Raw genomic sequence first — 144,179 nt, 5'->3', positions numbered from 1 at the left:
GCCATAGTGGAATAAAATGCAATCTTATGCATTTTAATGGGCTCAGCCTGGAGTAACTCCACATAGGATTCCACTGTCAGTCTCTCAGCAGCGATATGGGATAATCCTGGCCTACCTTTATAGGGCTGCAGCAATGATTACAAGGATAATGTGACCAAATCACTCTGAACATAGAAACTGGACCCTGCAATTCTGCAACCTGGAGCGTATCTGACTAGAACCAGAATGCTGTAATAGTTAGTGTCAGAACAGAACTGGGCCAATCATTCTCACTCAGCCTAACTAACGTATATCATAATATGGTTAAGATAAATCGGGGAAAGGAGACCCCTGCATGTTGCCCTGAGCTCCTCAGAGGAAGGGCAAAACAAAAACATAAGGCAAGATCAACTATGCATTCTGCCTCTGCTCTGCTAGACAAGGGGAAACAAAAAGCTACTAAAGGCAATGTATCTGAGGCTCCATCTACGCATTAAAGCCCTCGTGTTTGTTGGGGAACAAAGCAAGAACTTTGCATTGCACACATGCTGCAAGAGTTCCATTCCTCCCATATGCACACTGGCTCTTTTCTGTTTGTGACCAAAGCAGGCAGGCAGCTAGTCTCCAAGTCAGCTAGTCTACAAGTCATGTAGCTGGCTGGACCCACACTTTCCAATTGGGAATCTCTGCACCAGCAGCCTCCAAGCTCAAATCAAGTCCCGCCCCTTTAAATGCTGCTCACCATGAGAGAAAATCCCCCCAAAACCCAACTGCTGCATAAAAAAGCATCTTAAGAACAAAAAACAGAGCAATCTGAAAGGGGGGGGGGAGAAATTCAAGCCTCGGTTTTAAACAGATACTCTTCTGCTCAGAAAGAGCTCAGAGGAAGCAGGAAGCATTTGAACCCCCACCTCTTTACGGGCTGCTTTGTGATTGGCAGTGAGGGAAGCCACGTTTCCGTGCCCCGCACTTTGCGTTCTGCACAGAGATTTCAGCCAGGCTGAGCTCAAGGCAGAGGGAAGAATCGGGTTAACAGAGGAACGGGAAAACCAGGGATTTGTGAGGGCTGGCAGTGACGCCATTTCTAATGGACGGAAAACTCCTTCAGAATTCCAAGGAACAACCAAGTCAGACTGGGGGCGAATGTGAGTCCAAGTAAAGGTAAAGGTCCCCTGTGCAAGCACCGGGTCATTCCTGACCCATGGGGTGACGTCACATCCCGTTTCCAAGGCAGACTTTTTTTGCAGGGTGGTTTGCCAGTGCCTTCCCCAGTCATCTTCCATTTACCCCCAGCAAGCTGGGTACTCATTTCACCGACCTCGGAAGGATGGAAGGCTGAGTCAACCTTGAGCCGGCTACCTGAAACCGACTTCCGCCGAGATAGAACTCAGGTAGTGAGCAGAGCTTTTGACTGCAGTACTGCAGATTAACACTCTGCGCCACGGGGCTCCAAGTACCCATGCATAAATGACCTAAGAAACTGTAACTGCAACCCCCACCCCCTGCAACAGTGTGGACTCTTTTGATCCTTAACAATGCTGCAAGTAGTTTATATGCACAATATTCAGAAAGCTGGGGGAGTGGAGTCAACATCACCCATATTAAAGCACAGAATTCAGAAGTGAATCGTAGCTCAGTACATATAATATACAGAACCTCTTCAATACATATTATTAATAGGAGGAGGTCAGGAATGGGGCTTGCAGGCATGAGCACAACACCATGGATATGCTGTCCTAAAAGAGGCACTAACCATACAATTCTTTTAAAAGGCTTACTCAAAACAAAGCAAGCACAACTGAGTGCAGAAAGACTCCCAGTAAATATAAAGCAAATCAGGAGGTGGAGGAGATTGGTTTTTATATGCCAACTTTCTCTACCACTTAAGGGAGACTCAAACCAGCTTACAATCACCTTCCCTTCCCCACAACAGGTACCCTGTGATGTAGGTGGGGGTGAGAGAGCTCTAACTTGCCCAAGGTCCCCCAGCTGGCTTCGTGTGTAGGAGTGGGGAAACAAATCCAGTTCACCAGATTAGCCTCCACCACTCATGTGGAGGAGTGGGGAATCAAACCCGGTTCTCCATATCAGAGTCCACCGCTCTTAACCACTACACCATACTGGCTCTCTGCCTATCAAGGTTACTGCCTATCAAGCTTTTCACCATCTAGGGCACCTGCAGGAGAACTTGCTTGTGTAACAGTTCTTTATCAGAAGCACAGCTTCGTATAGGGCCAAACCAGACAAGCACTGGAGTTCTGTGTTGTAAATTCCCAGTATGTGTATTGCGGGGGAGGGTCTGAACCAGACAGGGGCCAAGGAACATGGGAAAGACAGCTTAAGTCTCCCCCCACCCCAGCACTATTGGTCTCAGGCTTGAAACAGCCCTAGGGAGGTAGGTTACATTTCCCAACAAAATATCAGTCCCCAGATGATCATCCAAAATGGGGAAAACAGCAACTCCTCATATCCATTTTGGGTTGGAAAAAACGGAGTAGGGAAGAAAGGCCTAAAACCTCCTTCACCCTGTGCCACAATCCCAATCTGACCCCATGCACCTCAAAATAAAGCTTCTTTAAAAGATTGCTAGGAGCACCCAACACAGAACTCCCAGGGTACATCTGGGTTTGGCTCTGGGTGAGCATTGGAGCCAGGGGCTTTTCTGTAGAGGCATCTAAGCTCTGGAACTCCCTTCAGAAGCTCACCTGGCACTGAATTTACAAGCTTTTAGGTCCTAAGCTCTGGAACTCCCGTCCTGCAGAAGCTCACCCGGCACTGAATTGACAAGCTTTTAGGTCCCAGGGCAAAGAGATTTTTATTCCCCCAGGCCCTCTAGATCCACCCCCTCTCGCCCTGTGAATCTGAGTCCTGTTAGGGCCCAGTGTGGCAAAACAAGAACCAGAATTACTCTCCCTTGTACTGTTCTGCATTGCTTTTTCAACCCTTTCCTGGCTTTATCAATCCTTTCCTGGCTTCATATTGGCGATTTTAGGATTTCAGCAGTTTTCTATGTTCACATTCAGTGCTGTTTTAAATTGTTTTATTTCATCTTGTCACTGTATTTGTTGCTATTTTTATCCTTTTACCTTGTTGTTTTACCATTTCTAGAATTCATACTGTTATAACTTCCCTCCCTGGTATTTACACAAATATTTTAATAAAGTAAGTAACTGGGAGTGCAGTCGAAGTATCATAAAGATCACTGAATTGGAACATATATTAAACTCTTATTGACTGCTCACTGTACTACCTTTACTATTACTGGTGTTAACAGGAATGTTTGTTTCTTGATTGTAACTGGTGTTTTACCAGAAGTATTTCTACGTATCAAAAATGACTGAGCTGACAAAAAAAACATTGATGCCAATAATGCCTGAGGGGTTTTTTCACGTTGACATAAAAATTAAAAGGCAATATTGCAGACACATACCAGTTCGGTTGTTGTGGTCGTCGCAGAAGACTGTCGAATACTTTTGCCAGCAGCCATACCTAAACAAATATCATTAAATGTACTTCTGTATTCCTGTTAGGGAAATCAGTACAGATCTTAGATGTTGATTGCCACTTGGTACATAGATGCCCACTAGGCACTGACAAAACCAATAGACAAGAACAGTTGCTATAGGAGACATGAGTTCTGAGGTAAGAAAACAGCCCAAGTAACTTTTCCATTGGCTTAATCTTTCATCAAATCTGCATGACTTGTAGACTAGCATATATCAGGCAGCTTTTTTGGCCTGAGAGCTGGAAAAAAAAGCAAGGTCTACCTGTGAAGGTGGCATGCTGACAAACAGAAGAGTGGCAGAGAGAGAGGTGAGCATTGTACTTGGTCAGCTACACTGGAAACGAGCCAGGCCAAGAGGTGCTGCCAGCATCTCAGGTATTTGCTGGACTCAGCTGGAAGCTATGAGTCCATAGCTATGCTCACAGCTATGCCCACATCTTTCTCTTCAGCAGCACTGCCGGTGCCTCAAAGTTTACCCTGGTTGTTTGAGTAGAGAACCAGCCCCATGTGCTGGGCAAAACCGTCCGGTGTGCCACCATTTGGCATGCAGGCCAAGGACTGCCTACCCCTGGACTAGAACACTGTGTGCCAGACTGTGACCAGGCTGACCTAGTTTAAACCTCCACTCTGTCATGAAGCTCACAGAGTTATCTTGGGCCAGGTCTACTTTACAAGGCTGTTGGGAGGATAAAAAGATGCGAAGGAGAAAGAAGCATTTATTCTACTTAATTTTTATTGGAAGAGATAAAAAACAAAAACAAATACTCTCAAATGGCAAAGGAACTGTGTAATGAATGTTCATCTCTGTTGGTTGTGGGGGAAAGTCTTTTTTTTCCTGCTGATGGGGAATGAACAGTACTGAAGCAGAAGGAGTGAATACTCCTGTCATATTAGACCATCGGAAGGCCTCGTTTATTCTTATGGAAACATACAAATCACTGTTTTGTAGAAGTTTAACTATTACAGTTTCCCCAAAAGAATTCTGGGAATTGTAGTTTTGTTGGGATGCTAAAAATTTGTTAGATATTAGTCCACCAACCCTTCACTGAACTACAGTTCCAAGGATTCACTGAGAAAAGGGAATTCAAAGTCTTATTAGAGGGAGTTTGCAACTGGATCTGGGAGGCTTGGATTTTAAAATCTCTAGTGGACACTCTAAGTATTTGAAGGGTGGTCACTCAGAGGAGGGCAGAGAGCTATTCCTATTGGCAGCAGAGGATAGGACTTGCAATAATGGGTTGAAACAGCGGGTGGAAAGGTACCAGCTGGATACTAGGAGAAATAATTTACAGTAAGAGTTGTTTGACAATGAAATCAGCTACCTAGGGAGGTGGTGAGCTCCCTCTCACTGGCAGTCTTTAAGCAGAGGCTGAACAAACACTTGTCAGGGATGCTCTAGGCTGATCCTGCATTAAGCAAGGGGTTGGACTAGATGGCCTGTATGGCCCCTTCCAACTCTTATGATTCTACATCCCTTCAAGCCCTTTTCTGGGCTACATTCCTAATGCAAATTACTTTGCTCCCTGGCCCCATGCAAGACCCCAAATTTTATTTTAAGAGGCAGCAACTTTAATCCTTAACAGCAGCCCTCAGTATGCCTTGCCCTGGATTGCAGCCCTATGCCAGTGTAAATGTACGATAGAGCTGGCCCACACTCACAGACTACCCCCCTCCCCCAAAAAAAGCAAAGATCATTCTCTGCTCTCAAAGTATTGCTGCAAAGGTCCAGCCATCGACCTGATGACGTTTGTAGGCCTTGAGGGAATTTACGAGGCAGATGCAACATGAACTGGGGTGAGAGGTGGCTGTGTCTGAAGAAGCCTTCTGTCGCTTTGGACTGCATCACTTTGGTTTCCCAGCGCTGCAAAAGAAGGACATAAAAAGAGGTCACTTAATTTTTATGCACCTAGCAAATTTGTCTGCCTCAGCTGTCATGAATGGGCCTCACTGTGGCTGATCAGTGCCACCTCTCAGGGACTTTAAAAAAGGGCTTCATGTTTGCTTAATGGGTAATTTACCTACTGAGTTGGATCCAAGGTACTAGTGCTCTGCAGGAAGGAAGGGATTTTGAATTTGGAAAGAGAGAGGGCCTAGCTACATGATATGCTGGCACGTCTGTGTATGGAACTCCCATAATTTTTTAAAAGCTCACTGACCAGATGCATGGGGCCCAACCTGGATTGGTCCCATGCAGCGAGGGCTTTTAAGCCTCACCCCTCACATACACTACTTTGCTGGTCAAAACCTGCCTCTGAGAAAGTGCTATATTCTTCAATAGTTCTTCCCAGAGGCCATTTTTGATAAAGAAAGCAGCGAGGGGTGAGGGGAGCAGAAAAACCCCTTTCCCTCATGCTGTGGTTCTGATCCAAACTGGAGCCCGCACACCTGATGTGCTTAAAACACTGGGAGATTCATACACAGAACTCCCAAAATATCAGGCCCTCCATGTGCTGAGTTTTTGATATATAGTTAGCATCAGAACTTCTTGGTACAGCAGCTACTCTTTGGCAATCTGGTGCAGGATTAGCAGTTATACTGTCTGTTTAGAGAAGCTGTACTGCCTGCTTGCATCCGTATACTTGTGCACAGACACACACTATAAAGATCTCATAAGCCTCTAGTGCTCTCCCTCAACAAAAGAAAGCTGAAAGTGGGAAGAACCTAACAGAAGCATCCCTTCCTGGAAGCAACCTCCATAAGGTTATAACAGAGAATTTGCAGGGCTGCAATTATGAGCACTGGGATTTGAACTACATCAAGTAGGTTATCAAGGTTAGCAAGGTGTGAGTAAAGCACAAGAGAGACAGGGAGCACATAACAAGCATTCCAGAAAGCCATTCCACAAACCCGTTTCAGCTCCTTCAAGACCTGTTCATCTACGCCTTCTTCCGCAAAGACATCTCGGACTCCTTCAATCACGTCCTCAATAATTGATTTGTAGAATTTTGGCTGTGAAAAAGAAAGTTACAAGGTTGGGCTGAGTGAATGTTGTGATTGGGGGGGGGGAACACAGAACGCAGGGAGTAAAACTTTGCTTTCAAAGAATATCAGCTTTAAAAAAAGGTAAGCAACCTGCTAGCCGTTAACTGTGAGCATATATATGCTTTAAAAAGTATGTGGGCAAAGACTACTAAAATCGCAGAAGCTGAAGGAGTGGCTAAATAAATGTCTCTTTAACACCACTACTGCTACAGAAGGAAGGTAGTTTTAAAGCTTTACCATCAAACAGAAGTAGTCATAAGACATTTATCCATTTTAAGAACAAGGCAAATCCTACAAACTATATCTTTTTACATTTTTCGGAAAATAAGGATGGTCTCCTGCTGTCTCAACAACTTTGAATGTGTTTTAGAAGCATTCTACTTTAAATACAACACTTTGGAGCCTTCCTTGACACACATGAAAACTCATGCCTATTATTTTGGGTGCGGTGGAACACAGGCAGGATGGTGGTGATGCAGTTGTCTTGTTTGTGGGCTTCCTAGAGGCACCTGGTTGGCCACTGTGTGAACAGACTGCTGGACTTGATGGGCCTTGGTCTGATCCAGCAGGGCCGTTCTTATGTTCATTTCAAAAAAATTAAGAGACTTTTCTCCAAACAATTATTTACACTGAAAGGACCCTGAACTACTTTCAACAGAGGCTTAATAGGATGTGTTTTCAGCTGTTGCACGCAAAACATCTCTTCTAATAAGAAAAGCTTTCAAAGTACCTCTAGATGTGAGGTTTTTTTAAAAAAATTCCAATTTAGCTAACATCCACAAATTAAAAGCTGGAACTAAGCTAGAAAGTTAACACTGAAAGACAGTAACCTTTTGACTGACTGAAGCCAAGGGAGCCAGCAGGCAAGCACCTGAGTTGTAAAGTTGCAGAATGGGAAATATATGAGATACTTCTGTCCTAGCATTTGATATTTAGAACTGGCATGGCAAAAAGGCCAGAGGTTTAAGCAGAAAATCTTTGTTTCCCATCAGGCCACCATTAACTCACTATGGTGGCTTCAGATGGCTGAAATTACATGTGCATTGCAGAGTGCAGAAAAGCTGAAATGCAATCGATTCAGGAACTCAGGACAAGCACGTTTTCTCTTTTAAAATTCAGTTTTTCACATGTGTGTGCCTACAACAGGAGGAAAGAGCAGGAGAACACCTCAAACGGCATGTGCAAATTCCACCTCAGCCCTTAAGAGTGTGGAACAGCAAGACTGCCAGAGACCACACATAGGAAGCACTTTTGCTAGCACTGTACACCCCCAACCGGTAAAGTTCAGGGAAGGACTGTCCTTCAGAGTTACTCCTCTGAAGATGCCTGCCACAGCTGCTGGTGAAACGTCAGGAAAGAAAATACCAAGACCATGGTCACACAGCCCGGACAACCTACAAGAATCCAGGGAAGGAGCTTCAGAGCAACCCTTGAACCTCTCAAGACTTGCACACACCCCATTGCAAATGTACACCTCTTCAAATGCTCTCTAGCGACCGCACCAAGAAATCCTTATTATATGGGGGGGGGGGCGCTTGGGAGCTCACGCAAGGGCGTCTCTCCCGGCCACTTCAGGAGAGCTTCAAATCTTACAAAATTATAAAATTCAAAAAGATACACCTTCGACCCTCCACCCACTTTAAAAAAGTGACCCATCACCCGACTTCCGAAGAAGTGTCTACACATTTTTAAAGGTATCTCTTAACAGGAAAACATAAAAGTATTTAAACTAGGGTCTATAACTCACTAATTAATAATTTTGTAACCATGAACGTATTAATAAGCATATGTAGATTAAAAAAAGGTAAAGGTCCCCTGTGCAAGCACCAGGTCATTCCTGACCCATGGGGTGACGTCACATCCCGACATTTAGGAGGCAGACTTTGTTTTATGGGGTGGTTTGCCAACGCCTTCCCCAGTCCTCTTCCCTTTACCCCCAGCAAGCTGGGTACTCATTTGACCAACCTCGGAAGGATGGAAGGCTGAGTCAACCTCGAGCCGGCTGCCTGAAACCAGCTATGTAGGTACTCTTTTGTATTTGTATTTTCTTTTTTAATTTTAATTTTTTTATTTACTTTATATTATTATTATTGCATTTGTTTTGTTTTATGTTATAAAATTTAATAAAAAAAAATTTTTTTTTTTTTTAAAAAGGAGAGCTTCAAATCTACCACTAGGCAACGTGCGAGAAAGACAGACAGACAGACAGGCCTCCCCACCACCCCACCCCACCCCACCCCACCCCACCACTCCCGAGCAGGGAACACATCGGCTGCGCCCCACATCTCGTGGCAACGGTTGCTCCAGACACGTGTTCTTCAGGCTCGATAGCAAGCCCCTCCCCCTTCCAGGCGGGCTTCAATCCTTCCCTCTCCACCCTCGGCCTAACTGCCCTCCCTCACCACAGGGTTGCCATGAGCCATCGCGACTCGCCCCCCCCCCTCCTCCTCCTCCTCCTCCTCCTCCTCCTCCTCCTCCTCCTCCTCCTCCTCCCGCGGCTCCTCCGGCTTTCTGCTGCGCCGGGCGGCGTTTAAACGGCCCTTTCCCGAGGCGCATCCTCGCGCGCCCCCTGGCGGTTCCCGAGGCAACTGGCGAGCGGGGCGCCGCGTTCCTTTTCGCTTCCCCCCTTCCTTTTTCTCCTTCGGGAGGGCCTGCGAAAGGAAACCCTCTGAACGCGTGCAGAGTTCGCCCACGCGATCAGAGTTCACGCAGAGGAAGCGCAGGCACTACCTCGCGGGTGTGGGTGTGTGTGAAGGGGGTGGGGGACACTCACTCAGGGCCGGCGCCAGTCTTTTTTTGCGCCTTAGGCAAGGCTAACTCCTTGTGCCCTGCCCCCAGCTGCGAACCAGTTTTCAAAAACAGACGCCTTGTAGCAAAAAATAAAAGCCCGATGCATTTGTTGCAGTAAAACAGGGGGAGAGGGAGACCCAAGATCGTTCTCAAGAAAACAGTTTATTTGCAGCTGCTGGCTCAGAGGCCCTAATGGGCAGAAATCACTGAGTCCCGATTATACTGGGGAAGAGATATTTATCCAAATTCAAGTTATGACGATACATCAACAAGTTATGCATCTCTGATTGTATTGCAGACAGAAAGGCGACTCAGGACAGTTGCAGTTTCATCCAGTTTCTCCTATCATTGTTTGTCGTTCGCTCTGACACTCCGTGACTCTTAGCCCAGTGACCCAGTGCACAGAGCAGGCTTGTTGCTAGGCAGAAACCCCTTCCCTGGCAGTCTGGAAGCCAATTATTACCGGGAGATCTCTGGGGTACTGTCACACGTTCCTACAACACTTTTTAAAAGAAAGTCACACAGCCCGGATAGCCTACAAGAACCAATGAACTCCGACCGTGAAAGCCTTCGACAATACTTTATAAGAACTTGTAATTATTTTCCATAGCGCTGTTGTGGTACTTATCTCAAAATAAAAAAATAAAAATTGTCAGTTGCATTTTTCTCCAAGAAACTAATCTGTTTAAAACTGTGCCCCTCCGGCCAGTTCTGCACCCCTAGGCGACCGCCTAGTTCGCCTTAATGGTAGCACCGGCCCTGGGGACACTACACATTAGGCAGAATGTAAAAGGGGGGGGGCATCCTATAGCAGCCTGGTCCCGTGCAGAATTAAACTGTTCTCACCCTGCCCAGATTGTGGGTGTTCGCTGCCGTCACTAGTTTAAAACGCAGGAAAATTGCCCTTCTGAGGCGGCGGCTGTCTCGGCCCTATATGCACGTATACTTCGGTCCGTCTCCCATTAATGCCTATTAGGAAAGTAAACCCCATTGAGGGAGAGTTCGTCCCTCATTGTACCCTAGGATTGCACTCCGACAGCTGTATGCGATGTGTGTTTTGTAGGAACAAGCGCGCCCCGCTGTGCTCAGCCGAGTTTACGCCCAAGCAGACATGCTTTGGACTGCAGTTAAAATCTAAGTAGTTTACTCGGAGGTAAGGTCCTCCTGAATTCAGTGGGATTTACTCCGGGATGAGCAGAAAGTGCCAAAGCAGGGCTACAGCTGAACATCAGGAAGACAAAACTGACTACTGGGGAATTACTCAACTTGAAGGTTGACAATGAAGAAATCGCAGTTGTTCAAGTTTTTCTGTTCCTTGGCTCTGTCATTAACCAAAAGGGAGACTGCAACCAAGAAATCAGAAGGAGACTGAAACTGGGAAGGGCAGCCATGAAGGAGCTAGAAAAGATTCTTAAGAAGAGTTGGTTTTTATATGCTGACTTTCTCCACCATTTAAGGGAGAATCAAACCAGCTTACAATCACCTTTCCCTCCCCACAACAGACACCCTGTGAGGTGGGTAGGGCTGAGAGAGCTCTAAGAGAGCTGTGACTAGCCCAAGATCACTGGCTTCATGTGGAAGAACAGGGAATCAAACCTAGTTCTCCAGATTAGAGTCCACTGCTCCAAACCACCGCTCTTAACCACTACACCATGCTGGCTCTCTCCTTAAGCGTAAGGATGTGTCATTGGCAACCAAGAGCAGGTTAATTCATGACATAGTATTCACCATCACTATGTATGGGTGTGAAAGTTGGACAATGAAGAAAGATGACAGGAAAAAAGTACATACCTTTGAAATGTGGTGCTGGAGGAGAGTTTTACGGACACCACAGATTGCCCGAAAGACAAATAAGTGGGTTCTAGATCATATCAAGCCTGAACTCTATCTAAAAGCTCAAATGACTAAATGGAGGCTATGGTACTTTGATCACATTGTGAGAAGACGAGTCACTAGAAAAGACCATAGTGCTAGGAAAAGTTGAAGTCAGCAGGAAAAGTGGAAAACTCAACATTAGATGGAAGCCACAGCCCTCAGTTTGCCAAACCTGAGCAAGGTTGTTAATGATAGGACATTTTGGAGGTCATTCATTCATAGCCAAAGTCAGAAGCAACTTGATGGCATGTAACACACACGCAAGTGTTATGGGATTCCAGTCTCTGGCCAATTATTTTCCCTACTATTGCAGGCCATAAGGTAAGGTGGGGTTTGAAACTGTTGCTCTAGTTTGAAATTAGGGTTGCCAACTGTGGGCCTGGCCATCCTTCTGTGCCTTTAACAGCCACACGGAAAGCAGAAATAGGGAGGGACCGTGGCTCAGTGATAGAGCAGGTTCAATCCCCGGCATCTCCAGTTAAAGGGACTAGGCAAGTAAGTGATGTGAAAGACCCCTGCCTGAGACCCTGGAGCGGCTGCCAGTCTGAGAAGACAATACTGACTTTGATGGACCAAGGGTCTGGTTCCGTATAAGGCAGCTTCGTGTGTTCATGTGTTCAAATCTAGCCTGTGAAGTTTGTTCCTGGAGGAGGAGGGGTGGGGGGGGAGTTCCTGATTTCCTTCTATTCCTTGTCTTCATTATGCCAGGAAAAGTTTCACCTGCTGTATGTGTGCTTTTCAAGTGGCTGTTAAAGGGCGAAAACGCATGGTCCTTTTATCCTCCTTTAATCCCTGTTTTAGCCAGGATCGAACGCACATTAGGCGAAACGCACGCAATCGATCCAGGCTGAACCCTGGATGAAACAGGGATTAAACGAGGATAAAGCAACCATGCGTTTTCGCCCAAAGGCACAGAGGCAGGACCTGTCCAAAAGTTGGCATCTCGCCTGTCAGTAACACCAGTATGACCCGCCTTCAATACCATGGGGGTGGAGATCACTGTATTGTAGCAGGAAGGGCACGGCTGCTGTTTATGGTTAGACTGGCCAAGTATAATAAAAGATGAAGGAGAGCTCTAGCTTTTGGGGCAGAAGAAAGTATTTTCTCAGTATTTTTTTACCTTTGCAGCTGGATGCCTGGGAAACTAGTTGGAGGGAAAAAATCAATTTTTAAAGTTAAAAAGGTACATCTTTCTCACACACAAACACAAATCTGAAGAAGTATCTTAAGAAGTGAGCTGTGACTCTCTAAAGCTTATACCTTGCCAGAAATTTTGTTAGTCTTTAAGGTGATACTGGACTCTTGCTCTTTTCTACACACACATATAATCAGTATCATGTTTTAAAAAGCAACAATTTAAAACAAAGCACATTTATTACATTTCCCCCTGCCCTTCAGGTCTCAGTGTACATAGTTCCCTCTCCCTCTTGTATCCTCATCACAACCCTGTGTGGTAGGGTAAGGCTGAGAGTATAGCACAAAACGTACTCAGTAATATTTGTGGATAATCAGGGATTTAAACTGGGTTATCCCTTGCCTACATCCATCCACACTACTGGCTTGTTGAAATGCAGTGCAAACATGTTTGAGTCTATGTTTATCTCTGAAAATTCCATTTATGACTGTCTATCAATCACAATGAATTAAAGACTGCTTTTTCTATAAAAGAAAAAATTTCTCTTCTGAGGCAAGGATTATGGATAAGATACAATAAGTTTATTACTATGGCAAAAAGTTTATTACTTACAACGATCAACCAAAGAGGATAGACGTTTATATTGTCTCATGGAGAAAAACTGTTTTGCCCTGACATTACCTCATTTGTTTCTCTAGAGTTGTGGGTTCTTAGTCTGTAGTTCAGGGGACCTAACTCTGTACTGGATTATGGCCCCAGCCTTTGAGTAAACAATCTTGCTTAGTGTTGTTGCATGTTACTAAAGCAAAATGGAAATACATTAACTTTATAGTTTCCTTTATCATCTAGCAGTATGAGGGGCAAAATTTGTTTACTTATTCATTTTATTTATAGTCTGAGCCTCAGGGTGGATTACAAAATATTTTAAAAAATTCAATGAGACAGCACAAGACATCCAAGGAACAATGCAATGGGACTAGGATTATGGAATTAGACAATGTTGTTTGCATTGTTTTCTAAGGCAAGATGTATCATAAACAATGCAGAAAGTGGATTGCAAAAATAGAAGACAACCCCGTAAAAGTAAGATGATACAATAAATATTGCAGTAGGCTACAATCCTTATAAAAGCGACCTCCTGAACTGTTCCACTCTTACTTCAGTTCTAATCTATTTATGAAAATGCCCTCCTGAACATTTCTGTTTTGCAAATTTTGTGGAATGATAGAAGTGTGGGGAGCCTTCTTGACTACCTCTGGCAGACCATTCCCAAGATGGGAGCCACAATACAGAATGCATGTTGTCCATTTTACCCATTTGTGGGGGTAGCACCTTCATAAAGCTTTGCTGAGATTAGCGGAGTTGTCTTGGTGAAGCATAGCAGGAAAAGCATTCCTGTAGGTGTGTGTCCAAGGCCATTAAAGGCTTTGTAGGTGATTATCAGTACCTTGAATTGAATCTGGTACTTGATTGGGAACGAAAGGAATTAACTGCAGAATTGGTGTCCCATGCAGACTTCTGGTAGTAACTGGGCCATGGCAATGCGTACCACGTTGAGTTTCTGAGCCAACTTTAATAGTAGACCTATGCAAAGTACATTGCAATAGTTATCCTTGAGGTAACCATAGCATGGAATCATGTGGCCAGATAAGCCAAATCGAGGTAGGGGGGCATCTTCCAGGCTAAAGGAAGATGGAAGAAAGCATTTTTTGCAGCTGCATTGATTTGCTTCCCCAATAATCATGCTGGACTCAGTATAACCCTTAATTGAGTTAGCAAGTGTCTGCTGGACCTAATCAAAAGTGGGAAGCCCAATGTCTTTTAAGACCTCGACCTTCCTAGCCAGCATTTAAGACCAGACCTTCCAGCCCTGTCTTGTCGTAATTCAGTTTCAACTTGTTCACTCTTAGCCATCTAACCACCACTGTCAGGCATTGGCTTAGGACCTCTACAGCATCACTGGGTGAGCTGGCTAAAGAAAAATAGAGCTGAGCGTCATGAGCTTATTGATGGCTGCCTATTCTCAAACCACAAATGAATTTAAAGACTCAGGCTTTTGAGTCAATACGTGCTGAAACTACTGAGCTGAGCATTAACTGGCTGATGCAATGCTAACAGAGAAATAGGATTTCTTTGGTACTACTGCCTCATAGGTCTTCCCATGAACTCTATAGCGCATTCTGTGATATTCCATTTGTGTCTTCTACCAATGCCATTCTAGACATTTCCTGGACCTCTTGAAGCCACCCAGCTCTATAGTAAACCAAAGGGCTGGATTACATCTCAAGTATATGAGAAGTCCATGGAGGAGGAGCTTTGCATTCCAGGCTCTCTGTGTGGCCTCAACAGAGCTGTCATTTGAGATCCCCCAGAGCATTCTGGAAACCAGTTGGATCCCCAATGGGTGGACCATTTTAACTGGCCAGTGGCCCCTGTAGTGGGTCAGCACCACAGTCCCCTTTGCCTTGAGGAGACAGTGATCCTATCATGGTATAGGCTGAACCTCCAGTCTCCAAACCAGACCTACCCTCAAAGGTTTAGTGTGAAACATTAAGTCTAAGGTATGTTCTTTGTTTCACATAGGGCCTGTCACAACCTGAGAGAGACCCATAGTGGCCAAAGAGGCTATGAAATCGTGAGCTGGTTGTAGTGTCTATAAAAAGTACATTACAATAGTTAGCCATAAGGTAACCATAGCATGGATCCATGTGGCCAGATAAGGATGGACGCCTGAAGAGGTGTAAGGATGGTGTGGTTATGTGACCCTTATTCTGGCTTCCAGTGTGTTGGCAACTAAATTCCATAATCTATGAGTAGGCTACAGGATTACTTCCTTTTTGGTCATTCAGCCTTCCCGATCAAGGGTTAAAAGAAGGCCAAGAGCTCTAAGTGTAGGCATTATCCCCAAATCAGCATGATTTAGCCAATTGCCAGGTGTCACTGAGAACCATTCTTCCTGGGAGGCATGGGCTGCTTTTGATTAAACCACATTCACATAAACAAGCTCGTTTGCCTCTGAGTTTTCTAGATCATCTAAATCCCTTAAAGGACCCTTACCTCAGGCAAACCAGCCTCTGGCAAAACACTGGCCCAGACAAGGTGCCTTCGGCAAGAACATTGAAATCACCCAGAAGAATCAATCTAGTTGTTTCCAGCACCAAGCCTGAGATTACCTCTGGCAGGTCAGACAGGGTGACAGCAGGGAACTACATGGCAGGTAAATAAGTAGAATGCCCAGTCTACCTAACCAAAGTTAAATCATGCTGTTAAGTAGCATGACTATTAAGGCTTTAACTGCAAATAACCTTTTAAAATTGCTATAGCAACCAATTAGCATGCATTCTTGTGCAGGAAATGTGTGAATTACAAAAGTAGGGAACTTGATTCAAATGGTGCAAATTGAATGTTTTCTTGGTGATTTCAACTGCTGATTGAAATCACCTTGATTTAAATGAGTCTCCTCAGTTGGCAAGCTGCATCTGCTGAAACTTCTTCTTGTACACAGTCTTTAAACCTTTTGATAGTTTTCTCTTGGTCAACTTTACCTAGATGACCTGGGCTGAGTATAAGGTTGCCATCCTTCAGATGATGGCTGGAGATCTCCTGGGATTATACCTGATCTATAGATGACAGATAATGATGTGCTCATTAAAGTTCCCCATGCCAACCTCTCTCAAAACTCTACCAGTCTCCAAGCTAATTTCCTCCAATAAAAGGAGCCCCCTCTATTTGGTGTATCACTTGGGTGTGCCAGGCGCAATGGTAAAATGCCAGAGATCCATAATCTGGGTGTTGTATATGTAGCTACTTTACGCATGTAGCAGTCCAGCTTAAACAAGATGCTGGGTGTGGGCAAAGTGGTGTGGATAGGTAAGCTCTTTTATGCCACTAGTTGTTACATTCAAATCAGGCCCCCAGCTGCAATTTGAGAAGTGTTATCATGTGGAATTGTTAAACTGACATGTGCAAAGAGAACTGGGTTCCAAAACTGTCACGGGTTAGTACTTAGGAACATAAAAAACAAACATGCTGTTTTATGTGTTAGGTTGCTGGCTGGGTTTTAAATGGTTGCTAATTTTAATTATTTTATGTTTTTATGCAAACATTTTTATTCTGGGTTATGATTTCATTAAATTTTATTTTGTCAGCTGCCTTGAGCTGCCATGAAAACTTGTTTAGTGTCCTTGGGCCACTCACATACTCTCAACTTAACCCACCTCACAGGTTATTGTGAGGATAAAATAAAGGGGAGGAGAACAATGTAAACCACTTTGGATCCCCACTGGAGAGAAAGCCGTGATATAAATGAAGTGAATAAATAAAAGTAATGCAAATAAACTGTTTGGATAGAAGGGCTGGTGAAAGACTGTAGCTACCTGGCCCCTCTGCAGTACCGGCTGTCAGAACTGACAACAACATAATAATTGTGTGCGATCAAGTTGCGACTGATTCAGTGGCAATGCCAGGACCATGGGGTTTTCAAGGCAAGAGATGAGGAAAGGTGGTCTGCCATTGCTTTCCTCTGCTTAGCAACCTTGGACTTCCTTGGTGGTCTCCTATTTAAGTACTAACTGCGGCCAACGCAGCTTAGCTTCCTAGCTCTGGCAAGATCAGGCTAGTCAAGGTTACTCAGGCTGCTAGAACTGATAATACTAACCTTGATAGACCGCCATTCTGGCTCTGTATAGGGCAGGGTTCCATCTTGGCTGTGCGAGAGTCCCCCCGCAGATGATCTGCAAATTTCCAAATGCAAACAAGGCCCTTCTGTAATATGCAGCTAGCAGTGGGAAGGGAAATATTCTTTACACTAAGCTGCTGCACTTATCAGGGCTTCTTAGCAAGAAGCCACCCAATTCAACAACAGAAGACGGCCATCACATTTCACTGAATCTGTCCTTTTGGTTACTCCCGGTTGTGTGAATGGAGCTTATGCTTGCAACTGTCAGTGCAATAGTGCCCTCTGCCTCCTCTCCCGTGCAAAGCAACAGTTTGTGTTCAGTGGTTGCTTTAAGCTGAGTTGCCCATCATTTAAAAAGAAGGGATTTTTAATGAAAACCCTGACAGTCCCGTAATTATACAGCTAGGCTAACACCTCCATGTACACAAGGCAGCGGCATCCATAATAATATCACAAACCGAAACCTCACAAATGAGACAAAGAACAAAGGCAATTTTCTCCTAAAGCAGTTCTGCATTGCAACCAAATATGCTTAATGACACTGTCAACACACCGAATGCGATGGCATGAGCTTATTCAGCTGTGTGTACTTTCCATCAGTACAAGGGAGCTGTACATGTAGAGCTATTGAAATCCAATTTAAAAGCATGGGGATCATTAGAAAGCTCTCCCTGGGAGCCATCTGGGAAAGCACTCGTCACTGCAAAGGATACATATTCTTGCAAATGAGTGTTTTGTGCACAATGAAAATGTAATGCAGCAACAAGGACCTGCAGCCCTTGGGAACTTACAAAGCCTTAAATGCTGCAAATGATGTTTCGCGGGGGGTGGGGGGACGTCAAGGGAGATGGTTGACCTGCGGTTACCAGTCAGCAAGGGCCCCTGGGAAATTGTTTAGACTAACAATTGTTTCCTGTTCTCAGATTTGGGCTGCCAGGTTTCTCTTTGCCACTGGTGGGAGGTTTTTGGGGTGAAGCCTGAGGAGGGCAGGGTTTGAGGAGGGGAGGGACTTCAATGCCATAGAGTCCAATTGCCAAAGCGGTGAACTGATCTCTATCAGTTGGAGATCAGTTGTAATAGCAGGAGTTCTCCAGCTACTACCTGGAGGTTGGCAACCCTATCTCAGAGTCGCTCCCTTGTCTTGGATGTGGCTTCCACACAAAGGGTGGGATGTCATGTTCCCCGTTGTTGGTGCAGCTGCAGATGAAGTGCAGTGGCAAGGGGGCTTCCACGTCGCAGATTTCTCTGCCCCAGTTCCCCAGAAGTGACCATCCCCTCCCCATGGCCGCCAGAGCTTTTGCAAGCAGCAATAGAATACCATTATATCGATACATCATTGTAACAATAGGTGTAGCACGTTCTCTGAATTCCCGACTTTCATTTAAAAATAAGGTCTCTAGCCTCTTCCCTTGCAGAGAGAGATATGCCTTTTTCCTTCCTTCTCCAAAAGAAAAAGGGCTAGAGACTTCTTTTTAAAATGAAAACTGAGAATTCAGAGAACCCACTACATCTATTGTTACAATGGTATATCGATACAATGATATTCTAGTGCTAGTTTTTTAAAATATAAGGCTTACCAGTGGCAGGGGAGGAAATGGCTGCTGTTAGGATGTGGTCAGGAAAATGGCTGCCCTGTGGGCCAGAAAATCCAAATTGTGCAACCCACACAGCAGCTTTACTGTGATTTCCCCCAAAACCTCAGAGCAAAGCAAGTCTGAAAAAGATTGGAGAAAAGCCGAAGAAGCCCCCAAAGGTACATAAATGCACATAATGCTGTAGGAAAGCGGGGGGGTGGTGTGCTTCCCAAAAGCATTGAACTTGGGGCAGATAACCCATGCAGAAATGACCAGTTACATACATGTGCCCTGTGAGGGTGCAGAATGTGGCAACAGGTGGATCATTCACATTCCTCAACATTTCAGCTTTCTTTATAGATGTTTCTAGTATTTATGCTTATGAACATATGCTTGAAAGTGTTTGGGCAGCACTTGCTAACATCTCAGAAGCCAGGTTTAGGGTGGGGCTTCATGTGCCTTGAGAAAGAGCCAGTAAGGTCTGGTGGTTAGAGTGCAAGATTACAACTAGAGAGAGATCTTCTCTGCCATGAGTGGGTGTCTTTGGACCAGTCAGTGAGTTGAATTCAGCAATCCATTCAAGCATAGGGTTGTCAATGGCTTCCCTTTAATAGAGGCTTCATAGGATATTATTTACCAGGTGATCTCCATGCCATGAAATCTTCAGCTGTCCATTTCCATATATTAAGCCTTTATTGAAAGGACAGGACATTGTTCTTGAGGTCTGCTGGCAATAAGGTTGCACTTGCCAGGTGCCCGGTGGTGGCGGGTAAAATCCCGCCAATCCACCGGGTTGCCTGCCGGCCAGCTGAGTACCAGCAGGCACACGTGTGTCACTTCCGAGTTTACCCGGAAACGACGCGGATGCTCTGGCAACCTCAGCTGAAACTCTATGGAAACCATAGAATTTCGGCCGGGATCTCTAGAGTGTTTGTGTCGCTTCCGGGTAGACTCAGAAGTGACGTAGGCGCATCCCCACTGGCGGAGCTGCAGGGCCTGGCAAGCCTAGTTGGCAACCACACTCAGGCAAGGATTCTGGCTCTTGCCCTCTTTCCCCTCCACCTGGCAGCAATTTCTCACCCCACGAAAGTAGATTCCTGGGGTGGCAGGACCAACATGGAGGGCATGGGGCATAGAGTCCGAGGCCCTCATCTGATGCTGCCTCCCAGCACTGGTATTCAGAGGCTTGCTGCCTCTGAACATGGAGGCTGTCTTCAGTCACGCTCTCTTCAGACATGTGGGTTGGTGGGCTGCAGTGCGGAAACCTGATGGAAAAGTCAGGAATGGCTATATGCAGAGATGTCCTTCAATGAAAGCTTTGGGATTGGAGGGGGGGAGGCACCCAGGCCAGCCACTCAATTGGCTCCCTGAATTTGAAAGACATGCAAAACAAGTATTCTTTCACTTTGCCTGTGACCTTTGTGGGTGTTCTAGGAAAACTGAGAATGATGGCACTCTTCAGGTAGCATGTCCTTTACCAGTTGGGGGTCCTTGCAAGGGCCCAGTGCTTTTTGAAGATAGCTCTGGTGCCTGACAGTACACATTCAGCACACCATAGCAACTGGCAAACACAAGACTAGGGTTGCCAGCTCTGGGTTGAAAAAATACCTGGACATTTTGGGGGTGGAGCCTGGAGAGGGCAGGGTTTGGCAAGGGAAGAGACCCCAGAATGGTACAATGCCACAGAGTCCTCCATCCAAAGCAGCCATTTTCTCCAGGGGATCTGATTTCATTCTCTTTAGGCTAGAGATCAGTTGTAAACGTGGGAGATCTCCATGCTTCACCTGGAGGCTGGAAATCCATAAGACCATAAGTAGAGCCAGCTGGATGAGACCAGTGGTCCATCTTGTCCAGCATACTGTTTCACACAGTGGCCAACAAACAGGGCGAAGGTCTTCTCCTGATGCTGCCTCTCAGTACTGGTATTCAGAGGGTTGCTGCCTCTGTATATGGAGGCTCTCTTCAGTCACCATGGCTAGTAACCATTGATGGACCTCACCTCCACAAATCTGTCTAAGCCTTTGTTAAAGCCATCTGTGCTTGCTGGTCTCCACTGGCAGCAAATTCCACTGTTTATTTACTTGTTGAGTAAAGAAATATTTCCTTTTGTCTATCCTGAACCTATTTCACAGCAACTTTCTTGAGTGCCCCCAAGTTCTAGTATTATGGAAGAGGGAGAAGCAGCTCTCTCTGTCCACTTTCTCTACCACATACATAATTTTATAAATTTCTACCATGTCTCCTCTTAGGTTAGCCATGCTTGCAAGGAATGCAGCCATTTTGACTGAAAGCAATATCCTGTTGACCAGAAGTGCCTCATACTCTGGGGTGGGGGAAACAACTGCAAAGACAGCTGTCGCTCATTTGCTCATGCTAACTCAATAATAAGCAGTTTCCAAAATGTCCTTTACCTAACCATGAGGCTGAACATAATAAAGGTGTGTGTGTGGTGGGGGGGAAGGCTTCAGAAACTGGTGATGTACAGACGAGTTGCTCCCTTTTGATTATTTATACTCAACTGTACTGGATAGCTAATGATGACTTATATTTAATGTAAGATTTCTTAAATGATAGATTTTACTGCTTTTAAGAGCTGCAATCCATTTTGAAAAGCTATTCACAATGGGTACCTAATGCCCTCTTCTGTTTTAACAAAGAATTGCTTGAGATACAGAATTTTGGCAAAAGCTCATTTCATAAATATCAGCTTGCTTTTATGCCTTTCAGATAGCCTGACCAATGTGTTTCTGGAGAAGCTGAGGGCTGGCCTATGCTTCCGAATACATGGAACTGCAGTACATTAAATCAAACCCCTGGTCTATCTGCTTTACCAGTCCACTGCCTACTTAAATCTCTAAGGTCTCGGGCCGAGGTCTTTCTAATGCTATTTGAGATCCTTGGTTCTTGTAGGTTATCCGGGCTGTGTAACCGTGGTCTTGGAATTTTCTTTCCTGATGTTTCGCCAGCAACTGTGGCAGGCATCTTCAGAGGAGTAACACTGAAGGACAGTGTCTCTCAGTCTCAAGGGTGTAGGAAGAGTAATATATAGTCAGAAAGGGGTTGGGTTTGAGCTGAGTATTGTCCTGCAAAAGTAATGTGCTAATCATTGTCCTGTAAGTATCAAGATAATGTGCTAATGATGGTATGGTATGTTAATATGGAACCATTGTATCCTGAAGTGATCTGTTAATGTGTGTAATCCAAAGCTAATCTGCATGGCTATTGCCTGCCACAGTTGCTGGCGAAACGTCAGGAAAGAAAATTCCAAGACCACGGTTACACAGCCCGGATAACCTACAAGAACCAATGAACTCTGACCGTGAAAGCCTTCGACAACTATTTGAGATCCTTTAACATGAGATATCAGGGTTTGAATCATTATCCTTTTAAATTAATTATGAGACCATTTATAATCTACCTGATCTCCCCAAAGATATGAAATGGAAATTTCCAGAACATTTTTTAGTGCTTAATTTCACCTGTGGAAAACTTTCCATTTCTAAAGATTAATTGCTTCATGTTACTACCAAACAAGCCTGGCATTTCAGTTATAATTAATGTTTTTTTTCCAGGTAGGCTATCCCTAGGAATTGTGTGAGAGAATAATGTATGTTTTATTAATTTGTAAACCAGGGGTAAGGGGATAAAGCCACAAATACATGTAATGGTCCAATTTTTAAAAAATCATCTGATTGACTGCACAGGCAAATTCAAACCAGAGCTAAAATTCTTTTTTTATGTCTCTTCTCACAAGGTGGAAGGGATATTGTAATCACCAATCTGATATGGAATGTACAAGTAAGGGAAGTGATGCTTTGGAGAATGATAGGGAAACTGAGGCGCCCAGTGACCTCTGTGGACGATAGATAAGTTCTGTTGAAATAGGTGAGTGGGCAGCCATGTCCAAGGTCTTTGGGTTTTTGGGTGTGCGAAAATTAGCACGTCAACATTTTCAGTATCTTTTTTTCTTACACAATGTAAGGAAAGTACATGTCTTTACAAGGTTACAAGTATTATTTTAATAAAAATAATTTCCACATAGTTTTGAATTTGTTTCAATATAACATTTGGAAACACAGGTTATTAATCATTCTAACTAAATATTTGAATTAAAGTATTTGTTGCTTTTGGGGCACGGGGTACTTTTAAAATGCTGCTTGCTAAACCTAAGTCAAAGCAAACATGCTAAATTTGATCATGTTCTATTTCGGGCACTGGGAACTTCTCTGGAAATTTTTCCAATTCAGGTTTTCTCAGAAAACCTGTATCACTTACTCTCCCTTAGAAAGAGGTCCCAAGGCAACTTGCAAAATCAGTAACAAAACAAATACCAACAGATCAGATTGATGTACAGTTTACAAACAATATATGACACCAGCCACCAATTGAATGGCCTTCTCATAAAGAACAAAATTAGAAGCCTTTCTAAAGGCTGCCAAGGAATCTATGCCTTTAATCTTTATTGGCAGGCCTTTCCATATGGCTGGGGGCACTACTGAAAAGGCCCAAATAGGAATGGGCGGAAACTATTCTGACCACCCTAGTGGGTGGTATAGGTAACTGGCACATAGGTGTATCCAGGGAGAGGAGGTCCCTGAGGTATGTGGATCTCCACAGGAAAGTTCTCCAACTAACTTGTATTACACAATACAAATAAATTTATTTATCCTCTTCCTTGCAGTCCTGTGTTTATGTATTGGAGGCTATCAGTATCATATAGTACCGTATGTACCATGACAATAATAGGACAGAAAGATTATAGTCTTTACATAGGGCTGAATGAAAACATGCAATCACACAATTGCAAATGTCAGTTACAGGCATTCATTGTGCCAGCTTTGTCAATCAGCAGACAATAAAAGCTGAGCAATCACTACATTAACAAATAATGGCAGGAGCTGGGAGTATTCTACCAAACCCAGATTATAGGAAAGGCAGTTTCTAGGAACCTATATGTTGCAGACAGACCTTGTTCCCTACTTTATTCAAAGATGAAGATAGAGGGAAAGGGGTATCTATTACACTTCTTCCCCTAGGAGTTATCCCTAGACCTCCTTAGCAACACTGAGAGATATGAAAAGTACCTGTCAAACCCAACACTCACCATCTGATTCCACACTTGAGTCTGCAGAAATCCTTACATGCAACTGTTTGCATCCTTAGCGCAATTTCCAAAATCTGATGGGGATGACGGTGTAAACAGAGGAGCAATCACCCCAACCCACATACACAAACCCAAAGTTAGGAGCATTCAACCCATCTGTATCTTGGCTGCTTGGGGAAGACTATACTTGCCATGGGGTGCTATATCTGACTCTACTTTTGCACTCCACATGTTCTGCATTCCTAGCGAGGGCTTACCACCCTAATTTGAGAAGTACAAAGTAGATGAAGTCCTTTCTTTGATTCATGTGCAGGAAAGGTAGAGAGGGTGTTTCTGCTCAACTATGGGTGGTGACGTTGAACTGCTGATGCCTTTCAGGGTCTCCTGCCTGGAATAGTCACAGTATCAGCTTAGGCATAGCGAATTACTACAGCTCTACACATTACACAGAATGACAGCCCAGCTACATGCTAAATGCACCTTCTAACTTCATTGTAAAGCTAGAAGCCAGGTATTGGGGGGGGGGGGTGCATGTTATTTGGGGAAGGAGACTTAACTCTTGCCCTAGGCTGTTCCCCAAAAGAAGTCTCCAGCTTTGCCCAAGCTGCTATTAGTCACATTATTGGGGGGGGGGGGGAAGAAAGAAGAGATAAGTTCCCACACAATACTTTTAGGCAAATGACAGTGGGGGAGGGTCCACTGCAGCTCCAGTCTGAATAACCCCACACCATTGCTTTCACTTTATTATTAAACGCTGGAAGAGCCTGTCTCCCACAGGAAGTGTAATTTCACCCCATTGTTTCAGAATTCTGACCTACCACAGTGCAGACTGCAGATGGAAAGCATTTTGAATGACTCTTCTTGAATATGGTAAAGCCAGACACCAAGGAGACTGCTAAAACCTCTCCCCTGTATGTGCTAGTATTTTGTTTTTTAATGCTTCCAGCGTTACTTCTCCACATGCTGGCTGAAACTATGTAATCCATAGCCTTACCATCACATGAACAATGGTACATATTTTATGTAGTGAAGTCTATTTTAAACAAGCAAAAACAGCTTGAGCTGAGAAGCAATGTGGGGGAAAGAGGTGGTTCCTATCTGTCATTTTTATAATCAGTCTTCCTCCAGTTACTACAACAGAGAGAAGCAATGGGGCAGGAAGATTCAGAATGGGGAAAAAGGCAGGTCATATACAATAAGAGGGACTAGTCCACACACAATACCTTGCTGCACTGAAAGAACACTACAGTTGCCAATGTGAATTACAATGGCTAAGGATTTGCACTGCCGTGAGATTTCATTACATCAGATGATTTATGGCCTGAGCTGCCAGGATTGTTATTGCAACTACAATACTTCCAATGGACATAACACATCCAATTGATGTAAGAGGCATATCACTGACCTGGCCATAAGGGCACTGTCTCATGCAGACCTACCCAAGGTCATCCTTAGAGGTTCTTCTCTGCATGCCTCTACACTGCAGTATGGTGGATGTAGAGATGTGAAGGCCTGGGGGGAAACGGAAAACAACGGGGGAAAACCTGTTTTTTTGAAGCCCTTTTTTCAATTTTTCTGAGTGGAAAAACTGCACCAAACCCACAGAGCAAAACTCTGGAACAATGGAGCTCTCACTAGCCAAATCACAAAAATCGAAGTACTTGTGCTAAGGTAGCATAGGGTGAATAAGCTTGCAGTTTTCTCCAAGTATTGGGTATATGCGCAATTTTGCTTGTAGAAAACAAAGGCATTTATAACTTTTAAATCCCATCATGTCAAAAACTGCAATGTTAGATTAGAAACGATGTATGTTATGCTGTTAAAGCAGCAAAATTAATTTAGGTTTGATAAGGCAGTAAGTATTGCATATATTTCAATTCCCCCCAAAATTTCAATTTTTTTCCTCAGAAAACCCACACACACACACCCTTCATGGCTTTAAAATTCCCAGAAATTTTACATCTCTATGTAGATGACCTCAAGTTACCATGTTTTCAACAGCACCATCACAGGTTTGGAACCCCAGCCAAGATATATTTTCCTAGTCTCCTGATTAGTGAACAAGGCAGACTATAAAATAAATATTCCATCAGTTGCTAAAGACTGTGCTCTTATGGAGCATTTTTGGCATAGAAAACTTTTGGTTACTTTGTATTTGGCTACTTGCTTCTTATAGCATTTGACTTTTTTATGTTGCTAATGTTTTGATTTTTGTAATACTGATGTTGTGATTGTATTTTGGATTAGTGCTTTTGCTTATTGCTTAACACGGTTTTGATTACAAGTGCAAGTTGCCGTGAAGGGTAGAAACAGGCCATAACTTGATTGGCAGAGCACCTGCTATGCATGCAGAAGGTCCTGGATTCAATTTCTGGCATCTCCAGGTTAAATGATTAAGTAGTGGTTAAATGATTAAGATTATGTGAAAGACCTCTACCTGAGATCCTGGAAAGCTGCTGCCAGCTAGTAGACAATACAGAACTTAATAGGCCAGTGGTCTGGCACAATATAAGGCAGTTCCATGTGTTCATGTACTATAGATAAATAAGCATATGTCTTCTTTTCCCATTGGTCCTATCCTTGACGAGCACTCAAGAACCAAGGGTTTTATTACCTGCCACAAGGAAGACTAACTTTAATGTGTCTCAGCAATAATGCTGCCTGATGCAGAGGCCCAAACTACCACCACCCTCCAAAAATTAGCAAGTAGGAATTCTTATGAAATCTGCAGAGGGCTTCTGTCTTGGGGCTCTGCTATTGCCTGATTGCTGTACTACATGGTTATTTTCACTGAAAATGTTTCACAGGGAAAAAGCACCACGGAACAATGATACTTTAATAGACAACTTTAATTTTTCTTTTAACAGAATCTATAAAAGTATTACAAGATTAACGCTTTAGTCAGTTTAAAACTTATACAGAAGGTTTCTTATATTAAGCATTATTAAAGCTCTGAATCAATACTTATAAAACTGGCAGCACCCAACTACCAGTTTCAGTAGCCAAGTTAGAAGTTATGTGCTTAGGCCTAACACAATACTTACAATCCAAGTACCTTGCTACAATGCTGGCTTTCTACGTTTTTAGAGGAACACTTTAAAAATACTTTCAGGATGTAGTCATCTTTAGATCATACCACCAATATGGTTTAACTGCTGTAATGTCTGCATATTTTTATGCACTACAGAAGTTCCCAGCTGAATCAGACCAAAGATCCATCTAGTCTGGCATCTTGCTCCCAACTAGCCAATCAAATGCTCCTTGGAAACCCACAAGCAGGGCAAGAAAGCTGTAGCCTTCCCCCACTAGAAGTATTCAGTGACCGACTTCCAGAACTTATGATAGCTAAAGAGAACACATCAAGTTATGTGTTGAAGTGTTTATTTTCAACTTTGGGACATAGGAAACAATGCAGAAAGTAAAGACAGGGAAGTCCTACCCTTGAGCCTTTAAAAGGAGTTGCAACTCAGTACACTCCATTACAGACTGACTACTTGATGCTTGTATTTTATTTGGATGTTTTACATTTGGTAGCCACTTACGTCATTTATGAACAAAAAGACAGGATATAAATTAATAAATTATTTCCTACCAGAGGCTAGGGAATTTACACCAACTCCATCAGAAAGTGAAAATCAACTTTGCCTCTAAATGTCTGTTAATTCATCACTGGGTCATGGCATCATCAAACTGAACTCCCTTTTTCCTCCAATCCCCCTCTTTTTTTGATATTGGGCTGGATCCCACAGACTCGTCAACAAAAGGAACATGGCTGTTGGCTGCATCCAACGACTGCCCCTTCCAACTCTGGGAAAGCAGATTCCCAAGGTCACATGATTCAAATGGATCAAGGTCAGGGGGCTGAAGTGAAGAGAGGATTAAATGACCCTCCTCTTCTGTGAGCACCACTCCACTGACAAGAGGTAGGAGGAGCAATTTCACCCCCTCCTCGCTGCTGGTGGTTAGTTCTTACAGATCCCATGATCCAATGAATCACCTTTCCAAAGGTTAGGGACAAAATGCTGGTGGAGCAGAAACATGACAAAAGCAAACATTTTTGGAACACAGGAGCATGTATGCATCCCAACGATGTAATATTCTCTGCAAAGACAACACACATCCAGATTCCTTTGTACTTCAAAACTTTATCATTGTCTTCATTTTGATTTTGATCCTTCACTTTTCAAAGCCCACTGTCAGATGTAGTGCACTAATAACTGCACTCATGTACTTTAAAAGGGAGCATAGCTAGGGTATAAAGTCAGAATTCTTAAATGACGGGGGGCACTAAAAACTCTGGAGTCTATTTCAGTGCCCTGAATATATACAACAAACTATGGATCATATTAGTTACCAAGGATTCAGAAAGAGTAGGAGTTTAGTAGCACCTTAAAGACTAACAAAATTTCTGGCATGGTATGAGCTTTTGTGAGCCACAGCTCGCTTCTTCAGATACAGCTAGAATGTAAGTCCTTCCTTCCAGGACATTTAGTTGCTGATTTAAGAGTAGCAGTTCTCTTACAAAGGGATTTCAAAGGGAGATTAGAAAGAGAGACTGCTGAATTACAACTAATAATGAAGCTCAAGACTATGCATTCTCCAGGACTTAATAGAGATCTGGGATTCCTGTCTCATTACCAATGCAGATTTCTCCACACCTGCTATCCCTCTGCATATCACACCTAATCCAATAACGCCTGCTAATGTCATTTAATTGATTTTTACATTAGCATTGCCATTGTGTGTCTAATTCACTCTTCTCTATTTAAGGATAGATGGACTCACATTCTAGCTGTATCTGAAGAAGCGAGCTCATACCCTGCCAGAAATTTTGTTAGTCTTTAAAGTGCTATTGGACTCCTCTTTCTACTGCTAGTGACAGACGAACACAGCTACCCATTGTGATCTATCTCCAAGGATTCAGAAAGTAACTGTAAACACAGGAAAGCCTGCTTTAATACTCATAATAGCCATGGACAGATACTGAAGAACTCAACTGAAGTATTCAGGAGGATGCTAACTCATGTACATGCAGCAAAGCAAACACTGCACGCCACTTGACAAGTGACAGTATGCACTGTTTTGCCTATATAAAAAGAGAGTCACAGGAGGTCACCTTCAATCTGGAGGGAACCCAGACAAGATGGCCTTAGGTTAGAAGTATTTTTGCCAGCAAATTGTGGTGTTTTTTTTAAAGAGTGCAAGGCAGCACAAATCATTATGGGCCACAACCTAAATTAACAGCTTTGCCTCCAGAATGCTGTACTGGAGATGACCCTAGAAACTGCTTCAAGCAAGATTGTATTTTGGATCCAAGAACGAAAGTCTAATGCTTTTCATATTTGAACATGCTTTAAGTTGTTTGTCTCATACAGTGCAAACAATCAGGAAAGGGCCATGCCCTCCATACCATAGTTCAAAAGAAAGTAGTTGAAAAGTGCCATCAGAAGAGTTTGATGACAGCCTCCCTGTGAAAGACAAATGTGTTAATATTTAATCCCCAATATTACCTAAAGCAAGGTCCAATAGTCCCTTCTATTCTCCCCCCTCCTCTCTTTTCCAGCAAAAATCTATCTAATAAACAGTATACAGCAGGGCTGTTATCACCAAAAGGCTCTTTTGACATTTCAAGATCATTTTACTAGCAAACTGGATTAAAGAAACTGAGGTATTTTTAAAATTACCGGTAACTGTTTGGACAAAGATACATAATTTAGAACAAGTAACTTAATAACCACTTCCATTGTGTGCTGAATTGGAATTATAAATATAAGCTATGATTTCCCAGATTAAATAAAATTCAATTTATTTTAAACCATTTTTCATTTGGGCCAAATTAACTGGAGTGTTGTGGTCCATATTTAATACCTGCAGGAGGGACAAAATATTAAAGTGAGAGGAAGTGTGTTACTATAGTTTTATTCCAAAAAGACTTACATACAACAAATATAAACATCTACAGCAGTTGCAATAAAGCAGAAAAACATCAATATGAGTTAAACAAAGAGACAGACAATTCTCTAGGTTCCAGAGCACACAGTATAAGGCATGAAAAAGGAAGATGCAAAGAAATCTGGCCAATAAAGCCTAAAAATCAGCATCCAAAAACTTAAGCAGATCCTGGTTGTCAAAGCATTTCAAGCTGCATTTGTCTGTGGAGTTCAGAATGTTCTGCTGTACACCCCTTAAGCAAACTCTCGCTCAGCTGGCAGAACCAGGGAACATCTCGCATTCCACGTTCATCTGGGTTTCCCCCAGATCTTGCTGCTCTCTAACTACTGATTCAAGACAGGGTTTTGTTCCAAATCCAACATATGTTCTTGATGGAGATCCAAAATAGCTTATAATATCCAGGAACATATTAAAAAGAACTCCTTCCTGTTCCAAATGAAACTTTGTCTCATCTTTGCACAGCAGGAGTTTTTGCTTCTTTTTGAGTTGCTGTTTTTTGCTGAAGCCCAAACATAGTGAGCTTACAAGCAGCTTCATCCGCAGGTAGAAATGAAAGAGGCCAAAGAAGGATAACTTCTGTATAACCTGCGCTGGTTCTTAGGCCATCCAGCAACACCACTGTGCAATTTATGCTGATTTTAAGACAGAGGATGTACGAGAAAAGTGTTTCAGTGACGTGCAAGATGTGTGGATTTCACAGGAAAGATATGCAAGCAAGGAATTTGATTCCTGCCAGTTCTTGCTAAAGAAACTATGTGAAAAAAGGCAATGTAGTTTTTGCACTATAGTATAACATTTTCCATATGTATATTCTTCTTTGGAGGAAAAACATATTTGAACTACCCAAAGGCTACAAAACGATCTAACTTATGAGCGATTAAAAATGAAGAACAGCCCATTTTTGTAGAATATTGGGGGCCTGTGTTGTTTACTGACATAGGGAAGAATGTATAACATTATGTGAACAAATAATAATTTCACTCTATAGTTTACCCTTCTAGAACACACCAAAAGGTTTAAATATTTTGATGTTTTACCACAATGAGCTGTATGGTCCACATACAAAAAAATCATATTGGGTTCCATTAGGTTTCTAGATTGTCTGCCAAATCCACTGTCGTGCCAAATACATTCAGTCTCTATTATTCACAACAGTTTTTTCTTAAAGTATTAGCATTCTCTATACTGACATAGTTAACAACCCTAACAGTGCACGTGAATCATCTTCTTTCCAAACCCTTCTACTGTATTTGACAGTTCCCAGTCTTATCAGGATCTTCTCCATCAAGCCTAATCCACTTCTTCTCAATTTCAACCTGTAGTATAAAAGCAAAGGAATTAAGTAAACCATGCTTGTTTGCAACACCAAAATACACACAAACAGGAAGACAGAGTTACCTGGCAGTTGTAACATGCTTTTTGAACCACATGTTTCTGTGGTTGAATGTCACTCTCTATGCCAAGAGATTTAACTTCAGTTCCAGAAGCACTTGCATCAGGCACAACAAACTGCACGGTGGCAAAGGGATGCCAGTCTGAAGGGATTTCCTGATCAGACCCAAGTTCTAGTTTGTACGACAAACTGTGCGGATGATCTGGACCTTGAGAAGAAGAGGGGAGTAAGCGTCATAGTTTTTAATTTAATTAAAATGTTAACTATTTATTCTTCCATCCCGTGCTTCAAATTGCCCCCCTCCAGCCACTGAATATATATGCTTGAATATATGCATTTGAATGTAACGTATAATTTGGACTCAAGGGTGTTTTTTGTTTTTACAGTCATCCCTTATGACACTGATGAGTATTGCAACATTTAGTAATTACAATTTAACACAAAAACTCTATCTCTGAAAAGGTATTCCCCTCTTCTCTTGCACAAGAGAGAATATCTTTAAGATGATACCTGCTGAGCGAACATGCGCATCACCTGAAAGTGACAGCATACTTAGTTTTTAACTCAGATGCAGATTGAGAAAGGAAACAAGTAATCCTCAGGCAACCTGGCACCAAGGGGGGGGGGCATAGAGGAGACTGGGGTGAGAGCAAAGTCTGTGAGTGATGCCTGCCTGCACTTATGAAATCTTGAAGCAGGCACAAGCATTAGAAGGTACTTCCACATTGGTCCTTTCCAATTGAAAGACAAGCTTGGCTACTTATATAACTCCCCTACAATCCCCTAACCATTTGCTCAGCAGCTGAAAGTCTGTGTCCATTTCTACACTTAATTCCCTCTCTACCCCTTAGTGTGGTGGTGGAAAGTGACATCAAGTTGCAGCCGACTTATGGTAACCTCACAGGGTTTTCAGGGCAAGAGACACACAGAAGTGGCTTGCCATTGCCTACCTCTGTGTAGTGACCCTGGACTTCCTTGGTGGTCTCCCAATCCAAGTATTAACCAGGGTCGACATTGCTTAACTTCCAATGAATCCCAAAACACATTGTGACCAAGCAGGTATTGTGAAATGGGCTTTATATATCAAATCAATTAAATGAACTGTAGTGGTTTTTGAGACACACACACACACACACAAAGAGGGGACCTGCAAGGATTCAAAGGGGCATCTCATCGCCCCATTGTATCCCACTCCCCACACTATTTCATTTTTCAGTCCTCCTGGCAGCCTTGTCTCTTTTCCTGCTTCTTTCTTCCCCTCCCATTGTGAAGAAATAAAAAACACCATGTATATATTTGTATATATATATATATAATTGTAAACAGAAAAGTATATGTATTAAAATGAATTCAAGATCTGTATGTGTATTAGAAAGCTGAACAATCATGCAAATTCAGGGTTTGTAAAGCTAACCAATTAGATAAGGAGGGGAAATAGAGCTGCTGTATTGGTCCCGTCACCTAGTTAGAGAAGAACCAATCAGACATAAGGGAGAACACAACAATCCTAGTGGCCCTTTTAGCAAACTTTGATAGGAGCCAATAACAAGTTAGATTTTTCAATCCCTCTTCAAAGTATAAGTAGAACTAGCTTGGTCAGCAAGAGAACACAGAGGAAGAGCTCAGAAGGACTTCAGAAAACAGGGACATAGCTGAAATCCAAATACCTGCAACAGAGAATTCCCTCAGGAGGTGGAAGGCACCTGAGAGCTCAGAGAGCTGTAGACCAAGGAGGACTAAATAGCTGGGGAGAGGTATGCCCCAGCAGCCTAGCTACAGCCAGTCTTAAAGTCCATGAAGGCAGCTGCTACACTGAAGTCCTGGGCAGAGGAGATCCCCCCCAATCAGAATGCTGGCAGAAAAGGCCTCAAAAGACTAAATTTGAATAATACAGAGTAAGAACAAAGACAGTTCTCCTGTACCCAGTTCTGCATTTTTCTATTGTTCTTTTAAAGACTATAGTTTGTTTGGATCTGAAGAAAAACAAGTTGTTGTTTTTTACTTGGGAAGAAAGTGACTATGTTAACCAATCCTGAGTAACCCAACACCCCTGCACCCACCTTCTTCTCCCATTGTTATCTGCCTCTTCAGCTTTCTTGCCTTCCTTCCCCCCAGCAGCCTCTCCCCATCTCTTCTCTCCCACCCACCTAACCACTCTTTTCTTCTCTCCCCTTGCCTTGCTTCCTTCCCTCCTGTTCACCTTTTACTTTTTTCAGTCTCTTTCTCCACACACACACTTTGGGCTGAGAAACCAAAGCTTGGATGGCTCAGTACTACTGTTGTGGTTGCCTAGCAATCCCCACAACTGGCTGCAGAGATCTCAGAATGTAGTCTCATGAAATTTCAGTGGGCATTCATGTCTTAAAGCTATAGATGTTACTTCTATTATTTATGGGGTTTAATCACTCCCTTTTTTTGGTTACAGATTTTTTTCATAAACCTGGGCTGCCCTTGGGTTTCTAGAAAAATGACCCCATCTGTCCCTAGTCCCATTGTATGTAAAACTTAAAAACAACGTGTACTCATCCAGAATGCAGACAAACAATAACGAAGTAGGCTTCTGCCTTGACAAATGATTGATCTTTAGGATACTACAGCATGACTTCTCAGGAACATATATTGTGCCAAAAACTGCATGCATATTATTTTCTGCAGTTAACATGACAGACCAGGGGAAATTTCTTCCACTGTTAATAGCTATACCACTAATACCTGATACTTCACAAGGCTAAGGCAAAAACAAGTCCTACTTTTGAAAGGCCTAGCTTACTAAACCCTGATAAAAACAGGAGACTAGAGAGAGGTGAAAATATAACCAGGCAATTGAAATTCCATGCTCGGGCAATACAGTTCAGTAACAGTATTAAGTATAGAGCTCAGTACCCCAAAAAGTTCAAATTCATGTTTTAAAAGCAGCCAGCCTCAAGGCTGTGTAAATGAGCTTAAAAGTGTGTGAGCAGCATATGCTAAAGTATCAAAGCCCCATTGTGGAAAAGCAAAGTACTTTCCAGAGATGTAATGCAAAGCACAAAAAAGCTCTTTCTTGGTGCTGTACTTCTTTTAGTATATACAAAACCCCAGTGATAAAGGTTTGCAACATGACAGCAAGCATGGGCTGCCACACCCTTGCATCCAGTCACCCTCCCTATAAAAAAAAACTAGGAGAAAACCTCCTCTTTATTTCTGCTTCCAAGGACATCATGACTTCCTGCAAGCTAACTTTCATTCATTATCTACTTTTTGCACTTTTGAATTCCCAGATGCACCTACATCTGGAAACAGGATGTGTATGATTTGACAAGTCCCAGATGGAAAAGAATACAAACTCCAGAACAATTTCTAGATTCTTATTCTGCAAGTCCCTCCCCCACCTTTAGTAGTAGAGGAGAATGAAGGTTTTAAGAGGGGAGTGGACATGTTCAAAGAGGATAGGATTATCCATGGCTACTAGTCAAAATGAATACTAGTCACGATGCATACATATTCCCTACAGTATCAGAGGAGCATGTCTATTATATTAGGTGCTGCAGAACACAGGCAGGATTATGCTGCTGCAGTTGACTTGTTTGTGGGCTTCCTAGAGGTACCTGGTTGGCCACTGTGTGAACAGACTGCTAGACTTGATGGGCCTTGGTCTGACCCAGCATGGCTTTTCTTATGTTCTTATGTTAAACACTCCACTCTAAAGCCCACAATATAAATAAAAATAGTCAATATAGTTTTCAGACATGGATATGCCTTTCAAGAAGACCACACACTCTTATAAAGTGAGATGTACAAAGCAACCTTAATGGTACTGATTTTCTTTTAACATGGCATCTATTGAAGTTAGTTCATTGGGGTGGTGTATTAAGACATGAATGTTTCTAGATTGCAGGAGTGTGAGATTTGGAAAAAGTATTTTTCCCATTCCATCATGTTAATGATATGCAGAAAGCCCAAAATATCTTCAAATCCAGTACCACAAATGTTGTGTATACTGACCATTCCTTTACTGTACCTTCAACTAACATATCTGGGATGTCCACAAAGAGAGAGCCCTCTTCACAACACTACATTCTATCATTTAAAATAATTCTTTATCAAATAATATTTACTTGAGTTTTTATCTGGTAGTCTGTCAATCTTCCACACGACAGCTCTATAGGCACTTTCATACTTGGCTGTTCCAACTGAGACCTGTATGACAGAGTCAGATTCAATGTCTGTTAGAGAGCCAAGACATGTTCTTCTGTTCATTTTTGCTTTCAGTGATTTTTGCCTTTGGAGGTTCATAGTCCAAAGACTTTTGATCCATTGTGGAGGAACAGGGAAGTGTACCATAATACCTTCACAGTGGTGTTTCATGGAATGTGAATGCATTGAAGTCAGAGCAGATGAGGACATGTTTATGAAAGCCTGAAGTTCAACATATGCTCCCTGGACCACCACCAAGGCCTTGACAGAAAATGGAAGATCAGGTTCATTATATTGTGTCCTGAAACGCATTAGCTCTAATCTACAGCCTTCTGGGGGCATAAATTTAATTATTCTTGATTGTTCAAACTCTTCTTGTTTTACACATCCATGGAAAACATAGTCAAGAATGTCAATCCATTTCTTTTCTGTGTCCCTCTCAAAGTAATGTGCATCTCTCTTCTGAAGCTCCAAGTCATTTAGGGTCAAGAAGCACTCCGTATTTCCATTCACAAAACTCAAGCAATAAATATGGGTTATAACAGCACTTTCAACTAGTTTCCCTTCTGCTCTAGTAATCCTCCCCCAAAAGTTGTCAACTATTTCCAGAATTATTTCCTGTTCGTCATAGTATTTCCTTGGCTTTGAAAGGGCAGGAAGCTTCATTAGCTCTTCCTCTACTGTTTCTAGGAAATCAGTGAAGTCAGTATAATCAGTTGTCCCCAGCTTTAACATCTGTTCTACTTCTGGTTCATGGACCACTTCAGCTTTGGGATGATATTTCTTTTTCTCTACATATGTCACATGCTCTATTTTTACTGTATGTATTTTTCCAGAAATGCTGCAATTCTCCAACTTGGGCTCTGAAAGTTTGCAAAATGGCTGTAGCTGGAATTCTTTGAAAGGTTTCTCAAGTCCCTTCTCATAGTACATTTGTAGGATTCCTCCAGGCAAGACCCTAAGATATATAGGTCCCCACTGCCTTGATGACATCATATTCTTCTTTTCAGGAATCCTCAGCATGAAAGGCCACCCATCTTTTCTTTGGTTCCTGAAGAGACTGTGTGGAATGAATGAAGAGGAGCCATCTCCACTATACATACATGGCATAGCTGTCAACATTCTTTCACAATTTGAAGTATTAGTTTGCAAATGCTCAAGCCTCTTACAAATATAGTGAAAAGATCCCTGATTGAGACTTTTTTGATCAGACAACACTTCCTTTTCTTTGGGACAGCAAGTATTATTTTCAAGGCCTAGCTCCTTTCTGTTCACATCACAGGTGGATGAAGACACAGCAGGTGGATCTTCTGACCAAAATGGACTAGAAAAAGCACAGTCATTCTGAATATATTGGAAGAATGTTTGTGGTTCTATAGAATCTTCCAGCTGATTTGAGACTTCTTGTTGAACTGCATTTGCACTACCTGTTGACTTAGAGGCAGGAGTATTTGAACAGTGCTCAATCCAAGATGTGCTTGTCAGTTTTTGAGAGGATTGCCCAGCTAATGGGAGATCAATATTGGATGACAACTCTGGAATAGAATAAAGAAGGTGAACTGATTTGGGAAAGCAAGGGCTCACAGGATAGTCTTTGGTAGGTGTACACAGCGGAGAGTTACTAGGCGGTCCCGGAGTAACATAATAGTCCACTACAGGAGAAGAGAGAGGAGTGTTACTGGAGGAAGAAGATTGACTTGAGTCATGTATTTTAGGCAGCATGAGATTAAGCCCATTTGCTCTGCAGGCACTATGATTTCCACCTGCCTTCTGAGGAGACTGGAAAAGAGGGTCATCTTCAAAAGTAACCCAGTTTGGATTTGTAGTAAACATCTTGTTGCAAAAAGCAGCAGGAACTCAGCTGAAGTGTCGCTTTCAAACCATCTATTCAAAACATAGAAAATAAAACAATTAAGGGGTGAAATCCAGTTCTTTTTCCAATGGCCATGTCTGTACTACAAACTTAGACATGACTTTAAACAAGAAACCCTGGAAATTACTTGTGAAGAGACTAGAAGAACAAACAACTGCAAAAAAGTGGTATTCCTTATGAGCATAACAATGAAATTTATAGTGTAATCATGTATTCTTTACTGAAAACTTGGCTACTTCTTTATGTTCCAGAAAGGTTGGCCCCACCCTGGCAAAATATTAACATACAAAGAACATCTAGTTCTGAGTAGCCAATAAAGATACAAAACACTTTACATAAATATCAGATATTAAACAATCGACAGGGGGAGAGATAGGATTCTTTTTTCAGCAATACTTGTGCAGGCAAAGCGTTTCCCTAATAAGGAAAAGGGTAAGTTAAACAGATGGATACATACATAGGTGTTCTCACAATTAAGGCCAATAAAACACAACAGTTTTACAGATATACATGAAGGATCATACACTTCAGCTTCTAGAACTGTAGTATTTGTTAATGTGTTTTAACTGAATTATTTTATCATTTTAACTGTATTTTTAATTGCTTAAATGTTTTAATTTTTTAATGTTTGCCACCTTGTGGACCCTGATTGGGTGCAAAAGCAGCATTAAAATGTTTTAAATACATAAACTCACAGCCTTCTATGAGAGGCATTTTTCTTTTCTCTGTCTTCTTGTCCTGTAAATGAGATCTAGTTTATAAAGTCATTGCCCATGTAATCATGACTAAATACCATATTTACTCACAAGGAAGACAATCCTGAATGTAAGACAGCCCCCTTTAAATTTTCTACACCAAAAAAATTATTACAAGTTACAGTTATGTCCAGTATGTGAATGAAAGTTGATCCCCTCTTTTTATGGCATATGGGGGGCTAGTCTTGCATTTGAGTAAATACTTTAGAAACTAGGTATCAACACAAACAAAAAAATTAAGCTTTTCTTACAGTGCAATCCTAAACAGTTATATCTTTGTAAATCCACTGAAGCAAATGGCCTTAGAAGTACCCAACTCTGCTCTGAACTGCACTGTTAGTGATCAGATCTACTCGTAATTACAACTTCCTTTCTCCCTGCTCATTTGTTTAGTATAATTTTATCCTGCTTTCCTCTCCAGTAAGGATCCAACACTGCTTACAAAACTTTTAAAGTTTAAATACCACACAGTATAAACAAACAAAAGACTAAACTGGGTTGATGTTCTCCAGGTTAACCCAGCTGGCCAAGAGCGGTGATCCATAGGCAAAGAGCTATGGGCCAAGAGCTCTTAGGCATGCATCCCAACCATACCCGGGCTTTAAATACCTGCAGAAGGAGAGGAGGGGGGAGCAGCCTAGATGTTTCAAGTGGAGGCAAAACTCTATCCTGACTCTTCCCATTGGGATAATAATGGAAGGAATACCCAACACATTTTTACACAATGCAATGCATTAAGATCTGTTTAGTAAATCACTTTTGATTCTGTACCATATGACTAAAGGGTGGTTCCAATTATTTCAGTGAAGATAATATAAGCAATCTTCAAATCGTTCATTTCAATTAATTCCAATTTTTGAGAGTTGCCAGATATTTACAGTTTAGTCAGTAAACATAGCAAGACAAATTTTCTTCAAAGCACTCCCCTTGTGAGATTCTTATAATACAATCCATATGCCTGTCAACAGAATTAGTTATCACTTATTCTTGTACCTAACATTGTAATTAGTCACTATCTTTTAAAAGAAGGCACTCAAACTGATGAAAACTCTCTTTATAATACAAGAAAAGAACAGAATCGTTCGTGAAAGATATCTATTACTCACAAGTGTCATCAGCACTCCTGCTCCTCAACACAGCAACATAGTTCCTTAAGATGTGGGATGGGGGGAAGAATGCCTTCAGTAGCTTTATCATAGCACTATGTAGGGATGGAAATCCCGTGCACTTAACCCAGGAATTCCATCCTTACCACCAGCTGTTCTTGAGCATCCAGGGGCAGGGAAAGATAAAGGAAATCACAGAACCTGCAAAAGCACTGATCCATTCCATATTGCTATTGGAAGAGAAAACAGGCCAGCTCGGGTAGCTGCCCAGACTAGAGATGTAAAATTTCCAAAAATGTTAAAGTAATGGGGGGAAAATGGGTTTTTCAGAAAAAAGGGGGGAACAAGAACGGAGGGTTTGTTCATGTGTGTTATGTGCCATCAAGTCGCTTCTGACTTATGAATCAATGACCTCCGAAACATCCTCTCGTTAACAGCCTTGCTCAGGTCATGCAAACTGAGGGCCATGGCTTCCTTTATTGAGTTAACCCATACCATGGTAGGTCTTCCTCTTTTCTTACTGTATTCAACGTTTCCTAGCATTATTGTCTTTTCCAGTAAGTCTTTCCCAGTGACTAAAGTACAGTAGGTTCAGTTTAGTCATTTTAATACCTAGCAGCATAATTACCAAATAAAGCTTTTATTGGGCTGTGCTTTATCAGGCTGCAAAGGAGCATGAGGTGTGTTTGGTGTTTCCCATGTCAAAATTATGTGTGCTGTATTTTTTAAAAAAATGTCAAGGAAAAGGCTAGGCTGAAAAACTTTCTCCTTCGGTTGGATTTTTATGTGTGCAGGTTGAGGTAATAGTCAAGCATTACAGATAGATAAAATAATGTAGAAGTGTAATTATTCATTATATGTTCATTGAGGTCAACATAACTTATTCAATCATTTAAAAGAGCTGTTAATTATATACAAAAAATATGTGTATAATATATGGGGAGAGTCATTTGGTACTTTTGCCCCCTTCAAAAAAAATGTTTTGTACTTTTGCCCCCTTCAAAAAAAATGTAGATCCAGCCCTGGCTTTAACAACATAATTTGCATAATTAATAACTTATTTAGCATATAAAATTGCAATACTTGAAATATTTATAGAATATAAGTTATAAATGCCTGTTTGCTACAAGCAAAAGTGCAAATATACTCAATACTTAAGAGAAAACCGCAAGCTGATGCACCCTATGCTACCATAGCCCACACACCTTAATTTTTGCTATCTAAAAAGTACAGAACATAGATATTAAATAGAAAACACAAGCTTCCTGTTGAATAACATAAAATATACTATTTTGTCAGAAAGAGGGTCACACAAAGGGTAACTAATAATATCTGCACAGCTAGATGCTGTCTTCTTCCTTTTGTAGCTACTTGTTACACTACAGAGAGGTCAGTTCTCAATGAAATTTTCAGTTTTCCTCTGAGGCTTTGATACAGTTTCTACCCCACCTTCTTCTGATGTTTTTTCCCTTCCAGCAAGGTAGGGAAATAAGCTACTTGATACCCCATCTCTGGGTGTATGTGTTATAGTGGTTTGAGAGGTGGAAAGGTCAACCACAAGAGAAGGGTCAGGTCAAAAGGGCCACAGAAACAATGAAAGCTCTGCATGCTACCCTCATGAAGATCAGGTATCCTTCTAGGTGCAGAAATGCATCTTGTATTTAAGAGCTGTATATGCCTACAGCATGCCCACCTTGGATGTGGACAGATCTTTAGTTGCATTCAGATGGTATGTTATTTGTTGTGCTCACATATTCTCTCCACCCCTTTATGCACACAGCACAATCAGTTTGGGAAGTCCTGAATCATAATCCTATTTTTCATGATGTTCAGATGCAGGTACCAAGGCAAATCAGACTTTCATTCAAGGTCTACCAAATTATGACGCTTTCAACCAGTTTTCACACATGAGGGGAGGAGAGAAGGTATACGCTAGCATGGCAAATAAACCATGTTGGTGCCTGTCATTAATGGCGTTTTTGACATGCCTGGATGCAGTTTACCAGTGGTTGATAAAAGATGAAATAGTTTATGCAGAGCATACACTCCTATACACTTCTCATAGCCACTTACACAACAGCAGCAGAAACAAAAATCAGATTGCCACATCAGTTAAGTATACTATAGTGCAGGGATGTCAAACAGGTGGCCCGCAGGCCAGATCGGGTCCCCCTTTTTCCCCTCCCCTGACCTTTTCTGGGCTTCCTGGGGCCGGCAACGGCCCGCACATCGTCCTGAAGCCTCCCCCCTCTTTTCTAGGGTTGCCAGGTCCCTCTTCGCCACCGGCGGGAGATTTTTTTGGGGGGGAGCCTAAGGAGGGCAGGGTTTGGGGAGGGAAGGGGCTTCAATGCCATAGAGTTCAATTGCCAAAGCGGCCATTTTTCTCCAAGTGGTCTGATATCTATCGGCTGGCGATCAGTTGAATTAGCAGGAGATCTCCTGCTACTACCTGGCAGTTGGCAACACTACTCCCTTCCCAGGGGTGCACAGACCAGATGGGGGCCCGCGCGCCTCCCTAAAGCTTCCACCCTTTTTTCCCAGGTGTGCACGGACCTGATCAGGGCCCGCGCACCTTCCTAAAGCCTCACCCTCCCTTCCCAGGCATGCACGGGCTGGATCGGGGCCCGCGCACCTTCCTAAAGATTCCCCCCTCCCTTCCCAGGTGTGCACAGGCCAGATTGGGGCCCACATGCCTTCCTAAAGCCTCCCCCTCCCTTCCCAGGCTTGCATGGGCCAGATCAGGGCCCGTGCGCCTGCTTAAAGCTTCCCCCTCCCTTCCCAGGCGTGCACGGGCTGGATCGGGGCCCGCGTGCCTTCCTAAAGCTTCCCCTTTCTTCCCAGGCGTGCACGGACCGGATTGGGGCCCGCGCACCTTTCTAAAGCCTCCCCCTCCCTTCCCAGGCTTGCATGGGCCAGATCAGAGACCACGCGCCTGCCTAAAGCCTCCCCCCCTCCCTGGGAGTGCAGGGGCCAGAGCGACTTGCAAGCACAGCCAAGATCCTTCCCCCCTCCCTCTTTGTCTTTCTGTCCCTCTTTTTCATTCTCTTTCTCTCTTTCTCTCTCTCCCTTTCTTTCTCTCTACCACTGTCTTTCTTTCATTTCTCCCTCTTTTTCTTTCTTTCTCTCCCACCATCCCTTCCTTTCTTCTTTCCCTCCATCCCTCCCTCTTTCTGTCTGTCTGTCTCTCCCTCTCCCCCTCCCTCCCCCCCTCTCCTCTGGCTCTCTCTTTCTCCCTCTTTATTTCTCTCTCTCTTCTCTCTCTCTTTCTCCCTGTCTTTCTGGACTGGGAGAGAGGTGCAGGCTCACCAGTCAAGGCAGTCAGCCCTCCCCTAGTCCAGATATGGACTGGTGAGTCTACTGTGGGCTTGCCAGCCAAGGCAGCCACGCTACCCCCACCCCCGTCCATACCTAGGCTAGTGAGCCCACTGCAGGTTCACCATCCCCCTAGTTTAAATTTTTTAATGGAATTAATGGCAGGTTCTAGAGATACAAACTTCATAGAAGACACTTTCAAAGTCAATTAATGATATTTTTTACTTTATTTTTTTACTTAAAATACAAACATACTTTACAAAATAACAATATGACTGTTAAATAAAAGAAAATACTGTAAGAACGTTATTGTTGTAAACTTGTTTGTGTTTTAAGTAAAAAACAATATCATTAATTAACTTTGCATGTGTCTTTTGTGAAGTTTGTATCTCCAGTATCTAGCATTACATATGCTATTTATTTATGCGCACATGGCCCAGCCAAGTGACATTTATGTTATATCCGGCCCTCCTAACAAATGAGTTCGACACCCCTGCTATAGTGGCTGAGAGTATGAGGTAGGAAGCCCCTTGTTCACCTTTCACCTCATCCACAAACTCTCATGCATACCACAAAAGAGCAAGTATAAATTCCCTGACAACTGCAACTCACAAATGGTAATATTTTATCTCCAGCAAAAATATTAGGAAAATCCTATTCCAAAATATTTAGGTGCTGTATTAGCTCTTAAAAACAAAGTGCTTATTTGACAGAAGTACTTTATTTTCATTTATAGGCCAGTTTTTTTTTTTACCAAGACATAGGTTTTCACACTTTGAGGTTACAATTTCATAAGCAATTTTAAGTTTCACAAAAGAAAAGCCCTTCTGCTTCCTTTGAACAGCTGCTCCTGCATTACAATGGACACCTTGCTTCACAATAAAGTTCATAAGTAAATGGAACTATTCTGAGGGAAGCACAGCAGCTGTGGTTTCTAGTTCTTGCAATCCAAAGAGCTATTTGGCATCAATAAATCTACTAAAGAACAAGGGGTCAAGGATGCAGGAAAGAGTCAATGCAGCTACTTGTCAGTTCTAACGTAAGTCTATTCAAATAACTTTCTTGTGAAAAGTATCAATATCACTCACTGAATATTTATACATACCGCCCTTTTCAACCCATTTGACTCCCGGAGCAGTTTATATTCCATCAATGGATTTAAGTAGTAAATACACAGATGCAAGTGTGTAACATAGCGAGACGAGGCAGAAGATGTTTGCATCTTACTGTTCAACTATATGGGTTGGGGGGGTCCTTTCTTTCCTTCTAGACTATACAAATAAATGCAACAAGTTGAAAGAAATGGCTCTCAAATGACCATTTCACTGGGGTTATACCATGCAGGATACATTGCAGGAAATTCTGATATTTGTTGTCTAGGAAACTGAAAAGAGAAATCCTTTTGAAATAAAGAAACGTCTTAAGATAAGGGGCAGGAATTGTAACATGCATGGATACATTTTGTTTTGCACTTGTCACACTATATTCTCCCAGAAGGCACATTCTTAATAGATATGCACAGACATCTATTTTCTCTTCCCGCCATGCTAAAAGCCTCCCATTTTAGAACCACTGCCTACATTTACCTAGGGCACTGTTATCTCTCCTTTCTCCCAAGACTTTCAGGGTAGTTATGATACTCCCTTTGCCATATTATCCTGGGCACCCTTGTGAGATGTTACTTTCAGCCTCCATTTTGCTGACATCAATCTTTACCCCCTGGCCTGTGAACATCCCAAGTTGTCAGCGAAACTCAGAAAGTTCTGGCCAACTTTGGTCTATGATTTGTTCCACAGGGTATTTGTAGGACAAAGGAAATAATTAGGGCAGAAGAAAAGGCAGGAGCAGGCCACTTTACATGATCAATTTTTTTTTTAGCCAGCCAGCCAGAAGAAACAGTGGCTAGCTTATCTGATACAGACAAGCCTCCAAAAGGTGAACCCTGGCTTAACAGAAAACCCAAAGTGAAAACTGAGCCAATCAGATAAGAGGCTTTAGCTTCGTACTTCTAATCGTACTGCATTGCTTACTGGAGGTCTTTGCTGTCAGATTGAACTTTTTTTCAATACTTTGTAATGCGCCTTGGGTCTCTGTGAAAAATTACTACTACTACAATTTTAAGCATTTGAGCCAATGAAGATGCTCTTAGGCACAATACTGTAATGTCTTAACAAGATTAAGACATTGTTTGATACATCCCAGAAGCCAACTTGCCATGGCACCCAGAAAATTAATTGTGGTGACTAGTATTTTCAGATACTGGTAATTTCTGACTACCAGATAAAACTTTTTTCTAGTATATTTAACCCCAGGGATAAAACATTTTTCACACACCAGCAGCAGTTTCAAAAGACTGCAAGGCTGCACCTTGGATTGGGATGTAGCATTCGTTTCTTAAATAAGAATGCCTGAATTCCTGCGGATTCAGATCCATGTCCTGATCACCAGTCGTAATTATGCCACTGATTTACTGACGACTAGATTGACTATTCACTGACCCTTTCATCAGAGTTCACTGGCTGGCTACATGCCTAGCACAACAGCACACATGCTGTTGGAACCTGATGGTGCTGCTGCACAGGCGTACGTTCTATAAGCAAATTTTAAAATAACTGCGTTTCCAACACATATGGCACAGATTTAACGCAGGTCCTATCTTTCACTATTCTAATTAATGATGACTGATTATAGCTGCTGATGTGCATGTGCAGTTTTGCAAAAGATCGGAGTTGCATTTTTCCACCAAGTTAGTAATTTGCATCCTTACCCCTTCCCCACTTCACTCACAAATGCTTCTGGAGTGGCCTTGGCAACACTGGTACTTTTATAAAACTAATACATGTGTGTTAAGTGACCAAACTCAAGATCCATTTACACACTCATTCATTCTACCATAACCAGTATGGATACATCTCTCTCCTCCCTTTTGGGTACACCACCCCTACTTTCACCAGCAGTGCAGTTGCTCTTTCTGCCCCCTTCCAGCAGCCTACCATGCATGTGCAAAGCTCCAATGTAAAATGGACAAATCTGAATTCAAACACACAGCCAAGCTGACAATACAATGGTGGTACTTAAGTATTAACCAGGCTGTGCATTCACAGTGTGCCCAATCTAGAACTTGTTCCATTGACCCATCTGAACAATTACAAGAAGCAAGTTACCTTGTTACTCATCACGCAGGATACATGACACCACCATACTAACAATATTATGCCCAAATTCACCACAGCAATGATGCAAGTCAATTGCAATCTCACCAATCTGAACTGCAAGTATAGACTAGAAATATCTATGATCAAGTTACACAGATCATAGGGACTCTAAATGGATTTGGCTTACAGATGTTCACCTACAGATATACAGAAATTTGAACCTGTGAAGGACTCTATCTTTTCTATCTCTGGTACTAGGGGTCTGTACTGGAAGATGCTGGGGACTGAGATTGGAATCTTCTACATACAAAGATGCTAGGGTCCTTTAACTATGGTTCTGTTTCAAGATCTGCAACTAATGTAACTCTTGTTATTATCCAAGAGGGGGAAGAGGTTCACAGGCATGTGTTAAGTAAGGACAAAATGCTGGTTTAAACTTGGAATTTCCTGCTAGCTTGGTTTACATTCCAATATTGCTTAAATTCAACTCCTGGCTACACTCTGCAATGGCAGAACTATTTTTATCCCACCCCCAACCACAACTATTTATACTGAATAGTAATAACTATTTTTCTATCACAACAGACAAAGCAGAAACACACTAAAACTATCGCGCAATAAAAACAAGCCCAAACATCTCACAAACACCACACTCCTGACAGTATAATTATTTCAATTTTTATTCACAAATACTATTTCCTTAAGATTTTTAGAGGTTGCTTTAAGGTTAATGTTTTGTTTTTTCTAATAAGGAGAATGTTTAATCTTAGTACAAGAAGAAATCCACTGGTAAAGCAGATCTCGGGGCGAGGACAACAGCAAACAGATTTCCCAGTTTCTTAAAAGTGCATACAGCTACTGCAGGAATATGGGAGATTACTCTTTCCTCACACTATTATCTCAACCTCAGTCAGTGCCCAGAGCTGCTGTTTACAGTGCTGAGGAACTGGTATATCCATATGGTTCACAGATTCCCCAGCATCATGTCTAGTTTTAATCTTTAAGATTCTAAACAATTATAGGATTTTGAAAACACAAAATTCAGCATCCCAAGACACTGTTTCAAAATCCAATTTTTCTAGCAATATTAGCTGTTCAAAATGTTTAAGCAATGCTTAGTGTAATCTGAGAAGCCCTGGAGTGAAGGGAGGCACAGACTTATCTTCATGGCAATCTAATCTTCCTGTTGACTAGCAGAAGCAGAGCACCTTACACAAAATAAACAAATCTAAGTACGGTACATCTGCTTAATTTGATAAGCATATATAGTCCAGAAATCAGCATTTCCTGGTGCAAAATTTTGATTACCATTGTACAGACTTTTGATTTATTTTATTTAGCATAGAGTACAGACAGCCCAGACTAAGAGCTAAGAAAAAATGAGAGGAACGCAACTGCCTTTCTTCACACAAAAGGGCTGCCTTTGAGTTTTCCTGAAATCTAAGATGCATAATCGAGTTGCCTTCATTGGAAGATACCATTGACATAAATAGAATTTTCTTGTGGTACCATCAGTCATGGCATTGCACAGAGCTTCACCTGCAGGTACAATGGAAGAAGCTGCAAATTACCCTCTGGACACACAGGGAGGCTTGCTATAACAAGAAAAGCTTCTTCAGATATGTGTGGAGCTAACACAAGGTAAAAGAGGCAACAGATCCACTGTTGGGTGAAAATGAAGAAACTCTGACAGAGAGAGAGAGAGCAAAAAGGCTCAATGCCTATTTTGCCTCAGGTTTTTTTCCCTGAAGAAGAGAATAGGCTCATCTAGAGATGGCAGTAGGCAAGGCATTGTGTCCAGGCTGCTGCTTGACATGGACAGAGATTGTTGAGAGGCACCTGGCTGCACTGGATGAGTACAAATCCCCCAGGCTAGATGGTATGCACTCACAGAGTGTTCAAAGAACTTTCTAGATAGCTTGCAGAGGCTTTGTCAATCAACTTTGAAACCTCTTGAAGGATAGGAGATGTGCCGACTTCCGGTGCTGAGCTGGGCTGAGTGCTACGTCTTCCCAGGAGCTCCTGGGAGAGAATCCAAGTTTGCGTGTAATTTGGGGTGTTTTACCGCACCCCAACCCAGCCCTTGCAAGTGGGCTGAGAGGCAGGAATTCCCTGCAGCCATATATGCGGTCTGACCTCCTGAATACTCCGAGGGAGCTTATTAAGTCCCCCGGAGTTTCAGACGTTTGGTCCCGTGGGCACGAAGGGATTGAAATCGCCAGCGCGCAACTTCGGCTTTAGACTCTACCCTCCAGCACCCTATAAACATCATAAGGACTATATCAAGATTAAAGCCTCACCTCCGGGCGCCCAAGTGAGTAGATAAGAACCCTTCGTCTTTCACTGGCGTTATCAAATAACAGGGGGTTGAAGAAAACATTCCTGGTAACCGCTTTTCTCCCTTAATTGAACTGGATGATTTTGCTGTATGAGATCCATCAGACAAAGCAGCAAGAGCCTTATCAAATTGATCAACTTTAACTAAAACAACGAGCCTGAATGATTGACGTAAGATCTGCCAATCCGACGCGCTCTTAAAGGAAGGGGAGGGAGAAATCTTTGAGAATTTGCATGGGGCCCTCCAGCCACGTCTACAACTAAGAGGATTCTTTGACCGGAAGACTCTGTGCTTTACCCAACACCCCTCTCCACTCCTCTACAAAATCAACAGGAAGAAGGTCGTAGGACCGGAAATTCGTCTTACTCGTGTTACTTCAAAACCATTCCTGAAGGTAATAACCATAGAGAAGAGACGATAGAAGGTCCACGATGAGGCAATTCCTGAAATACTTCCTGGCTTAGCCGATCTAGAGCGTCTGGAAACTCGTTGGTATTTTCAATTTTAAAAAAGTTTTCTTTTTAAGTTTAAATACTTATTTTTTCAACCCGAAAAAGATATTAAGTTGGTCAATGAAGTATTCTCTATCAACTATATGTGATGGACTCCTGCTAGATGACCAGCAAATTTTTAATTAAGTTACATATTCTGGAACCTCCCCCTGATCTGGCTTAATACATAGCCCTGCTCCTATGAAATCAAAGGGAATTTTACAGAATTCAACCATGGAAAAAAAAGTACAGGACATGCTTGCTAAACATTCTGAGGCGACAATTAAACAATTAAAACAGATTTCAACACAGATGGCTCAACTGATTTCAATGATGACGACTCTTGACCAATCATCACAGGTATGCAATCAGAAGTTGGATCTGGTTATAGAAGACATAAAAGTCTTGAAAATTCAAACGATGACCACAAATACAGACATACAAGCAATGGACTCTTCTGCCCAAAAAGTCATGGAAGAATACAAGGATACAAAGAAGAAGACAGAAGTTCAAGAAAGCAACCAGCCGGCGATAAAGAGATCAGACATACAAGAAATGGACTTTTCATTTAAAAAAGTCATGGAACGACGTGTGGATATAAGGAAGAAGAGAGCAGGTCAAGGAATACAGATTGAAGCCACGATGGAGATGAAGCCCAGAAAGAGTTATTTTTGGATACGTACCCTGTCTGAGGAAATGAGAGAGAACAAAGAAATCCTGTTCCCATACCTGACTGGCCTATTTCAGTTACAGAAGGAAGTATTAGACCATGGTTAAAGGATTGATTTAAACATGATTGCTGGATCCAAAGGCTTTGATAGTGTGGACGGGTGGCATGGCTATTAATGATGTAGTGGAATTAAGATTAAGACATCATTTTGGGAATATAAAAATAAGTCCTCCTTATATAGATTATCAATTGATATAAAGGTATATTGGAATGGGTGGACTTTTGATATGGATTTGGGATATGATTTACACTGAAATAAGATTGATTAAACAGGAATCCCCAAAATACCGGAGAGAATGTTGTTTAGTATGATTAAATTTATGTTATAATGGCTGCAATTTGAGGTAGCCAAATAGAAAGGGACAAAGGTTTCAGAATAAAGGGATTAAATCATTTTACTGTTAGAACTGGTGGAGTTGGAGAAACTAGAGGGGAGAATTGAAGGAATCACTGTAACAATGTACAAGATCTGGGAATAATGGAAGGTTACTTTTTATTCTGATCCAAAATGTAAAATTATATATAACATGAAACTTTAGAATGAAATTAATGCTAGGATCAGTATATGTTAACGAAGGATAATAACACTTTATTAAGAGGTAGATGGAGGTGATGGGGAAGTCGCTTTATTTTTCTTTATGTTTAATGGTAATTAAGACAACATTCAATATAATTGTGATTGTGATATTATTTTTACACTGTTGTCAAAATTATGGAGAATTTATAGTTTTAAAAAACCAATAAAATTTATTAAAAAAAAAAAAAGGATAGGAGATGTGCCACAAGACTGGAGGAGGGCAGATGATGAAGAAGAAGAGTTGATTTTTATATGCCGACTTTCTCTACCACTTAAGGGAGACTCAAACCGGCTTACAATCACCTTCCCTTCCCCACAACAGACACCCTGTGAGGTAGGTGAAGCTGAGAGAATGTGACTTGCTCAAGGTCACCCAGTTGGCTTCGTGTGTAGGAGTGAGGAAACCAACCTGGTTCACCAGATTAGCCTCCACCGCTCATGTGGAGGAGTGGGGAATCAAACCTGGTTCTCCAGATCAGACTCCACCGCTCCAAACCACCGCTCTTAACCACTACACCACGCTGGCTCCCAAGATGTTATCCCAAGACTGGAGAAGGGCAAATGTTATCCCAAGACTGGAGAAGGGCAAATGTTATCCCAATCTTCAAAAAAGGAAGGAGGGATGACCCAAAAAACTACAGGCAAGTCAGTCTGACATCTGTCCCAGGGAAGATACTGAAGCAGATTTTAAAGGGGCCAGTCTGCGAGTATCTGAAGGACAACTTGGTGATCTGGGCAAGCCAGAATGGATTTGTCCCAACAGGTCGTGCCAAACCAGCCTCATTTCCTTCTTTGATCGAGTGACAAGCTTACTGGATCATGGGAATGCATTCAACCTTGTTTAAATAGATTTCAGTAAAGCTTTTGACAGGGTTCTCCATGATGTTCTGATGGGTAAACTGGAACGCTGCAGACTAAACTATAAGCTGCTAGGTGGATAGGGAACTGGATGAAGAACCATACCCAAAGAGTAGTTGTCAATGGTCTTTCATCTGATTGGAGGGAGGTGTCCAGTGGGGTGCCATAGGGTTCGGTTCTGGGCCTGGTATTTTTCAATATTTTTATAAATGATCTGGATGAGGGGGTGAAGGGAATACTCATTAAATTTGCAGATAACACCAAATTAGGAGGAGTAGCAAACACACCAAAAGCCAGAGATAGAATTTGATGAGATCTGAACACACTGGAAAAGTGGGTGGATGTGAACAAGATGCGATTCAATAAGGGTAAGCACAGAGTTCTACATCTGGGTAACAAAAATGAGAAGCATGCATACTGGATGGGGGATACACTTCTGGAGAACAATGTGTGTGAACAAGATCTTGGGGGTACAGGTGGACTGTAAGCTAAATATGAGCAGTCAGTGTGATGCAACGACAAAAAAGGCTATTGCGGTCTTGGGGTCTATCCACAGACACATAATATCCAAATTGCAAGATGTCATAGTCCTGCTGAGGACCACATTGGTCCTCAGGCTGCACCTGGAGTATTATGTACAATTCTGGAGGCCTCACTTTAAAAAGGATGTGGACAGAATGGAGCCGGTGCAGAGGAGAGCAATAAGGATGATTGGGGCTGAGCCCTCCTCTCTAATCTATGCATCAAGGCAGAGTGGGTTTGGCAAGAAGCAACTTTACTTGCTACAGACAAGCTAAATATCACTAGCCAGGGATGCCACAAACATTAAAAATGGGAGGAAATACAGCTAAGGACTAGATTGCCAATTTAAAAAACTGGCTTAAAAAGAAATTAACTCAGCAAAATAATATTGGTCAGAAGGCAATAAAGTACTCATTCTTCCCAGCCCTTCTGACTTCATTATAATTATCATGAATACCAGTTAGCAATGGAAAATGCTGACAACTCGAAGCACAGGCAGTAGCATAAGCCAGCCAACCTAAGAATCTCTTCCCTATAAGTGAGTATAACGTATCTCAAGTATTTTGTCAACAATGAGCAAGTACTTAAGCATCCCAGAGATCCCAGCCTTAAAGTGTGTTAGTGGGACGTTATGGTTCCAACGTCTAACCCTTCCCTATTATTTAACACAGAATACCACAGTCACCTTGGAAGACTTTCACACAGAACTTTCCACTTGGCATTCAAATGTAGCAAATTCTGTTGCACTATGCCAGCTGAGAGTTTGGTCTTGAAATGTTTAGCTTGGCAGTCACAAACTGACCTCATATAGCCACAGAATTGCTTGTTTTGTGGCTCACAATCCTGGCATGACCTTATACAGTTCTCATAAAACCAAGGTAATTAAGAAAAGTCTTACACAGTAATATATAACAGATCTACATAGTTAACATAGGCATGGGAAGTAATAAAACTGAGTTGTGCAGTCAATATAGTCTAGTTGGTTTGCTGTTGGATTATTCTACAGTCAAGACCCCTGACCAGCCATAAACCCACTGGGCACCTCAGTATCATGCCTCAGCTCAACCTGTAAAACACAATCATTAATGATTTATTAGCAAAACTGCTGCTCAGTCTCCACAGCCCCACGGGCATGTCTATCTCTAAATTTTCTTTGGCCTTCCTCTTGATGGAAGATTGCTGAACAGGTGATCAAACAGCAGCAACTAACACAGATGTCATCCTTGAACTAGTCTTTCTACCCAGCAGGTACCCACACTAGGGATACATTGTTCATTCCTGCCTGGTTTATGGCCATCATAATCGCATACAGATTAACATATAGAGAAGTTTACATAGGTCATATACATGAAGTAGTTTAGGCAGAGTTAAACTATATAAATCTCATGTGCTACTTACTACCTTACCTACTTCCCCGAGCACTAGACTGTTCTGCCTGTGTGGGCCTCTGATTGCTGAAAGCAGAGCCTACAAATCAGGAAAGTAAGAAAGGAAGCTCAAGTTCAATTAAAATCACCAGTAACAAAAAAAACAGGAACAGGCACACTCATACATGCCTGCACATAAGGACCAACTGGTCATGTCCACTGTAACTGAGCTGCTCTGAAAAAAATATTTAGCCAGAGACAATAAAGTAACATTCTCCAGAGCCACCAGCTAGCAAAAGGTCACACTGGTGCCAGTAACTTGACAGTGTAGGATGGCTAGTTTCCATCTCATTGACTCTGCCAAGCCATCTCTCCAACACACTGCCTCAGTCCCATCCATCCAAAGAACCTCCACTGGTCTGTACAACAACAGTACAGACAATAACAACCATCTTACCTACTGGATTCCCTTCTATCAAGCATAGTAACTAAGTACATACTCCCTCAATATCAGATGCTGAGGACAAATAGGAAAATTCTATTATCTTCATGCCTTCCCATTAAGCTTTCCTAATTAGACATGTGACACCTCAAACTATTAATTGTATACAATGCAGAGGTGAGGTCAAAGTGGGGGGGGGGGAAATCAGGAGAGGGAGAGAAACTCCCACTCATCTCATGGAGCTGTCTTTTCTATCTGTGAAGTTCAACCTAGAATATCTCCATTCTCCCTTCCCCTTCATCTTAAAAAAGGCTTGAAATGTAAAATAGAGAGGCTTGGGCAGCTGCTATCCAAACAACAGCCAACTAAACAGTACCAACTTAAGTCATCTGTCATCCTTGGCAGATCCTTCCTCCACTGGTCTGTGCAGCAACAGTACAGGCATCCATGCAATGCACAACTCTCTTCTGGGACTGGTATAAAGTCTTTTAGATCATGTGTCAGCACACTGGTACAGAAGCCCTTTTAAAAAGGCTTTTAAATATGTTGTGAGTTTGCATATTGATTTAGAACTTTTTGGCAAGTTCAGCACACTTTGTGCACTGACTAAGCAGCCATTCAGTGCCCATGGAGAAGAATGTGAGTCTTAAGTCCTAACAGAAAGTTAAGGTAGCCCCCAAAAGGAAACAGCAGGTTGAATCTCTGGGTAGGGGGGAAGTTTTGCCAGAAAGGACCTCTCAAGTCCAGGCCCCTGGCATCTGGAAGCAGGATTTGCTTGTCCTACAGACACTTATCAAACCGCTGCTTTAAAAAACCTTTAAACTAATTAGAAAGTTACAGGTAGAAAAAGTTTAAAGGCACCTGATGCAAAATTGCTGTTTTCGATGAACAGGTACTTCCACTGCTCAGAAACAGCAGGACCTCCACAAAATAAAATGATACCAACATTCTGAACGTACCCAAGAATCTCTAAACCAATGATACTCAATGGCATGAGAGCAACACATGGCTCTTTGACTTGCCACTTATGGCTCTTCTGAGCACCATTCCCCAATCTGGCACCCACTACGAAAGCGGGCATGGCACTGCCTGGAAAGGCTTATGGTTACTACTTGGACACTGCAAGGAATGGAGAACAGGTAAGCAGCAAACTTTACTGAGCTGTGGGCCAGGGATGGATGTAAAGGACCCATCCACTCTATTCACCACCTCTGCCCTCTCATCCCAGTATCCGGGTGGCTGACGGGAAACTGGCAAGCTGGCCACAGAGAAGTGGTAGTGATTTTACTCTCTTCCTCCACAGCCAGCTAGCTTTCCCTCAGGCTCCTTGGCCATCTCACTCTCTCACCTGAACAACTGTGCCTCATACTGAGGAAAGAATGGGAAGCCCTTCTGCTCTCTATAGATTCACACAACCTGATTAAGGTTCAGCAGCAGTAGGGAGTGATAAGCTTACATGCTCAGATACTTTAGTAATTAACAAGGTTATAGTTATATATTTAATATTAATAGTTATTGTATGCATATGTTTAGTGAGGTGGCACATAGGGCATACTGTAGTCATGTGGCTCTTTTGGTGAATGGTGAGCATTGGAGTACCACTGCCTTAAACTAAGGATCTGAACCAATAAACCTGTATCCCAGCCTTCCTGCAAGAAGCTCAGGGTTCTCTCTTCCTCCATTTTATCCTCATACCAACCCTGTGAGGAAGGTTAGAGCGTGAGTGACTGGTCCCAAGTCACCCAGTGAGCTTCATGACCAAGTGGGAATTTGAACTTGGATCTCCTATACCACGATGGAATAAGGAACTATACATCAAAGGAAAACTTTTTTTAAAGTCTCCAAATAAACAAGAAAAAGAGTTGGTTTTTATATGCTGATTTTCTCTACAACCTAAGGCAGAATCAAACTGGGTTACAATCACCTTCCCTTCCCCACAACATACATCCTGTGAGGTAGGTGGGGCAGAGAGAGCTCTAAGAGAGCTGTGAGTAGCTCAAAAGCAATGAAGTGGCATTCACCCACCCTGATTAGGATGAAATGGTAGCTAAACTGCATTAAAAGGAACAATACTGGATTATTCTTCCATCTGTCCATAAAAACAAGATAGTACTGCTCAGTTACTTATACTAACCAATTTGAACTTCAGTAAATTTGAACAAAAGTAAGAGGTGACAATTACTTCCCAGCAAAAAAAAAAAAAAAACACAATCTTGAGAAGTCATTAAGTAAAACAGCATCCATCAGTTATAAAATTAAAAGTTACTTCTTCAGCTAGTTCACAGCATACTTGAATTAATTCTGAAATAAGGGACAACAGCACTCTTCCCCAGGATCAACTAAACGTTTTTTCGTTGCCGTGCCCCATTTCCTTCCCTGACCAACCAGATGCCTTCCCTTCTTGCTATCCTCAGCACCTGGCACTCGAGAACTGGGATGCCTCTGAGCATAGAGGTTATAAAAAAATAACAGCCACTCAGACATTATGAGAGATCTCATCCTCTAATGACTTGCCTAACCCCCCTTTAAAAGCCACTTAAGGTCGCAGCCATCTCTACACTCCGCGGCAGCTAATTCCATAAAGTTTTTATTATTATTATTAGTTGCTAATTCCATAAAGTTAATTGCGCGCTGCGTGAAGTTGTCCTGCACCTGGCAAATCCCGAGAGTAGAGAAGTGGCCGAGTGGGCGTGGCTCCCCCCCCCCCAACCAGACGATAAACCGGGAACTGCGCAACCCGAACCCTATCCGTGTTTACTACGAGCCCATGCTGGGGGGGGTGGGGAGGGGAAAGAGAGAATTCGGGTACCGCTTCTAGTTCAGCAAGCGCGTCCTAGTCACAATTTTACATTTCCAAGAGCGCCCGTGCGCGAGGAACCCAAACTCCTCTCCTGGATCGAAGGGAAAGGGGGGGGAGAGACGCTTCCTGTGAGCAGGGTTGCCAACCTCCAGGCAGTAGCTGGAGATTTCCCGCTATTCCAACCGATCTCCAGCCGACAGAGATCAGTCCCCCTGGAGAAAATGGCCGCTTTCGCCATTGGACCCTATGGCGCTGAAGCCCCTCCTCAAGCTCCGCCCCAAAAACCTCCCGCCGGTGGCGAAGAGGGACCTGGCAACCCTATCTATGAGCCCTCTCACAGACAGAGGGCGGCGGCGGCTCATATCGCTCCCTCTGCCGGCGCTGGAAGCTAGAGGGCTCCTCAGCTACCCCGTCAAACGGACACAAAGAGGAGCCGGATCCTCTCAGGGACCTCCCGCGACCTTTTCCTTACCGATGCGCGAGGTGGCCTCCCCGAGGCTTGAAGTCGGGTGAGGAAGAAGGGAAGAGGCGGCGGCCTCCCAGCCCGCCTCAGACACGGGAGCCAAAGGACCTGCCCCCACCCCTCCCCCGTCCGGTCCAGGCTAGGCTAGGCTGTGAGCGACCTCTCCGAGCCGCCGCCTCCCGCTTCTTTAACTGTCAGTCAGCTCGTGACGAGACCGTGCGCATGCGCGGCGCGAAGGCAACGAGGCGCGCTCGTTCGCCGCGAGGAGGGGCAGCTCCAGCGACGCCCGAGGAGGGGCGCGGCTAAAGTTTAAGCCCCTCCCTCCTCCCCTCAAACGCATGCGTTGTGGTTCGAGAGACTTGAGGCACGTGATGCTGGGTTCGGTTTGGCGCCTCTTCTTGCCCAAAAGCTACTCTGAGGCGTCAAGGTGAAAGTGGTACAATGTTATTGGATTGCACCACTTAAGCCTGAAGTTATAGTTTTTAATTTCGCTCCCTACATATAAAGAAAAAATTACTCCCTGAACGCAGTTAGCTTAGGAAAGAACGTATAACACAGCCCCTAACCCTGACTGACTAATTTACTAGAGGCAGGGAGTGTTTATGCTGGGGAATATTAAAAAGAATCCCCTACCTACACACGACCACCTGTAGCCAGGTATAGTATAGCCCACAAGTCTGGTCTATACCTGCAGTAGCATGAAACATTAGCAGGCGTTCCAATGATCCTCTGTTTAAGTTAGGGTTAAGTTAACCTCCAGGTGGGGCATGGAGATCTCCAGCAATTACAGCTGATCTCCAGATGACAGATCAGTTCCTCTGGAGAAAATGCTTTGGAGGGTGGTGAGATCATTCCCCTCCCCAAACCCCACGCTCTTAAGCTTCCCCCCACCCAAAAAAAAAACCTTCAGGAATTTCTTGGGAGCTGGCAACCCTAGAAACAGGATAACAAATAAGGAGCAGATCTAAAATTTCCCTCCCTAGTCTGCTAGCTTAGTAATTGCAGGAAATTGTTTTTACATATAAGAGCACTGGAAAATATAATTGCAGTAGGGAAAGTTTTCACTGTCCATCTTGAAACTAGCAGAAAGGACAAAACTGTGGCAGAGCTGAGAACAGCAACTTTACAACTAATTTACTCCGTTCCAAATTGTAACTCACTTGCAGCTTAATTCTAGAAAAGATTATTACTCCGCTTGAAGAAAAATTGACATCTTACAAGGAGCCTGGCTAAGCTACTCAGCTGTTCCAAAAACGCTTTGACCACTGAAGTTGATACCCGCAGGATATGAGCAGAAGGCATGTATGCTACAGGAAGGATAATGAGAGATCATAATGAGAGATCTGGGGGAATGCCAGAGAGATCTCTGGGACATCCATACATGCTACTTGAGTTCTGCAATGGAAAAAAGTGGGATACAAATTCAGTACATCCTTACCAGTAAGTTTAATTGAATTCAGCAGGTCAGAGCAGGAATGCATAGAAGGAAGCTCTCAGTAAATGATATTGACTGCAGGCTCGGTTGTTTGAACCTCTTCCCCTTTTGATCAAGAATTCAGCCATGCCTCAACATCTAATGTGCCAAGATTTTTACTGGTCCCTGGTTAAACCTTGCCAAAAAATAAGTCCATATAATTAGCCCTTGTAATATAGTCTGTCTTCCAAAAAGAAAAAGAGTGTACAGCTTTTTTTCCCTTCCATGTCATGACATTTTTCCTTCAAGCTAACTGTATCACAGAAAGGATGGACATCACTGAGTAAGTGGGTAGTTCCTGCCCTCAGTCTTGGTAGCTGAAAGGGTTTGGAAAACAACCCCTCCACTGCACTGCAGCACTGCCCCCAAAAGGTCAAATCTTTGGTAGGTGCAAGATAAAAATGGTGTTCTTGCACAGCCCAAAGATTCTTTCAAACAATTACTCCTTGTTCTGATATTTAAACAAGCAGAGAATGGGGCTTCTGAATTTAAAGGCAGCAAGGCCATTAATCTGCTGTTACAACCTAATCTCCTTTCATTTCCTGTCCTTTCCCCAGTTTACATAAAGCGCTGAAGCATCAAATCACTTAGAGCTTTATGAATTTATGCAAAGCTTGGGGGCAAAAGCGCAGTTCTATTCTGGTTAAGCCCCAGCACGTAACCCATTTCTCCCAATAGTATTACCCTCCTCCCCTTACAAATAAATGCATCCTTCACTTTGGAAAGTTACTTGAGCGCACAACACATTAAATTTCACATAAGGTGCTATCTGATCATCTTTGTGCTGAGGAAGGCTAGCCCTGGGAGTGCATTTTACATAATAGAGAAGCTGATACTCTTTCTTACTAAGGGCCCACTATGGCCCTTTGTGGTGGTGTAGTGGTTAAGAGCAGTGATTTGGAGCGGTAAACTCTGATCTGGATAACTGGGTTTGATTCACCACTCCTCCACATGAGCGGCAGAGGCTAATCTAATGAACTGAATTTGTTTCCCCACTCCTACACATTAAGCCAGCTGGGTGACCTTGGACTAGTGGCACTCTCTCAGCCCCACCTACCTCACAGGGTGTCTGGTGGAGGGGGAAGGGAAGGTGATTGTAAGCAGGTTTGATTCTCCCTTAAGTGACAGAGAAAGTCGGCATATAAGAACCAACTCTTCTTGATCAGTAACAATCCAGTTTTAATAACAGCCGTATAAAAATGGGTTTTAGATTTTTTGTGATTGTATTGATGCTTTTTTAATTTATATTCTGTATTTTATTGTGTTGCTCTCTGCATGGTAATGGAAAAAATGGGATGCATGGTCATTAATACTGGCTCTGCTCAATGACTAGCAAATTTTCCACAATAACCATAGCTTTGCCTATGTGTCAGCTTAAGTACAGAAGTCAGCAGATGAGGAGGATGAGAGAAGTCTGTTCCTGTTCACTGGAGAGAATCCCTTTGCCTAAGCCTTGGTGTCAGCAAGAAAGGCCCATATTAAAAAAGGGTGTGCATGCCAAAGGGGAGGTAGAGGTTTAAGACTCTTTTGCCCATTTCTCACACGTGAGAGAGAAATTGAGGTGTTTAATAAAATGGGAAGTTCTAGACTGGGATCCACAAATACTGACTGAGGAGGTAGTCAGTTGTTGTTACTAGTAGCCAGTGATGCTCGTGTGTTTTTGTTTTTCTTGCTGGTCCATGGAGGCAAAGTGCAACCCTCCTCAAGCCCAGCAATGGTGTTTTAACATGGGAGGAGCAGCAAACTGAGCATGTGTGGCAACCTCTCTACTCCAATCCATGTCACAACAGGCACTCTGTTTTCTTATCTTGCAAATAGCACAATAAAAATGACTGAGCATCTGTTTTTTCACGCAGAAGGTCCTAGATTAAGTCCCCAACATCTCTAGTTAAAAGAATCAGGTAGTAGATGATACATACTCCGAGATCTAACCTTTCTTAGCACAAAGAGGATAGCGACTTGCATGTTAAAGTGAAATGTAATGCACTGTAACTTTCCAAAGTAAAGCGTGCATTTATATGAAGAACACTTGTAGTAGAATATATCAGAGGACTTTCCCAACAAATCATCAAAATTAAATTTATTTATATACCCACCTTCCTCCCAAGCATCTCAGGACCCATTTATGGCCACTTCTGGTGACTATACTCACGGACTCCTGTACTCCTTGGAGGAACTGTGCTCAGATAGGAAGCTGGTGAGAATCAAACTGAGTCCCTGGGCTATCTCATGAACCCATGAAATCTGCTTATACTGAATCAGGCCCTTGGTTCATTGAGGTCAATATTGTCTACTCAAACTGACAGCAGCTCTCAAGGTTCTAAAGTAGAGATTTTTTACATCATGTACTACACAAGCTTTTTAGCTGGAGATGCCAGGAGTTGAAGCTGGTACATTCTGCATGCCATCCCTCTTCTATGGTTCAGGGCAATCATTGCCACAATCTTTCCTCTTAGCAATTTGATTGAGTAACATAGGCATCACTATCTTGTCCCAGTGCAAGACTCTACTCCACCCCACCCTGGAGAAGGAAAAGTAGAACCAAGCAACAACAAGCTTTCTAGAATGTATCCTGAACTCCCTTTAATTTTGTTCAAACGCTGTCTAGGCTGGGTGGGATTGAATGCCACATTTGCTATGCATTTGTGTAGGATGCTCTGTTAGAACTTCCTTCGGAGGTTAACATTTTAAGACTATTAAGGTAATTGTGCAGTGACAGAGGATGATGGACACGTCTGTAGTTTACTGTATTGAACAAAAAAATTATCTGCAAGATCCAAACAAAAAGCTTAGATACAATCTCTTAGCTATGTCATTCTTTGAGGGATAATATATTTCTGAGTACAGCAAAGCAACTTGTCTGAAACTGAACACAGCCCATCTGTACCAATTCATGATGTATTTAACAAATGCTGTAAAGCTGGCATAAGCCAATTGGTAAAAATATAGTAAGGCATGACCAAAGGACATTAGTCCAACATTATGTAGAGCTTTGGGAATGTAGGCTGTGGGGCAGAACAACACAACTACTTAATTTGCATGTTGGAAAGAGTTAGTTTGTTCACTGTAACTTTGGCAGGTTGTGGTGTATGAGGGCTGGTTATTACTGAATTGGAAGAAAAGAAGGGTGGGGAGCATGTTAGAAGCCCCTGTGTTTGGTGTCGGCCATCTTAAACTCTGTTGTCTGAAATTACTTCCTAGGGAGGAGGCTGGCCCTGGGAACTTCTGTTCAGATTGGTGGCCTAGCTCCAAGCTTCTGGGACACTGGCTACAGGACCACAGGAACTATCATCTGCCAAACAAAATTTTCCAGAGGACGGTACTTTCAAAACCTAGGATATTAGTTGAGAGTCACACTCGTTATGAACCATCAATAAGGCCCTGACTTGCTTCAGACTCTGGATCTTTAGTTTGGGAAGGAAAGAGAGTTTGAGGTGTGCATATTGTATTTCCCTCTGTTGCAATAAATACAGTTGTTTTGCTTAAACCAGAGTATGTGAGTAGAAAGGCAGAGGTTGGCAGTCGACCTTTTCCCCAGGCCTAAAGGTGCGCTTGGCTTAACAGCGGGGCTAGCTAAACCCCATTGTGTCATCCTGAGGTGATTTAATCAGTGCTCCAAGCAGACCATTACTCACTCTATCTGCACCCATCCCTCCAAGCATTCGAAGGAATCGCCCAGGCAATCTCTTGGGACCTAACAACCCATCAAGCCTCTCCTACCCTTTTGTCGGAACCCCAGAAAAGCTATCAATTATATGTCTCTGGCTTTCCTGTCAGAATATTTCATACCACCTCAGGACCCATTTTTGGGGTATAAATACAGGTCCTTTGGCCATCATAATATGTGTGTTGGATCCGTGCACCCACCCCCAATTGCGTGTGGGCTTTATCTCTTTGCTCCCGAAAACGCTGGTTGTTTTCCTTCTCAGCGCTGCTCTCGTGGTCGTCCCTTTGAGACTGGTAACTATCACCCTTCTCTAAAATGCTATCCAACCTCCTCCCTTTTCTCTTAGTCAGCTCTTGTATGCTTTGTATGTTCATTGCTTGAAATATATGTCTGGTTTTTATTTTATTTTTGGTTCTGTAATAAAACCCATTTCAATTATACAACCACCCACTCATTTAAAAGTTATCATCCTGGATGATCCTGGTATACATAGGTTACCAATCCCAGTTAACCCCTCTCGCTCTCTGTCTTTAGCTCATTCCCCCAACTTAAGTGGAGACTGTCTGCCTAGGGTAACATTGTGATCTTGAACAAAAGGCAATAGAGTGTTGACCCTTGTTTTGATAACAATGTATGTCCATACAGATTGTGTGTACAAGGCTAAAGGACAACCAATAAGATTCCCCTTCCCAAACTACCATTGGTCTATCAAGGTCAGTATTGTCTACTCTTACTAGCAGCAGTTGCTCCAGGCTCAGACAGAAGTCTTTCACATCACCTATTGTATCCTTTTAACTGGACATGGTAGGGACTGAACTTGGGACCTTCAGCCTGCCAAGCAGATGTTCTACTACTGAGCCACAACCCTTCCTCAATTAATGGAATTCAATTGAAAAAGCACTGTATGTTGGAGAAGGATAGCAATAGAAGTGCCTATGGACATGTGATTATAAGGGTGATAAACCCTCCTGGAGAAAGACAAAGGTGAAGCTTTCAGACTTCTTTCATTTAAGATTCATGGACAATATTTCCCTACTTTTGCATAGACAATATTTCCCTACGTTTGACATTTTTCTTTGAAGAAGAAATCTTCATAAGCACCCATCTGTTCCTGCATAAAATGCCTCAGGATTCAAGAATGTGACCCTCCTGCACATTAGATATGGAATGTTGCTTGTCTTTGCTGAAAACATCCTTACAGTACACAAGAAACTGCCTACATTATCTAGGGGACACATCTAAACCATATGATATCCCACAAATTCTTCATCCTGGGAAGCAGATTCACAAGCTGCATGGAAGACATGAAAATATACTACACATGTTTCAATCAAGGAATGCAGCCTTTGCAACTCAGAACCCAAGGTTGTCAAAGGAAAACCAGTTAGAGGAAAGCCAGTTAGAAAATGCCTCAGTTTCCATTTCTAGCCTCAGAAAATCCAAGTTCAGTTCTTGACACATAATGGATTTCTCCCAAATAACATTACAAGCTTCACAGGAATTTTCAGCCACTTCCTCTCCCTAGGGTTGCGAGGTACCTCCTGGCAACTAGCAGGGGAGGGGGATGGGGGGACTTGCCAGCAGCGAACTGAGGCCTATCCCCCATGTCATCAGCGATGTGTCGCCATCACTTCCAGCACGAGAGAGAAAAGATTTCATGGAAGAGGAGAACATACAGCAGAGAGAAGACACACATGTAGGAACAAGGGGGGGGGGGAGAGAACTCAACAGACTCTGGCCTGTAATTACAAGTAACCCTATTCAGGGATAGAACAGGCCCCTTCTTTCAATTTTCATCGATAAAAACATAAGCATGCAGGCCATATTCTTTGCAATTACTTATTAAGAGGGTCCATAATAGAACGTTGGACTAGGACAAAGGATACATGGGATATATGAAAGTGAACTTATGAAGCTGCTTAGTACAGTCTAAACAGAAGGAATCCTTCCTAGTACACAAGAAAGAATAATATAAACGGGTTAGTTATAACACTTTCTGCTAGAGATCATTTAGGTAGCTTGCACAAGTCAGACCAGGTGTGTGTACACATCGAACTATGCATGCCACTCAAATGAGCCAGCTGTTAGATAGTTTAAAGCGTAACTTCCCCAGACAGAAATTTCCCTTGTTCAATGTTTGCAGACTAAGTGGGACAAAGCAAGCTTCCAGAAGAGGGGGAAAGAGTCGCCTTGTTGCAGATTTAAATCATGACTTCATATAGAAGTTGAATGGCCTATACTAGTTCCACAAGCACCCCTCAGTGTGTGGATCAGCCAAGACTAGCCTGGGAGAAAGCTGCATGTGGTCTTTATGCATATCTCCCCTCTTCAAAACCACAATGCACATATGCCCTCAGATGGCCCTGGAGAAAGATTTACATTCCACAGAGAATCTACAATTTCCTTTTGTAATGTAAACCAGTATATGATATCCAAAACTGAATCAATCTTTGTCCCCATACATAATGCACTGCTCACAAATTCTGCTCCACCAGATGTTTTGCTTTTAACCCCCCCCCCCCCCCACACACACACACATTACCAGCTGTATCACTGCCTCAAGCTCTGAGAGGAGATGACAAAGGATTTTGGGAATTAACAGCACAATATGAATGCAGACTTGCACAAATCTGCCAATTTTTCTTTAACACTACCTTAGGTGGCCTTGATTTTTATGTGCCCTGAGACCAAATAAACCACATAAATGTGTGTCCCACATGTGATACCTTTGTGGTTTGGGGCAATTTAAGATTGGTTCTGCCTTTAAAAGCAGGAGTTAAAATTAATCTTGGAGTTGAGGTAATCTTTCAAAATGCACTGCCCTTTAACATAAAATCTGCCCCTCCAAAAGCCAAAATATTTAGTCACATTATCCCAAACAGAGATTTAAATGTTGGAAACTAATATCCTTAAGGAACAGACATGCCCAAAGGCAATTTCTGCTCAATATCACATCTGCTGTTCAGATGAAAACACAAAAATTCTCTCGAAGCAGAACGATTTAACTTGGCAGTATATTTATTCTATATTCATAATACACATTGACATGGTTGATACAGTGGAGTAAACCCTTGAACATAGGACTATCTGTTATGTGGGCAACAGGAGGAATTTAATATGAAGTAGTAAGTGAAGGAACATCTTATGAATAATGAATGGTGGCGAACCCTCCCAGAAATGTTTTGAGAAGGCCTTACGTTAGTTCAGGCAAGATTCCCACAGAAAGTGTGAATGGGAATAATTTTGGAACCCCAGGATGTCAACAGGATACTTTCAAAAGGCCATGGGGCCAGTTCAAATGTTTAACAGCCCAACACAACATACAAGCAGCAGGACATGTTTTAAGAGTTTAGGAGGTAAACATATACATAATGGCAATAAAACCTGGCTGGATGTTCAAAGTATGCATATGTCTCTACAAGAGAAGAAAAAAAACAGGATTGTGGAGATCAGGCATATTGCTCATACACTGCCATGGAAGGTGGGCATGTTACTTTCTGAAGCCCAACAATGACTGAACTGGCCTTTAAATGCACAGTTTTGTTTAATTTAGTGCTTTGTTAGCCGGATTCACTACAGGAACCTTCATCTGAAATAGAGGATCCATAATGAGTGCCATCCCAACTGCTATCATGTAAAAGATCTTCCTAAAAAAAATCATTTTCAGCATTTTTCTTTCCTGTTCACATCTTGCCATCCACTTCTCTCTCAGCAGGTATGGATGACTTGCAACAACAACAACAAACCCTGATAAATTATGTCTCTTTACCACAATTTTATACAAATGCCTTCTTTGGCCAACTTTCTGCACTTGATTAAGGGATTACAACTGTATACTTTTAAACTGTTAATGTGAATTTTGCATGAACTGCCTTTCTTGGGCAATATTCTAAGCTAACCTAGGAGGGGAAGACCATCAGTAGTACACTTTTACAATAACTGCACAGCTCACATAGCAGATAACATTGATAGCTCAGACTTTTTTTTTTTTTGCACTTACAGAAGGGAATGGATGGGCTGGAATGATTGGCCTCATAGGCAGAAAAAGACAGCTACCATAGTGATGCCAGATCTGTTTATCCAAACATCCACTCAAATATACAAAACCTTGGAAGTTTGTACATGGAAATTAACAGCAGTTACAAAGTGTATGGTAAAAAGTTATGGTTAATTCCTATGCAATTTACCCATGGAGTGTGCATTTCCCGCCTACTTTGCGGACCATACCAAGTTTGGTTTGCTTTACACCTACTCAAGCTGGTGTGGTCTCAAAACCATACACAACACCAACTTACAAGTGTCTAAGCCCAGCAATACAGCCATGTCCAGTCAGGAGGCATCTGCCAACTGAACACCTTCAGCATCTGTGTCCCCGTGCAGCAGCAGCAAGATCCGAAAGGCAGCCAACTAGCTGATACTATCGGTTCTTATTCTTCTTGGAATTTCCCTAAAATAAAAGGAGAAAAAACCAACTGATCATCATTGTATACAGCATGGTACCACCCTGCTGGACATTTTTCTTTTCTTTCTTTTTTTTTCTTTAAAAAAAACACACCAGGTTCTTCAGACAGCCTCCCTCAGGACTGTCCATATGGCAACAGGTTTTTTCTGTGCTAGACCCAGTCCTCTGGAATGTTCTACCAGAGTGAGCATAGACATCAATTTCACTCACAGCATTTAGGAAGGCATGAAAGATGGTTTTATTCCAGAAGACATCCCATGGAGGTTAAATTGTTGCACTGTTAACAATCATGAGTCTGAAGAGATAAGGCTGGATGTAAACAGCATACAAAACATGAACAAAGGGCTTGCTTCTTACTGAAGGGTGGTTGAAGTAGACTGATTTTTTTAAAAGCCCTGCAAAACATCACAATGCAAAGCTGAGCTATGTGAGGTTTCAGTGTAGATAAGCTCCAAGCATTCAAATGTCCCTGTGTTTGTGATTAAAGGTTCTGCCTGCCAGTTCCACAAAAACTTTCCACTCCATCGCAAAACAGATACTATGGCAGAAATCTTTACAGCTTCCACAGCCTTAAGAAACCACAAGTATGCTGTCCTAGTTAAAAGCCAGAAGACAGAATGCGAAAACAGTCAGGGAGTGCCAGATTTCGGAAGCATCAGCAACTGCCAGGAAGGCTGCTGATGTGTCACTTTACTCAGTTTATTTCCAGCATATACATTTAGCATCAGATGCTACCAGCTTTTCCACTTGCCCAATTCCCTTCTCCCCGTGGTCTCTGTCCCATGTAGTTTTAGTCTACACAGGGACCACAATCACCTTTTGCCAGTAGTAAAGCTGGTAAGATCCACCCACCACCACTGAATTCTTTTTCAAAAAGCAAATTTGACTTAAAAGTATATATATTAAAAAAACCTAAATTATACCTGTTACTATGAATACATTATAAAGGGGCTACTAAAAAACCTTTGATTAACTTCTCCAAGAATTCCATGTATTAATACCATGCTTTAACAAGTGAAAGGCACCCAGGATGGTTGGAAGTCTATACTGCAGAATGCTGGCCAGTTTCCAGAAGACCTGTTTGTTGTGGCTGTCATGAAGAGTGCTGGATTAGGTGGATTTAAACCTGATCCAGCAAGGCACTTTTACTGGCAGACAGATTCCCTTTTACTAGAATCTGCACAGTTCACTAATATGTATCAAATGTACAACAGTGTATACTCAGGTCACCTAACAAAAGCAAATGCCTTAACTCTAAAGTGCAGAAAGCATTCATTAATACACAATAGCATACCATAGAGATTCTAGATGAGAAGAATACCATACATGCACACCACTACCTTACATATGGCTAGGCAGAGTTACATTATTTATTTACTTCATTTATACCCCATCTTTTCTTCCAGTGGGGACCCCAAGTGGCTCACATAGTTCTTCTCTCTTCCATTTTATCCTCACAACCCTATGAGGTAGGTTAGTCTGAGAGTGTGTGGCTGGCTTAGGAATCACCCAGCAAGCTTCCACAGTGGGGCAAAAATTTGAATCTGGGTCTTCCAGATCCTAGCCTGACACTCTAATCGTTATACCATACCGGCTCTCGAACAAACAGGTCCATACATAAACAGGCAGGTTTAGGAGCACTTTATCTAAATTTCAAAACCAGGGGAAGCAACAGGAGGATGGGAAAGACAAAGGTGACAAGGACTGAATACAAATAAATGCAGTTAATGGTACTCAGGCTTCAGGGAGAATCAACGCTCCCACTTACTATCCTTTCAGTTTGTTACCAAGTTCTCTTTAGCTAGGCCAGCTAGCCAAAGAGCCAGCATGGTGTAGTGGTTAAGAGCGGTGGTTTGGAGCGGTGGAGTCTGATCTGGAGAACCAGGTTTGATTCCCCACTCCTCCACATGAGCGGCAGTTGCTGATCTGGTGAACTGGATTTGTTTCCCCACTCCTACACACGAAGCCAGCTGGGTGACCTTGGGCAAGTCATGCTCTCAGCCTCACCCATCTCACAGGGTGTCTGTTGTGGGGAGGGGAAGGGAAGGCGATTGTAAGCTGGTTTGATTCTGCCTTAAGTGGTAGAGAAAGTCGGCATATAAAAACCAACTCTTCTTCTTCAAAGGCAAGGTCTTCACAACAGCACCATTAATTCACACCTGGGTGTTGTTTTCTTTGATAGATTCTTTTTGAGTCTAATGTGCCATAAGTCTAATGCGCCACAGCCATTTAACACCCAGAAAAAGAAAATAAAGAAATCACAGAGCCAGACTTAATGCTTTGGATGGAATTGTTTTTCATTTATTGTAATCTATAGTACATGTCCCCCCAAAGGAAGGCAAAACCACAGCTCATGCCAATAAGGCTACATACCTTACTTGCCAGCTTTAGTGTATCTATTTCTTCCCGTTGTTTGGATAGGGTTTCGTTCATACTGCAGAGGTGGTCGCTCATCATACTTAACTGGTCTTCATAGCTTCTCTTGGTTGTCGTCAACTCATCCTGAAAGGCCAGAGAGACAGCCCCATTTAATTTTGCCCAGCACCACAAAATCCGGAGATGAATGTCACGGTGGTACCACAAAATGCAAGACGGACAAAAGTATAGAAAACATAACAATTTTCCCTTCCACTGGATCCAAAGCAGGCCTCATGGAAGCAGAAGGCATATCAATGGCATATCAATGGATCATGGAAACTGCCCTCTCCCCACTCGGCATGAGCAGATTTCCCCCTTGTGCTGCAGCCTCCCCCATACCACCACCCCCCATACCATGCTCTCTCTCAGTTCACCCAACCTCCGAGAGCAGCTTTTTGGATGCACAGAGGGCTGCAGAAGATGGGGAGGAAGAAAAGGTCTATACTGAAAGCCAGTGTAGTGTAGGGGTTGAACAAGGAATTGGAGAGACTGGGATTTAAACCCCAACACTCCCCTCCTTGAAACTTACTAATTAAACATTGCCTAGTCACTCTCTCAGCCTAGCCTGTTTGTGGGGATAAAACGGAGGAGAAGAGAACTGTATGCATTGCCCTTGCAACTCCTTGAACGAAAGATGGGCTAAAATGCAATAAGTAAATCCTGCATGTGGAGCTCCACTTGCAGTGGCTCTAATTTTTTTAAATTCTGAGCAACGATTGGTCCAGCAGAAGGCAACCACCTCCTCTTGTCACTCTTGATATTAAACTGGACATAGTCTGGAAAGGACCTGATATGCTGCACCACTATTGCCATTGTATTTGGATGGGAGACACCTGAGACCCTCACCTGAGTTCCTCCAAGCTTTCAGAATAGTGGGAGGTTAACAGAAGAGCCAAATGAACAATTTTTTTAAAAAAAGAAAGTACTTGCATTTAGTAGTTGCAACTGTATTTTAGGTCCACTCTTCTCTCAGACCAGCATTTGACCCCATCATAAACCTATGAAATAGGCTACACTGATAGACAGGACTTTCCCAAAGGTTGTCCAATGGGTTTTTACAGTTAGCCAGAAAGGGTGGGGAGAGTGACAAAGGAACACTTCAACTGGCACAGATCACCCTGACTGAGCCATCCCTGTGCCATCTGCAAGAACTAGTGGACGAGGGCAGCCTGCCCTACGGGGAAAGTAGTGTGGCACCTCCACCTCCCACCACCAGAGCTGCACTGGACACTCTAGCGGGAGATACTCTATGACAAGAGATGCAAGTTTCACGCTCTTACATTTCCTGCCTTTTGGCCAACTGCTGCAAGGGTAGGAGATATGCTTACATTGGTAGGAAGGAACAGAAATTTTATGTTGGGATAACATCTAGGGCATACTGTGCAATTCTTTGTATTTTCCAAAGATGTCATATTTAAGGTGCCATGCAGTTCTTGCATGGAGCTTTTCTCTGTCAAGCAAGCTTAGAGGCCATGGGAACTTTGCAAATGAAAGTAGACATGGGGACTTTGCAAATGAAAGCCATGGAGAAACATCCCCACCAAAATGAGGACATTTTGAGAGATGCAAATCACAATCCAGCAATCCAAGAACACCACCTTTTTGCAACCAAGAAGGTGAATTGGTGTCGTTTCAGTGGCACAATGAACCGAAATAGCTCTGAAACAGCTTATAGCTACCAATATAACTGCTCTGTATGCGTTAATGTGTGTCAGTTGGTCATAATGAGCCCCCCAAAGAGGATCCCAACCACCTGAAAAGCTGAACCAACTTGCCTGTAATCTGGTGATGCTCTGTTTGGCTAGCCTCATGTCTTCCGTTGACGATTCTTTAGATTTCTCAGCTAAAGAAAGTCGCTTTGCAAGTGCTCGGCACTGTCAAATCAAAAGCAAGAGAAACAAGTTCATTTCAAAATAAAAGCAAAAGTTAGCTTCTTTTAGCTGGTCTTTTATGACGACGCTTTCAGCACACAGTGGAATTCACCACTTTTCTCATCCATCCTCGCAACAGCCCTTTGAGATAAGTTTGCTATTTCTGTTTTGGGTATGCAAGCTCAAGGATGAGAGATCAAGGCCACACAGCAAATTTAATGCCCAGCAGGGATATGAATCTCCCCATTTTCCCTCTGTTCTCTCAATGCTTTCAACAGCTGCCTTGTAAGTTTCATCAGTTGGCTTCAGTTAGCAGATCTTCCTCAGCTGTATTACAAAAACTGACAAGTCAATTCCTCTGGGAAGACGTTTGAAGCCCCTATAAGTTTTGCCCCACTGGTAGATCCAAGAAGTCACCCATCATCAGATATCCTGAGCAAAGTTAACCTTCATAGTAAGTCTAGTGTTCCACTTTCAGAATAGGTCACTGAATGAGCCACTTACCTCCGCGTGGAAATGCACTGATTTGCTATCAGCCAGCTGCAACTGAGACGTAAGCTCCACTATCCTTGCCATATAGTGGTTCTTTATCAAATCTTCCCGGGTATCAGCTTCTGGAACCTGCAAAGGCAGTTTACAAGAACACAGGCAAGAACATCAAAATATGAAAGCCACCTCAAGCTAAGCAGGAAAAATGAAGCTGCAATAGAACAATATTGCATCAAGAAAACTTGTACTCTATAATATGGCCCTGAGATGCTCAGGAGGTAATATTTTAAATAAGTAAAATGATTGTTAGATGGAGAACATGCCAATTTTAGTAATAAGGAGCAGTAATAACAATGCTGTTGCACTGTGCTCATTTTCCAGGAGCATTGCCAAGTTTCCATAATCATTGCTAGACAAGCTACTTGCGGAATAGAACATGTAGCCCATGATACAAAATATCGGCATCACTGGGCCAATATGGATATGGTCTTTATTAAGAAAAAATAGAACAACAGTTAAATTTTACATTATAGTCATCTAGCAAGGAATGCTTGGATGTAAAAGGGAGGGAATCTGATGGAGGGAGCTTTGAATCTCAAAAGCATATACCCTGGAAATCTTGTTGGTCTTTAAAGTGCTACTGGACTCTTCCACTGCAGACCAACACAGCTACCCACCTGAAACCATCTTGGATGTACAAAGGCTGCTTTAATTCATATAGAATGGGTTAGATCCAAAGGCACTTGGAAGGAGGGAACTGCAAATTTTTGGTGGGTTTTCCATTACAGTCCCACATGCTGCAGCGCACTTCTTTATCAGGACCGTTTGGCCCTCAGGGTCATTTCTACTGCAGAAGACAGGGGGGTAGTGGAAAGGATCTTTTCTGCCAGTAGAGTTTCATTCAGTTTTTGGATCTAACCCATACAGTTAAACATGCCAGAATAATTTTACCATATTAAAAACATACCTCTTCATCATAAGTAGTCATTGTTAGCATTCCAACCTAAAAAAAAAAAAAAAAAAAAATTAAGATGGTGATCAGATCACAGAAACAGCTTATTCGCCGACTCAAATATATTCAGAAATTAGCCTCGATAGTTTAACAAAAAAATTAAAATGTTGAGAAAGCTGGACACATGCCGAAGTGTCTCCTGTTGAAATCGCTGAGGCCTCTATACACTTCAGTTAGGTTATGCTCTTGGCCTTTGTCTCCATGAACAAAGATCATGCTCAGTGAGACCTTCTTGCAAGTGAATAACTGCCAATAGAACATTTACCGTATTTTTTGCTCCATAGGACGCACCGCTCCATAAGACGCACCTAGTTTTTAGAGGAGGAAAACAAGAAAAAATCTTGTTTTCCTCCTGTAAAAACTTGTCTTATGGAGCGAATGCCGGCTGGGCGCGTGCGCGTCGGGATGGCGCGAGCCGGCGTTCCCCGCCCCGACGGCCAGCTGGGAGGCGGGTGGGGCCGCACAGAGCCGGCTGGGCACGTGCGTGTCGGGACCATAAGATGCCCCCCCCAGCTGGCCGTCGGGGAGGGGAAAGCCGGCTCGCGCTGGAACAACATGAGCCAGCTCTGTGCGCCCCGCCCGCCTCCCAGCTGGCCGTTGGGGCGGGGAAAGTCGGCTCGCGCTGGAACAACGCGAGCCGGCTCTGTGCGCCCCGCCCGCCTCCCAGCTGGCCGTCGGGGTGGGGAAAGCCGGCTCGCACTGGAACGACGCGAGCCGGCTCTGTGCACCCAGCTGGGAGGCGGGAGGAGCGCACAGAGCCAGCTGGGCGCGCTGGAACGATGCGAGCCGGCTTTCCCTGCCCCGACGGCCAGCTGGGAGGCGGGCGGGGCGCACAGAGCCGGCTGGGCACGCTGGAACGGGGCGCACAGAGCCGGCTCGCGTCGTTCAAGCGCCCAGCCGGCTCTGTGCACACATTCGCTCCATAAGACGCACAGACATTTCCCCTCACTTTTGAGGAGGAAAAAAGTGCGTCTTATGGAGCGAAAAATACGGTAACCATAATGCATGTTTGAACTGGTAACCTACAAAACTTTCAAGTCACACCCAAATAATTCCCTTGAAGTACATATCAAATATTTGGTAAACAAGAAAATTAAAATGGCTTTTACACCCTATAACATGGGGGGGGGGACTTAAACCATGCTTACATATGCTTTGCTAAAATGATAAAAAGGGCTTGTGGAAAGGAAATTGGATTCTGCTCCAGCCAAGCTGAAAATGTCAAAGAGCCAGCAAAATGCTTATGGTGATGCTATAATGCTGTTTAAGGTAGCAGGGTCAGTGTGGTATAATTGATACTCAGGGCCTTGGACCAGAAAAGATCTGAATTTCCAGGCCTACACAGCCATGAAACTCACTGAATAATCTTGGGCGAGTCACTCGCGGTCTATGACAAAATGGGTAACTCAATGGAAGCTGCGCTGAGTTTCATAGGAGGAAGGATAGGATACAAATGCAATGAGTTAAATGAACACATTGAGTTTTTTTGGAAGCTGTTCCGGTGCCATCTCTGTTGGTATGTCTCAGCCATAACTGGATTAGATGCCTTGGTCTAGCAGAATGGAATTTTGAACTCTACCAACTCATTAAAACCTTTTTGGTTATTGAATCTTTTCCACTTAGACAAATTGCAGACGTCTAGCATTTCAGTCAAAACCACATAGAAAGAATAATAATAGTATAAAGTTTCAGAGAGAGAGAGAAAAAACACTGCAGCCCTTAGAATTTACAACGAACCATTGGGAAAGGAGAGGGTAAGAAAACCATTAGTTATTGACCTCAGCTGCATAACTCTCTCAACTCAAAAACTTGGGGAAAGTAAACACTGAAAATCTAATCTGTGATGTAGTCCAACTGCTGTTACCAGAACAAGAATGTATGCCCTAATTATTGAGCTAGCAGCAACTAAAGTAACTCTCCTTTGATCAAAGTATATGCACATTTGGACCATTTGGGTAACAAAAGGACCACCTCATTTCTACTATCTTTTGATATCTTCTTTGATCCAATACAGGCATACCTCAGAGAAATTCTTTGGTTTCCCAGTGCATATAAAAGTTATGTTTACGCTATACTGTAGTGTATTAAGTGTGCAATAGCATGTCTAAAAAACAATGTAAATACCTTATGTCTAAAAAGCAATGTACATACCTTATGTCTAAAAAACAATGTACATACCTTAATTAAAATACTTTATTGATAAAAGATCACCATAACAGATATAATAATAATAATGAAAAAGTTTGAACTATTGTGAGAATTACCAAAATGTGACACAGAGACACAAATTAGCACGTGCTGTTGGAAAAATGGCATGGATAGACTTGCTCGATGCAGGGTTGCCACACACCTTCAATTCGTAAAAAAACACAATATTTGCGAGGTGCAATAAAACAAGGTATGCCTGTACATTAAAGATGATACAGGGAGAACTGCAGGACTGGAAGAGTATATCTAGTCCTTGTAGGAGATAGATGTGCCTATGCACTGCTGTTCATATGACCACAACTATGGAAATGCTCCTGAAGCCCATAGTGGTCCAGATGTTTCAAGCAAGGAAAGAAGCTTCCTTTAACAAACAAAATATTTTTTCTATAGGATTTCAGACAGGAGAGTAGCAGTTTTCACAGAAAAGATCATATGGTCATATGAATCAGCCTTGCTGCCCTTGTCACTTTCTCCACTCAAAGCCAATAAAGCCATAAAAGAGGCCGTTACAAAATACAACCTGATCCAGATTGAGATCAAACTTAGCTGGCATAACAGCCACGAGTAAACCCCAAGAACCAGGAATCCCCGGTTACAATTCCACTTTGGCCACAGTTGCAGGAGGTGACCTCAGGCAAGCAACTTATCTCTCTGCTTTAAATCCCACCCCAACAATATTTACTGCAAGATTCACTACATTAATATTATATGAAGTGCTTGCCAGGGATTGAGGGTGGGCTAGAAGTCAAATAAATAAATAAAGCTAAGTAGCGTGACTAAATTATATATAGGCAAATTAAGACAAAGCACTCAAATTTAAACAGATTTATTCTTGGACATAGGTCTAATGCGCAAAAGGAAACTTCAGTGTGCACATGGTGCACTTTCCATGCAGGAGTTAATGTGCCCACATGTCAAGGAATGCCCTAATGAAAGCATTATCCCAAGACAGAAAAAGTAGGTGGAATTCCCAGAGATGCTAGGCATTTGAGTGCCCACTGGCTCCAATTCACAGCTCTGCACGTCATTTTATATTCCTAACTATGGCAGACAGCGCTATAAGCAAGCATAGGGCAAATTCCACTGCCATAAGCTGCCAGTGAGAATACATTATTTATGCATTGGTCTACTAATATCTTCAAGACTGTAACTTTTGATGCCGCTTATTCACTTTAGACAACCAGCCAGCCCACTGAATGAGTCTTATATCTAAGCACTAAGGATCTAATCATACTTCAGCAGTGTTTCAGAATAATACTATTTGCTATAATGCTATAGAAAGCACTATAGAAACTGACATATTAAAAATGGGCAAAATTCCCAGCAAAGTCTTCTCTCTCTATTTCTAAGTTTCCACTGGAATTGCGCTACACTTCAGCAAAAAACCCTGAAAAATAAGAACATTTGTAAACAACCCCAAAGGCCAAAAATATTAGCTTGAACAGATTTGTATCAAAATCTCTCTCTCTCCAGTGCAGAGAAACACATCAAAAATGTGTTCTAAATGCATACAAATACACTTCCTCAATCCCAACCCATGCCAGGGAAGAAATGGAATAAACAAACAAACATTTCAGATCCAGGGAAATATAACACAGTATTCCATAAAAAGGCAATCCTGTTACAAGGCAGTTCTCTCCCCTCCCACTATCCCACTGTCCAGTATAATCTTCCAGGACCTTCTCCAGTTCACCCAGCTGCAGGAAGGAACAACCAAGACCTACCAAACTTGTGCTTTTAAGGGGATCCCTCAGAACCTTCTCTGTGGCAGCCTCCTCCAACTCAGCTGCATTCAGCAAGACGGGACTTTCCGGGCTCGCCTCGATCAATTGGCCACTGCCAGAGTTCTTGAGTTTATCGGCCACCTTTCTATTCTCTTTCTCCAGCCTGATTTTGGCAAGCTGGGCCTCCAGCATCCAGTGTTCCTTTTCCTGCTCCAGTTTGGCAATCTTCTCCAAACTCTGTTGCACCTTGAGAACAAGGAGAGAGACGGGAACAGATGAGAATGGAAGAGGCAGAAGGGATTACCCAAAGCAGCGTGCAGCAAACTGAATCACTGATCTAGCAGGCTTGGACCTGGGGCTGAGAAAGGCAGCACAGGGCTACACATGGTTCTGCCATGCTTTCAGGTGGCCTGAAGGCCTAGTGGTAAACTCCAAGCTTGCATGAAAAAGTTCCTAGCAGTCATGATTACAAACATTGCCATACGGCTGCCAGGTTCCCTCACGAGCATTCAGGATCTTTAAACAAAATAAAAGGCACACAGAAAAGAACAGTGAGGAAATTAGAACCCTCGTAACTCTGGCTGGGACATATTTTAGAAGTTTTTATAAAAGCAAATAGTGCTGCCATCACTTAAGAATGTAGACACATGATAATGGCAAAATGAACAGCTGCTGACTAGAGTCAAATTTGTCTTCAGTGACAGACTAAAGTTTTACAAGTTGTAACAGAGTCAACGTGTGAACTTTAAATATATATATAGCTATCTTTTTTTTTATAAATATCCATTACTATGACTTCCCTTCCGTGTGTGAAAGGTTTGTGAAACCATGCCCATAATGGAAAATGTTCCACACCTATGGAGAGACCACCACATTATTCTCCAAGAGCCTCAGAAGGAAGTCCATTTTGGGCCTCCTGTTCAGGATTTCTCTTCAGTTGCCATTTCCAGCATAGTTTTCTTAGTACTGAAATCTAAATGAGAAAGAATCATAAACTACAGCAGGACCTCCAAAGGAGCGGCTTTAGCCTTTTAGCAGTGGAGATCAACCAGCTGCATACCAGTGGCCAAGTAATCTAACTGTAGGCCTAGTTTCCCAGTTCCAAGAAAACTGGCTTTGCATTTTCAATATAATGAGCGGCAGATGGACTGGACTGTCATCCTATTTACATATATGTCATCCTGACTCATTCACCCACACCCCAATCCTGAGAAATAAGCAGTCCAATGACAATGACAATGCTAGGGCTTGGGGAGGGGGGAAATGACCAAGCAAATACACACTTGACCTTACATCTCTTCATGGAGAACCTACAAAGGTGAAAGCTAAGCAAAACAGCACACATAATCCCAAGGGCCACCTCTGCAGAGGCAGAACTACATATCAAACAGCTCTGCTTGGCTTTCTGAGACCAGGCCCACCATCCTTTTGGGGGGGCTGACTACCAAAGAAATTTCCTGCTTTAAGTCCTTTGTTTTACACTCAGACCAAGCTTTGCTTACATGCGGAATTCTGGATATAAGCATAATCCTCCCTTAATTGTGGATTTCAGAAGACATCTGCGCTAATTGAAGTTAATACAGTGTGACTACCAAAATCAAAATACCGATTCAATGAACACATTATATTTCAGAACAGCTGCATGTCAAATTGGGGGATACCTGCTGCGCGAGGCCTTCTCTGCTCTCAGTGGAACTCAGAAGAATTCTGCGGTTGGCCAAGGCCTCTTCATAAGGCACTGAATCACAGCATGGCTGGAGCCAAAAGACACACGGACTTCAGTGAGTCGGGTTACAGATGGGATTGTGCTAGTTCCCCCACTGCCCTTCCCTTGCTAGTGAAAGTCTTCTTTGATGCTTTCCAGTCCTTTAGTGGGAAAGATCTGCATGGAGTATATTGCAATTGAAGGGGAGGGGGAAGAAAATATGCGGCTGAGGAGGCATTGTTCTAGCAAGCCTGAGGTGGCCCTGGGCAAACGGGACGGGGAGAGAAGCCTTGTGTATTGTGTGAGCAGGATACATCACAAACACTGAATGAAGAAGAATTGGTTTTTATATGCCGACTTTCTCTACCACTTAAGGGAGAATCAAACCGGCTTACAATCACCTTCCCTTCCCCTCCCCACAACAGACACCCTGTGAGGTAGGTGAGGCTGAGAGAGTGTGACTAAGCCAAGGTCACCCAGCTGGCTTTGTGTGTAGGAGTGGGGAAACAAATCCAGTTCACCAGATTAGCCTCCACCACTCATGTGGAGGAGTGGGGAATCAAACCCGGCTCTCCAGGTCAGACTCCACTGCTCCAAACCACTTCTCTTAACCACTACACCACACTGGCTCTCTTGAAAATACCAAGTTTGATGGGCCAATGGTTGATTTGGGGCGGGGGCTGGAAAATAATCTGAAATTGTATAATACGGCATTGGGGCACTAAGAGTTCAGGGAGATGCTGGGGGCAGAGAGATAATCCAGGGCAGAGGGATGAATGGCAAAAGGGGCCGAGCAGGATGACAAAGGGACTCAGATGAGGGAGGACATCAGTGATTATAGCAGCTCTTAGATAACACCCAAGAATCCTACTCAGCAAACTACAGGCAGCTCCCAAGTTCAACGGCCCGTCTTCTTTTTTCAGCTAAAACCAGCACGTTAAAGAACAACAGTGTGACTTCTGGGTTTCCCTACAGCCATTCTTGCAATAAGAAACCAGCTAAGGCACCTCTTAAACAGCCGTTTAGCAGGTGGTTGCCAGGAGAACCTTCCTGCCTCCCACTGCCTTGCCAAGGCTGTGACTGCTCTCATCTGTATCCAGCGGTCCTCCTGCTCTGCAATCTTTTTCCATCCCCAGCTCCACCCCGAGGAAGTATACAGCCCTGCAAACAAAGCAGTTCCACCCACAACAAAGGCCCTCTTTCATGGAGGAAAAGAATCCAGGCCCACGTCAAAAGGATTTCTAGAGCGTGTCCAAGGGATCAGAGTTACTCTGTGCTACGGCTATTGTACTTGAAGGGGCACAAACCTTCTTCAGCAATTTCATGAAGGCAGCGGCTTTCTTCTTGTATTGAAGCATGCATTCGGCCGAGAGGGGGTTGATAAACTCCGTTCCTCCCTCGGGCCCATAGCTCAGTGAGGCAGTGAAGCAGTCTAAATTGTTGCTAAAGAAGGAGGCAACCTAGAAGGAGGCAAACATTTAAAACAGAGCCTGTGTAAAACAAAAACAAAAAACACGCCAGACTTACCAAATACACACACACACTCACAGAACAATCTGCATCAACAACGCAAATGCATAATATAGTTTGAGAGGATCCATCCATGCTTACCGTATATAGGCCTCTCTTACGGAAATATATTATGTTGCAAAACCGAGCTGCAAATTAAAGCTATCCTAAGAAGCACAGCAAGATCTCAGTTTCTACAACAAGTGGCAGTTTAAGTGAAACTCGTTATTAATTGTAAAACTTAAGTTCTTAGGTCTTGTGGATACAGAAGGAAAGGAACAGTAAAAACTTGGACAGGGTTTAGTCAGGGTTAACTAAGAAGTAAAAAATTCTTCACTCTCTATACTTTCTAACCTCCCCTTACTTCTTTTCTACAAATCAACAAGTTGAGGCCCCTCAAAAAATTCATTCTGCCTAGTTTTACCCCAAAGGAATGCATCGCAAGAGTAGCAGTGTTTTCTAGAAGTGCCCCAATTCTGCTGTTAACACAGGTCTTTTTTCACCAATCAGCAACATCTCTGGAGAGCTTGCAAGGGAGTCTTACTTTTGCAGCCCTGGCTAAGGCTGTTGCTTTGGGTGAGAAGAGAAAATTACCTTGCCTGCTCCATTTGTTAACGCCACCACAGACGATAAGATGCAGTCATTGGTGGTTATTAGCTTCTGTGTGGATGTTGGGAGCTCACGCTCCAAGGCCGCTTTTTGACTATAATGCTTGGAAATATCTATAAGCAGAAGGGATTAAAAGTTGCATCAGCCATGCACACAAACTTGCCATGCCCTCTGACCTCTTCTTCAAAGCCAGTTTTGAAGATTCTCTCCTCGAATCGAGTTAAGCAGCACCTTAGAGACCAACATTTTTGGGGTATGAGCTCTCAAGAGTCAAAGCTCCCTTTATCACGAGCTTTAAGTCTCGAAAGCTCATATCCCAAAAATCTTGTTAGTCTCTAAGGTGCTGCTGGACTCAAATCCAGCCATTCTACTGCTGACCAACGTGGCTATCCTCTGAAACTACTTCTGCCCTCCTATTACTAAATTTCACTTTTTCGTTCCAGTACAATAGTCCAAGACACTTAAAATGTCTCCTGATCATATCGAGGAGTTGCTCCTGTCTGCACTCTGTAGGGCCAGAGTGGGGTAGAAGACAGTGTTAAATCTGGACCCAAGGTGGTGACCTTGGGTCAAACCACATTCCTCAGCCAAGCCAACTTGACAAGATTGTTGTGAGGATTCTTTAAAAGGGAGGGAAAGACAGAAGATAACAGCCAAGCTCACTGGAAGAGGGGAGGGATGCAAATATAAAAAGGTCCTTGCCCCTTCCATCTCTGAGGTGGAAGAGAAGAAAGAGTTGGTATTTATACCCCACTTTTCTCTACCAAAAGGAGTCTCAAAGCTGCTTATAATCATCTTCCCTTCCTCTCCCCACAACAGATACCTTGTGAGGTAGGTGGGGCTGAGAGAGTTCGGCGAGAACTGTGACTAGCTCAAGGTCACCCAGCAGGCTTCATGTGAAGGAGTGGGAAAACAAACCCGGTTCACCAGATTAGAGTCCACTGCTCTTAACCACTACACCACACAAAGACACACACAACCCAGATTCCCTCTTTCCTGTCCCCTGAGAACATCTATAATATGAAACACGCTGCTCTGCTGAGCCATCAGAGTCTCTAACTATCAATGCCAGGATCCTCAGTTTAGGCTGGCCAGTGCCAATAACCTGAACTAATGTTGATATTATGCATATGCATTACTTGGAAGGTCAAGAGATATTTGCCAATTTGCTTAGAACAAACAGGGTCAATACCAGCCATAATATAAACAGCCATTATCTATTGCCATAACAGCTGTACGTGCTTAAGGCTACAGGCTCAATCCTGGGCATCTGTTGTTTACAGAAGTCACTGGACAGAGCTGGAAAATATCTCTGTCCAACACAAAGGGAGACTCTGCCAATCAGTATGATAATTACACAGACGTCATACAAAGCAGCTCCTTAAAAAGAAGTCTCTGTCACCATCCATTTTTGTGCATTTTGAAGATTTAATTAAAACACCTGTGTTTTCAAGGCCATGCAAATCAAAGCAAGCACCAACCTAATGACAACGTATGGCTTGTTCTTTTGCAAGGCTTGGAAATGGAACATTTCCAGGTTCACAACAAGCCACTGTTTGTTGCTGCACCCAAACCCATCACTACGGTTTGTCTCCTGCCTATAAGTGAAGTCTTCAAGCAAAGAGAAGAGGCATGGTGAGCCTGAGGAACTCCATGGCTTGTTCTTGCAACTACAAATTGCAGTTGGTTGTCATTTCTGAATGCAGCTACTGTCCTCTGGCACCTACACCAACCCCAGCCATTTTCATCTGGGATGTAGGAAGCCAGCTACTGGTTATGTCAACCAAGCAAACATGGAGAGCTGGCCCTTTAACCTATTGAGGGGTTTCCTGACAGGCCGCTGTCCTGGAGGGTCACTAAAAGCCATAGCCCAACAGATCCAAACACCATCAGCCCCACCAACCCTGAAGGCTGACGGTCCATTATCAATGCCTCTGACTGGGTCTGAACTGAGTGGTGCTGGCTTGCAGGGCTGCTGCGTGCCTTTTTCCTGGGCTATTTAAGCCTCACAGTCCACCCCTGCTCAGCAACCACCTGGGTAGATGTACACAAGCTGTCAGCCCTCTTGTTAGGTGTTAATTGACTATAGCGGTGTTCAGTCATTTTATTGGGAAAGCTACTCATGCTTAAGTCAGTCTCACCTTTCATGATATCATGAAATCCATGAAGAGCTGAAGCAACATATGTGAACACTGAGCTGAAGTTTGTCCGAAGCAGCCTGTCTGGCTTTGTGCCTAGAAATTACACAAATAAAGAAAAATGGTCTTCAAAATGGCCCACAGGTCTCACAGTTAAAGGGCACCACCAAAAAGGCCATAAAAAGCAATGCAGTGGGTTTTCAATTTCTCAAATTCAAATCTAGACAAGGAATCCAGGCATGTTAGCTAATGCTGAAGTCTGGACCAAGTTCAGATTCCTGGTCAAATAGGCAATTCTGAAGGGGGGGGATCATGTAAATACTATACTTGAATTGTAAAATATTTTAATGAAAGATCTTTTAAGTGGGCCCTCAATATTTATCAGCCTTGATTTTGTAAATATATGCTCTCAACCCTATCATAAACTGGTCATGGGTCTCTTATCCCACAGCTATGAACCAGTTTCTGCTTGGGAATTAGATAGCAACAGAATAACAATTGTCATTTGGGGGTGAGCCCCAAAGAATCTGATAGTGTCAGCACACAGTACAGAACTCCATGTAGTTAAAGTTTGTGGAACTTGAGGTGGTCTTAATTGTGCATATAATGCTGTTTTTTCACTGTTCTTTAATTTTGTAATCTACCATTATTACTCTGTATTGCACATAATAATGGTTAACATATATTATTCTCCAATTGGGCAATCTTTCTTCATTATCTACATTACACTGTATTTTTAGCGTGCTCTCCAGTTTTGTTGGTTTATGCATTATATTGTTCTTACTACATTGGTTTTTAGATGTAACCCACCTCAAGTCTTAGTGAAAGAGAAGGACTATAAATGAAGTGAGTAAATATTTAGGGATCCAATTCTTAAAAGTAAAATTCCTGGATGGGGCGCCTGGAAACAGGAAGGCTTTAAACTTTTAAAATGCTGTATAAAATTCAGAACAACCTAAGGAAGGAAATGGAGCTCCCCCTACATTAAAGATTTTTCCAGGAAAAAAATGGTCTGCAAAAGACTTATGAAGTCAAAGTATTGATCCTAAAAAGCCTTAAAACCATCCAAAATTGTTTTTCTAAGGTCTTTGCTGCAATACATCCTCCATAATGTCACAGTCAGTAGACTTTCAATCCCTTTACATATTTTTATAAGGAACAGCGCTCTCACACAACAGAGGGTGAATGAACTGTTAACCAAAAAATGTTACCTGGGGTTACTTGTTAAACGGAGACTCTTCAACAGCCTCAAACTACCGTATATACTCGCGTATAAGCCGAGTTTTTCAGCCCAAAAAAAGGGCTGAAAAAGCCGGCCTCGGCTTATAAGCGGGTCAATACGGTAGGGTAGGGGAGGGAAGGGCCAGGGGAAGCCGGCTGCGGCCTCTAGAAGGCCGCGCGGCCGCAGCCGCCGGGCGCGCCTGGCTCCCCCCGCCCTGGAAGAGCCAGGGGAAGCCGGCTGCCGAGCGCGCCTGGCTCCCCCTGCCCTGGAAGCCTCCTGCGGGGGGCCCGCCGCCGCCACCACCGCCTTCGCCGGGAGCCCTGTCAGGTAAGCCTGCAGGGGGGGGGAGGGGTTATAAGCCGACCCTCGGCTTATACGCGGGTGCCTAATTTTTCCCCATTTTTGGGGAGAAATTAGGCACCTCAGCTTATACGCGGGTCGGCTTATACATGGGTATATACGGTATATTCATACTGTCACCAGTTAGAAGTACGGCACAGATATTTGGACACGTGCCCCTTAGCACTTCAGCTTTTCAAGAATGGAAAGATTTGCACTTGGTTGTTAAATCAATTGTTAGCTACTCTAGGTTACATGTGCTCTGTTAATTCCCACCCCCCCTCCTTGTCAGCCTGAGAGGAATCAATATTTTAAAAATAAAAAGCAAGCCATGCAACAGGCCAGCCACGGTATGTTAATCCTCAAAATGGTACCAAGAGCTTTAAGGCAGACAGGGTTGGGATCAATAGCCATTCAGAAGCACACCTCCTCCCCCACAACCATTAAATGCTGTAACGGAAAACAAGCATATTTGTCTATATGTTTTATGCTGGTTTTGCTCATTGGATTTACTCTTTTCTAGAGACTTTCATAAAAATATTTAAACTCACTTATGTACTACACAGCTTGTTTATGACTCTCTGGCAATTAGGCTAATGTTTTATTTGATGGGGAACAAACACATCTGCAATTGGCCTGCTCCCACCTGAGTTAATTGGGCTGTAATAACTGGCAGCTTTTGTTGAAAAAGAAAAATGTTTAATGTTTTACATTTTAAAAGTGAAGAAGAGTTGGGTTTTATACCATGCTTTTCTCTACTGTAAGGAGTCTCAAAGCGGCTTACAATCACCTTCCCTTTCCCCCCACAAACAGGCACCTTGTGAGGTAGGTGGGGCGGAAAGAGTTCAGAGAGAACTGTGACTAGCCCAAGGTCACCCAGCAGGCTTCATGTGGAGGAGTGGGGAAACAAATCTGGTTCTCCAAATTAGAGACCGCTGCTCTTAACCACACCACGCTGCTCCAATGCTTCACCACAGAGCTTTAGAGTTGGTCACCACAAACATAGTTCTCATAATACTCTGCCCTTTCTTCATTTTTAAACTGAGAAACTAGGGCTTCTAGGCTTAAAGCAGAAATGAAACAGCCTTAGAAGGCAAGTCACTGTAATTTATGGAAGTGGAGAGTTTACTATTTCCTTCTTTTTAAAAAAGATCCATTTTAGGAACCTCAGAGGTTTCAACAGTAGTTTTAGACCAGCCTCACTTTAAACTTTGTTTTAAAAGTTTCTTATTCAAACTAACACAAAGCAGTTTAACTGCACTTCCTTTTTAATTCCCTCCAAATTCCAATTTCATTTCTGGAAGAGCCTGAACAGATGCATTCCGCTTTCTCTCCATGTCCTTCACATCTCTAGGCATCTAGGTCCTCTTGTTCAATAAATACAGGCAATATGCACAGTTCTGCCATCTGCCTTCCGACCTACAAAAAAAGCTTCAATTTGTACTTGGATAAGGTAACACTGAAATATGGAAGTTTTGGCATCCTTAAATATTCCCACCATGGTTGGCAACAGACGCTTACTTGGTAAGGCAAGAAGACTAATATACGTGTGCAGCTTCTCAAAGACGGCTGTCAGCTTCTTCATGTCGTTTTGGAGCTCCGTGTTCCTGGCTCTTAACGCAGCTGTGCAAAGAGAAGATTCACACTCTTCTTCCAAACTAGGAACATATGAATTTATGTTTTTAAGAGTGAGTACAGTGATTTTGTTTATTTGTTTAAATGACATGTTTTGCAGAAAAGATTAGAAACATTTTAGGGCACTTTCCCGAAACCCAAACATCTAAAAAAGCTTGAGGGGGAATTTTTGGGGGGTGATGGGCACCAATTTAAAAACAACAAATTCATGTAAACATGGAGCAGATGCTGTTATCTTCCTGGCTGTGTTCAGATGTCATGATAAACTATGGTTACAGAAACCTCAGTTTATTACACAATCCCTGGTTCGAGCACAGTACATAACTGAGTTTATTTATATAGCACATTCTTATCCCAGCATTTTGCCAAGGAGCTCACAGCACAGTATATGGTTCTCCCCTCTGCTATTTTAACCACACAACAACCCTGCGAGGTACATTAAGCTGACAGAGATTGCATGGCCCAAGGTAACCCAGGAAATTTGAAAGCAAGTAGGGACTTGAACCTGGGTTTCCTTGGTCCTAATCCAACCTTCTAACCGCTACATTACACTGGTTCAGAATAACCTCCAGTTAGTCTGCTGCTTGTCTCCTTTTCTGCCTCCAAGCAGAATTCACAGTCTCTCCCAAACTCTTCCATTGCTCGGTGTAGTGGTCTGGAGGGGTGGAGTCTGATCTGGAGAACCGGGTTTGATTCCCCACTCCTCCACATGAGTGGCAGAGGCTAATCTGGTGAACTGGATTTGTTTCCCCACTCCTACACACGAAGCCAGCTGGGTGACCTTGGGCTAGTCACACTCTCTCAGCCCCACCTACCTCACAGGGTGTCTGTTGTGGGGAGGGGAAGGGAAGGTGATTGTAAGCCGGTTTGAGTCTCCCTTAAGTGGTAGAGAAAGTTGGCATATAAAAACCAATTCTTCTTCTACCAGAAAAGTCTCAGTATATATGCAGCTCAATCACTATTGGTTGGCTGCAGGGAAGGGCCAGGAAGCCAAGCCAAGCCTCCTCAGATCTACAGGCTCCTTCTATCTTGTTATTTTTCCTATGCTTTTTAATGGTGTTGTAAAACAATTTTACACAGCCCTCACCTTCCTTCCCCCTCCCCTCACTTGCCATTTAGCCATATTCCCTAACCTTGTTTTCTCTGAGATAAAAAGCTTCGGAAGAAACACATAAACATGGCCAACTTACTCTCTTGGATGTAAAGAAAGGGGGAGCAAGGTATGGCTGTAGGTGGGTTGTGAACTGCTCAGGACTGTAAGGATGTTTTATTTGGAACGGCTTCTATTGTATACATTTGTATACAAACTGAAAGACACATGGGATTAAGAGGAATCTTTGATCTCGTTGCCTTTTGGATTTCCCCTTGGGAGAAGCTATTGCTTGGTGAATGATCATTATAAAGGGATCAGAACATTGCTGAACACTACTGGAGCAGCTATGTTTTGTTTCTTGGTGCAGCTGGCTCTGTATCCAGGAGGCTAAGGGGTTACTGAACAAACTGGGATTTCTAAATTTGGACATAATGAGAAACGAGAGTTAGGACTGAACACAGGTAACAAGCCCAGTTACAACCCGTGGTTCAATCCCAGATTAGCACCCAGCAATAAACCACTGTTGAGCATGCTGCATTTAAACACCTCAATGAACCAGAAATTAAGCAAACTATACTTTTTCATGACATCTGAAAGGAGCCAGAGAGAAACTCTTCCGTTTGCTATGAAAGACGGCATTGTTCTTTGGCTGACTGGGGGCATTTTGTGGCTGTGAAACTAGGAACAGCCCAGAAGTTCTTTCCAGTGATGGTTCTTCCCATTTGACATAATGAATTTACAGAAAGGAATATGGTCTTTAGCATCCAGTCATACACCCCTAACCTACATTCTGGGGTCAAAAGCTTTAATTACATTCCGTGCACCCACCCCATATAGTATTAGACTGCAAGCTCTCCACATTGAAAATAACTGAAAAGCAAAGACTCTGGACTATCAAGTAGGAAATCAATACAAAAGCCAGAGGGTAGAAACTTATTGCTTTTTACAGCCTAGAGAAGAACACTTACTGGGGGTGGGGCACAAAAGGAAATACTTCCATTTGGTTTTTAACAGAAATGCTAATGTGAAGGTTTTAAAGGATGCAATATTTAGCCAGTTCAATCGATGGACCAGCCAACTAAAGCATTAGCTGATTAATCAGAGGCGGCTAACTCCATTTGGTGCGAGAAAAAAATTAATCAAAGGAGCTCAAGTTATTTTGGTTCTAGCTGTTACCTTAACATGGAATTTGAAAGGAAATTAAAAACATGTTCTTATACATTTGTTGCATTTTTGGAAAATATATGTAGCTTTAGGCATAGTGGTAGAAAAATGATTAAAGATTTATAAATTAATAACAGAAGCAGAAGATTAAACACTATTGAAACTGCATTCATATCTTCTTCTAACTCTTCTGAACAGCCAGCTCAGGGTGTGGCAAAGGCTCTAAGAAAAAGGCTACAGCCACCAAAAATATTGGGCTGGATCCCACAGACCTGCTTTGCTAGTAGTACAACCTTGCATTGCTGGAGAAAGGCTCTGGTGAAAGTGGAAGAGACTCATGGAGTTGTATTCTCCCAGTCTGTTGGGGGGGGGTTGTTTCCCACCAGTAGAGGAGCCATGGGTGTCAGCAGGATGTAACTTGCATTGACGGAACATACCACCCTTCACCGCATGAAGTGGTCAGATACAACCCACCATAAGAGAATTTCTGGTTCATGGTCAGAACACTACGGCTGACACGGCTGCTATGATGGAACTGAGAATCCCTAGGCTCTAGACACATTGCAAGCAATCCTTATGAAAAACGCTCAAGAGTCAGGGGCACATTGCCCAACCGCTCAAAGAATCCAACATAAGTGATAAGCTGCACACTGAATTAACATTCCCATTTAGCAGGTAAAGAAAGAAAATACCTTTTCAACTGGTAAGGAAGAATCTTCCTGAGAAAGTGGACATAAGACGTTAGGTAGTCAGAAAAGGATTTCAATTTCACAGCTGTTTCCTTTTTCGGGGGGAAAAAGAGAGAAAATAACGTAAGTTGTATTTAAGGTATTTAGTACCAGCTTGTCTTGGAGGGGAAGTTTGGCAAGAAGATGACAATTTTACCAGCACTGTGACAGTATCCTCTGTGATACTCTCAAACAGGAGCAGCATTCCTTCCTCCAGAGGGCGAACGTAGGATGCATTTTCATGGAGATACTGTGAGAACTGAATGCAAAAAGAGAAGTTAGTGATTAACTGCTGGCAAAACACTGCAGCCCGTCAAGGCCAAAGGTTTTGGATTCTGAAGAGTCCCCCAGTCCACTATTAGTATGAAATAATGGCACAGTTTCTGCACTGCCATCTGGTGTAGTAGTTTATTTTGTATCACCTGGTGGGGCAGGAATAGGGAAGAAGCACTGAGATAAAACTTTGTGCAGCCAATGACTGAGGAAAGTTGAGTTTATTTTTAAAACAGTTTCACAAAGAAGACAGGAGATGTGCTGGAAAGGTTCCACAGCCCATGTGAAAAAACATTTACAGGGATTGGAAATAATATTTTTCTAAGGTTTAATTGTATAAGCCATATACTGGGGGCCATATGGCTTAAAAAACAGAATACATAAATTTTGTAAACAAACGTTCCAAATGTTCTTTTAAGTGAACAGGTTGAAGGGGGGAGGTCATTGAAAGGGTCTTTTTTTCAACCCACACGCTCAACTAGGATAAGGGGGGTAGTCAAGCTACATAGGCCTCAGACATCCAAAGCATGAGCCCCTTTTGACTACACCAAGAAAGTGCTCTCAGTGGTTTCCAACATCTGTAGACTGTTCCCCCTGCCTTCCCCAACAATGACATCCAAGTCTAACCAAAGCAGATGTATACAGTCTCCATACATGGGGTGAAATCCTGGATTTAATCTGGGAGATCTACCATGTGTGCCTACAAGCATTTGATTTGACCCCTTTGGACATTACACCACTATGCAATGGCATAAGACAGGGGTCGCAAAAGTGCGGCTCCCGAGCCGCATGTGGCTCTTTGAGCCCTTGAGTGCGGCTCTTTCCATGTCCGGGCCCGGCTGAGTAGCGAAAGGGGCGGGGGGCGGGAGAGAGTCTGCGCAGGAGGCGCTTGGGTTACGTAGGAGCGACCACGTGCCGCTGCTGCTGGCGGGCCTGCTGTGGGGAGAAGTCTGCGCAGGAGGCACTCGAATTACAAAGGAGCGACCACGTGCTGCTGCTGCTGGCTGGCCTGCTGTGGGGATTGGGGGTTTCTTAAGCAGCGGAGGGAGCAGCCGCCGTTTCGATATTTGCACAGTAAGCCCACCCGCTGCCTCTTGGCTTCTACTGTTGGCTCCTCGAGTCCCTCTTCAGAAAGGCTCGAGAGAAATTCTCATTGCTTTGGACGCGCTTCGCCCGGATGAGGAAGCCCCGCGCAGCGCCTTTCTCGCTTGAGGCCGCCCGCAGCCCGGAGGGGAGGGGGAGGCAGAGAGTGAGCTGCCCCAGCAGCCGCCACCTCCCCCCTCCCTGCCGCTCAGGCCTCTCTTTCGGTACGGCCGCTCTCGCCCCCAGGGCTGCAGAGCGGGCCCAAGGCCGTGCTCAGGCCGCCCCTGGGAGGGGGGAGGGGGCTGGCGCTGTGGCCTCGAGGGAGAGAGGGAGGGAGGAAGGGGCAGTTGGGGGACTCTCCTTTCTCCCCCCCCCCGTGGAAGCCGCCTGGGCATGCAGCCCCTGCCTGCCTGCCCCCCAGCTGGGGGGGGGGCTCCTCCAGCCAAGCCACCTTGCCCGGGCACCCACCTGCCTGCCCTGAATCTGGAGCCCGTCTGTCCCAGAATGGTGGGGGGGGTGAGACTGTGCATCTCCCCCTTGTTTGTTTGCATGGAACACACAGAGACCGGGGACCTGCTGGCCTCTTCCTCTGTGCCTGGGATCCCTGGACATCTGGACCCTCGCTGGGTGATGGTGGTGGTGGGGAGAAAACAGTGGGCCTTTTTGTCTGGCAATTGTTAGCCCTCCCCTGGCCTATTACTACAGGTTTCCCCTCTTCCTGCTACTTTGTGCCTCTTTCAAAAGGAACTGGGGGGGGTTTACACTCTCCCCACAGCCATTCACCACCCCACTGTGCAGTAGGTGCTCTACTGGTTTCCACTTCTGCTAAATTTTAATTAAAGTTTATTAAGTTAATAAACAGTGTACCTACCTATATAGTTTGAGTTTAAAAAATTTGGCTCTCAAAAGAAATCTCAATCGTTGTACTGTTGATATTTGGCTCTCTTGACTAATGAGTTTGGCGACCCCTGGCATAAGAGGAGGGGATGTCATAGGCTAGGACGAAATTGGAGTGATATGTTCATGGAATTCCACATAAAACTCTTAAATGTATGAATAGAGCAGAATAATGTTGTGAGGCATTTTTGCAAAATGTACAACAAGGTCATGAAGCTGTGTATAGTTGCATGCAATATGAATGTGTATGGGAAAACACCAGCACTACTTATCAGAGGTGAAGGGTTTCTCTTCCTCTAAATGTCATTAACTAAAGGGTCTTTTTCCTTTAGAAGCGAGTGCTTCTCTCAAGGTCAGATAAGAAGCATGGGGATGTTTAGATATCCTGTGAAAATGCTGACTGTGAACTGTATGATGTAATGGTGTGGTAGGTTAGCTTCCTTGCAGCTGCTAACCTAGAGGATTAAACTATTCTTCTTATTATATCCCTGCCAAGGATGCAGTATTGAAGCATTGTCAAGGACAAACCTTCTATTCCATAGGTACAGAAGACAAGCACTTCAAGGCCACTGGTGCTTGATCCTATGCTCCACAGGTGCAGGAGCAGCAACAGATTAAGATAACCATTGATCTGGAGTGTATATAAGGGAAAGCCATACAGGCAGAAAGAGAGAGGGTTGAAGGAGGATGGCTTCGGTTGTCTGGCCTCACTCTCTCCAAACATCTTTAAGATGTAAAACCTAGGAGTGTTAGTGGAGGACAACACTGGTTGTCTGGCCATTAGCTTTCCTCATCTCTTGCGTGAGATGTCAGAATTGAGGTATTGGAGGGCAACACTGGTTGTTTGGCCATGGCTCATTCTATCATTTCATATCTTGTGTGATATGTAACTCTAACATTTCACAGGTCTCTTTGTGAGAATGGGAAGGACTCCTCTCAAAGGAGATTCATTTCGAGATGACTTGCTTAGGCCAGATGTCTGAAATGAATGCATGCAGACTACGCCATTGGATGGAGACTCTTAGAAGTCCTACTAACCTTAATGTGGGTATTGGATCATTCCATATTTGGAAACATTGACATCTCATTGATTCTAACAAGAATTAATGAGTTCTCACTGTAAGAGCTAAATAGTCTAGCTTGGCTTTCCTTGTAAAACATGGAAGTTGTGAAATCCAGAGCTTCCTTAATACAGGTCCTTCACAGAGTCAAAGAGACTAGGAACATGATTCTTTGAGACACTCTTAGAGATTCCTCTAACCAACCAGATCTCTCTCAGGGTATGAGTCAGAGGTTTCCCCAGTGAGCAGGGGACGCTTCTGCACTCAGTGCATGATAGTGCATACACAGAGTGCTTATACAGAAACTCTTGCACTGAACTAGAGGTTCATACGAGGTTCTCTCTAATATTGGCAAATAGAGACACTTCAGAGTTTTAAGAACAACTCTTGAATACTAAAGCTACGCATAGCTACAAAGCGCTGACTGACTTCAGCTTTGCATACACATAAACCTGCTCCTAACATGGATCAGAGGCCTTTTCATAGGCTGAGAATAATGTAAGAATTCTCTATGGTTTCATAAACTAGCATGAAATACTTAAAGAGCTTTAGACTTTAGCTCTTATATGAACTAGGAACCAGAGATTCTCTGATCTTTTGCATATCCCAAAGATATTGCAAGAACATGGAAACATTGGAAAGATTCTATGTCCTTACAGAAAAGGTTTGAATATCCTAAACATGAGTTCTTTACAAATCTCCCTAAACTAAGCATATGAGCTGGAGAGATTTAGAAATAATATAAGGTTGTACTTGGTTTACTACAACTTAGGTTTTATATTTCAGATACTCTTAATTAAGATACTTTTAACTATAACAGGTCTTTCTCCATTGTACTAATCATGTTTTACAGAATTTCTGTAACTGTTATATTCCTGAATGAATTACAGGTTTCAGGTTTGAACTTAATAGAGATTTAAACTCCTTAATGGAGATTGCTTATGAAGATTGTTTGAAACTGCTTGCATAAATGAACATGTATAAGAATCATAATGTTTATACTTTATGACATGTTTTTAAGAGTGTGTAAATATTCACATGCATATATTTTATGTTAAATAAAAGGTAAAATGAAACCCACTGTTTATAAAGTTATTTGGCACACTTCAAGAAAAAGACTTGCTTCTTAAAAGTAAGTAAATCATTGATTCTTGCTTTGGTGACTGGCTGAATAAGAAAATATATCACTTCTCAGGAAGTGGTCTTTTCTAAGAGCCTAGTCACATCAACAGCATGAACCGTGACAGGGAAAGCATGCTGGGTGTGAGTATAGCCTGAGGTTTATCATATTCTCATATTTGGATCCTCTGGATCCAGCCAACTACTGCCCAGTATCGAACCTTCCATTCCTGGGTAAGGTGGTTGAGAGAGCGGTAGCAGAACAACTCCAGGCTTTTCTGGAGAATACATTGGTTCTGGACCCATTTCAGTCTGGCTTCCCTCACAGACGATCTCCGCAGATAGTTGGATTGGGGCGTGTCAGCACTGCTGTTTTACTCAATCTTACAGCAGCATTTGATATGACTACAATCTTTTGACCCGCTGCCTCACTGATTCTGGTTTATGTGGTACAGTCTTGCAGTGGCTGGTCTCATTTCTCCAAGATCAGGGACAGAGGGTAGCGCAAGCAGAGAGGGTTTCACCATGATACCCTCTGGTATGTGGAGTCTCCCCAATGTTATTTAACATCTATATGCGACCCCTTGCCAAGCTGGTCCAGAATTTCAGGCTGGTTTGTCATCAATATGTGGATGACAATCAGCTATATCTGTTGAAGGATGGCCAGCCAGATACTGTCCCAGATATATTGGCCAGCTGCCTGGAGGCTGTGGTGAAATGGCTGAAGCAGAGTCGACTGAAACAGAATCCATCGAAGGTGGAGGTCCTGTGGCTGGGCCAGGGAGATCTGGGATTGCGACACCAGCTTCTGACTCTGAGTGGGGTGCAATTAACACCAGCACCAACTGTCTGGAGCCTGGGTGTGATTCTGGATGCCTCCCTTTCAAGAGGCCCAGGTCACAAATGTTGCCAGAGTAGCATTTTTCCTCCTTCACTATGCTAGGCAGCTGATGCCCTGCCTGTCTCGCCCCGATGTAGCCACAGTGATCCATGCAACGGTCACCTCCAGATTAGCCTACTGTAACTTGCTCTACACAGGGCTACCCTTGAGGCTACTCCAGAAACTTCAGCTTGTCCAGAATGCAGCGGCGAAGGTCCTTATGGGGACCCCACACAGAACACATATACAACCAGTGTTCCAACTGCAGTGGTTCCAAGTTGAGTACCGGATCAGGTTCAAGGTTTTGGTATTAATCTTTAAAGCCCTAAATGGTCCGGGATCATTTTACCTGTGGAACCGCCTCCCCTGATACACCACCCCCCCAAAGACCTCTAGGCTCAGCTAATAACAACTTACTGGAGGTCCCTGGCCCAAGGAGCATCTGGCTGTCCTCAACCAGGGCCAGAGCTTTTTTGGGCTGATGCAACTCCCTGTCAATCCCTAGCTAAATTCCGCAGGGCCTGCTAGACTATGTTCTGCCAGACCGACGGTTGAGGCAGCAATGGTTACATCGCAGCTGGCTTCCCTATCCCTATGTTTATTTACCTTCTTTCATTTCTTTAGCTGACTTTGGTTTTTGTTTTCCCTCATCTTCTCTGCTCCTTCCTGCTGGTTATTCCTGTATTGTATTTATTTAGGTTTTTTTATCGATAGGGCATCTACTAAATTTTAGATTGTATAAGGTTTATGAGGTTTTAAATTTTATAGTATGTATTTTGATAGTTTGGTAGACACCCTGACTGAAGTCCGGAAAGGGCGGGATACAAATCTAATAAAATTCCTGGAGAAGAAATTTAGAATGGCAACAGGCCATAGAAGAGACCCAGTTTGGGAATATTTTAATAAAGTTCCTCTACCTATGGGTAAGGCAGGCATGCATGCAAAATGGAACACTCCAACAAAGAGATGCAAGGCCTGGTGGCCCAAACGAAACTGGAAATAATTATTAAATTATTCCAAGGTGAACTATTTATGTATTTCTAATAGCATAACCAAATCAGTAATTTTTATATAACTGTAAAATTAATCTGAAAAGTTATTATTCTAAAAATGAAACCTTCATCTGGTAGAATAAGTCTTTATGTAGCAAAAGTATTTATGTAGAAAATCATGATTTAAATCTAGTCTTACTGACTAGTGATTTAAATCATGATTTAAATCAATGTGATTTAAATTAAATCTACCCTGGCTGTTGGCCCTCCAGTCCAGAGTTACTGGCTGGCCACTGTGTGAAACAGAATGCTGGAGTAGATGGACCACTGGTCTGATCCAGCAGGGCTCTTCTTGTTAGATCCTGGCAAGCCATTCCCCCAGCCTAACCCATCAGCAATATGAAAATAATACTGATTGCTGAACAGGGTGGCACAAGGATTTCACTAATATGTGAGAAGTGCTTTGAAATGTTTATAAATGCTAAGTACTATCCTTCTTGTAGGAAGCAAGCAGGAAAGGCTTCTAAGCCTTCCCTGTGCTTGCATCTAATAGGCAACACTGCTATCCTGACATTGGAACAGAAACATCTTTTGGGGCACATTTCAGTCCATTCTGTTCCATGTTGCTTTGCATAAATACAACAACATTGTTTTAAAAGCAGTATTTCCTCCTCTGTCAAGAGCCGTGACATGCTGGCACGTGGCTTATTTAAACGCTTGTTCATTACCAAGTGAGCCGGTCACTTAGAAGTTCAGCCCAAGTCAGCTTACCTTCTGGTTTAATGGCGATATAGTGTCTGTGGCAGAATCAACAGGAAAAATCTGGACTCGTTGCTCTGTGTAGGTGTGGAAATTCAGAAGAGCAGTTACCAGATCTTGAACAAAAGTCAGTGCCTGGCCAACAAGGTCACGCAGCTTCAACTGCAAGGGACAAAGAGCCGAGACGGGGCTCAATCTTATGATGGATGAAATGCAAACAGTTACTGGAGGCCTTTGACAGCACTGCTCCTAACTAAGTAAACAGAAAATAAGAACACAACAGACACCCTCTCTGCTATAAAGGTTTTATTACTGGGAGAGCAGCATTCACTCACTGCAACCAGTGTGCGGCACAGGGAATTTCCCGTGCCCCATATATCATTCCAATGGCAAAACCCCAATGTGCTTAGTGGAGGAAAGAGAAACCTTTTATGTGACATACAGGGCAATACACTTCACATCAAATATTCTACAAGGCATTATGCTATCACCTTAATTGCTTAAGAGAAGAAGAGTTGGTTTTTATACCCTGATTTTCTCTACTGAAAGGAGTCTCAAACTGGCTTATAATCACCTTCCCTTCCTCTCCCCACAACAGACACCTTGTGAGGTAGGTGAGGATGAGAGAGTTCTGAGAGAAATGTGACTAGCTCAAGGTCACCCAGCAGGAAGAACAAGCACAGAATCAGACTCAGTCACATGTTTCAAGAATTGCAAAAATACTCAAATATGAAAAGATACCCTGAAGTGCACGCCAAGAGAAAAGATAGATGACTTTTCCCCATGCAAGACATTTCTGTCAGTGCTTTTCTGCCTATCCTACATCTATAGTGTAAAGCCAGCATGGTGCAGTGGTTAAGAGGGGTGGTTAGGAGTGGTGGACTCTAATCTGGAGAACCGGGTTTGATTCCCCACTCCTCCACATGAGCAGCGGAGGCTAATCTGTTGAACTGGATTTGTTTCCCATTCCTACACATGAAGCCAGCTGGGGGAACTTGGGCTAATCACACTCCCTCAGCCCCACCTACCTCACAGGGTGTCTGTTGTGGGGAGGGGAAGGTGATTGTAAGCTGGTTTGATTCTTCCTTAAGTGGTAGAGAAAGTCAGCATATAAAAACCACTCTTCTTCTTCTTCTATGGCACTGAGTCTAAGAGCCAGACCCTCCTTCTGCCACACAGCTGACTTTTCTAATAACCAAGGAACAGAACTCAGGCAAATCCAGTTACCCCAACTCTGAAATTGGAGAGTGCTCTTTTGGATGTTATGGATGGGTGCCAGTCATAGACCTATCCTTTACACATTAATCTAACCCTTTCAAAAAGGCTAGTGGCCATCACAGGAGGCAGGAAAGGATCTGATGTGTTGTGTGAAGCGACCCCTCATTCTGGGGGTCCTTAAGCCTGCCTACCAAATGAAGCCAACATCAGTGACAATGGCTTTTTGTTCGCTCACCACCTATTTTGAATGCTATGGTATTATCACATTGGACTGGTGCAGTGCTGGAGACCTCTTAAGCATAGTATAAAAAATCCAGGGACTAGTGGCGGAGTCACTTGTTTCTGCTCTATGACCCTTCTCTCTTCCACACTTCAGCCTTAACAAAGGGACTGACATACTGATTAATTCTGGTTAGTGAACTTTAATCAAGACCTGAAACCACGGGGGGGGGGGGGTTACCAACCACGGTCAAAAGGGAGCCAGATTAGTCTGCAGCCTAAAACAGCCTTACCTGGCGTCGTCTGTTGTGTAATGGCACATTCAGAGCATTGAACTGGCTAGATCCTATAAAAGAAAAGAAAAAGCATACTTAAAATTGCAATAAATATTTTCCCCTCTGGATCCCTCCTCGTTATTTTACTCAACTGTAAGACATTCAACGACAGGCAAACATTGTTTAAAATTTATTTACTTCATTTATACTCCTCCTTTCTCCCTAACACTTATGAGGCAGGTTAGGCTGAGAGTGTGTGACTGACCCAAGATCACCCAGCAAGCTTCCCTGACAGAGGGGGGATTTGAACCTGGGTCTCCCAGATGCTAGTCTGACACTCTAAGCACTACACAATGCTGGTTCTCACCAGAACTACAGAAAAACTGTTGTTACCTATATGGAGTCCTCAGGATAGCACAGGTTACAAATCCAAATACATAAATAAGGAAGTGGTAGATCCATATGCCAGTATGCATTAATCCATATGACAAGCACAGTTTTAAGATGCTGGCAGACTTGCAGAGGTTGCCTTGCGACTTATAACTATGAATAAAGTTGTTAAATTTCTAAGCCACCATACACCTGGAGACTCTGATGGATAACAGGAAATGAAAGACCATGGGGTTGGATCCAAAGAGTCCGTTGCCCCAATGGTGAGCCTTCCTCTGATACAAGCAGCCTTCTGCAAGAAGAGCATGCCTGTTTTACCCAAGCAAGGCTCCTTGAGCTAGCAGAAGGCTCCCTGCATCACTGGAACATTCCACTCTTTAGCAGGTTGCAACCTTTCGATCCTATGAAATACACAGAACGGTCAGTAAAACCAAAGCTCATAAAGAGGCAACAGCCCAAGTCTGCAACTGGATTAACCCCCATCACTATTTATTTGTTCTTAAAAAACCTAGCCTAGAACAGACTGAAATGATGTTCCAATTTGAAGAGTTTTGTATCTTGGTATCATTACAGTGTAGCTGTGTTGCACTCTCTCATCCCAGCTTTTCAGTATTAATTTCCAGGATTGGAGACATAGTTTATCACCAAAAATGTGAGGTAGCATGTTGCCATGTGTGTGTGTGTGTGTGTGTGTGTGTGTGTGTGTGTGTGCAGGGAAGAGTTCCTTATAACATGTAGTTTCCACCTCAGTTTCCTGATACAGCACAATTGTTTACTGCGTGGCTAGCGAGGACATGAAAAATGCTGATATTCAGTTTCCTCTTTTCCTCTCTTTATTAACAGCAAAAGCATGGAGGCAATACCTACTTGCGTCATTGAAAGGTACTTTTTCACGGATAATGCGGAGCGACTCATCCAACCTGCTACCTAAGTCAGAATGAAGATTCTTTAACTGCTGCTGGCTGCATAAGAAAAGGCAACAAATTACCTATTGGTTGCGGGGGGGGGGGGTATTGACAAGTTGAGAAAGGAAAAAAACACCAGAGGCATACATTTTACTTTTAACAAGCACAACTACACAGTCTCATAATACCAGATGGGTCAAGAAGAAAAAAAACAGTCACTAGTAGAAATGCTTTATTAACACTGCTGTTCTGATTACCACAGTTGCTGCACTGACCATCCAAGGTCTGACTGACCCTTCACACTAGGCCAAGAAACCTATTTTGTGGCTAAATGGTGAATTCCCCCTCCCCCTCCATTCCAACTTCCTAGACCTTGGATATAGTTTCAAAGTGGAAATTAATGTTTTTCAGGTGATTATCACCAGAAATTGTGCGTACCATATATGTTATATTTTACCACAAATGCATATAATAATCCACATAAAAATCAAGTTATGAATTCATTTGACTGTCACTGCAGATAAACAAAAAGCAAAGCTAAAAATTCTGGTCTAAATTATGTTGGAATAGTTGAGTGGACAACCTCATTTATGGCATACCATGCCAGTTCTTTGGGTTTGCTAAAATAGCATATCAACAGTTTTCAGCATTCTTGATAAATGTATATAATATTAGGGAAGTGTATGTTCAATTGTCTTTCAATTTTAACAGGTATAATTTCCACATAAAGTTTTAAATTTGTTCTATTATAATATTAAAATCCACACTTGATTTGGTTTTTCTTCCTAATCAAATATTTCAGTTTAATTACTTGTTGCTATTGGGGCATAAAATTAACATGAAGTCCTTTTAAAAATGTATTAAATATAAATAAACATAAATTCATGCTCCATTGAAGGCATGTGATAATGTTCCAAAAATTTCTGGAAATACTGTCTTCTTATTCTGATTTTTCCTAAAAACCCACATACCCATTGTGCCAAAAGCAAAAAGTCCTTACAACAGTGCTGTGTAACTGCACCAAAAAAAGCCCCCCAGGTCTGCATACACACCAGGGAGACCCAGAACAGTGACTGCCCCCTGTGGCACAAACAGGCAGTAGATCTGCAGTAAAAAATAATAAGTGTAGCATGTACACAGTGGGTGTACTACATTACATGGGCAGCCCATTCCTGAAAGGGGGGGGGACAGTTAGTTGATGGCTGGGGACGGCGCAGCCGCGTCACCTCCTGAGAGGCTCCCCAGCCAGGAAAAAAAATATATATTTTTTTTAAAACCCAGTAAAACACCCCCATTGAGTTTCACGGGGCTACGCCACCTATTTTTCAGATGTAACTCTACGCTCCCCTGGACACCGGCATGAACACTCATGCCGGAAATATGTCGCCGGGGAGGCTGTGCCAGCGCACGAGGCTTAAACAGCTGCGTCGCTCCCCTGAGCTGGCGTAAGTTTCCCTGCACTGGCGTCCATGCCACTTTGTACGGCACAAGTGGCACAGCCACCAGTGGTAGGGTCTCGCCAGCTCCTAAGTGGCTCCACACACACCCTTCAGGATTGCACGGTAACAGTGTAATCCTAAAGAGAGTTAATGCAGTCTAAGTCCATTCATTTCAATGGGCTTAGACTGGCATAGGATGGCACTGTAAGTCCTTAGTATATGCAGGAGCTCAGATATTGATCTATTCTCACATTTCTGCATGGCTTGTGCACCTATGGAGTAGAAAAATCAGCAACATGCTCTGCCTCAGTGTAATGTGGCTATTCATACTTGCATCCAACAGCTAAGAGAATCATAAAGAGACAGCTCACAATTGAGAAAAAAAGGTTTTAAGGAGCTTCATTCCACATTTTCTACAGGTAAATGGCAATAAAATAAAACAAATCTTTTTTTTTTTTAAACGAACAAAGCGTACCATTCTTCTGTTCGAACCCTGCAATCCTTGGCTTCCCTCTCCAGAGTCTGAGATTTAATCTTTTTAAAAAAGAGGGAGGGGAAAGAAACAGCACATTCAGTAGCAATTTGAACAACACAGAGACCATAACAATTTTTAACAACCAAGAGTCCGCAGTCCTGCAAGAAAATGTCACCTAAAGAAGTGCACAAAACTTAAAACGCCAATAGGTCAGCTAGCATTACCAATTAAAATAATAAAACACTAAGAGTAACACAGCCAGGCTGAATTATCCAGAACCCAAAATCTAACCAACTCATAATTAAATCAGTCAACCTGTAGCGAATGCTTGTTGAAAAACTGTGCTTCAGGGGCCATATCTCAATGGTGGAGCACACAATTATTTCATTAAAAATTATACTGGTGCTATGCATTGTTGCAGCCTTTGTGCTACCGCTTGCACAAGCAGAACCGCGCAAAGTACATTTTACTTTTCATTCATGCATCACTAGCTCCAGCCCAGAACGTTTTGGGTAGGAGGCACTGGGAGAGCAAATCTGGGGAGAAGACAAGCCTCAGGGGTTAGAGCTTCCTACAGCGTCGCTACCACCACAGGGAAAGGGACGGCACTAAAACGTACTTCTAATTTGGCCTTATCATTCTGCAGTTTCTCTATCGTATCCATGTACTTCCGCGTCAGGCCGTCCACCACCGCCTGGTGCTGCGCAGCCTCCATCTCCAAGACCTCCAGTCTGCTCCGCAGCTCTGATTCCAAACACTTGTGTTTCTCATCTGCCTCAAAGAACTAAAATGAGAAGAACAAGTACTGAAAAGCTCCCAAGCCAAGGGAGAGGAGTAGGTCAGCCCTCGATGGCCACGCTGAAACTTCGTATACAGCAGAGTGCGAGTGGCAGCACACCTGCGCCTCTTGGTAGCGCATGAAGGATAGATTCTTTTCCCCACATCAAAGGTAGCCACCTTTGTTGACATGTTGCACTTTTTACTCTTGAATGTGAAAAACAGAGCCAGCCAACACAGCCTTGAAACAGAGAACGATCATGAAAAGTCAAACTGTGAATTTTGGTATCCTTGCCAGCTCATCTTTACACTTAATAAATACCGGTTGGATCCAACAGAACTGCAGGATCCAACCTAAAATGGCAGGACGCTGCTGCATAGGAAGCCATTAACTTTGTCCTTTTTTCTTCCCACTTTTACAAAAGGTATATTTGCATTAATCACTCTAAACAGACTCCCTTTAAGGACAGCAGCAGAATGGCTGGCTGGGGGGGGGGGGATTTCCCAGCTCCAGCAAGGCCAGGAGCATCAATCTCTTAATGCCAGCAACAGCCACCAGATACACTTTGCAACCAACTTTCATATTCCTTCTAAGAGGAAGATTTCTGTTTGCTCTGGTTCAGCTTGAAGCTAAGTGAAAACTTGCACAACCAGTTTGATCATAGCCTAAAGCAAAAAAAAAAAAAACATGTTTAAGGAAGAGAGGACATTACCAGGCCCTCCAGAAGACATTTATGTTTGTCTACAGCCTTAGCCATGTGCGCTGGGGACCTGCTTTTCTTCTCTTTTTAGTTTGATGATTCTCTCTGAGAATTCTCAAAAGACAGGATACCAGCTTTGGAAATGTTTTTTGTGAGAATGGGAGAAATAAGGAAGGACAGGAGAACTGTAATCGGTCTGCCCCGGAAGACAGAGGGCTGGATCCCACAATCCACAGACACAAGGGTCATGGATCTTTCCCACATATCCCCTCCCCGTAACAGTCTTTTCCAACTCCGTGACAATTTCTCCCAAGGGTAACGGGACCCATATGGACTAATAACCAAAGTCCGGAAGCTACAGTGGAGTAGGGGGCAAAAATTGCTCCCTTTTTTCATTTCTGCCAGCGCAGTGTTATTATACTGTAAAGGAAAATCTCTTCTTCACTCTCTCCTAAGATATTTTTCTTCCCAGAAGATTTCACTGCCCCTAGTCCTGAGCTGCTAAGCGTTTCCATCAATTTATTCCCAGTCTGGCATTTGTGAGATAATGGTTATCTAAAAAACAGTCTGAACAACAAAATTTCAAAGGTGCTCTGGCAAGACAGACAGGTCATTCAACTGTTTAATGCTTCTCAGAAGTTACACATTGCTACACAGCGTGGCTACCTGCAGACTACCCAGGTTCACAGTGCTAGAAACAACTTGCTCATGCCAAAGGAGGGAATGCCGGTTAACCATACTAGCTGGGCCATGCTAGACAAAGTCTCCACAGAAAGTCATTTCAAAGCCTTCCATGTTTGAGTCACGGAATATTAGCACCTGCCAGGCATATTATGCCTTGTCCAATTTCAAGCGCTGCTAAGCCCACACCTGAATATGCAGTCGCTCATTCTCTTCTATCTTCTTTTGAAGGTCTTCATCAAAGACATTCTTCTGTTCTTGGCTCAGCTGAGATGAAACCTCTCCACTTTTCTAGAAAAAAGCAAAAACATTCCTGGCATTATTTATTTAAAATTTTTATCTGCCACCTGTGCCCAGGAAGGGCTGCTGCCTGCACCCTCCTGGCCACCTGGCAGCCTAGAAGGATGAAAAGGCCTGGACACTCCAATCAAGAAGAGGGCTGACATCCACCCACATTGAAGACCTGCAGAACCAGTACTACAGAGGAGGCCAGGTGTGATCAGCCACTGTTGGGAGAGACAGCATTCCCTTATGACTGTGGAGGGCCTAGGAATGCCAGGGAGGGATGGGCATTGGCTAAGGGGATGGATCCAGATGTTGGCGGTGGTGCAGAGGAGTCTGGGGTGGTTGGAGAAGGAAGAGGAAGCATGGGATGGTGGGCGTGGAGGACAAAGAGAAGTAATTCCTTGAGAACCACACCCGGCCAACACTGTATCTAGAGACAGATGCTGAATAAAAATTGTTTACCGGCCACTTGTTGTCCACAAAGTTTGTTTGAAGTGTCATGGACCAGCAAACGTCCACCCCAGCCCAACCCATCTGCCCTGCCTATACCACCTCTCCAGAGATCTGATTGAGGCAAATTACAACTCTTAAAACACACTTAGAGAGTTTTGAGTTCTCCAGAGTCTGGGGATCAGTGTTAGAACCAAATACTAGATCTACTTACATTTCTTATAACTGGATATCATTTCCAGTTAATGCTACTAGTTTAGACAAGACTGCAGAGTTGGTATAGTTTTCAATTCAAATATCACCATACTCATCCTCAGCAACCCCCCAACCCAATCCCCTGCAACTACAGTAACCAATTTTATTGGAATATTGAAATGTTGAGACAAATAATATATATGCAAACACTCCAAAAACGCTATGTAAATATTAGAGTCCAAGTGCAGGCTCTCCCATGCCCTAGGGTTGCCAACAGGCCTGGAGAAAATGTCTAGACACTTTAATAGAGGCTTGGAATATTACATGAAAATAGGCAGCTGAAGCTTTTCATGGCATGAAGGTAAATCATATCACCCGATAAATAACATCCCAGAAAGCCTGTTAAAGGGGCAGGACATTTTTCTCCCAGGCAGTTGGCAACCCTACACGGACCCAGCATAGGCTTATGCTATTGCAGCCCGTCAATAATTCTACTGATGCCTGACAAATTCTGCTCATCTTTTATTCATCATATTTGTATCCTGCCACTTCTTCAAATGACCTTTGGTGGGGTGGGGATATCCCTTTTATCTTCACCACTCTGCAGCAGGTTAAAGTGAAAGGGTGACTTGCCCCACATCCCTCCCAATGATCTTCATTCAACAAAGCTCTGAACCCAGATCTCCAATTCCACTTGTCCATCAGAGCTGGCACTGCTGTTAGGAAGAAACTCCCTCTACTATCAGCACTGCTCCTTCAAACACTTCTCCTTCAGTTCACCAAAGTCAGGGTTTTGGCCATACTTCACTTCCTCAGTTATACAGCGGAGGGAATTGGCTTCCTCTTTCACTTGCTATTCACTGGCTCTATGCAATATGAAAGCAAGCACAAAGTTCTGAGCAGCAGCAAATGTGCTGCACACCAGCTTCGCCTAAGCAACGCATCTCTTTTTAAATAGTCCGATGAATGGAGAGAAGACACATCAAACCCATTGTGCTGCTTACGCAGGAAGGGAAGGGAGAGTGGAGTCTGGCCCAGGGCACTACCCAGATGGGAAACCATGTGCAAAATATAGACAAGATGCTATTAGGGAGAGTGAGAGCAAGGTACAGCTTTAACAAACAGTACATTTTAGGTCTGACGAAAGATAAAACACTCATTTCCCCATCGGACACACACCCCCACCAACAAAACGATTTCAGAGCTTACAAATTCAAACACTGGAAAATAAATATTTCTCAATCACTAACTGAAAGAGCAGGAAGTGGCTAAGACATTTGTGCAATTTATAGTTCAGATCTGTGTGCCATACACTAATGCAACACTGGGGAAAAATTAACTAAGCATTCCTGTGAGCCCAAACTACCTTCCCACAGAAGCTGCCCACTGCATCTCTTTATGATTTAGTGCTCTGGTTTAGTCTCCTTGCAATTCACTTCTACTACAGGCAGGAAACTTTGCCTTATCTCCACATCAGGTATGATTACATCAATCCATCATTCCCAATGCGAAGAAATAACCTTCCTTAAGAGAAGGCTGCCTGTTACATCTCTGCATGAGTCACTGCTTTGTTCTTTTCTTGTTCTATTCAGGAAGCATGCCGAGAACAATAAGTCATATAGAAACTCCGAAAGTTGACTTTCCCCCCCAAGACTAACAGTAAAGTATGAATATTATTCAATTATAATTCAGAAAAAAGAATGTGCATCTCAGCTAGCAGAAGTTAGTGAACTGTTGCTTTAGAGAAAGGCTTACAGGTGTTGTTTCACCTTAATACATACCTTGTTCTTCTTGCCTTTTGATTCACTTAATGCAAGTTCATCCTGAAGCAGCTCTACCCTCTTGGCCAACTGTTGATTTCGAAAGGCCAAACTGTCCATTTCCTGTTGCAGTTTTCTGAGTGACTGGTCCTTCATTTTCAGCTGTTCCTAAGTTAACATAAGAAGGTTCATGACACTGGATTCTGGCATGGACCAACTTATACAAAGCAGACAGTTTGAAGTATTGGTCCAAACCCAACATATACACCCTTCATACAGGTGCCACTTCTTGCATCATATTTGGACAACCCAGGCAGAAGGTACTTGGGTAGACAGAAAGGGTCTTTAACTACACACACACAAATCCTGACATGCCAATAGATCCCTTGCTGCACTTTATTTACCCCGATGTACTTGCTATAGTCAAAGGCAATAGAATGTATTAATTCTTTCAACATAACTTGGTTTGCAGAGAAAAGATTCTGCATTGCATTACTGGAAGTAGGCATCGTAGATGCTACTTTAATTCACCAGCAATGGAAAAGGATTTCACGTTCTTGCACAACAAACGCTGTGCAGGATGATAAGGGCAGATGTCACTTCTACCTGCCAGTTTAAAATGTAAAGCAATGTGGTCCCCGCCATCCTCCCAAACTCATTCATTTATAATTCAAAATAAAAGCATTCCCTCTCAATGTTGTTCCTTCCTATGCCATCTATACATGCTCAGCCATACTGGCAGGACTGCAAAAGCCCCAGACAGCTACAGTCTTTCCCCAGCCCCTCTATTTATTTTACTTGCATTACTTTTGTTTATTTATTTACTTCATTTATACCCCACCTTTCTCTCCAGTGGGCTCCCTGAGTGATTTACTGCAAGCAATAGACAGAAATACAATACACTTAAAGATGTGACTGATGATATTTCATTTAAGATTTCACCAAAAGTATGCTGCGTGTTACTAGTGAACTAACAACAGTTTTATACTGTTGTAAACTAGCAAGTGGCAAATCATGGGTTTTACCACTGAATGCACATTTAGGAAGGAAGTGCAGCCAAGCAGACACAGGACTGGCCTGTACCAAAATGCATCATCTAGCCAAGGGGCCAATGTCAAGATCAAACACTGTTTCACTTCCACGTGTTAAAGACACACCTTCAGGGATGCTGAGTTTGCTTGTTCATCCACAACACCTTTTTTTAGTACCTGATTCTGAGCTCGAAGCTAGAGAGGAAAAAAGAGACAGATAAATCATTAACCAAACAGGAGAAAATGAAAGATTACAAACTGATAATTAACCACCTGCAAAATCGTGCCTCTTTCTTTAAGAAAATAGTAAAACAAGTTGAAGTTAGCATAGCAACGCAAAATATAATAAACAATCCATTGTAAGTATATAGCAAATAATCTAAATGAAATTCAAGAGCTGGGAGATTCAACTGAGTTGCCTAAAATGGAAAGAACACAGCTGCATAGCTTAGCACATTTAACACCACGAAAATACTGTGACGCTGCTACAAGCAGTGACTTATCCCCTGTACTAATGAGTATGCATCACAGAATAGCCAAAGCCAATCTCCACACACTTAAAAAAATAAGGATACTCATGGCAGAAAGTCTAGTTCCAGACAGACTTGAGCATTGCCATTTCTCATTAAGTGCTTTAAGACTACTGCCATTATTGATCTTTCTCTGTCTCTCAGCTGCTATGATTTTGAAGGGTTCTATAACAGAAGCATTGGCTGGACATTAAGGAAAAACCAAAACTATGAAAGAGGCAGGAAGAACAATGCGTAGGTAGGATCGATTCAAATACTAGGTAAGGTAAAGGTCCCCTGTGCAAGCACCGGGTCATTCCTGACCCATGGGGTGACGTCACATCCCGACGTTTCCAAGGCAGACTTTGTTTATGGGGTGGTTTGCCAGTGCCTTCCCCAGTCAACTTCCCTTTACCCCCAGCAAGCTGGGTACTCATTTTACCGACCTCGGAAGGATGGAAGGCTGAGTCAACCTCGAGCCGGCTACCTGAAACCAACTTCCGTTGGGATCGAACTCAGGTCGTGAGCAGAGTTTGGACTGCAGTACTGCAGCTTACCACTCTGCGCCATACAGAGAACAACAGAATATCCAGTGGCAATGCTACAAGTTGAGTTAGGATGCCAGTATAAGAGAGAAGAATTAAAAGCTCCCTGCTGTTAGTTACACGTAAGTCTTAGTTCATGACATTATTGCTAGAAAGAAGAGTGGTTGTATCACTATCAAGGGCAAAGAAGAAACCTCAGGTTAGGAGATCTTTCTAGCACTGGCACGAGGGGAGCCACTTTGTCCAAATTTAAGTCATGCAATGCTGGGTGTACAGGGGAGAGATACAAAGTCAAAGAAAAGAGCAAAAGACCCCTTTCTTATGTATCAATACAAAGTGAGAAATACATTTAAGGCCATGCAGTACAAATTAGCTATCCCTAAATAAGCTTTAACATGGTTGTATTTACAAGTTGGGAGTTTAGCAAGGGATAAAATATGGATGTTCCACCCTTTCAACATCTGACAAGTGAAGCAGGAATTCTAATTCATGGTTAGACATTTGGATTCAAATGGCAATAGTTACTCCAGATTGGTTAACATTAAGAACAAAACTGCAACCTTATAGATATAAAATTGCAATTGCACATTCTCCTCTATACTCTGGTACTGGCTTACATGCGTTAGTGGCATGGGGGAACCAAGGAAAAGGAAATCAGATACATGAATCAGCAACAGCATAGCAGGAACTAATGTGGAAGAATAAGTATTAATATGAGATGCTAGTTATCAGGGATAGGGAGGGGGAATTTGATGAAACAGACAGGAAGCTTTCCAGAAAGATACCACTTCCCTTAAGCAGAGGATGAGTGCTGGTACCAGTACTGATACATTTCACAACATAGTATCTCACACGAGTATTAATATCAAAATGTGTGTGTGGTGGACATGTGCAGTTGTGCAGAAATTCTGGAAGAAAATTCATATGAATTTGGAAGGTATCCTGGGACAAAGCATAAAATACGACCCTAAACTTTTCCTTTTGAATAAGACACCAGATACAATGGACAAGGATCAACAGGATATAACAAAATATTTAGTGACGGCGGAGAGAGTAGTTATGGCATCACTTTGGAAAACAGACAAAATCCCAAAAATACAAACATGGATAGACAAATCACTAGAATATATAACCATGTCACAACTAACGGAACATATGAGAGAGAACACACAAGAACAAAATCATGAGAAATGGAAAGCTTTTCATGATTATATTAAAATTATCAGACAAAAGGACTGACCTAATCAAGCTACCACCTAGATAAGAATATCAATCTGTTTAGAAGGTAATGATATAGAATACTGTAGTATGTTTTAAAGAGGGGCAGATAGCTCGTACATGTTTACAAAATGATATTTGTACAACTTTTTTCTCCCTTCCCTATTTTTCCTTTTGTTCACCTATTTAATAATGAAAAATAAAAATAAAAATAAAAAAAATGTGTGTGTGGTGCTCTCACTCTCTTTCAACGCACTTAACAGAAATCTACAATAAGAATGATATGGCAGCATGTAATGCATTAATATCGTACCGCTATTCACGTGACAGGTAATGGTGTCAGAATTCAAAGTGGAGCCATATCTCTTGCAGTGTTTGCACACATCTCATAATAAGTGCTGGAACCGCAATTGTGATAACAATTGATTTTAACTATTAAAAGCAGAGGAAGCTGCCAGCTTAATGCAAGTCTATATCAAAGCTATTGGGGACATCAGAACCTGACAAGTTATTATAGAACATTTCTGGTTCACAGGAAGCATCAACCTCCCTATAAGTAAAACAGGTCATCAGACACTACTGAACAGCAGAATCCTGTTCATCTGGTCCAATACTCAAATGCACAAACAGAAACAAAGGAAGACCATAGGAGCACTGACTATGTTCCTTCCCCCTCATCCCAGAATACTTACCAGCCCAAATATGAGGAAACAGCTGTGCACTAATCCCCCAATTAGCAACTACTTTTTCTATGGGGGGATAGGCTCATCAGGGCCTCAATTTCCAATGGGTTATCAACTGAAAAGGGAGGGGCAATTATCATCCCTTACATGAACACACATTAAACTGCCTTATACTAAATCAGACCACTGGTTCTATCAAAGTCAGTATTTTCTACTCAGGTTGACAGGGGCTATCCAGGATCTCAGGCAGAGGTCTTTCACATCAAAGATTACCTGATCCTTTTAACTGGAGACGCCAGGGATTGAAACCTGGGACCTTCTGCATGCAATGAGATGCTGGGGATTGAATTTAGGACCTTCTGCATGCAAAGCAAAAGCTCTTCCACTGAGCCGCTAACCCCCCTCAGCCAGTTTTTGTCCATGAGCCTCCAATGGACACAGAGTGGATTCCACCTGCCATGTAAAACTTACTGAGAGCACGTGTCTGTGTGAAAGATACCTTGCAAGAGTCCTTTTTGTTTGTTGTTCTAGCTACTATTTTTAGCTTGGTTTCCAAGCTGCTGCTTATCAGCATTTGATTTTCATGGCATCATTTTAGTCCAGTTGTTCGGAATCACATCAAGAACTAAGCTGAGTGTGTGATGCAGACACACAGAAAATATATTTAAAGTACTGATTCAGCAGAAAAGCATGACTGAGGTCGGCTCTGCAGCTCAAAGCTTCACCTATAAGGGGTGGAGAAAAGGAATCCATCATGACATATTTTTTTTATTCCCCACAATAAAGGGGCATCTATGGCAACATTGGCTAGGAAGGGAAGCAACGGGCACAAAACAAGGACCAGCTAAGAAAGCACTGCCGCAACAGAACAGGTTGTTGATACCTGACCCCACGGGGCTTCCGTACACGAGGAAACTGCCCCGAGAAGGGTCCTTCGGCGTGGAGGCGGAAGATGATACGAGTGAAGGAAAACAGCGCTACGAGCTGAGCGTCGATGCAGAAGGAAGTTGATGTGAGCCAGTACCTTAGAATACTCCTGCGCCAGCTTCTGGTATTTCCCCTGCAGCTCGGCGGCTGCCGCCATGGTAGCCCGCAGCGGATGAAAGCCCGCTATCCGGAGAGCGGCCGCACAGCGGCTCAACCCACGGCAGAAACGTACTTCCGGGTTTGGGCGGAGCTAGCGAGGTGACGCTGCCGCGCAGCCTCACTCTGGTTTTAGACGCCGAGACGCCATTTTGGCTTCCCATCGGGCCAGAAGGGGTCAGAAAGAGAGCGCTAAACATTATAGCCCAAAAGCGTTATACGGAAGAGGAGGGGGCGAGGGGCGTGGTTCCTAGCGTCCCCGCCCACCTCTGGCGTAAGCCGGGCCGTGGAAATCGGAGATAGGCACGTGACTCCTTCGTGACTGTGCCCTGGGAGGCTGCCGCGGTTGCCGTGGCAACCGCCACCCTCTCAGCCAACGGTTTTTCTCCTGTCTCTGCGAGAGCTGAAAGCCAATTCCCTTCACAAGGAGGGCGGCTACGGGGCTTCCCGGTGGCTGGCGAGGGGTTGCTTCAGCCCGGAAAGGAGGGCACTTCCCGCAATGCAAAGCGGTCGCTCGATCGTGGCCGCGCGAAGCCCCTCAGCGCTTCCAAAGAAGCCTGTGCGCGGCTCCTTCTCGCGAGAACACGGAGCGGCCAAGGCGGTGGAATGAGGGGCTCCTTGACCGATTGATCGCTTGGAGGTTTCGCCTGGCTAGTCCATAAGTTCGCTTACTAAGGCGCTTTTCACACATGCCAAATAATGCACTTTGCAGCCGGCCTTTACTGTGTGAAATGGCAAGCTCCACTTGCAAACGATAGTGAAAGTGGATTGAAAGTGCGTCATTCAGTAGGTGTGGAAACGCCCTAAATCATCCCGCCTTTTTCCTTGGACTGTCTCTCCCCCCCCCCCCACACGCTCAGCTTGGGTTCAGTCGCGTTTTAAAACTTTGCCCTTTGGTCTGTTCTTTTCTCCCGCCCCCAATCTCTTTTTATGGGTCCGTTGATTGTATGGTCTTAATTTTTAAATCGAAGGGCCTTCTCACTTTGAGGTACGCTGAATGTTGCCTTTTTATGAATGTAGGTGAGCTGCTTTGGTGACTGTTCACAGAGCAGGATACAAATCCACGAAATAAACTATACGAAAAAGGGAGGCATAATGCTTGTTTTGTTTTTAAGCATTGGGTGCACTTCTTCGGGAGAGGCACTGCAAGGCAGTATAGTTTCAGGTGGGTAGCTGTGTAGGTCTGAAGCAGTAAAAATTCTGCTGGCATTTTTTTCTCCGGGCTGTTTGCAAACCTACTAGACGGTTTCACTGATTATGCTTTCTGCCAGCAGCATGTCTTAAACCTTTGTATCTTAACTAATTGTATGCCCCACCCCCCCAGTTTTGCAAGAGGACACTGGTTGCATTGCCAGGCATATTTTGTCACACAAGGTGGGTCAAAGTCACGCACATCTGGTGATCCCTAGAATTAGATTATGGCTTTACACAGCTTTAGGAAGTAAGCCTGCCTCACACATTCTAGAATTCCTTCATGGAAAACCGTTCTGCCATATAGAAAGTCGTGATGTGAGATTATTTTATATGCATGTAAAACTGTAACACATTTGCTAAGAAGACAACTGTAGCTTCACTGTACAGTTATACCGCAAAGGAAGTACCTGTTCACACACAGGTAATATTGATTTCTGTCTTTCATAAAGGAATTCCCTATAGCAGCTCTGTATGTACCAAAGCTCATCGGTGCTGAGTATTAAAAAAATTGAATAAATGCCTTGTGGTTTTTGACTTAATTTTGAATGCAAATACAACTCTCCCACTTCATCCTTAGTATATACACAAAGGAAGAAAAATCATTCCGATAAGTATCCTGCTTTTTAATGTATGCCTCTGTGAATCTACATATATAAGTGCCATTAAGTCACAACTACAGCAAGGGGCATTCAAGGCAGGGGAGAAGCAGAGGTGGTTTGCCATTACTTTCCTCTGCAGAGTGATCCTTGGTGGTCTCCTATTCAAGTACTGATCCTCCTTAGCTGCCAAAATCTGACAAGATTGCACTATACCATACTGCTTCCCCTCCCATCTGTGAATATAGCAAAGTGGAAAGGGTGATTAAGAGGTAACCTGTAGTAAATATTCTTGATAATCACCTGTCAATCCTTCCCACATGTCCCACTGCAGTCTCTGATGGGTTGAGTGGCCCCTGGAAACAGTACCATTAATGCATGGTCTGAATATCATATCTTCGGAGGCTTCATCAGAAGCAGCTTTTATCCCATAGCTTTAGCCTAGACATTGTGGCTCAGTAATAGAGTGTATGTTCAAAGTCCCAGATTCAATCCTACCAGCTCTAGTTAAAAGGATCTTTAATAGGTGTGGAGAAAGGTGGTTCTGTGCCTGAGACTAGAGAGTCAGAAGTCACGGCCAGAAAGAGTAAGATGGTGCTGAGCTAGATGGACCAATGGCCTGAGGCAGTATATATTTATATTTAACTGATCAGGCATGTGAAAGACAAATACCATTATGGTTTTTTAATTAGCACAATGTTACCCACCCTGAGCATCAGGGATATTAAAATATTGCCAGTGACCAATGTGCAATCAAATTAAATTGTGAGCTCTTACAAAATCTTTTGCCCTGTTAAACATGTTCATGTTTTATGTGCTACAAGACTTGTTTTTGCTATAACAGAGCTGCTAAAATTAAAAATTCTATGTAAATGATGGTTTTCAAATGGAGATCCAGTTGCATTTTTTTCACAGGCCTTGACAAAGTTTTTTTTTTTTTTGGAGCCACAGTCATTTTTCTGCTTATGGGATTTCATGTTTTGAATACTATATTTTCTCATTATTGTTTCCATAAAATCTAATTCTAACCTCTTTTAACCGTTTCTTGTAATTGTATTACCACTATGACAAAAAGTACTAAGGTTTATAGATAAATATAGTCTGTCCTTGATCATTTAGGATGGATCTGATCACTAAGAGCCAGCATGGGTTTCTCAAGAATAAGTCATGTCAGACAAATCTTATCTCCTTTTTTGAGAAAGTTACTACCTTGCTGGATCAGGGGAATGCTGTAGACATAGTTTATCTAGATTTCAGTAAGGCTTTTGATAAGGTTCCACATAGTATTCTAGTTGACAAATTGGGAAAGTGTGGGTTAGATCCTATTATTGTTAGATGGATCTGCAACTGGTCGTACCCAAAGACTGCTAGTTAATGGTTCCTCATCCACTTGGAGAAAAGTGACTAGTGGAGTTCCTCAGGGATCTGTGCTGGGCCCTGTGTTGTTCAACATCTTTATAAATGATTTGGATGAAGGACTAGAGGGGATGCTTATTAAATTTGCAGATGATACTAAATTGGGAGGGGTAGCAAATACTGTAGAAGACAGAGCCAAGATGCAGGATGATCTTGACAGGCTGGAGAAATGGGCTAGAACTAATAAAATGCACTTCAACAAAGACAAATGTAAAGTTCTGCATTTAGGTAGGAAAAATCAAATGCATAATTGTAGGATGGGGGAAACTTGTTTGAGCAGTAGTGTGTGTGAAAAGGATCTTGGGGTCTTAGTAGACCAAACACTGAACATGAGTCAGCAGTGTGATGCTGTAACTAAAAAGGCAAATGCAGTCTTGGGCTGCATCAACAGAAGTATAGTGTCCAGATCACGCGAAGTGATGGTATCGCTTTACTCTGCTCTGGTTAGACCTCAGCTAGAGTACTGTGTTCAGTTTTGGGCACCACAATTTAAGAAAGATGTAGACAAGCTGGAACGTGTCCAGAGAAGGGCAACAAAGATGGTGAGGGGTCTGGAGACCAAGTCCTATGAGGAAAGGTTGAAGGAGCTGGGTATGTTTAGCCTGAAGAGAAGACTGAGGGGATATGATAACCATGTTAAAGTACTTGAAGGGCTGTCATATAGAGGATGGTGCCGAGTTGTTTTCTGTTGCTCAGGAAGGTCGGACCAGAACCAAGGGGTTGAAATTAAATCAAAAGAGTTTCCGTCTAGACATTAGGAAGAATTTTCTAACAGAGCGGTTCCTCAGTGGAACAGGCTTCCTTGGGAGGTAGTAAGCTCTTCTTCCCTGGAAGTTTTTAAGAAGAGGTTAGATGGCCATCTGTCGGCAATGCTGATTCTGTGACCTTAGGCAGATGATGAGAGGGAGGGCATCTTGGCCATCTTCTGGTCACTAGGGGTGTGGAGGGGGGAGGTAGTTGTGAATTTCGTGCATTGTGCAGGGGGTTGGACTTGATGGCCCTGGTGGTCCTTTCCAACTCTATGATTCTATGATAGGGGCAACCCTGGTGTTCATCACTGTAACAAATAAACTTCTGACCTAGATATAAAACACGGATTATTTTTTTGAAGATTTGTAAAATATGTATTCGGTAGGACTCAGGATTAATTTAAAATATGGTTGAGGGGCTGTTAGGATTCATTGAAGTAATTCTCAAGTCAGTTTTCAGGGCTTCATTATTTAGAGTGTACAAATGCATTATGAATGCTATATTATGCCTTTTCAACCCCTTGACAGACCCTATCAGTCCAGATGGAGTAGAATTTTCCAAATCTGTCTGAGTTATCTTGCAATTACGGCTGAGAAAGGGGAAAGGGAATGGACAAGACCTGTAAGGGTGTACATTTTAAAAAGAGAAATACACTTAGGCTGCAATTCTAAGGGTGTTTTCTGGGAGTTAGCCCAAGTGAACAACATGAGATTTACTTCCAACTAGACCTGCTCAGGATTGCTGCGTTAAGTTTCTTACCATGGCTGTTCCAGGTAGTTCTTGTCCACCCCTCCCTGCCAAGGTCATATTGGAAGAGGGACTTGACTAACTTTGGAAAGGTCCACCCATCCATTTTTGGGCAAGGCAGAGCTTTTCCAAAACCATCCTAGTTCCTCCATTTCTTGCCAGGGGGAGTGAGTGCACAAGCACTGGCTGGAACAGTGGCAGTCAAGCTAAGAGATATTAATTGCCCATTTCTGAAGGGGGAGCAGTTAGGCAGTGGCCAAGAGCAGCACAGCCATGCTGCATCCACAGAGGCTTCCTGGCCGCTGAAAATAAAAGGAATTTAAAATATAAACAAAGGAAAATGCCGCCATTGAAAACAGCAAGACTATGACACCAAAAAAGATGTCGTAGCTACACCACTGTGGAAAGGGGCATTCCCAGGGCAAAAGGGGTTAGGAAGCTGCCTTAAGGCGGCTCAGTCCCCAGGAACACCCCAGGAATGCCTCCCAGGACGCTGGCGCAGGGATTTGTGTCACTGGAACGCTGCCAGGAGGCGGCGCCTGTGCCATGCGTGGTGTCTGGTGCTGGCATGGATGCCACCCGTGATGGTGTAAGTACCCCTTATCATGGATTAAAAGGGCACTTACTCTGGCGTGGGGTCACACCGGCCTCCTAAGGAGATTCCGTCCCCCCCTTTCAGGATTGCCGCCTCGGAGACAAGTATTTGCATTTGTCAAAAAATACTAGGCACCATGATTTGTTGATGCCTGCTTTCTCACCAAAAAACAATGTACAATTTACAATGGCATGTTAACATTTTTAAATAGCATCCATCTGCCACCATTCAATAACCGTTGTTGCATTTTCTGCTAAGAGACAGAAAATGTGGACGCAGTAGAGGTGACCATGGTGCAGCCCAAGAAAACAGCACATTTAAAGAGAGCCTGTGTGTTGTAGTGGTTATCAGTGTAAGACTAGGATCTGGGAGTCCCAGGTTCAAATTCCCACTCTGCCATGGAAGCGTGCGACATTGGCCCAGTCACATACACTCAGCCTAATTTACCTCATGATAAAATGGTGGTGGGGACAATGCTGTAAGCCAGTTTGGGTCCCCAGTGGGGAGAAAAGTGTGGTATAAATTAATTAAATAATAATTCAAATATCATAGAAAAGAGGAAATTACAGTATGTCAGAAAAGCATACAACAGAGATAAGAATGTGTAAGCTGCTGGTGTAGGACTTAAAACTTTGAAAGAGATTCTAGATCTCTCTTTGAATTCTCTATTGTACTTAAAATGTTTCTAGTCACTTAAGTCACACATCAAAACTAGGTATTTTATATAAATACATGTGATTATGCAATTTGCCCTTTCAATACACTAGGGGGAGCTTTTTATCTGTATTTGGAGTGTCATCTCTGTTTCCTGAATAAAAGAACTTTTCTGCAGCCGCATAAATATATGAAGATACAGAGGCCAACAAAGGCTCTCATCCAGTGAAAGTAAAGTGTTTTGGAAGTCATGTTTGGCTTAGACGGTGGAGTATTTTTTGAAGTAGTTACACTAGTTGGATTGAAACCAATAGGAAAAAAATCTGTGGGTCTTGCGATAAACTCCCTTGCCTTTAGTCACAACTGTAGTGGGATCAGGGTCACTGTAACCATTCAGCTTTAAACTGTAGCTCATACTTGTTGTTCCCATTTTCCTCGGGTTTATTCCTCTTCCGGTACACAATGTACATATTTGTCAGCATAGCCATGTCTAAAGTGAGTCAGTTTGTTCATTCATGGTATTGGCCAAACTTTCCCTGTCCATTCCTTTACATTGGGAACTAGTTGATTTTTCCAATATTTTGACAGTAAGGCAGCGTGCAAAACATTCCTGTCCAGTTTATTATGTCTCCTTATCACATTGCTTTTCAAATAACCCAGCATAATTACTAATGGATTTAATGAAGGTGGCAATACATAATAGTTTGAGGTATGATAAAATTAATCCCCAGCGCATCAACATCAGGAGCAGCTGTATACCTCAATTCTCATCACAATCCTTTTACTACCACAGACTCTACCACAGTACATTTTTATCCTGCCCTTCCTTTAAGGACCTCAGGGCAGCATCTACTGCTGTCCTTTATTTTATCCTCACAACAACACTGAGGTAGGTTAAGCCCAAGGTTACCCAGCAGGCTTCCTGGCAGGAGAAGGATATCAAGTTATCAGTAGACTTGAGACAAAAGTCTGATGTGCGAGTCAGCTATTGTCAGAAGCTCTTTCTGGATGAGCCACACCATGCATTTACAAAGCACTAAGGTCTTAGATAGACTGTGCTGATAATACGTATTTCCCTGGCCTACCTTTGGCATTATTCATGTCAGGAAGACTTTAAAATGTGGGTGTATCGTTCACCCACCTTGAGACTAAGAGACAGAAAGCTGTTGTTACAGGCTTTGACATATTAGAGCACATGAACTATGGTATTGGTGTTGTACATATGCAGAATTATTCAATATAAAACCCAATTACACATATAAACTGCAAATCATACAGCAGAGGCTTTTAATTTCCTTTTAAAAGGAAAGAGAGCCTGGATATTCTTTGCCAGAGGCTTATGCTTTTAAAATGCTTCAGAGTCATTGCAATTTACTAGCAGCACATTCTGCCTTTTTCTATGACCTTTCCAAGCCTTTTCAATGGCAAATGAGAAATGCTTAGCCTCACTTTCTATAATTCTTGAGTTACAGAACCGAGTGCTTGATTCCTGCCTTTCCAATGACTTCGAGTGCAGAAATGTTATTCCCCTTCTATATTCCAAGGTTATTTTAGGCTGACTAAGATGTAATGATGTAATGTAAACAATAATTGTATTTTATGATTTAAACATGAAAACATGATGCTATTAATTAATGAATGGGTTCAATCTCAACGTATTTTTCTGGAGATGAGAATGATGATAAAATTGATTATATAGAGAGATGGTAAAGCTCAAAACTGATTGTTTAAAGTTTAGCAAAATAGCCTGGTGGAAGAGGAAGTCCTTATTTGGTAATACAATGGGAGGCCACTGAGCATGTGCAGTAAAACTGACACTTGCTCGATTGTCAAAGTCAACCTCATTGAAGGTGATTGAAACAGTATAAATACAGGCAAGGAGAGGGCTAGTACTTCAGACCTCTCTCAGAGGGTCTCAGAAGATGGTGTTGGTATGTATGGCTTTACAAATATATTATTGTAGAGCGTGAATTAGATACTTTGAACTAAATCAGACTTCTTTAACAGTTATATTTTAAGTGTTGGATTTTAAAACTGAATAGTATGTAGAATTTGCTTGCTTTACTGTATACATTGTTACTGAATATTAAGACTTTGTAATACTTGTATATATACATAATTACATTGGAGTACATCAATAAAAAGACTTACTTTTTAAGTGAGTAAAGTAGTTGAGTCCTGCTTAGTAGGTGACCATCTGAATAAGATAACATACCACTTCTCCGGAAGGGGTCAATTCTAAGAGCATAGTCACTCGAATGGCACTGACCCGCTTCACTGTCACCCATTTTCCTTGATGACAGTGTCCAATCATTAAATACCACCCAGGGCTAGAGTAAGAGCAGGGCCATTGTGCTGGTCTCTGGGGAGGAGAGGGGTAAAATTATTCCCTGCTTCTCCTTGCCCAGAGCTCCAAACTCAACAAACCCTCCCCCCACTGGATCACATTACTTTCTACCAAAACCCAAATACATTTTTGTGGAACTACACATTAGATAAATGTATTTGGGTTTCAAACTGTTGCCATTCGGGCAGCAATTTGAAATGGGAGGCAGTCACAAGGTCAGAGGAGCTTTTAAACCCTTTCTCCTTGGGCTTTTCGTCCATTGAAAATTAACACCCCTCTGCTGCTTTTACCTCCCTGCCCCAGGAAAATTTTCAGATATACCTAAATGTTCCCTGGTAGAAGTAAAAGCAGTCCAGGGTAGCAATTTTCTGCTGGGAAATAGCTGGGAAAAGAAGGCCTAAAAACCCACCCTCATTGTCTTCCCCTTTAAATAACACCAACTACATTTGGGGGGAAATAATGACAGTTTTAGTGTAAATATAGTATGTAATTCTGCCGTATTGTACTTGGATTTTGACAGGATGTGTTGGAACGGAAGGTGTCTGTTGGTTTTGCTTTCATCATCCCCCTTTCACTCTCTTGTCACCCATGCAATCCTGTTCAGTATAGAGCATTGCTATGATGATATCAGAAACCAACAAATTATAAATATTGGCTTGGGTCTGGCAAAGAACTGCCCTCCACGGAGCATGACCTTCTCGCCTTCCATCCCGCTGCAGCCCAAAATGCTGTCCAGGGGGAGGGGGGAGCTGTCTCTCTCCATTTGATTCAAGCTTTTCCGTTCTCCGAGGACGACTTCTGGACTAACTACAAAAGAAACACAGCAGCCAGGAACATGCCTCTAGAAGGCTCTTTCAAGCAAGTTAAGAAAGTGATGGTCATCCCCTATTGTTCATCTCCAGCATCTCAAATGTAATGGTTTGCTGCTTATGTACATGGAGGTTCAAATTAACTTGTCAGTCAAGAGCCACTGAGAGACTTATCCTGTGTGAATGTATCTTTTAAGCCATTGCCACCTTTTGTGGTGACAATTCCTATACATTGTGTGTTGCATGAAGAAATGCTTTCTTGTGCCGGTCATGTTTTTACATTTCACAATAGGAAGAAATGTTCAGAAATCTTTGGAAATGAGCCTTTGTGAGTCATCAAAAGTCACCAGGCAAAGCCAAAACCATGTCCACAGATACTGATATCACAGTGCTCTGAACTGCTGTTTTGTTTCTGTTATCATAGCAACTGCAAGGCTGAACAGGAAGATGTAAGTGCTTTCCCATAATGGTTCTGACAAATCTCATTTGTAGGGCAGGGCCTTTTTTAATTTCTCCAGACCTAGTTATTTTCCCTCCACTTACAAAACCAGGCCAAGTACTTGGAAGGAGGGAGAATGGGAGCAGAACACGTAGCTTGTGTGCTTGGTTGCACCATTTCGGTTATAATCAATAAACATTATAGTGCCATCAGAGCACTCACTATGTGCTGATGTTGCATGAGCAATATCCTGTGCACGGCAAACATATGATCTGTTCTGCAGGTCCATTTCCTATACTTGTAAAAAGCACTTCACTAATCTGATATTGGGGGTAAATGAAGCCCAATTACATCAACAGTTTTCTGCCACTGAGAGGAATTTGACAGGCAATGTAACATAAAATTATGAAACTGTATGAAGAATTTTTGTTCATTTTACAAGGGTACAACTGTGCAAGGATGGTTTCACAGGTTTAAGAACATAAGAAAAGCCATGCTGGATCAGACCAAGGCCCACCAAGTCCAGTAGTCTGTTCACACAGGGCCAACTGGGTGCCTCCAGGAAGCCCACAAACAAGACAACTGCAGCAGCATCCTGCCTGTGTTCCACAGCACCTATTACAATAGGCATGTTTCGCAGACTCATTCAGTTTTTCTCTCAGCAGAAAACTTCCAGGAAGTATGACTAATGTGAAACAATGCAGAGTGGTCAGCACTGCTTTATCATAACTGGCACAACCAGCACAAACAATTGTGTAAAGTAGCTACTGTAGTGTTAAACATTGTTTTGTTTGTTTTTACCATGCTGGGGTCATTTCAGCTCCCAGTCCTCAAAAAATTAAAATTAGGTGACCTACAGTCACTTTAATTGTAATTAAATTGAGGCTTCAAGACTATAAGAAATATTGGAAGAAAAAGCTCAAAAGCCACAGGTGGCTTTTTAAGATTTCCTCTCACATACTGAAGAGGCAAGCCAATTTCCAGCAAACGTTAACATTTGAACGGAAAAGCAACTTGCCTCCTTAGCAGTGCGAGCAGGTACCACAGAAATGTCAGTGTGTTGTGTGCACTCCATCACTAATGCCACGTACAGCTTTTTTAACAAGAGAACCATTGTTGCAGCTGAGTTTCATTTATTGTTGATTTAAAATATTTATATCCCCCCACTCACAAGATTCGTGAGGTGGCTTAATTAGAAAGCCTTTCCAGAGCTCTCCTGCATAGTTAGCTATAAGGTAAGAAAATGTCACAGTCCACAAGGATCAAGCAAGCCAGAACAATGGTTCTCAGTACAACAAAAGAGCAAATGCTTCTGTAAACCTCTTTCTGGTTTGTACTACTTCAGACTTCAGGTGGGGGCAATGGCACAATTGGATGGTTTCTCCATAAAGGAAGTGTCAGGGAGAATGACATGTTTTAGTCTAGTCTTCTCACTGACAGTATGTCTGCGTGCAGATAATTTTAATTTTGTATGGAGGAGCATTAATCATCCATACATCCATTGTGCGCCTAGGAACTTTGGAAGGTATGTCACCATAGCAGTCCAATCATTGTATTCGGCGCATTTGCTGCAGGAAATATCAGTGTAACTGCAGCAATCATATCTGTGCCAAAAGAAACGGAACTGTCCCAAGATTCTTTGACAGAAGAGTGTTCCTTGACATTCATTTGTTGCTGTGCACGTCCATTTCTAATATTTCATATTTTATTTATTTTACTGAAGCATTTCTGTCTTGCTTTTCTCCCCATTGGGGACTCAGACATAAAAAAATATAATTTAGAGAAACAGTAAAAATATGCAGCACAACTCCCCCTCCTGGGCTGGTCCTAGATCCATTGGGCCAGCTCACTCAGAACCACAGGTTGCGAACAAAGGGCAAAAGCCCTTTGTCTCTTGTCCTTCAGCCTATGCCAGAGGTAATTGTCTAATGCTGGAGAATCATGTCTGCAGTGGAAGGCTGCCTCTGCATTTGCAATGGGTGCTGTCCAAATGGAAACAAGTCTTAGGATCCAAACTATTAATGTGACTGGAACTGGTGTCAATAACCTGTTGGTCCATTTTGTCATAGTAAGAACATAACAAGAGCCCTGTTGGATCAGACCAATGATTCATCTTGCTCAGCATCCTGTTCCCTACAGTAGGCCCCCAGGTGCCTGGGCACAGAAGTCCAAGGTTCCCCTTATCACTGCCCCCCAGGAAGTGATATTCAGGAGTACACTGTTTCTGAGCATGGAAGTCTCTTCCCAGCTAGTAGCCACAGACTGACTCATCCTCCCTGAATGTACCTAATTCTCTTTAGAAGCCATCTAAGCTAGTGGCCAGCACCACAGTCCATAACAGTGACTTGCACAAGTTAATGATACTATTTGTGAATAAGTACTTCCTTTTGTCTGCCCTGAATCCAGTTTCATCATCTTCATTGGGAACCCTCAAGTTCTAATACTGGGGGAGTGATCCACTGAAGAACCTCAAAAACATGGCTTATTTTAATGAAAACTATTTAAGTCTATTCATACACAGTATGTTCATTATTTGTTGACCAATGATTTGCTTGGGTGAATGGACCATCCCAGATCTAGCACCAAGCGAGACTTAGTATCACCTCCAGTACAGTACTTTTCAGTGGAGGCATGTCACACATTCATATGAAACTGCCTTACATAGTAAAGAACATAGGTCCATCTAGGCTAGTGCAGTCAACTCCAACTAGCAGGAGCTCTTTCCTAGATATCTTTTCCAGCCAGGGATTGTCATATTTCTGGGTCCACAGATAAAGGCCATTTATGCATGGGAATTTTACCTTGGGTTCTACCCTCTCTTGACCCTCACTTTTCTAATCTGAATTCTCAAAATCCTATCATGGTGGTGTTTGCCGTGAAGAAAGTCCTGGAGTATCAGGAATAAGTTTTTGTACTGCAGAATCACCAGCAAAAATCTGGAGCTTCTGAGTCCCTGCCCCTTGAAAACACTGCTTTGTAATTGGCTGTAGAGTTTATTGTTAGAAAAAGTCACACACACCCTGCCAGCTCCCCTCTGCCCCCAGTGAGTGGGAACTCTGAAATGCCTCCATAAAACAAAACAAATCAAGCTGCCCGCCCCTGCGATTTCCTGGGAGTAAGCCCCATTGAATAACATGGGGCTGACTAACAAGCAGACCACTTCCAAGTCTTAATAGGGACTGGAGAAATAAGCAGCCATATGGTTGCCTACTTCTCCGGCCGCCCACCGCTGTTTTCTTTTCCCTTTGGAAATGCTAATTTATTGCTAAATCGCAAAATGTATAAAAATGGAGAGAGAGGCAGCCGAGGGAAAGATCCTGCAAACACTCTCTACTGAAACTGACTAGAGATGACACTATGGGGGAGGGGGAAATCAGGCAACTATGCAAAACTGAGTATGCAAAACTCGCTTCCTCCCCGCCCCTTTCCTCCTGGCCCTGTGGTTCCCGCATGCTGTGCTGGCTGGAGGAGGAGGGGAAAACCCAGAATGGCATATTCACACAAATGGCTACAATCTGAACCAAGTTGATCTTGGAGCAGACTTTAAATCCATGGCAAAACAGCATTGGGAAAACACGAAAATAGTTTGGGGTGAGTGAAGTGAACTCTGAAAAAAATCATACATCAACTCCAAGGAAGAACTGAGTCAGTACACAGGCAAACGTGAGTCAAAGTACCCATGCATAAATGACCAAAGACTTTCAGAATGGCTTAACACAGCTTTTATATGAAGTGCAACTAAAAAAAAAATCTTGCACAGCAATCTTTAAGGTTTAAGCCTTGTTCTAAAACTAAAGTCATGACATTTTAAGGCAAGTCCATAAATGACCAGTTTCTTGCCACTGTAAAATATAAGGGAATGTCTCCAAATTGTAAATGCTATCTCTACAGGGATTGATCCCAGAACTTTCAGCATGTGAATCATGGACTCTGTCACTGAGCTATGAATCCCTCCCCTTGAGTCAGCTGCAAGTCAACAAGGGCTATGTGTTAGGCATTGTACATACAGATGCAAATCAACCCTGACTCATTTACTGTATTCCTGTTTCTTAGATGATAGGCGTGTATTTTTGTAAGGTTAATCAGGATGGTGTGCCCTACTAGCTGTTTATGGGAGTTCTATTTCCTTAAGGAAGCATATGTATTGTGAAGTCTTAATGATAATTTTCTTGTGTTTTCTTCTGCTCTGTTTCTCTAAGAAGGAAGTATGATAAAAGCACCCTGGGAAGGCCTGGAGCAAGCCTTATTTTGGAAAAAAACTCCATTTGTCAGATCCTGGACTCAAATTTTGTCCTAGTACTACAGACTAACACAGTAACCCACCTGAAACACTCTTATAAAAAAAAGAGTTTTGCAATAGTGCTCTCACTTCATTTCTTTTCAGGGGGAACAAAATTCTCCATTTGCTGTACTGTTTTGATACAACATTACCTGTACTTCTAGCTAGTTCCATCTTTTGTCATCCCTCTCATGTTCAAGAAGCAGAAGGGGGTCAGACCTTGGTTTTCAATGGCTGCCAGGGGATGTAGAATAAAGCAGATGGGCTTCAATTTGCCAAGATGACTGGAGGGGGGCAGAACTGAGCCCCACTGGGGTTACCACCACCATAAGGTAGGTACAGTCATTCTTGCAATGGTTTCTATCTGTGCTCCATTACATGCTTGCATAGAAGGAAATGGCTCCCATTTACTCCTATAGAAAGAAGTAAAGCACTACTTTGAGGGGGGAAATTTGGCTCCTGCCTCCCTCCAAGTCCCAGTATTCATTCACCAGGACACTGCAGAGGAGAGGAGAGTGCAGAATCTAGAGAGATGCATTGAGCTCCTCTAGGGGTCCATGCAACAGTAATCTCAATTCAGTCCCCCCCTACTGAATATAAATGATAAGTCTTTCTCTTGGCTTGCAGTATCTAATACTGAAAGATTATTCCTAATTTTCTCCCAAATCACCCCTTTAAAAAAAATTACAATAGCTACCAAGAAAGGCCAGGAAGCATTCCAGGTACAATCAAGTCCTGGCTCTTCTAGAGTTAAACCCTTTAAAATTAGGTCTTGTCAAAAGCTGGCTCTGTTGCCTAGCAACTGCTGCACGGGATGCTGCTGTCATTCACTGGATACTTCCCGGGAGAGTCAACCTTCTGCTCACTGAAAACAGGTTATGATTGGGCGGGAATGACATCATTCTATTTGACAACAGCTCCAAATTGTTACAAAGGCAGCATTTAATGCAGCTGCTTGGGAAATTTTTGAAAGGGGGGCTTGCCATTGTTTCTCTGTCCCAGTGGTCTAGGTGCAACCAGAGGTCTTTTTGTGCATGTATGTGTGTGCGTGCGCCCACACCTATCATGGCTTGATTTCCTGGGTCCCATCCATTGACTGCAGACAAGAGATTCTTTTCCATCCTATCCAAGCATCTCTTTCTCCCTCCCTCTTTTGTAGTTTACTTAACATTCAGCCTGATGAACTGTTCTGGGGAACTCTAAAGTTCGCTCAAACTCTGGTTGGTCCTAGCAAAAAGATATTGCATTGCTGGTTTGGTTTTTCCCCCCTCCACAGACCATTACATTTGGTTACAATTGTAAGCAAACCCATCCATTGCTTAAGAACATGTGAATTCCTAAAAGCCCCTGTCCCTCCAGTTGGATCACCCAATACCTTTCTCCAAGTACCAGTTTCCCGTAGCCAGTATATCCAAGGTCAGGAAGAAGAAAATGCCCCATGCATATTGTTCCCTTCTAGAACAGGGTGGAAGACTCAACAAGGCAAGGTCCTTGCTACAGTCCAAAGATATTCTCAAGAAGATTGCTCCTGAACCTCAAGGCACTTGCATAAGGGACAGGTTAAAGGGCATATTCCTATGCATACTAACTTGGAAGAAAGCACCACTAACTTCAGTAGGGCATATTTCGGGGGAGGGGGGAGAGAACATGTATAATGGTATGGCTGTGAAGGAGCCGGATGTACCTATGCAGATCAGCTGGCCATCTTGGAACTACATTGTGCTCACTATTCTCAAAATATCAGTATAGGTAACTCGCAGGGGCAACGCAACACAAAGTCATCATTTTGAAACAGCTGTACAAAATTTTGTATGTTTTCTTTTTGCAGGCACTGTTTCCTTTAAGTCTCTTGCAGTGTCTGGTCTGAGCATGCCAGTTAGGGTAGTAACAGATAACGAAGTTGCACTTACCTGTAACTGGTGTTCATCTAGGTCTTCGTGCAGACACACATTGGGACTGCACCTGCGTGCAGGCCTGCCACCGGACAAGACTTTTAGCTCTAACCACCAGGGGGTGCAGTAGCACGCCAAAGCGTCACGCGCTCAGGGCGACGCGCCCCCTGCCTCCCAGTTCCTGAACGCTGCCGACGGACCCGGCTACAAAAAACTGCAGACAGGAACACCAACGGGGCAGGTGGGAGGGAATGTGTGTCTGCTCGAAGACCTAGATGAACACCAGTTACACATAAGTGCAACTTAGTTTTCATCTACGGTCTCATGCAACCCCACATTGGGATTGTAATAAGCCTCCTCCCTTAAGGCAGTGGGTGGTGATCCCTACTGGAACAGGGTATGTAAGACAGCTCTCCCGACCTCAGAATCCCTTCTGTCCTGCAAATCCAGGGCATAGTGGCAGACAAACGTATCTCCCCTGGACCAGATGGCTGCTCTGCAGATCTCCACAATTGGTACCTTCCGGTGAAAAGCAGCCGATGATCCCTGCGCACGGAGAGAGTGCTCCTTCACCTCCAATGGACATGGTCTACCTGTAGACTTGTAAGCAGATCTGACAGCTGACACAACCCACCTAGTAATGGTTTGGGAGGAAGCAGCCTTTCCCTTATTAGGGCCAGAGTAACAAATAAAAAGTTTCCTATCCCTTCTGAAGTGTCTGGTTCTGTTAACATAATACAAAAGAGCTCTCTGCACGTCCAAGGTGTGGAGTGTTCTTTCCGACTCCGGGTAAAACACGGGTAACACAATGTCCTGACTAAGGTGAAATGTAGAAACTACCTTAGGGAGAAAACTCAAGCAGGGGTGTAGAACAACCTACTCATTATGGAACTTGAGGTAGGGAGCATCCACCCTCAGGGCTGCCAACTCGCTGACCCTCCTGGTAGATGTGACAGCCATTAAAAAGGTGACCTTGCAGGACAAGGACGCCATGTCGCAGGACACTAAAGGTTCAAAAAGAGCCCTTAACAGCTGGGAGAACACCAGAGGTAAGGACCACTGGGGGACTAACTTGGGCAGTGGTGGGAAAACGTTAAGCAGACCCTTGAGAAAACGCTTGACCAGGGCATGGGAAAACACTGAAGAGCCCTCAACCAACTCATGGTAGGCAGAAATTGCGGCCAAATGAACCCTGATAGAGGAGACTGAGAGTCTGTCATTAGCCAGCTGCAACAAGTATTCCAAAATCAATGGCAGGGGGCAAGAAAAGGGGGATTGAGCCCTGCCCGACACCCACCTCTCAAAACGTTCCCACTTATTTCTGTATGAATAACATGTGGACGGTTTCCTAGCTTGTAAAAGTATTTCATGAACCTGGTTGGATAAGCCTACGCTAGGGGACAAAGCCTCCAAGCAGTTAAGTGCAGGCGAGGGACATCGTAGTGCCACAAATCATCCCATGTCCACAGGTCTGGGGCCACTGGTAGACGAACGAACTCGTTGGAATGCTTTAGAAGGTCCCCAAACCAAATTTGCCTTGGCCAACATGGGGCTACCAGGATGCAATTGGAATTGTCCGTGAGGATCTTTGCCACGACCAGCTGAATCAGCGGAATGGGGGGGGAAAGCATAAAACAACTGTCCTGTCCATGAGAGCTGGAAGGCGTCCCCCAAGGAACGAGGGTCGCTGCCAGCTAGGGAGCAAAACAGAAAGGTACGTTGTTTACTCACCGAGAAGGTCCTTTCCGCTCTGAAGTAGAAGGTCATCTTGAAGCATTGGGTGTTTCTCGCTCCCATTGCTTGGAGAGGCAGGACAAAAGTTAAACTAACTTCCTGTCTTGGGCCAAGGAACGTCCACTGATCCAGTTTTACTACTAAGAGCTCACAAGAGACAATCAAACAAGAAACGATTAAACAAGATAACAGAAGAGACACACGACAGGTTGTATGCTGTCTTCTGAATGTCATAAACTTCTATAACTCATGTAACTTTAAGTATGAATACCGAAAGGTAAGGAAAATGGGCTAACGAACAGATAGCCACCCTTGGAAGATGAGTTACATCTCCGGGTGGGCAAGATGACCTTCTACTTCAGAGCGGAAAGGACCTTCTTGGTGAGTAAACAACGTACCTTTCCCGCTCTGAAGGAAGGTCATCTTGAAGCATTGGGATGTCCAAGAGCCCTTAATCTGGGTGGGAAACTGAGTCCTCATCTTCCACTACATGCTGAAGAATGCGTCTACCAAAGGCCGCTTCTGCTGATGCTAGAGTGTTTATGCGGTAGTGCCTAATGAATGTGGAAGGGTTTGACCATGTGGCGGCCCTACAAATCTCCTCAACCGATGCCTGTTTAAAGAAAGCAGCTGAGGTGGAGGTACTACGTAAGGAGTGAGCTGTGATACCACGCGGGACCGGAATGCCACCTGCTAAGTAGGCTTCCTTAATGCAGTCTCTAATGATTGAACTAATGGATTGGCGAGACATGGAGAGACCTCTATTGGGACCATTAAGGGAAATGAAGAGAAATTCAATTTTCCTAAAGGAGGCCGTTCTGGAAATATACACATGTAAGGTTCGCCGTAGGTCGAGCGTATGCCAGGTTGCTTCTCTGGGATTGGAAGGATTAGGGCAGAATGAAGGAAGGTTAATGTCCTGTGTCTGATGAAAGCGAGAGCAAACCTTTGGAGTAAAGGAAGGATCAGTTCGGAGGACGACCCTGTCTTTGTGGAAAATACATAAGTCGCTGCGCACGGAAAGGGCCTTCAGCTCCGAAACTCTTCTGGCAGACATGATGGCTGTTAGAAAGAGAGTCTTAATTCTAAGGAACTTTAAAGGAACTTCTTTCAAGGGCTCAAACGGTTTGGAAGTGAGTGCTGTTAATACTGTATTGAGCCTCCAGGTGGGGAAGCGATGCGTCACTGGAGGAGTGGATTGTTCTACTCCCTTTATGAATGCCTTGACCTGTGGATGGGAAGAGATGGAAATTCCGTCGATAGAAGGGCAAATTGATGCAAAAGCCGCAACTTGTTTACGAAGAGTAGCAGCTCTAAGGTTTTGGCGGACTCCATCCTGTAAAAATTGGAGAAGCTGTGGTAGGGAGGGGGAGGTAGGGTCAGCGTGTTTGCGGGCGCACCATCTAGCAAAGGCCTTCCAGGTGTAATTGTAGATTCTATTAGTGGAAGGGCGCCTAGCCCGAAGGATTGTGGAGATAACTTCTTCGGAAAGGCCAAGAGCTATAAGCCTGTTCCTTTCAATCTCCAGGCGGTTAAATGGAACCATCCCGGATCCGGATGGGACATGGGACCCTGTTTGAGGAGAGATTGTATGGATGGTAGATGCCATGGAGGACGGACTGACGGCTCCATCAAGGCTGGAAACCAAGGCCGGCGTGGCCAGTTGGGGGCTATAAGGATGATGTTCGCTTTCTCCTGGTGAATCTTCCGTATCACCCTTGGGAGGATGGGGAGAGGTGGAAATCCATAGAGAAGGCCCTTTGGCCATGGGGACAGAAGCGCGTCCACTTGCTCCTCTTCCCTGTGGAAGAATCTTGAGAAGAAGCGAGGGACCTGACGGTTCTGGGCTGTGGCAAACAGATCCAGGACTGGAACTCCGAAAAGCTCCGCTACTTGTTGAAAAATCTGTGGATCCAAGGACCATTCTCCTTCGATGATCGATTGGCGGCTCAACCAATCCGCCTCGAAATTGAGGGTCCCCTGTATGTGTTCCGCTTTTAGTGAGAGAAGATGTTTTTCCGCCCATGAAAGGATGGCGATGGCTTCCTTGTTCAGAGATCTTGATCTTGAGCCGCCTTGTCTGTTTATATGGGCCTTGGAGGCCACGTTGTCCGTCCTGATGAGGACATGTTGATGGTGTAGTAAGGGCTGGAACTTTAGAAGGGCCAGGTGGATTGCCCTCAGTTCGAAAAGATTGATATGCAACTTGGATTCCGCGGGGGACCAGATGCCCTGTGTGAAGGTGCCCGATACAGTTGCTCCCCAACCCACGAGGCTGGCATCGGTGAATACTTGAATCGGCGGTGGGTGAATGTAATGTTGGCCCACTGTGAGATTGTTGGGGTTGGACCACCATTTGAGGCTGTTTCTGGTATCTATGGTCAAGTCGATTCACTTGTCTATTTTGTGGGCGATGAAGAGCTGGAAGGGATGAAGAGCGTTCTGAAGGGGTCTGGAACGGAAGCGGATCCACGGTCCCAAGTCGATGCAGGAAATCATCGAACCAAGGAATCTTGCAAGAGTCATGAGCTGATGATGAGGTGCTCTGGCCAAGGTTTTCGCTGTCAAGGCCAACTTGGATGCCTTGTCCTGGGGAAGAAACACTTTGTTTAGGTTGGAATCTATTATGGCTCCTAGATGGCGGATGCGTTGAGAAGGGATCAAAGAACTCTTGGATTTGTTGATGATGAACCCATGGAGTTGTAGAGATTTGACTACTCGGTTAGTGTGGTCAGAGGCTAGGGCGGCCAATGGAGCACAAATTAAGATGTCATCAAGGTACGGATGTAATTGGATTCCTTCTCTTCGAAGAGATGCTATGATGGTGACTAATATTTTGGAAAAGACATGTGGTTCGGAAGCTAAACCAAAAGGTAAGGCCTTAAATTGAAGATGTAAGTCCATGTAGTTGAAGCGGAGGAACCTCCTATGGGAGGGGTGAATGGGGATATGAAGGTATGCTTTCGTTAAATCTATCGAAGACGTGAGCGCCGGGGCGAAGGGCCTCAAGAATGGACCGTAGAGTTTCCATTCGGAATTTCTTCTTCTGGACAAAGCGGTTTAGGTATTTAAGGTCGAGAATAGCTCTCCAGTCGCCGTTCTTCTTAGGGACGGTAAAAAATATAGAATATATGCCTGTGGACCTTTCAGGGAGGGGTACATCCTCAATTGCCCCTATGTGTAGAAGGTGTGATATGGCGTTTAGGGTAATTCTATGTTTATCTGGATTTTTGTAAACTGGGGAGGATTGGAACTTGTCCCTAGGAAGAGACTTAAATTCTATGAGATAGCCAGATTGAATGGATTGTATTACCCAGGAGTCAGCCTGGGAAGAGGTCCAATGAGGAAGAAAACCCTGAAGCCTGCCGCCTATAACCGAGAAATTATTGTTTGTTTGGTCTGGGGAACTTGTCAAATTTGTCGAACTTGTCTCCCTTGAAGGACTGGGGGGGAGGTGGTCTTCCAAATCGATTGAATTTGCGAAAGGAACCCCGCTGGGAGGACCATGAGGAACGTCTCTGGTCATGTCTGAACCTAGGGAGGTTATGGGAGGAACGGAATGTTGGAGAGTAATTAGAGTGTCTGTTGTCCTTTCTCTGATTTTTCAGCATGTACCTGTTTTTGTCTTTGGTATCGACTAGCATCTTGTCCAGCCTTTCGCCAAAGAGCTTACCTCCTTTGAAGGGGTGAGCTAAAAGTATGGCCTTGGATCGATAGTCCACCTGCCAAGGTCTGAGCCATAGAGCACGGTGTATAGCCGTATTGGAGGCTATTGCTCTGGAGGCCAGGATAAGAGCATCCAAGGATGCATCCGCCATGAAGGCAGAGGCCTGTAGAACTCTGGATAAGCCTTCAGCGACTCTCTTGTCTGCAGTGGGTAAAAGTTTGATTAACTTCTTGGTCCAAGCATTAGTTGCTCGGGCCATCAGTGCGCTGGTGGTGTTGGCCTGTATAGCAAGGGCGGATGCCTCGTGGACCTTTCTAGAAAGGAAATCCATCTTTCTGTCTAGCATATCCTTGATAAACCCTCCCCCATCCTCTGTGAAAAAATCAGAGGTTTGGAGTGCAGTGACCGCAGCGTCCACTACGGGGAGCTCCAACAACTCCATTGCATAAGGAGCCAGGTCGTAAAGTTTTTTGGCAGAGCCTGAAAACTGTTTATTGTGAAGAGGTTTGTCCCATTCTGTTCTTATAAGATTCTCAAAATGTACAGGGAGAGGAACCTTGATAATATGTGAATCTCCCTGGGGAAAATAATCCTTACACCCCCTGCGTTTTACCTTAGATTGAGGCTCTTCAGAGGGTTCAGGCTCGCTCAGGAGGTCTAGAGCAAATAATGCCTTAGCCAGGAGAGACTGGTAGTCCTCATGGTGGAAAAGCCTAGGCTGCTGTTCCTGAGTGGAGGGGAGTTCTTCATCTGAAATGAATTCTCCTTCCTCCAAGTCCCCTGGTATACACTCCCGGCTAGCCACAGAATCATCATCCCTAATGGGTAGGTTAACATTCTTGGACTTAGCCTTAAGAGCAGCTTTAGTTAGCCATTGTGGGTTAGGTTGGGTGCAGGCTGGATCCTCTTGAGAGGATGTAGAAGATTGGGAGGGTGATTGGGAGGCAGAATCAGAATCCCTGGGGCCCTCAGTCTGGGTGTTAGACTCTCCCTTCTGTGCTTTCAGTACAAGGGCTTGAAGCTTGAGGAAATGATCCTCAAAGGTGTTTTTAATTAAGGTTTGAACTCGTTCCTCAGTCAATGGGGAATTATCAGGGGCCCCACCCTTGGCCGAGGGGGGGGTACTTTACCCTTAGCAGCATCTGATCGGTTGCTGGAGGAGGGACCGGCAAGGACCTTAGAGGTCGAGGCAGCGCTCCTCTTAAGATGGCGGCGGCGGGTCGTTCTGTTCCCGCTCTTTTTGTCCTTCTTCTTCCCTGCCGCGTCCGCGGCAGCGCTGCCATTATCGGGCTTGGGGAGGGGTGGAATATCTCCCCCTGATTCCCGAGCTGCTGGTCCGCCTGGGCGGCCAGCAGTGGAAATCACTTTAAGGGCTGCGTCCCTATCAGTGTCCGAGAGAAGTTCGACTTCCTCGGAGCGGGACGTGGAGGCAGCCATCTTGGCTTCCCTAGCCCAGCCGACTCAGCCCTAACGCCGGAGCAATGCAGCCGAAGCCACAAAGGTCCGGGCGGGCGCAACAAAGGCAAACGGGGGGGGGGGACGCAGACGAGAAAAAACAGAGGGAGGGAAGGAAAATAACAATCTTGGAGAAGAGGGGAATAGGAAAGGTCTCAAGCTCCAAGGCTATTTCCCAGCTAATTCCCAGCTAAGGCTGGGACGTCCTCTCTCCGCGGAGGCAGGAGAAAAACTGGATCAGTGGGCGTTCCTCGCCCCAAGACAGGAAGTTAGTTTAACTTTTGTCCTGCCTCTCCAAGCAATGGGAGCGAGAAACACCCAATGCTTCAAGATGACCTTCCTTCAGAGCGGGAAAGGCCTTCTTCTTCTTGTAGGTGGTGAATAAATCCACCTGTGGGGTGCCTCAATGCCAAAAAAGAGGGGCCAGGTAAGCATCTTGAATGGACCATTCGTGGTTGGAAACGAAAGTATGGCTGAGCTGATCTGCCCACACGTTTCTCTCTCCCGCTATGTGAATGGCTCTGAGGGACATGTTGTGGGCAATGACGACCTCCCACACAGCCAGAGTCTTGAGGCAAAGGGACTTGGATCCGGTACCCCCCTGCTTGTTTAGGTAATACATGGTCGACATGTTGTCCGTTTGAATGAAAATCTGAGAGCCCTGCAGGAAATCTGAAAAAGCGATAAGGGCAAACTTGATTGCACGCAACTCAAGAACATTAATATGAGGAAGGGGCGAGGTAAGAGGCCAACAACCCTGAATAGACCGACCTTGACAATGAGCTCCCCACTCTGTCGTTGATGCATCAGTGGTGAGGGTGTGTTGGGGAGACCAATAACCAAATGGGATACCCCCAGTCAAATTATTCACACATAACCACCAAGAGAGGGACCTAGAAACCTCACGTGGGACAGTGAAGCGAAAGAATGGTGGGTGGACTGTAGGGTTATAACATCTTGTGAACCACAATTGGAGACGTCTCATATTGAGACTTGCCAGAGCGACAACCGCAGTGGTAAAGGCCATGAGGCCTAGGACCTTCTGAATGAATCTGACTGATGGCACCTGTGCTGGATCCTACGGACTGCAGCCTGAAGTTTTTTCGGTGGGAAGAAATGCTCTACCCAAACCTGAGTCTAGAACAGAGCCTACATACTGAATACGCTGTACCGTATTCAGCTTAGACTTGTCCCAATTCACCAAAAGGCCTAGCCTAAGGCAGGTGGATATCGTAAGGTCAATTTGAATTCTGAGGAGCTCCTGGGACTGTGCTGACAGGAGCCAATTGTCTAAGTATGGGAATATAGTACATCCCAGGGTTAGCAGATGTGCCACCACCACAGCCATGTACTTAGTGAAGACCCTGGGGGCGGTAGCCAGACCAAAGGGGAGGACTGCATACTGGTAAATATCAGGACCTTGGCGAAAGCGGAGGTATTTCCTGTACCTATGGTGCACTGAAATGTGAAAATATGCGTCCTTAAGGTCAAGGACAGCAAACCAAGAACCAGGCACAAGCAATTCAATAATAGAGGGCAGAGAGACCATTCTGAACTTCGGAATGACCACACATTTATTAAGCTCTCTTAAATCGAGGATAGGTCTCCGACCTCCATCCTTCTTATCTACCAGAAACACTCTGGGAAAAAAGCCAAAGCGAGGTGCATCCTGGGACACCTGCTGTACCGCTCCCTTGAGCAGTAGTTCGCTGAGCTGAATGATAAGCTCAGGAAAGGGATTGTCCCTAGCAGAGCTCGGGGGCAAACACTGTGGGGAACATTTAAAACTTAAACAATATCCGAAGCGAATAACATTGAGCACCCAGGTATCCGAGCAGATGCTAGCCCATTTGCTGGCAAAACGAGCCAGATGGTCAAGGAATGGGGTAGGTTCAGTGGGTGCCTGCTGTGATAGTCAGAAATGGCCTTGCTGCTGGTGATCCCTCTGAGGGCCAGGATTGGAGTTGGCCCTAGGCCTAGGGGATGACTTAGCCTTCTTATAAGGTTGCTGGTAAGGTTGCTGGTAACCTTGTTGTCTGGGAGGATACTGTGGTCTGAACGGCCATTGATTTCTAAAGAATGAAGTGGCAAAACCATGCTGGCATTGCCCAAATCTCTCCCTGGGTTGGTTCTGCTGTTGCTGTTGAGCAGGAATCATGCCTAGCGACTTGGCAGTTTGTTTATCTTTTTTAATGCCGGTTAGAAACTCAGTAGTGTTGGAGGAGAATAAGGAGGATCTCTCAAACAGCAGGTCCTCCACCTGGGCGCGTAAGTCCACGGACAGAGCTGTGTTTCTGAGCCACGAGTGGCGTCTAATGGTGACGGCAGTGGCTAAACCTCTAGCAGCTGTTTCTGCCACGTGCTTGCCGGCAGCGATCTCTTGTTTAGAGAAACGTAGTGCCTCGGCTTGGATCTGTTGGATCTGGGCCTTAGATTTCTCCGTGAGGGGGTTGAGGAGGGGGGTGATCCTCTCCCATAGATGTAGCTGGTATCCAGCCATGATCACCTGGTAGTTGAAGATCCTATAGTTAAGCGAAGCTGAGCTGTAAACCTTCCGGCCAAGGGTGTCGATGCGTCTGCTCTCCCTGTCTGCAGAGGTGGAGTGCTGCCCAAACCTCTGTCAAGACTGCATCTCAGTGGCCACAATCGAAGATGGGGGAGGGTGTACCGATAAAAACTCAGCAGCCTCCTGCTTTATACGATAGAGATTCTCAAATCTCTTTGAGGAAGCTGCAGCAGAGGCTGGCCTTTTCCAGATGGGCACTGTTAGATCAGACAGTCCCTCCAGGAGTGGAAAAGAGACAAATGCCGGAGGGTCAGGGTACAGACGGCTGAGGATCTTATACTGCGGTCTGTCCTGCGAGGTAGAGACCTCAAGGTCTAAAGCCTGAGCAATGTGCAGCATCTGTTCCACATTAAGCTTGGACTCTTCCGAAGGAGATATGAACCCGGATTCAGGTAGCTTGTCATCAGGGGAAAATTCCGATCTAGCCTCAGAGCCCTCCACAGAATGATAAGGATCCTCCTCTCCCTGCTCAGATCCAGATGGAACCGACAGTGATGGAACGGGGTGCATAGGGCCGTAAGAAGTGCCAGGAATCGGTATAGACTGAGTGGCAGCTTGCTGAGGGCGTCTGAAGCCCATCTCAAGTTGGCGGGAATGGCAAAACTCCATCCAGTCCTGGTATTGCTCAGGAGCAATGAACGGGAAGGGAGGGGGAGGCGGAGGCACAGGCTGGTAACTTGTGGGATAGTCCAGCAAGCCGAAGCCTGGTTCGGGACTGAACTGTGCCATGAAGTTGGGGTCCAAGTCCATCTCAGAAAAGGATGGGATGCCTTGGCGAGACCCACAATGTTACAGCGTTCCGACAGACGGTTCCCAGCCCACCCAAGACTCCTTCCATCGGTTCCGTGTCCCCGCTGTAGCAGGCCTCGTGCTCATCAGATTGTGGCATCTTGGTGCCGCAACTCGAGCACTTTTTAAACAGGGGTCTTGAAGACATGGTGAGGTAACAAAAGGAGTTGCTCGTACAATGGGAACTCCTAAAAACAGCAGAGTTAGACGAGCCTGGGCTGTCTACACTCACTCAATGACGCAGAAGAAAAGCGATGGGAGCAAAGACGTCCGATCTTGGAGGCAGCAAAGAAGGAACTGGGAGGCAGGGGGCGCGTCGCCCTGAGCGCATGACGCTTTGGCGGGAGAGTATCGCGGCGCATGCGTGCTACTGCACTCCCTGGTGGTTAGAGCTAAAAGTCTTGTCCGGTGGTAGGCCTGCGCGCAGGCGCAGTCCCAATGTGGGGCTGCACGAGACCGTAGATGAACTCTGTGAAAGTAGAATCACTGCTATTCAGGGGACCCGATATACCTCTAAATAACATCACTAAGCCAGTTCACTTAATGGAGCACACTGAGAACACAGGTTGGGTTCATGTTAAGAGTCTGGAATGCAAAGGTTGTGTTTCAGTGGCTGGCCGCATCACACAACCAGATGAGCACACATGTCAGACTTTACACAAATCCACTCAACTGATTCTCAGCACGCTGAATTGGTTGTTCACAGAATCAGAGTTGGAAGGGACCATCAGGGCCATCTAGTCCAACCCCCTGTACAATGCAGGAAATTCACAACTGCCTCCCCACTCCACACCCCTAATGACCAGAAGATGGCCAAGATGCCCTCCCTCTCATGGACTGCCTAAGGTCATAGAATCAGCATTGCTGACAGGTGGCCATCTAGCCTCTTCTTAAAAACCTCCAGGGAAGGAGAGCTTACCACCTCACGAGGAAGCCTGTTCCACTGAGGAACCGCTGTTAGAAAATTCTTCCTGATGTCTAGATGGAAACTCTTTTGATTTAATTTCAACCCGTTGGTTCTGGTCCGACCTTCCGGGGCAACAGAAAACAACTCGGCACCATCCTCTATATGACAGCCCTTCAAGTACTTGAAGATGGTTATCATATCACCTCTCAGTCTTCTCCTCTTCAGGCTAAACATACCCAGCTCCTTCAACCCTTCCTCATAGGACTTGGTCTCCAGACCCCTCACCATCTTTGTTGCCCTCCTCTGGACACGTTCCAGCTTGGCTACATCCTTCTTAAATTGCTGTGCCCAAAACTGAACACAATACTGTAGGTGAGGTCTAACCAGAGCAGAGTAAAGCGATACCATAACTTTGCGTGATCTGGTTGTTGGGAGTGACCTTTAAGGCTCATCCAATGCTCAGGAGCAGACATGCAGCTACCTAGTGCTGCACACTCCCCATTGTGTGTCTAATTCCATGCCCCAAAAGGACCAAAGACTAGGGGGCACAAACCAGGCAAGTTACCCATATTTGGAGTTTCCTCATCATTGACAATGTGGCTCATTCTAGTTACAGGCTAATTACTTTCCAAGTTGCATTTTAGAGGGCCGGGGCTCAGTAACTGAGCAACTGCTTTGTATGCAGAAGGTCCCAGGTTTCAGTCCCCAGCTTCAAGGACTTCAGGTAGCAGGGTCGGTGAAGTCCTTTACTTGAGCCCTCTGTATCTCACTGCCCATCACTGTAGATAAAACTGGCCTGAACGACGAATGGTAAGATGCTGTACAAAACAGCCTCAGACTGCATTTTTGGGTTTACAGCTGCTGGAGCAGGAAGCCTGCCAGGATGCATGTTGGATATTTTCCAGATAGTTAAACCAGCTCTGCCTAGTAGATGGGCCTTATTCACCGGGCAGGGATGAACCATTCATGCCAAGAGCCTGCATTTAGCCAAGGACCCCTGGGAGAAATCTGGCCCTTTTAGTTCCATCACTCCCCTCCTCCCCGATCTGACATCCCTCAGTACTAGTCCCCTTTCCTGTCCTTGAAACTGCTCAGAAGGAGAATTCTCTCCTTGGCATGCATCTACCTTCTCAGTCAGGAAGTAGCAAAGGAAGACAAAAGGGGAGGGAAGCAAAGGGGCATGCAAAAGAGAAGGCTTTCTCTCCCATGCTTCCTTGCCAGACAAATATGTAAGGCGCAGGAAAGAACTTCTTTCTGTTCTCCCCTTCTCCCAAGCACATTGTAGGAACAACAGAGAGAGAGAAAGGGCAACCGTACTAGACTTTCCCGTAGGCCACTCCCATATCCCCACAAATGCTAAAAAGATAAGTCACGTATAACTGCCAGAGCGCTTCCTTCCAAGATCTGCAGGCCTTAAATTCGCAGTGGGGAAAAAGGCATCAGTCAAAAGTGTTATAAAACAAAGTTTTATTTTGAAATACTTTTATCATAATGAATTGCATCTCTTTGGTAAAAATAAACTCCATAAACATTTTAATTAATAGAGGTTAGCATACAAAAACTAAAATATCTGTAAAGTTGTCTTTAAACCAGGCAAAAACTAGTCAACTGGGGGGAGGGGGTAAAAGTGTTAGAATGGTGCTTAATCTACTGGCAGAATTTTTCTAAAGAAACCCAAGGGCTCTCTTATGCTATATCAGGTTGAGAGGTGGGGGGAAGCAAGGTAACGGTCATTTTTCAAAAGAACTCTAGTTTGATCAGAATACATTTTTACAAATGTCCACTTCTTAAATAAATAATAGTCACAATGAATTGGCAATTATAAACAGTTTCATATCACTATAAGATGGCAACATAATACTTTTAAATTATGCACTTTTAAAGTCTGGAAAAAATGTACACATAAAACAGACCTTTTATTGGCACTGGCAGTTAGCTCTGGAGAATGTGCTTTTCCAAATAAATGACAGGTGCAACATTAAAAAAAAAAACACTCTACTCTTCTTCTGCAATAAATATTTTGACTACCCCTTTATTAGCATTGTGGGGTGTGCTTTGCTTTAATCAAAGCCGTTGCTTTTGCCAAACAAAGAAGCCGCAAGCCATACCAGTCCCAAGTTGGGCTTTCTAAATAGGATTGCCTGCGATTCTCACAGAAGATATAATTTAGCACTGGAATATGAAAGAGAAAGATGAGGACAGCACTGGTGTCTGTATTTATCTCAAGGAGGGGTGAGCCTCTCTTGGAAACCTCTCCATGTTTATTTCAGGACAGAGTAGGATCTTTTTAATCCTTTACCTGCTGCTAAAATGACGATTCAGTGAACTTATTTACCAAACACATACACATCCCCAACTTAAAAAACAAACAAAAAAAACCTGAAACCACACTAGGCTTGGATCCTACGCAGCGCAAGCAAAGACGCATTTTATATGCAGCTATTTTTTCCATCTCCCACTGCTGTCTATGACCCCCAGAATTGTGTCCTCATGGGTCAGTGGGCAGAAAGGGTGATCAGGACCCAAGCCATAGCCTACACTTCATACTAGTCTGCTTTCATCCATGGCATCCTGTATCAATTTCTGCCCTGCATCATGTAGACTCCTCTCATTCATAGCACCAACGAACGCATATCCCCACCAGTGGCTAATGATGTGGACTCGTGTCAGTGAAACATGATTTAAGGGCCTGACCCAGAGTAAGTGATCTATTATTTATGACATGGAGAAACCACTGATGGCAGCAGCACTGTCATAATTAAAGATCCACCCTAAAGGTATACTCCTTGAACTGGTAGTAAAAATTACACCCCTGCAATTCCCTCACTTACCCAGTGGTAACTACTTCTGCAAAGGAATTTAGCCAATGTTGACTATCTCCCTAAGTCTACCTGCAGGAAGCACTTATGTTTAACCTCTTTACCTGGACACACACCTGGTCGAAAACAGTCTTTTCCTTACCTTCCTGCTTAAAATGAAAACCGAATGGTAAACCAGAGGGGGCTGAGCTCTGTGTTCAGAAAGGGTTTGTGTGGCACACTTATTTAGAGACTATGCTATTTTAAATACAGGGAGGAAATTCCATGATTGAATGATTTCTCTCTCTGCAGACAAACAGCAAGAGAGCAGCGGGAAGGGTTCTAGCACCACTTGCACCCCACCACCCTCATGTTAAGCGTATAGAGCATCCAATGATGCAGTTCACCACCCAAATTCTAAAGTAGCAAAGCCCAGGAAGATCTACTTTTTCTAAAGATACTGATTATCTCCGATTCAAGAATTTAAATAAAGATTGATGCAATACAGACAGAAATATGGTAGTTACTCCAGGGGTAACTCAGGAATATAACTTCTCCTAAGAGAGGAAGAGAAGTGTGGAAGGTACCCTATAACAGTTTGTATTAACTGCATCTTAACTAGAAGATCAAGACACAAAGGAGATACAAATACCTAGAAAGATGAGCACCTTTGAACAAATTACCAAGGCATTAATATTCTGTAATAAAGCATTCAGAAAACAGTTGCCCTTGTTTTGGTGCTTGGGCTAAAAAAAAAAAACCCTGTAAAAATGGACAATTCCCCCCCACCCCCCGGCCATAACACTGCAGAAACTGCCCAGCCTAAGTTCATTCCAATCTGTCTTGGGGAGATCAGCAAAGCATGTCTGGCCCTATTCAACACACCATCATCTGGATATGTCCTGTTCGTGCATGACTTAAGCAGATGCAAAATCAAGCAAGGATTTCACTGTGGATGTGCTGACAGGGTAAGGAGTGGGTTGGAGAAAAAATTCAAGATGTCTCTGTATGCTAGGATAGAGCTCTGTGTATATTTTGGCCATAGGAAGACGTGCACAGCTCTGTGGTAGTAGAGACAGTGAAAGTACAGCGTGGACTACAGCAGCTAAGAGGGAGTACTGGGCCTCCGATGCTGAGAAAGTAGGGAGCAAAAGGCCCATTCACACAATACTTTTCCTCCATGACGATATGATTCTTTTGCAAAGTCACTGTGGGATTGGTAAGGACCGGAGAAAGGGCTTCTGATCACCCCAGGAATGTTGATGGAGCAGTGCTTTTTCCTTATTCACTCTCAGGCATTTGCAAGGGAATCAGCTCCTCAAAGGTAAGAAGAAGGGCCTTTGCTTCCTAACATCTTACAGATCTACATACTACTCACCCAGCGCAAGATCAAATTCTGGACTGAGCCACTGCAAAACGCAAGCGAGGCTCTGTGTGGTCATATTTTTGAATGCTCCCGGGATGCAGAAAGCTAGCAGATCAGGGAAAGGTCTACAGTAATCCTCTCTCCTTGATGTGCTGATTTTCCAAATGCAGCTACTGTCAGTGGCAAGATTTGTTTCAGTCCTTATATCCCTCAAACACTAGATATATGCTGCTCAAGATCAATGGATCAAGGAGCTTCTAAGGGATAAAAGGAAAGGAAAGGATTTTCTATATGCAGAGGGTTCCCCTCCTCCAACCACAGAAGGGAATGCTAAAATATTCCCAACTGCAGGTTGAAGCAGTATAGTGCAGAATTCTACCATCCTGTTCAGTGTAACATGCTGACTGGCTCTCAAGCGCTGTAGGAGCCAGATTTCTTGCCCTGCCACCATTTCAGCCAGTCAGATTGGATTTTAAGTGGAGTTTTATTTTCTTGGCTTAACCATCATCAGGGAAGCTGCTATCGATGCCAACAAGTACAACGCATTTTCTAGCACAGAGGTGACCCTAAACACTGCATTCATAAAAAGAGGAGAGAGAGAGAGAGAGAGAGAGAGAGAGAGAGAGAGAGAGAGAGAGAGAGAGAGAGAGAGAGAGAGAGAGAGAGAGAGAGAGAGAGAGAGAGAGAGAGAGAGAACACAAACTGGTTCCAATTTCTGTTATTAAAGGGACTGCAGACAGAACTCATCAAATCAGATGCAAGACAACAAGACTCAATAAGTTCTGGGGAAGCAGCCTCATTTTCAAGTCTGGCCCATTGTAGCAAGATCTAAATTTAGAACTTGTCAACCATCAAAGATATACAAGACCTAAAGAAATACTTTTTAAAAAATACAGCAGTCCTGTTATTTGCATTGCTTCAAAAAGACATTTCACAATCACAAGTTATTAGAACATGTACTTTGGACAAAGGCTAGGCAGATGGACATCTCTGGTAAGCAACAAACAGGAATTTAAAAAATGTGTTTTGCACAAAACATACAGGCTTGTGGCCACTGGTGAATGGTGAGTTCACATTAATTTTGAGCTTTAGGAGCTGGAGACCACTACATCTGCCATTTGTCATTTAAGGGAGCACATTCCTGGTGAAAATTCTGACACAGGCAGTTTATATTACTATCTCCTTTTGTAAATTCAGTCATGGGGGGGGGGAGAGAAGAGCTTTAAATGGCCTGGGTACAGTAGTTCTGTAGGAATTTCCTCTCCCATACGAACTACCCAGATGGTAGGACTTGGGCTTTTCTTCTGGGTACCAACTTTTAGTTAGGTAAAATCTAAGGCCTCTGGGCCAAGTCTTTTTTTATAGGTGGTACCACAACAGCAGAATGTCCTTCCCTGAATCCTCTTTTGTGTAGCAAGTAAAACATCTGTTTTTAAAGCCAGCATATTAATCCACAAGACTTTCCAGCTCTGGCTTTTGCATGACTTTCCCACCATGTTGCTGTTGTATTTTACTGCTTTGTTGGGTGACACTTAAAAATACAAACAAACAAAAACTCTGTACCACTTGGTAAGTATTTCTAAAACGTCTTGGCTGTTTTCCCATTAATTATACCAATTAATCTCTATGCCCAAAACCTATATGCACACACACACCTGTCCCATGTCTGACTCACAAATAGATACAGGTGTAAATCCTTACCCAAGCTGACTTGTGGCTGAGCTTCTGGGAACAATATCTAAAGAAGGGAAGTTAGTCTAAAAGCACTTTCGGCAGGCAGATTATTGTTTTGGCCAATCAGTCAAAGCATTAGGGTTGAAAAGGAGAAGCAGGAGACATACAGAATGTGCGCCAAAATATTTAAGCTTTACATTGGAGGGAGTAGTGTACAAGGAGGTGAGCGTGCAAACACCCATGCGTTCAATTTTTTGTGTGTGTCTAGAACTAGGTGGAATCATTTACAGTTTGCTATCATTTTAGCAAAGACTTGCTCTGAAACACTCAAAATGCTATGTGGAGCCTTGAAATCTTCAGGCCAACCCATCAGGAGAATATCTGCAGATATTATCAGATAGGTGGTAGTTATGTTCAAACAAACTACCTGCAGGCTTGGCTCTTTTTTCTGCCAATGCAAACTGTTCCAGAGCTGGTAACAGGAAAGCCCCAGCTGAGCTTACTGGATCATGGCCAACAGGTTGGGTTTCTAAAGAACAGCTACAGGCTTTTAGTGGCAGGATTTTCACTGGGGTATAAGGAGGCAGTATTCAAGAAGAGGCAGCGATATTAAAAATAAAATAAGACCCTGACCATCTAATACTTGTCCATCAGTGATAAGCCAGAGAATCTCTGTGTTACTGGTCAGCTTTTAGCTTCATTTTGCTTTGCAATAACTGATTTGGCTCTCTGCAATTTGGAAAACCTCCCCCACCCTTGGCTAAACTTGCTTTCATAGCAGCCTACAATCTCACAGGAAAATAATGTGAAGATTCAATGCCACTTCTAGCTGCCCCTTCAAACCTGTGGCTGTGGCTACACCAATGCTTACATCATTACAAAACATGCGTTCTCAGAACTACAGGGCACAGCAGGCCCCCTGCACCTAACCACCCATGAGCATTTCCCATGAAAGTACCCCTCAAAAGGAAAAGGAGTTGCACAACAGAGTTGTCCTTCTTGTAGAGACTCATCCTTACCTCAATGGGGCTTTCACAGGAAAAGCCGCTGGTGGCTTCTCCCAGTGGGTAAAACAAACCCCCTATCAGGGCAGCACTGCAATCCCCTTTCAGATGCCATTTCCCAAACTAGCACTTTAAGGAACATCAACAGATGGCTTATTTCAGTAATGGAATCTGCTCGCACAGCTCATCTGACCCTGAACACACACACACACACACTTCCATACAAGAAATAGGAGATAAAGAGCTTATCTGGACTGCACAGTTGCCTACGAGCAGCAGACTGACTATCCCACAGGCAAAGCTTGCTTCCCTTTTCCAAGAGGCTTGCTGAGCTTCCAGCTGCAACTCTTGGAACTAACAAAACGGAAGATGCTTGCACCGCACTTTGCAGCACACTGGGGTGGCAACACCACAGCTATTTCTGAAGACTGCAAGCTTAAGTCGTAACTCTGAACGCAAGCCCACCTGCTATCAGAAATGGCGGCAAATGTGAAAATGCAAGACTTCCTCAGCGACCTCCGGAAACAGGCCCTGCTCAGATCCTTTTTCATAGAGGGCTGTGTTTTCCCTCACATTCTCCTAGTACATTTCCATGCTCTGTAAGACACCACTGTGTACAGCCATGTTTCAAACCATACAGATATCTTGGGTCATCTGCAAAATTTTCAAGGGAGGTATTCTTGCTGAGATAATGAATATGGAGAACAGTGCTATCCTGGCCATGTTTGAGTCCCGTAACACCTTAAGGACCAATATATGCCTTCTGTGTAAGGCAAGACGCGAGGCGATATTGGTCTTTAAGGTGACACTGGTCTTTAAGAACCTTGTTCTTCTACTGCAGACCAACACAACTGCCCATGTGACTATGCTGTCACGGGCAAAAAAAAACCTGTTGATTTTAAAAGGGGGTGGAATTTCACCCCCAGTGTCATTCTTATGCAAGAAAGATGGCGGCTGCCTGAACTGAACAGCACTCATCATCTTCAGGGTCTTAACAGGTGTATGTGTTCACACTCTTCAAAAGGTGCCACTTTAAGGTTGTATTTTATATACTAAGACTTTACGGTAAGTTAGATTAGTGCAGTGCAAAATGGAAGCATGCAGCAAGTTATCAAGAAACAGCCAAGATTTCCAAGCAGCATGAGAACCCATTTGTCAAGCTTTCTTTTAAAACCCTAGTTCTCGCTATGTGTCTGGGC

The 144,179-nt window shown here is 43.5% G+C and overlaps 3 protein-coding genes across 3 annotated transcripts in view; all 3 read right to left on the bottom strand.

The window, feature by feature from the left end:
- The window catches only part of GTF2A1L (general transcription factor IIA subunit 1 like), a 15,244-nt gene extending 6,355 nt beyond the window's left edge, over positions 1 to 8,889 (bottom strand). The window contains exons 1-4 of the mRNA XM_056853396.1: positions 8,869 to 8,889; positions 6,332 to 6,433; positions 5,222 to 5,345; positions 3,410 to 3,468 (exon numbers count right to left, since the gene is read on the bottom strand). Coding sequence (XP_056709374.1) covers positions 3,410 to 3,468; positions 5,222 to 5,345; positions 6,332 to 6,433; positions 8,869 to 8,889 — 306 coding nt within the window. The remainder of the gene's footprint in view (positions 1 to 3,409; positions 3,469 to 5,221; positions 5,346 to 6,331; positions 6,434 to 8,868) is intronic.
- A 21,723-nt stretch (positions 8,890 to 30,612) lies between these two features.
- Positions 30,613 to 37,017, bottom strand: STON1 (stonin 1). The gene is made up of 3 exons (XM_056853587.1): positions 35,065 to 37,017; positions 30,973 to 31,175; positions 30,613 to 30,890 (listed from the first exon to the last, which is right to left on the bottom strand). The coding sequence occupies exons 1-3, from the start codon at positions 36,974 to 36,976 to the stop codon at positions 30,816 to 30,818; spliced, it is 2,190 nt and encodes a 729-aa protein (XP_056709565.1). The 5' UTR covers positions 36,977 to 37,017; the 3' UTR covers positions 30,613 to 30,815.
- A 28,435-nt stretch (positions 37,018 to 65,452) lies between these two features.
- On the bottom strand, positions 65,453 to 109,372 carry PPP1R21 (protein phosphatase 1 regulatory subunit 21). The gene is made up of 22 exons (XM_056852555.1): positions 109,244 to 109,372; positions 105,391 to 105,459; positions 104,255 to 104,401; positions 101,733 to 101,834; positions 100,004 to 100,168; positions 99,385 to 99,443; positions 97,433 to 97,527; positions 96,194 to 96,246; positions 94,476 to 94,625; positions 87,557 to 87,658; positions 87,364 to 87,452; positions 84,301 to 84,437; positions 81,222 to 81,314; positions 79,066 to 79,193; positions 78,270 to 78,422; positions 76,919 to 77,011; positions 75,258 to 75,503; positions 71,281 to 71,316; positions 70,329 to 70,445; positions 69,729 to 69,827; positions 67,909 to 68,037; positions 65,453 to 65,520 (listed from the first exon to the last, which is right to left on the bottom strand). Exons 1-22 carry the CDS (start codon positions 109,301 to 109,303, stop codon positions 65,491 to 65,493), a joined length of 2,352 nt encoding a protein of 783 aa, XP_056708533.1. The 5' UTR covers positions 109,304 to 109,372; the 3' UTR covers positions 65,453 to 65,490.
- Between the last annotated feature and the right edge of the window lie 34,807 nt (positions 109,373 to 144,179).

The sequence above is a fragment of the Euleptes europaea genome, chromosome 7, assembly GCF_029931775.1.
Source record: "Euleptes europaea isolate rEulEur1 chromosome 7, rEulEur1.hap1, whole genome shotgun sequence".
Classification (NCBI taxonomy): domain Eukaryota; kingdom Metazoa; phylum Chordata; class Lepidosauria; order Squamata; family Sphaerodactylidae; genus Euleptes; species Euleptes europaea.
This window is presented reverse-complemented; position numbering and strand designations above follow the sequence as displayed.

What these genes read in the sequence shown, in the direction of transcription:
- STON1 (XM_056853587.1), bottom strand. Translation starts at nt 36,976, where the DNA reads ATGTTTACTACAAATCCAAACTGGGTTACTTTTGAAGATGACCCTCTT. An exon ending in ACTACCAGATAAAAACTCAA is followed by an intron (nt 31,176 to 35,064) that starts GTAAATATTATT and finishes CTTCTTCTCAAG; the next exon opens with GTCCAGATCATCCGCACAGT. An exon ending in AAGCATGTTACAACTGCCAG is followed by an intron (nt 30,891 to 30,972) that starts GTAACTCTGTCT and finishes TTTATACTACAG; the next exon opens with GTTGAAATTGAGAAGAAGTG.
- PPP1R21 (XM_056852555.1), bottom strand. Translation starts at nt 109,303, where the DNA reads ATGGCGGCAGCCGCCGAGCTGCAGGGGAAATACCAGAAGCTGGCGCAG. An exon ending in AGTACCTTTCAATGACGCAA is followed by an intron (nt 96,247 to 97,432) that starts GTAGGTATTGCC and finishes TTTCTTTTATAG; the next exon opens with GATCTAGCCAGTTCAATGCT. An exon ending in TGACTACTTATGATGAAGAG is followed by an intron (nt 70,446 to 71,280) that starts GTATGTTTTTAA and finishes CTGCCTTTGCAG; the next exon opens with GTTCCAGAAGCTGATACCCG.